Genomic DNA, 121,896 nt, shown 5'->3' on the forward strand with positions numbered 1-121,896 from the left:
CTCTTCTTGTTGCTGTTGCTGTTGCTGTAGGAGAAAAGCTTGTTCCGCTTCCTTTTTGTCGTTGCATAAATTTCTCCAATTCTTCTTTCTGTCTCTGTCTAAAATTCTCCACTTGCGGTAATGAAGAAGGTAACGAAGGTTCCGGAACAAATTCTTGCGAGGTAAGAAAATCCACAAAATCCCAATGTACCTCTTCTGAAAGTAAGTCCGGGTTCCCTTGGGCAGTCTCCCCTGCTGGTGCACCCCAATGGATCGTTTTCTGAGTTTCCGTCATGTTGAATCACTGTCGCATAGAGTGACTGCACACAAGCGCTAACGAATCTATATAGACCACGTGACGTCACAGACTGCTCTCTTCGGATTGGATGCGAGCTGACTGAATTTTGTAACGCGTGTTCGGATTGGTGAATGAATTCAATCCGTTTCAATCCTTCCTGTACCTATAAATAAGCGCAGTTCACTGCATTGATTCACCTATTCTCGTCGCTTCAAGATGTGGACCACAGTTGAGTCATCCACCCTTGTGTCTTCCATGATGTTTAGGACGGACATGCTCATGTATGTCAGGTCCAAGTGGACTGTTGTTGATAGGACAGATACTAGTCAATGGATGAGGAGAGTTTACATAGAAAGACAAGGATGTCTCAAGAGGGTACTTGTGTATGGACCGGCAGTTAGAAGGAGTTTAAGAAGAAGAAGAAGAAGATGTGACAGATGCCATCTATGTTAATATTAATATTAACATAAACCCAAAGGCCCTTTTCAGGGCCAGCCATATTTCTCGAAAAGAGATAGCCTTTCCATTGCCTACCCCATTTTTTAAATTTAAATTTAAATTTAAATTTAAAAAAAAAAATCCCATATTCAATTCCCCTTGTCCCTAGACAAACCCAAACTCTATTCCCATGTTAATTTCCCCTTGTCGCTAGACAGACCCACACTATAGTTCCATGTTAAATTCCCCTTGTCGCTAGAGTGACCCACGATTTTTCTCCATGTTAATTTCCCTTGTCGCCAGATTGTCCCACGATTTTTCTCCATGTTAATTTTCCATTGTCGCTAGAGTTGCCCAAGGGGTCTTGTAATGCTAATTCCCATTGTCGCTAGGGTGCCCCCATTTACTACTTCCAACCATGAGGGAATGATGTCGCATAATGAAATGACACCAGCCATGAGGGAATGATGTCGCATAATAAAATGACACCAACCATGAGGGAATGATGTCGCATAATAAAACGACACCAACCACGAGGGAATGATGTTGCATAATGAAACGACACCAACCATGAGGGAATGATGTTGCATAATAAAATGACTCCAACCATGAGGGAATGATGTCGCATAATAAAATGACACCAACATGAAGGAATGATGTTGCATAATAAAATGATACCAACATGAAGGAATGATGTTGCATAATAAAATGATACCGACTATGAGGGAAACTATACTAACCCATATATACAAGGAAGGGAGACGAAAGGGATATACGGAACTGGAAACCTATATCCCTTTTCAAAACTGTCCACAAAATCCTTAATAAAATTTCAGACAACATAGAAGAAAAAAACCTGTAAGAAGAGTGCACTTAACATATACTAATTACGACATTAACTATAGTTAGTGCAGTAGATGTTTTAAAAACAAGGGGGCAGGAGGGGTCACTAATCCTAGATGATCAAGAAATATCATTTGACATGATACAACATAATTATATCATAGTACTATTTAAGTATCGATTCGAAAAAAACGTTCTTAAATGGGTCAAAATGTTATATAAAAAAAAAACAGTAACACATACACACACGAGTTACCAAACAAAACGCGCAACACACAGTCAGTTTATCTTTCCTCCCTTTGTCTGTTGTTCTCTGGAGTAGTAGCATAGGACACTGTGGGGGAAGCGGCCCCTTTCTGGTCGCGTCTCCTATGCGTGCCCTCCTGCCACCTTCAACATACCAAATATATCTGCACTGTTAAAAAGCACTTGTTGTCACCAATAAGGGGTGGGGGTGGGGCTAGAATGGAGGGGCCATTGAGGGAGAAGCGGCGTGGAGGCCTAATCCATTAGGGGACAGGAGCGCACTTGCGTACCTTTCTGCCACTCCCACATGCCCAACCCTTCTTGATCCCTTTGCTACTTATTCCTAAATAACAAAAAGAAATTCTTCCAAAAATACAAAACTGTAGCAGAAAACTTAAATACTTGATTTTAAAGCCAGTCCTAAACAGCAACACAATGGCTAAAGAATACGAAGTACAACAGCGCAACATAACCAATATTCATACATAAAAGGACAACCATGCATTGATCTCTGGCAAAGATAACTAACATTATAAAGTTAGGAAACCGGTGAAATGTGACTTGCCTGAGGAGGGTTGTACAAACCCGTAAAATCTTTAAGCCTGTAGATGGAAAGGAAAGAGACCTACAAATAGAAATCAAAGTTAGTACGTTTCCGTCTGATATGAAAGATTAACCCCAAATTAAAGACATCAAATACAAGCTTTTTCTCTTCAAAATTCCTTTTGATGTTTACCAGAATATTTATTTTTATATATAAACCTGAATTGTGTATGTAAACGAATCCACTTTTTCCAAGAGCTGGTTGTTATTTTCTGCAAGACGTAAACACACATTTTATCGCGTGCTGGTATTAATGATAAGATTTAGTATAAAGTATTAATGATACGATTTAGTATGAAGTATTAATGATAAGATTTAGCATGAAGTATTAATGATAAGATTTAGTATGAAGTATTAATGATAAGATTTTGTATGAAGTATTAATAAGATTTAGCATGAAGTATTAATAAGATTTAGTATGAAGTATTAATAAGATTTAGTATGAAGTATTAATGATAAGATTTAGTATGAAGTATTAATGATAAGATTTAGTATGAAGTATTAATGTTTTTTATAACCCATAATGCAAACTCAGAATTAGTTTAACAATTTATCACGGTTAGACGTCTGAAAGCATGACATGTTGATGCGTTTCTTTTTCTCTAACATATATCAATTATTTTAAATTTGATTTATATTAAATTTGATTTATACACTGCATTTCATCTATGTGATTTATCGAATTTGTCTTTTTATTTCAGACCCTTTGTATCCCTCTAACTACAGTGTAAAATGAACGATACGATAATATGTGTTGGAATAAATGTCTCCTCTGTGTTTTAGCTTTGCTGTTATTAGTGTACCCGTGTGTCAAATGATAGAGATGGGCTTCGTTTTCCAACATATGTAGACGCTTCGTCAATTGTAAAATTTGTCTATATTTTAAGCTCACATTTACCGTCTTCATGCCATTACACATTCATATCAAAGAATTCCGCACTTTCTTTCCTCTCAGTGTGTTCAAATTGGGTGTGGTTTTTTTTTTGGGGGGGGGGGGAATTGAACTTCGAATAATAGCGAAACAATTTATTGCATTTCCGTCACTTTCCGCATCACATATCCTAAAAAGAGATTTTACTTTTTTATAACTCCAGAAACTACTTTGTAAAAATTATTTGTCTGCTCTAGAGATTTTCAATGAGTATATCCGTATTTCTTCCTCCATACCTGACACAGTTTGAGCATTGCTTTCTTTCCGAATTCAGAGGTGGTCAGTAATTTATATATTACCATCTCATATTTATTATGTTCAGATTTCCTTTACTCAGTCTCATATTTCAACGTGACAGTCTCGCTGTCTTACATAATGTCACTCAGTCTCACATTTCCGAGTGGCAGGAATAATTCCGAATGTATTGCCACCCAGTCTCACTTCAGAGCGGCATTATCACTGTCGAATGTACTGCCACCCAGTCTCACTTTTAGAGCGGCATTATCATTGTCGAATGTATTGCCACCCAGTCTCACTTTCAGAACTGCATTATCATTGGCGAACGTATTACTCGTTATCTGCATATCACATTATGTTGAAACTATTGAAATGTTTTGTTGTTGAATGATTGTATTATTGCATCTTTCCTCTAACGTGGCTTTCAAGAAAGTGTATCAGTGTTATAGATCTCTTTTCCCATTCCTTCTCTAGCTTGAATAGTTTATGAATGTGTTTAGGACATCACTCGTTCCCTGTTTGCTTTGGATTTTAAACGTAGATTTTTAAAAATTCAGTCATATCGCTACGATGTCTGCATTGTGACAGTTTACAATGATATCAAGCACTGAGGCATATGCACTGGGGCATCATGCCGCAGACATGTAGCATGATGTCCCACCCAGACACATTATCCTGACACCAGGTCGACCAGTCCTAACACTAGCGTCTTAATGCTGAGCGCCAAGCGAGGCAGCTGTTAGTACCATTTTTGAAAGTCTTTGGCATGAAACGGCCGGGGATGGAACCCTAGACCTTCCACTAGGCCACCGGAGCGGTCGATACACACATTTGCAGATTTCCACAGGTTTACTACAGACCCAGGTGGCATATCCTGCGTTCAAGCTTTTGGTGTAGATGCCATGTTCGAAAGATAAATGAAGAGATCTATCCATGTTTTCAAAACAGCGCGTGTTAGAATGTGTGGTTTGTTGAGACGATGTTACTTAAAAATCGCCATGTTGTGTCCTGTATTACAATGCGTTTGTGTACAACAGAACGACATTTGCCAAACGTTATGTACGATAATACTGTAATAAATTTTCAAGTATGCTCATTTTGTTATAGCGCGACGTTTATTATTGTTGTTATTATAGGGTTTAACGCTTTTTTTTAGCACGCGATAGGCTATACATGGCGGTCAGTATTAATGGTGGATGAACGAACCCGGGAAAACCCCGGAAATAACCATCGACCAACGAGAAGCTACTGGCAAGCTTTCTCACATAACCACATTGGCAGAATCCGAGACTCGAACACATGCAGACAGAGGTGAGATGGCAGTGATGCGTAATGGAGAGTGCTTTAGACCACTCGGCCACTCGGGGCCCCAGCGCCCCTTTCAAGGAATTCTTAGATTTTTGTGATTACTTGTTTGATTATTGGAACTCGGTGCAGTGGAAATATTCCTTAGCCCGAAATAATTAGTTGTTGTTGTTGTTGTTGTTTTAGGGTTTAACGCCATTTTTCAGCACAAGACAGGCTATACATGGCGGCCAGTATTAATGGTGGAGGAAGAACCCGGGAAACCCCCGGAAAGAACCACCGACCCACGAGAAGCTACCAGCAAGCTTTCTCACATATCCACAATGGCCGAGCCCGAGACTCGAACCTACGCAGACAGCGGTGAGAGAAATAATTAGTCAGTTACTAGGAGCAGACGTCACAGTGTGAAGTGTTAGTGAGTTTCCACGATGCCATGGTTTACTTTTAGTGAATTCAGGTCAGAACCGCATGAGTGTCCCTGTCGTTCCATAGGCCCTATTAAAATCTAGTGGTGTACATTGGTGGTGTGACTGCAGTGTCAGTATTTACGGTAGGAATACCGGTAAATTACACAATGGAATCAGCAAGAAGGGACTCGGCAAATACCGTTTATGTCGCCATGATGGCAAATGCGATGCAATTTTACAGGCGAAATGTAGCCAGAATCCATGATTCGACTGGCCTTAGGTGGCGTAGCAAAATTAGTTCTTAAATGCCATCCTCAGGACATTTGGTTTTGCTTTAAAATAAGTTCAGTTTTAACACAATTATTTGCTCACTGGACTACCTAATATGTTAAGCAATATTTTCCACGCAACCCGATCGGCATACAATCATTAGGCAGGGGAAGTAATCTGTTGTTGTTGTTGTTGTTGTAGGGTTTAACGCCATTTTTCAGCACAAGATAGGCCATACATGGCGGCCAGTATAATTGGTGGAGGAAGAACCCTGGAAAACCCCGGGAAGAACCACCGACCCACGATAAGCTACTGGCAGGCTTTCTCACGTACCAACGTTATCCGAGGGAAGTAATCTGTACGCTGATAAGCTTGCAGTCATTAGGCAGAGGAAGTAATCTATGCACGAAACCTCGACTCCACTAGTGACAAAATATACCGTTTTCTGTCTTCGTTTATATTGCTTTATCAACGGTCTGAAAAATATGTTTTCATTCTGTTGTATTTCGTTCCGTTCATTTGCTTAAAAATCCCATCAATAGCATAAAATGTCTTCACACGGATAAAAAATTAAGTCGTGCACTGTAGAATTTGTCCTAATTGGATGTTTTCACATGTAGCTGACATTCCGTGCAACTCGGGTTAACACATTGAATAGGCACCTAGAATATGTTTACGATTAACAAATGATATTAAATCTTCCAAATTATGGTACTCCGGGACTTCGGTTAAAATACGCTTGCTTTAACTGACAATCTACGGTATCTGGATGAACCCTCCATTCAAGCCGAGTGGTTAAAAAGCATTACGTTAGTAGCGAATGGGGGGGGGGGAGGGGGCGGGTACGGCACTCTACGGACAACGGGACTTACATGTTAAAAAGGGTCCCGGTACTCTACGGACAAGGGAAATTGAACATGTGTGTGTTACTATATTACTGCTGATGGGTAGGCAGGCTATCGAGCAGGAAGAAGCACCAACAAACTGCAATCTCAGACTGCATTGCGAAAAATACCTTTAGCATCAGTAAATCTCTACAATTTCTTTATACATTTCAAGAAGGACTTTGACAAGTATTGCATGGGGCATTATGGGCAGCTATGAGGAAGTAAACCATCAGCTCCAACCTGGTGTATGTTGTTGATAACCTCTATGACAAAGCTGCCAATGATGTCCTCATCAACGGCAGCAGAGGAGGCTGATTGCAAACAATAGTTAGTTTCAGGCAGGAATATATACTGTTACCTACACTGTTCAACATTTTCCAGGAAAGCATCATGGAGGATTACTTACAAGACCACTATGGCACTGTCATCATCAGAGGAAGAACGATCACCAACCTTCGCTTCGCAGATGATATTAGTGGTTTGCCAGGAGATGGTTGAGCGCCTTGCCACAACTTCTATACCACACGATATCGAGATTAGCACCGAAACAACCAAACTGATGACAAATAACACCAATGACATCAGTGCAGAAATAAAGGTCATTAGACAGAAGATGAAAACAGTCACAAGCTTCAAGTACCTGCAGTCAGTTATCACAGATGAGGGCTCCAAACCAGAACTGCTTTGCAGGATTGCCCGAACAACAGCAGCAGTAATAAGGTTGAGATAAATATGGAAGACACCAACATTGCTCGTTTCCTAATAAGGCGCATGCGCTCTCTTGTCATATCCATTTTTCTGTATGCTTCTGAAATATGGAAGTAGTAAAGGGGGGGGGGGGGGAGATTAGCCTCAATGGGAATTAGCATTACAGACCCCCTTGGGTCAGATTAGCCTCAATGGAAATTTAACATGGAGAAAAATCGTGGGTCAGATTAGCCTCAATGGAAATTTAACATGGAGAAAAAATCGTGGGTCAGAGTAGCCTCAATGGAAATTTAACATGGGAATAAATTGTGGGTTAATATACGTACAAGGGGAATTGAACATGGGATTTTTTTTTTAAATTTTTTTTTAAAAAAGGGGTAGGCAATTGAAAGGCTATCTCTTTTCGAGAAATATGGCTGGCCCTGAAAAGGGCCTTTGGGTTTTTTCTTCTTCTTTTAACTTCTTAACTTCTTCCACCATCCTCTTATTTTGTCCATCAACCCCTTCTTCTTCTTTTCTGTTTCCGGCATCCAGTCCGGGTGGCCCATGGCCCTGAACTTCTCTTGGATTTTCATCCAGTTTGTGTTTAGTTTTTCTAGTTCTTCCTTTTTTTTCTATTTTCTTCTTCTTTTCTTTCCTTTGACCACTTTTCTTTGATCTTCTTGACCTCTTCGGTCAGCACATTCCTCATTAGTTCTTCCGCTTTCTTAAGTTTTTCTAACCCCCACTTCGCGAAACACCAATCTGTCCATTCTACAATGTCTTCTAGAAAGCACCTTGCACTCGTCACATGATCTATTGCTTCTTTTAACTTACCCACTTTCACATACGGTGGGTTAATTAAACCTCTGATTCTCTTCTCCTCATCCTCTATCATTTCTTTTACAATATTTACGGATAAGTGGAGGCTGGTTATTTGTCTTGAGACGAAGTCTTTTGTCACTGCATACCTCCATTCCTGTTCAACCCTTTCTACTACACTCAATCCATCCACCATCCAATACCAACTTCCCATATGATCGTTGTATAAAGCTGAAGCTGCTGGCATCTTCTTGTTCGCTTATTCCGTAGAATGGGCTCCAATGCCCAACACTGTTAGTTTTATACTGAAAGCGCGGACGTGATGGAAAACATCCCCTAAAAAACATAAAATTGATCTTACCTCGATCATGACCAAGCAACGTGCGGACGTGAAGGAAAACATCCCCCTACTTTTCTCATTTCATATAATAAAACCCTAACTATACTCTCCACATACGCTAAGAAACCCATAATCTACTATTCACACAAACTTACGTGAACGGTTACAAACACAAACACAAACACACAAACACATACCCTCACACAATAAAAAAAGAGTTAGTGTTTATATTCACACTACTCTACCTACACACATTGGCAAATTGATCGTTATTTCTTTTCTAGAGTATTGGGTAGCCCTGAAAAGGGCTGTTTTTTTTAACTCCAGATGCACCTATCTAATGGTTGCACCTTCCTGGCCTGGCGCCACACATGCATCTTCTTCCCCAGTCTTCTTTCAAATTTCTTCTTGGGAGTGCAGAGGCAGGATATGTGGCTTCAGAATCCCAATTTTCGCTTTCTGGGATTCTGAAATTTCTTCTTCTCTTATTTTCCTCCTCCTCCTCCTCTTCTTTGTTTCTTCTCTCCTCCTCTTCTTTTCTTCTTCTTTCCTCCTCCTCCTCTTTCATTCTTGCTTCTTCGACAATGGCCTCCGCGGCCAGTTCATTTAGTATGCGCCTGGCATATTCCAGGTGCATCTGGAGTTCTAACAGTTTCACTATTCTGGTGTTCATTCTTCTGGTGGTGTTGATCAATCAACAAGGGTAGCTAGACTGCCGAGCGAGTTTCAATTTATAGTGAAAGCGCGGACATGAACGAAAACATCCCCCTAAAACATAAAATTGATCTTACCTAGATCATAACCCATCAACGCGCGGACCTAAAAGAAACACTCACTCACTTTTTTATGCTACCCATCACTATTTTAAAATTTTTTATAAATCACTTCAAGAGACTATCCACATACGCAAAGCAATCCAATCTAACCCCCAAATATACACCTCAAACACCAAAGAAAAGACATCATTTTAATCTAATATCCATACCAACGTACTTGAGCACTTACAAACACAAACACACAAACATATACCCTCACATTTTTTATAAAAGAGTTAGTGTTTATATTCACACTACTCTACCTACACACATTGGCAAATTAATAGTTATTTCTTTTCTAGAGTATTGGGGTAGCCCTGAAAAGGGCTGTTTTTTGTTTTGCTATGGCATTCTTTTTTTAGTTTCTAAGAATGCGATGCCCTCTGAGGATAGACTTTCTGGCGATAGGTCTGCTTCTTCGGAAAGAGAAGAAGAACTCTTTGGTGTCGATACGACAATCGACAAAGCCTCTGTCAGCTTCAGGTTGCTGCTGCTGCTGCTGCTGTTGCTGCTGCTGCTGTTGCTGCTGTCTCTGAAGTCTGTACTTCTCTGTCCATTCTTCTTTTTCCCTGTTCATTTCTTCTCTGAAGAGTTCTTCTATCAGGTCTTCAGTGATTTTTAACATTCTCACATTCTCTATTTCTTCTGGCTTCGGTATCAGACTGTGTCTGACCCTATGCAAATTCACGTAGGCTTCGTTTAGCTTAGCTAGTTTGGAGCACATCTTCGTAGGAGGATGAGTCGACAATGGATGGTTAGACTGGAAGCAACCACCGGTTCTTAAAGTCAAAGCGCGGACGTGAAGGAAAACATCCCCCACACGGTTTTCGAGCCGCAACGTTTAGTGAGTGTCATGAGAGGGATAGTAAGAAATGACAGTGCATCAATCCAACATTCTTCTAGCTAAACAAACCACAAAGGCATTTTTTCAAAACACAACATTTTTTATTCAAAAATCACTTAACACTAACATTTTTTAACAATAATCCAACAATATAACATCAAACAATTTTTTCAAATCACAAACATTTTTCTCAATTGACAATTTACTTTAAACAGGGCTGACAACGTTGTGATTTCCACTGTTGGAAATCATTAGGCCATTGATGGACACTACGTTTCCTAGCTTGAGACAAAAGATAAGCATAATGGTCATAGAACCATCGATCTACTTTCACATCATTTCTTGAAGAAGAACGAGGATCAAAATGAGTCACTAAATGTTCTAAGGAATAGCCCAGGCTGCGATGATGCAGAAAATGCACACAGTACTGTCCACACACCAAGGAATCTGTGCCTTGTAATTTCACATTATTGAATCGGGTGGTTTGAGCATTTCTTCTCATAAAGTCAATGATATCGTCTTCCAAAGGGGGCAATCCGTACGAATCGAAATATTCCACACATCCTTCTTGAGGAAAGTAGACGGCTACCCAGTGGGTTCCTGGGAGATGACTGTCGTCCGTGTTGATCACGTAAGCTTGATGGTCTTTAGGTTTGCGATGAGGGAGTTCATCTTTAGCACAGACGACAGGATTCCAAGAAGCCGTATACGAACTGTGGTTCAAAAGGTAATAAAGTTCCCAGGTATCCATTTGTGTTGTTTTCTTCTTCACAGGTAATAATAAGTCGTCAATTCGATCCTGACTTTTTGCTTGAAAATGTCTGACGAATAAACGGTTATTCGTTCTGTTTCCTCACTCTGATTCAGGAGAGCTTCGATACGATGGATCTCTTGAGTGGTTAATGGTGGACAAGAATGTTCACGCAAGTCTTTATACCACTGATGCAACACGTCTTTGTTCGAGATGAGACTCCAAGCTTCGTCCAGATACTCGTCCAATTTTTCTTCTTGACTCAACATCAGGCATTTATCGTGTTGAATTTGACTGGGATGATCGTTTTGACATCCATAACAATTTTTCTTGATCAATTCCGTCATTTTTTCGACCAAGTGTTTGGCAAAACAGGAGACTAAATGGGCTTCTTGTTCTGGCCATCTCGACTTCATCATGACAACTTCTTCGTCTTTGTCTTGAGATTCTTCTCCTTCCATGGTCTCCTCACATTTCATGTCCAAAGTTTCTCCACTAGGTAAAGAGGGATAACAGTCTTCCATGGCTTCTAATAATCTAGAATGACTTCTCTCAAACTGTTGATTTCTATGGTATTATCGAATTCTGCATACAGGATGACGTTCACTGTCTCTGGCAGAGGATTTGCAAACTGAAGTTCCACACGAATCTGGCCAGATTTTATAGGGTGGAAATGTCCCTCGTCGCTGCCTTGGTCTGGAGTGAAATCGAAAGCCCACAAAGCATAGCCTCCTGCATAATCCTCGGACTCAATGCCGTGACTGGTGTTGGTTCCTAACTGGCCGGTGGCTTCGTACAGGGACAAGTACGATCTCAAGTAATTGTTCTTGGCAAAGTCAGGTTCGAAAGGTCGGGTACACAAGGTCTTGCCATCACGACTGACTTCGATTTTCTTCACGTTGAAGTGTTGAAAGTTGAAAGGATTTTCAGGGAAGGCTCCGTTAAAGGCTGAATTCTCGACCATACCAAGGATTAAACGTTTGGGTAACTGTCCTTGAAACAGATGATCTTCGATCATGGAATCATGTCCAGCAGGAATGGTGAACGTTTTCACTTCCACACGTCGGATGGGATACTTGGCGGTCGTTCTGCTCAACGTTTGACTGATGTCGTTACCCACTTTGGGTAACACTTCTACGCGTCGTACGTAGAGTTTGGCCTCTTCGATTTTGCTTTTAGGAGCCTTAGCAGCCTCAGCCTGCAAATGGAAAGCGGCACTGCTGCGATTCAGTCTCAAGCGGACATTCACCCCGTTCAGCAAATATTTCTCTTGCAACCACATGTCCAAATGCAAACGATCCATCAGTTCTAAACTCCTCTTGTTTAAGATTTTGCTTGCTCTTGCCTCAAAGCCGGGATTGGTTCCATCCAATTTGTCGAACTTGCTCGCTTCGTCAGGTTCCCACAGCACACAGGCATTGAGATGAGTATCCTTGGCATCTATTCCGTACGTCAAGAGATTTTCCAGGTAGGCACGGTAAGGGTAAGTATCCATGCTGCTGCTGACCAGTTTGTTATTCAAGTACAAATCCACTGAGCTAAACAAGGAATGCATGAAATTGTTGACGGGAGCTATTTGTTCAGCGTCATCTACTTCATTACCATCCTTATCTAGAACTTGGACTTTTAAGTACAAGTAACTGCTATTCAGATCGATGTAATCTTCGGGCTGTCCTTTGATTTCAAACTCGATGGGAGCAGAATCGGCCAATGAGGAGACGGGATGAAATTCCACCCATTGGGATTCTTGCATGGTCATCATGGTGGGGGGCATGGCAAACAGAACCAGTTCCGTCTTGGAACAGGCGCAAGACTCTCGGTGCATCATTTTTTGTTCTGTTCTTTCTCAATAATCGAAAACGTCTAAGTCTCGAACGGTTCTTCTTTTCTTGGCCTTTCTCGCTTGAAGTCTGGTGAAAGGGTGTTTTCTTCGTCGTCTCTTTCTGCCTTGTCCTTGCTGAATGCCTGACTCGGTAGCGTGCAGGGCATTTATAGGTGTGTCTCGGCGACCCAAAATGTCTTTACCCGTTTGCAGCAAGACATTTTTGCCTGCCCTCATGAAGGCTTCTTTAGGGTTTTGTTTGTCGATGATGACATTTTGGAGAAATTCTTTGCCTTGCGTCAGTGCCGCATCTTTCAAGGCGTGCAATCCGCGTGTCACCATCGGTTTCAACACCGGGGCCACCGAACGAAAGGCCGATTTTAACATGTCTCCTAAACCGTGTCCTCGCTGTCGTGCAACCCCTCGGTACACTGGATACATGACTTACTTACGAGTCGTGAGAGAACCGTTTTCGAAAATGGAGTTTCACCGTGACTTTTCCTTTGGTGAATGGAATATTTTGTCCCAAATCTCCTTTTATAGTAATGTTGACCGTGTCCAAATACGACTTGCTGACGGGCAAATAGTGAGGATGGACAAATTCGCGGTGGACGTGGTAAGTGTTTCCACCTTCCTCGTCAGCGTTTGCGGCAGAATCCACTTTGAAAGGAATGACACGCAGTAACGGCACGGAGGTGTGTCCCACCACGTTGTATTCCACCACATCGGAATACACGAACATCAAATTCAGTCCTTGGTTCAGTTCTACCGGGGTACGAAAATACTGGCCAAAAGTCTCGTTGTCGTAAATGATTGGTAATTCGGGTTTTTGTTTTTGTTCTAATTTCTTCCTCATCTCCATGTCTCCGCCCAACATGTCAAACAATTCAGGACAAAATACAATGGACACGATTTTACTTCGCTCAAATTTCATCAAGAAGCGACGAGCTACTTTGTGGTAGTCCATGGTGACACTTTTGTTCTTGACATTCTCAAAAGCTTTCCCAAACACGCCATTAAACTTGGAGGCTATGGCGCTGACCAAGTGATGACCACTTAAATAATAGCCTGGGAGAATGAACAAGTGGTAGGTCCACGTTTTAGTGCTTTGATCATAGGTTTTCTGGTCAAGTATGGCTCTCTTATCCAACTCCTGTTGCAATTGCTCGTCATGAACTTCCACATCAAATTTATTTTGATTGGGAAGGACATTGAGGACTTGGGTCGGGTGAATCATTTCTACTAAAGCCACTTCCCAATGGGCTTCGTGATCTAATGGGATGGCCTGAGGTAATTTGGCCGTGTAACAGCACAACGTGTTGTTGGGAAACACTTCCATGGAACTGTCACTGGGTAAGGTTAAGTAAAATTGGTTTTGGTGACTCATAATTCCAGAGTTCTGTGGCTCTCCGAGGGGTTACTGGACGTCAGAGGCGTGTCACCGCCCAAAATGGGGTTCTGGTTGTGGTTGGAGTGGTGACTGGCACTGGCACTGGACACAAGGTTCCCGTGGTTCCCGTTCGAGGTGAATTTCAGGGAGGGATTAGGAAGCAGGTAACCGATGCAACTGCTCAATAAAATGGTCCACAATTGTTTGTCTCCTTGTTGCAAACTCAAATTGGCGATGGCTGCCCCGATGACACAATACACCACGAAGATTTGGCAGAAAAAGACGATTTGCGTTTTAGGCACACGTTCTCCACACCACACCCACAAGGGTTGTTTTTGTAAATCTTGCACAGAAGAACTAGGTGAAGAAGGAGTGGTCGACGTAGCTGCGTCTGCTGTGTGAAAGGGCATGATGGTCACTTCTTTTTATAGTCGATGACTTGCGAAGCGTCGATCCAAGAATCAAAACTGGGTGGATATCCTTTCCAACGTACTTTGACTTCTTTGACACGTCGTTTGCCCACTTTACGGGTTCTGCGTTCGAGAATGCTTTCGATGTCGTACACGTCGTCTTCTTTTTTGGTGACACGTTGTAACTCGGGTAAATAAAACGTTCCTTTGAGTACTTCTCCGTTCATGTCTTCCAATTTATAGACGGCAGGATGACGGCCATGCACTCGTCCAGTGACGCGAAACAATTCGGTCGTCCAGTTAGGTAAGTAACCTTTGTCAAAAGTGCGTTTGGTTTTGCCAATGCGCACCCAATCTCCTACGGTCAACTCTCCACTTTTCTTGGGGACAGCCCTCGTCGGGGACGTACCGAACAGGCGCTCAAACACCAGCACTTCGTTGTCGGGAGTCACGTCTTGTGGGGCACGTCCGATGCTTCGATGGTAAGATTGGTTGTACGCTTGCACCAGGTGCGGTAAGATGTCGATGTACTTCAGAGTGTGGTGATGCGTAAAATATTTCCACATGCGTTCTTTCAAAGTGCGTTGAAAACGTTCCACGGTGCTGGCTTTGGTTTCGGGATTCTCGGTGGTAAAAAAATGAATGTCACGTTTCTTTAATTATTTTTGGAAAGCTTGGTTCAGAAATTCGGTGCCTTTGTCCGTTTGCCATCGAAGAGGGTGACGACCGCTTTGTTTCAACACCCGTTGCAGGGCTCGCACTAACTCGCTGCTCGATTTGGAAATCAAGGGCACGACCCAGGCAAATTTGGAAAAGACGTCGATGACACAAAACAAATATTTGTAGCCACGATTGTAGCTGGCCAAATGAGAGACATCGGCTAAATCGGCTTGCCATTGATGATCGATGCCTTCCACTCGGGTGCGACTTCTGGCAAACTTGCGTCGAATGGGTTTTTGTAAAGTGTAGGTAGTTTGTTCTTGTAACCATCGTTGCACTTGAGGTAAACGGAGACTTTTCAGTCGCGTTTTGGCAGCACGATACAATTTTTGAACTCCTGCCTAACCTGCAGGATGCGAGGGATCGTAGTAAATGCTGGCTAAGACTTTTTCCATTTTTTGTGTTGGTTGGTGTGTTAATAAGGCACCCACTCTTGGAAGAGGCTACTCTTTTTCTCTTGGGGTACTTTCTTGGATTGCAATGCTTTGCGTGTGCGACCGGCAATAGGTGTTGAAGAGGAGGATGATGTCTGAGCGGGGGATATCGGTTCTTGTTTCACTTCTGTCTTCACTTTCTTTTTCTCTTGTGATGAAGAAGGGGTGGCCATCATCTTTTTAATCCATCCAATTCTGGAGGTAGGTGGTGTTGTTAACTTGCGTACTTTTTCTGGTGGAGTTTGAAACCCTTCTTCTTCTTCTTTTCCTTTTTCTGTCTTGGTCACTGGTAGTGATGGTACTGGTACTGGTACTGGTGATGGTGCTGGACTTTTCATCAAGGTCTTAAAATCTTTCAGAGTGGGTAAAGCTGTTTCGTCTAAAGCTTTCTGGTGAAAGAGTTGCAGTCGTTGCAAGAGTTGACCGTACTTTTGCGATTTTTCTGTTTCGGACAAATCTTGGCGATCCATCAAGGACTGCAATTCGTGTTGTAACTGGGACATCTCGCTCAAATTGGGATTGGGAGGTAAATGCGGGGTGCGTTGTTCTTGCCACCGATGGTATTCCATCCATCGTTTGTAAGGCACTAAAGCTAGTTTTCGTCCTTCCATGGGGTTGTCAGGGGTCGATTCTGAGATCTTGGGACTTCCGAAGGCCTTTTTATCTTGCTCCCACTAGTCCTCCCAACATGGTTCCCAAGACTCCTTTCAGTATGGGGCCTAACAAGAGAGGCAAAATGCCTCCACGTTGGACCAACATCTTTTTTTGACGAATGGGAATTTTCTTTTGAACCATTTTCCAAAGAACGTGACGATGTTTGCCTAAGCATTGTTTCTGGTGTTTGGACAAAGGGATCGTGCCTTTCAAAACGTTCAAACAACATTCGCACACGGTATCGATGACCTCTTTGGAGGCCGTTTGAATGAGTTTTTTTCGTAGGGGTGGAGAAGCTTTGGACAGAACAGATAACATGTCCCCATGTTTGACTAAACGTGGAGGCAATCCTTTCCTTTTCTTTCCTTGGGGTTTTCTGGAAGGTGACATCTTTGCTTGTGGGTGCCGGGACATTCACCAAACAGACACTAACGTCGATGACTTAACACACACCCTTTTATCTTTTTTTTTTTGGGACTATCGCCTTGTCATAAAGGTGACAATGTTTTTCCCAAAATCGCCAAGGAATCCTCCCCTTTGTTGACGCCTCTTTTTCTTGGAACGACTGTGTCTTTTCATAGGGTAACGTCGATGCTTGGCTAAGCGCTTTGCCGGATGACGCGTCTGCCTTTGTCTCTTTCTTTTTTGGCTTCTTGGAGGTGACATCTTTAACAAGTTCACTGATACTCCTACTTGGTCACAGGCCTTTTTTATACTGGAACGCGTCGCCACTGATTGTCTTTACGTCGTATTAGTTTGAGGACAGGCATGACACGTCGTGCAGGGGTACGCAACGGACTAAATCGAGCCAGTTCTTGCTTGGACAAATCCAGTAAACTTTGTAACATGCCCGATCTTTCATGGACTTTGATTTTGGGAGAAGGTACTTTATGAGCAGCAGCCACTGCCGCTAAATTGGAGGGTCCTGCCACTGGGGAAGTTCTTTTGGGGGTCATCAACAGAGAAGTTCTTGGTGTGATCAACGTCTCCAAGTACTCTTCAGTTCCTGGTGTCATCAACGGAGAAGTGGACAAACGTGAGGATGCCGGAGACGCAGTCACTGCCGTGACAGATCGTGGTTTGCGAGTGTAAGGTTGCGTCCTGGCCGAAGTGCCTCTCTTGCGACTAGTTTTCTTCTGTGGGCTTTTCTTTTTCTGGGGACTTTTTCTCTGTTTCTTTTTCTGGGGGCTTCTTTTCTTTTTCCGGGGTGGTGTCTGGTAAGAGGAGGGTCCCGCCACTGGAGAAGTTCTTCGTGGGGACCTGGTCTTTTTCTTTTTCTTCTTGGGGCTTCGTTGGACTTTTGTCTTGGGGTTAACTTTGGGGGCATTAGGATCCCATCTTAAGAGTGAGCGAATGATGACCCCTCCTAGAGTACCGCTCCCTCCAGGTTTCAAAATGATTTGTTTTTTGGTTTGAGTGTCGATGCGGGGATCGGCCAGTTGGACCAAAGCGACTTTGTTTCGATCGAAAAAGCGTTGGGTTTGATGAGGAATCTGAATGATTCCTTGCAGTAATTGACGTGCCGTCACCGTGAACCATCGTAAGACTTCTTTGAGACTAGCTTCTAAGACACGAGCTCGTGTTTGTGGATCTTTTTCTCGACTGATGCCATACAAGGCACGAATCAATTTGACGGGAAGATGCGACTGAAGGGACGTCATGTTCACACGGTGTGAGACAGACGAAAAAGGGTCTGAGGTTTTTATAGATTTTTGTATAGGGAGTGAAATGAAGTCGAGGACGGAGACGTGTACAGGACAGGCCCTCCGTCTTGGCACCAGTGGTGAAACAAGTGGGTACGAAATCGCAAATCCTCGGGAGTCGTAGGTTTCAAATCGACGAGTAAATAGGCGTGTGGCATTTGAGTGGCATCGTCGTACGCCTGAGTCAGCCAAGGCGTTCCTAACTGTTTGGCTAAGACTTGCACTTGCGATTTATCTCGAGGGCTTTTAAACAAGACCACGTAATGCGCATTGAGACTGATGGTGCGATGGGCTTTACTTTGTTGAAACAAATTTTGGGTGATGTAAACGACACTGGCATTACGGTGATGCCCTTTGCGCGTGAACCACAGCTTAATTTCTTCTTCGTCTTCTCCTAACATGTCGTCGAAAATGACCAAATGGGTTTGACGGGAGTCAGAGACGATGCCGTCGTCTTCTTTAGGAATGCCTTCCACAAACACGATGGAATCGCCTTGACTTTCTCGCAAGAGGCTGTACGCCGATTGCCACTCTTTGTAACACCACACGATCCGTTGAGGTGGCCGATCGATCAAATGATGTTTATGTTCGATCAAACGTTTGACGAATTCGGTTTTGCCTGAACCGCTAGGTCCAGCAATGAGCATGTTAAAGGGATGGCGAAGATACAAAGCCTCACAACTGGCACGATCTAAGTGTTCGTCGATGACTTTGACAGTAGAGGAAGAGGGAGCAGAGACAGCAGAGGTAGCCATGGTGTGAGAAATGTCACTTGTGACACGAAAAAACAAACAAGACAAGAGTTTATATACTTTTTCAGAACACGTTTATTGAATGTTTTTTTCAAACATGAATACGAAAGACAAAAATACATAAAAGCCAAAGGCTTAAGTACAAGGATAAAAGGCACATGATAACTATGAACGTGGAATAAACAGAAGTGTCTTTACAACAACCACATGTTTTGGGTAATGTTCTAACCAGTTCTATAGTAGGGGGTAGTAAGGTCACACAAGTGTCCTCCCGAAAGGGTCTTTCAGGCCTGTCCACGACAGTCCCGTCCTGGGTGACGGGTTCTTCTGGCACCGTCACTAACACGGGTTGAAAAGTAACTTTTTTCCTTGAACAACTCTCGTGCATACTGGGCCACTTCTTGGGTCCAAGCCTCAAAACCCCATTCTTTCCAGGCACGGACATCTGTCCAATGGGGATGTAAGTCACAAGCTACACACACATCGTCATACACGTCTTGGGTAGCTAAAAGTTGACGAATCTTTTTTTCCTGTTGAGGTCGAGAAGTATCCAGATGAAAACGCAAGGCTTTGAGCAAAAGGAGTTTTTCGTGACCATTTAAGGCCATGGAGGTGGTAAGTACTGTTCGTAAAGAGTCCACAAAGAATCGGCTGGTAAACGAAATCCCAGAAAACAAGTCACTAAGACACACACCACTTGTCGTCCCAAATTGAATGGATACAGTTCTTGTAATAATTGATGGTAATGATCCACGGTTTGAATATGGTCATTGAGTACCTTCCACGGAATCTGTTGAATGATATGTGACATAATCCGTGGCATGGCAACTTGATTTTATAGTGTCTTTGTTTCGGAAGCAATAAAGGTAATTTCTAACCAAACACGTTCGTTCTCCAGTAGGGAATTTAAATGTTACATACTGTAACTGAAACGTCAGAGTTTGTCTAGATGTTTCGTCTTTTTCTAAGCAGATTCCATGTAACAAATGTTGGTAATCCTTTAACTCGTCTTCCTCAATACGTTGCAGTAAGTGAATCTCCAAGTAACCAAAATTACGAACGTCTGGTCCATCATCATCATCATTCATACACTGAAAGTGTTCAACAAGGTCTGACCAGTGAAAAAATTTCTGACGAATCAGTCCTCTTATACCATTCAGGTACCAGTGGTTAAAGATCTGGTGACGTAACGGATGCAATTGTTCTTTACGTTTGACTTTTATTTTCACCAGCTCTCGGTAAATCCTTTCTCTCAACTCCTCAGGCAAGCCCAAAATGTTCTCTTGTAAAGTATCCATAAGTATATACACTGTTTTTGGAATCGTTGGGTGGTGGCCAATAGCCTCGTTTAACTTTGTGCCTAATGTAATATCCACTCATAATCAGTCTTCTTGTACTTTGGAACATAGCATAATTTAAAAACGGATGAATCACTTTGAGTTTGCGTTTCACTTGTATTTTGATCAGTTCTCGGTAAATGCGTTCTCTCAACTCCACAGGCAAAGCACGAATGTTCTCTAGCAAAGTATCCATGAATAGGTCATACTAAATCCTCTTTGGTCTGACACAAGAAATGTACTCTTTGCACAAACATGGTTTCACTTCAGTGTCGAATTTAAATCGTCGAGTCACTAATCTACACATTACAATTCGTTCAGAAGTTTCCTCTTTCACCAAGTTGACATTGTGTTCAAGATGTTGGTAATTCGTTAACTCTTCCTCTGGAATTCGATGCAGTACGTTTACAATGATGTAGGTAGAATCGTCCATACCAAACCAATCCTTTTTAAAACTAGAGGATCGTTGATCAATGTCTGTCCGATGAAACACTTTCAATTGAATCAATCCTTGTATAGCCTTCAGGTACCAGTGGTTCAAACACCGGTGACGTAACGGATGCAATTGTTCTTTACGTTTCACTTGTATTTTAACTAGTTCTCGATAAATGCGTTCTCTCAACTCCACAGGCAAAGCACGAATGTTCTCTTGTAAAGTATCCATGAACAGATTATTATGGTAAGAAGTTACTTCAATGTCTCGGTCCCACTAAGGGTAAGTAATGACAATTCGGTGACCATCGAGCATGTTCAACGTAGGCCGAATCTTGCGGTTCCCAGTGGTGAAGTGACACACCGCAACTGAAGCACTTGACTTTATCTCCTTCGCCCAAGTAGAAAAATCCGGCTCTGGCTAATTCTTCGGGGGTCGGTCCTCCCAGATACTTAGGCCATTTTCCTTTGAACGATTGAAGACGATTTTCAAAGTCGCAGTATTCCGACAAACGCACAGGGAACGAATATTCGTCTTTCACAGGTTCGTTTCGATGAGGGTTGGGTGACATGAACAGGAGTTTGCTCAGGGCTGGATGACATCCGTAAGGGGGTAGACGTGAAGGTGAACATTCCACTTTAAAACGAAACCCAGTAAAATGTCCAAGAGGACGAGCTGCATCACTTTCGCATCCCTCAGGTCTGACACGCACAGCATCACTTTCCATGATAGGGGTAGGGACACTAAAGTTCCCATGATGCTTTACGCCATCGCTCAGGTCACAACGTACAGCATCGTACCCATCGCAAGGCTCACAATCGCATTCCACTTCCGATGCCTCACACTTGAATTGTGCCTTTCTAAACAACTTGTTCTGTGTTTCTCTGAAAGTATTCATCTTGTTCGCTCGGTCTTGGTAGTCACAATGAACTATCGATCTTGCCTAGGGTTCCTTTTTATATACAGACCAATACCGACGTGACCGTACGGCAACGTAAAGTGATTGGGAAGTCGCACTCGCTTCTGGTACACGATTTGATAGACTTTTTCTAGGGGTTGACTGACGATGTGGTGAGTGGGTAAACGTACAATCTTGTTGGGTTGATAGGTGGTCACTTTAAAGTTTCCATCCTCTCCCGATTGCAAGGCTTCTTTCAATACCCCAAAGTTGACCACTTGACTGGTACGATGATTCAGAGTCAGTCTTTTCACTTTGCACGTCGTGTGCACTTCTCCTTGTTTGTCCCGGTATTCGTAGCCGTAATTTTTGGGGCCGCCACTGACGAAACTTAGAATCTTGTCGTCGGGATGCTCGTCTGTCCAGGCTCCTAAACGGTCTCCTTCGATGTCAGGGTGATGTTGAATCGGGTGATGGATGTAAATGCAACTGTCCGTGTCAAAGTACAGGACACGTTCCCCTAACAGTTCTAAAGCTTCGTACAATTTTAAGCGAGCATGAGCTGTCACGTAAGCCGCAATGATGACATTTCCAAAAGGGTCGTCTTGTACAAAGTCCAGATCTTCTTCGTAATTGACCAAGATCAAATCCTCTCGAACGACGTCCACGTGTTTCATGTATTTGGTTTTGTCGTGAATCATCTGAAAGTAGCGGGAAGGTTCTGTCAAATATTCCGTCTTGGGTAAACACGGTCGTTGTGCCATTTTACCCCACAAGCAATTTAACATCACTTTGGCAAACGATCGCCTGCCTTCGTTTTTCTCGATGTGGTCTAAAGTGATGCCTTCTTGTTCGTAGTATTTCTCTTTGAATTGTATTTGGTCTTCGGGAGTGTGACACCAGGAAGGATAGCCGCTGGCTTCTTGTTTCAGTTTCAAAAAGGCATCCACGTAGTCGGCGAAAATGCCTTTCTGACTGGGGTCACCCTTGTGGTATTGTTGTGTCTTGGGAAAGTGGCAAATTTCGTACACTTCTAACAGTTGGTATCCCATGTCCAGAGCTTTGAACAATTCTACGCTGACCCAGGTTCCCGTCAAGGCACGTTCTTCCTGGCTGTGCTGACAAGCTTGGTCTTGGTTGCACGTTTCGGCACAAGTACGGCACAAGGGAAACATCAGTTTGCCTTGACAATGGTGAGGTAAGACGGGATGGTATAGGTTCGTGGGAGGCAAAACTTTGCACTTGATTAAGCCTTCGTATTGTCGAATGTTTTTCAGGTCGATGTGTTCCGTCAGCAATTGTGGGTGCCCTACAGGAAAGCGACAATATTTGCACACGTAGGGGTACAGCAAACACACGTCCAAGTATTTGATTTCTTCTCCTTTCTCTTCGTCGGCTTGGTACAGCAAACAGGTGGCATTGGTTCTTCCTCCGTACAAACTATCCCTCGGGTTCAGTGGGTCCATGAACTGGTAACTTTCCACGAGGCGTTTAAACTCGGGATCGGTTTTCAAACGGTGATAGTACTCGTGTTCCCACATTTCCACCACTTGGTATCCTTGCTGTTCTAACTTTAGGCGCCGCTGACAAGTGTCCTGGTACAAGTCTTCCATGGTTCGTTGCAAAAACTGATTTTTAGTGCCACGGTCAGGGTAACAGACGGGACATCCGTGAAATAAGCAACCGTTAAACTCGTACACGATCTTGGGGTCTTCTAAGTCCCAGCCATCGACCGAATACGTTCCGATGGTCTTTTCGCCCCCTCCGTTGCGGGCATGCTGAATCCACTTGTCTTCCTTGTCGCACAAGTAATGTAACCAACGTAGGGCTTTGACCGAGTATTGACGTTTGACATAGTGGGTCGTTTGAGGACTGATGACAGCCACGGTGTTTTCAGGCATGAATCGTTGTCGATACACTAAGGAACACGCTTTGGCAATGGTGCAAGCTTCTTTCAAAGGATCGACCCCTCCGTGTTCCATGAATAGTTCTCGAAATTTTCCACAGCAACGTCGTAAAATGTCCACGTCGGAACGACAATACTTTAGCATTTCTTCCTGAAAGTCGAAAGGGTCCGAGGCGTGAGCCTGGTACGAAGCATAGAAAGCTTCTCGTTGTTCGGTACGCATGTTGTCGGGGTCGTAATAGTGAGCCTCAGGTAAATGGGGTAGAACGGCGTGTTGATTGGCTTCCGTATTGAAAAAGTGTGGAAAGTACCCTTTAGCCATTTCTGTCATTCCAAACGTTTTAGGCATTCGACTCAAAGGCATGGCCAAATGTCTCATCGAATCTTTAAACTGTACTTGTCCCACTTGCATGAAAATGATTTTGGCTCCGTTCAAAGTCACTTTAGGACGCTCGGTGCCTTGTTCCGTATAGTACCTCAAAAGAAACTGTCCATCGTATCCGGAGAAATTGTGAGCCATCACCGTGGCATGACGATGACAATCTCCGTAACGTTGGATGTCCTCTTGGCTCCACGTCTTGTCGACGGGGTCTAAGACCCATTGGGCAAAATCGGCTAACGTGTTCGGCCCCCGAAAGATTTTTTCACGCCCTCCGGGAATCTTGCTGCAGTGAGGGCAATGACTGAAGATAGGTTCTTGAATGCACTTCTCGCACGCTCGATGAGCCACGCAGAAATTAGGAATGTGAATGCCGATTTCTTGCATGCATTCGAAATCGAAAAAGATGAAATTGCCTTTCTTCTTGTGACCGTCCTCTTTCTCTGGTGGGGGTTGGTATTTTTGCACGTAACATTGGTGTTCCAAGTCCACGATGTGGTGACAAATGTGACATTTTTTCTTTCCTGAACATACGTGTGCCTTGGTATTATTGGTACGTATGACTTGTTCACACGTAGAGCACAATCTCAGCAGTTGACAAGCGCATTTCTTCTGTGAACCTTGCGTTTTCAGATGTTGTTGGTAACAGGTAGGGCTGACAAACGTGCGCAGACAAGTTGAACAAGGCACTGGTTCTTCGCTCAGACAGGGTGAAGAGGCCAAACATCCTGTGCATTTCAATCCACAATGCTTGTGTTGCTCTCGATTGTTATAACCATGGTCACATTTCTCACAGTAATAACTGTATCCCAGGAATCCGGTGATACTGGTAATGGTATCGAAATGTTCATCGTGATAATAGACATGAATGTATTTTCCGTCCTTAAAGTCTTGGCCTCGAAACAACAGAGGTCCGCGCACTTCTTGAGGGTGCACTTTCAAGGTGTATCGTGGAGCTAGGGCATCTTGCAATTTTTGCATCTCAGGAATGCCACAGGGTGTGTCTTTGGACAGGCCAGCTTGTTGCAACAGGAGTTCTGCTTCGTTTCGTTGTTTGGCTCGGTCCGATTGTCGAATAGTTTTCCAGGCTCCTTTCCATTCTGCCGTGTGGTTCTTGTTGGCATAGGTTCGTCCCACCACGATGGCTCGGGCTAAGCACATCTGGTCTTGAGGGTTGTTAATTTGGACGAGACTCTTTTTGGTGCTGCGAAGGTCGTTCACCAATAACATCTTTTTGTATCCAGTTCCTTGAGGAGGAGAGACGTGGGTCATGTCCAGTGTGGCTTTACCATCGGTGATGTCAAACTGATCATTAGATTGTTGTACGTGTTGAATCTTGTCCATGACTTTGGAAGCGGTCAATTCTGCAGGGGTGCTAAACTCGATCCAAACAGGGGATTTCAAACCGTCGTGTTGTATGGAAAGTCTCAAGCGATCGTCTTCTTTGGGTTGACATTGTTGCTTGAGTGCAGTGAGCAAAGAATCCCACACCCCAGTGATAAACACTTCTGCTTTCTCTAACGGCACTTCAGCCTTGAAATCTTTAAACTTCACCGTGTATTTGTAAGCCGTGGTTCTAAATTTTCTAGAGGAGCGCTTTTCCGTCTCTCGAATGGAATAGTATTTTTCAGGGTTGACTAAGGGTGGTGAACTTGGTTTAGAGGTTTCAAATTCTGGTTCACTCATGTCCTCTTCAAAATCACTGGCATGAATTTGTGCCAAGATTTCAGCCCTGGTACGAGGCGATAGATCACGTTTCTGCCTCTTACTTTCTTCTTCTTCTTTCTTCTCGAATGAATAGGATCGTTTCATCTTGAGTGAAAAACGTCAAATGACTCAAGTTCAAACACCATAGACTAATTTATAGTCATGGCAGACCAGCGTATATAAAAGGGTGTGTGTCTTGTCCTTTCACTATTCATTTCAGTCTCAAGCCGAGCACAACGATGGAAGAGACTAACCAGATGGAACGTTTCGTCAGAGCTTTGCGAGGGGTCATTAGAAAATTCTCTTCAGACCAGCCTACGGACTACTCTCCTTCCTTTCGAGATAAAAGTCAAGATACTTGCTATATCTGTCAGAAGAAAGGGCATTGGTCTTCAGAGTGTCCAGACCGTCAAAAAAGAAAAAAAACAGGGGCTAAAAAGGACAAAAGTAAAGATACCTGTTATTATTGTAAAGAAAAGGACATTGGTCTCCAGATTGCCCAAAAAAGAAACAAGAGGAATCAGAAAAAAAGAGGAATTCTTCAGAAGAAGAGAGGGATTCTTCAGAGGAAGAAAGGGATTCTTCTGAGGAAGAGAGGGATTCTTCAGAGGAAGAAGAGGAAGAAAGAAGACAATTCTATTTACAAGAGGCAAAGAAACAGGAGAAGAAAAGAAGGGAAGAAAATGAGGAGAAAGAAGAGGAAAAGACGGTGAAGAAATTTAAAAAACAGAGAGACTAAACAAGGAGAAAGAAGAAGTTAATGAACTTTTTTAAAGTGTTGTATTGTGAATTGTGAATTGGATTGTAAAAAATGGAGAAATGAATAAATTAATGATATAAGGTAAGTGTCTTTGAGTTATGATTTTAAAATAAGAAGCTACACTCACGCACTCATACAAAGACACGTACTATAGGGGTAAAATGGGTGGGTTATTTTTTTTTTGAGTTATTGGCAAATTGAAATTGTATTTCTTTTTGAGAAATGTGGGTGGCCCTGAAAAGGGCCTTTTTTCTTTATGGTGTAGGGGTGAGTTTAAGCAATCAATTTTAACTGCCTTAAGCCTTTGCCACGGCCAAGGCCTACTTCTGGACTGCATAATGTTGATGATGATGATAATGACTGGGTTGAAATCACTAAGGGTGGTACGGTAGGCTTAGTCACAGGGTTGACGTGTTTAGCTCGGGAAGGTCGTATTCTCTTCGGTCGTAATAAAGAAGTCTGATACATTTGTTTCAGACTTCTTAACTCCGCTAAAATGTCCAACAGTACCGTGACCGTTTGATTTTCACCCTCTTGTTTCTTTGCTGCTACTTCTTCTTGCTGTTGTTTTTTTCTTACCTCTTCTTCTTCATGCTGCTGTTGCTGTAGGAGAAAAGCTTGTTCCGCTTCCTTTTGTCGTTGTATAAATTTCTCCAATTCTTCTTTCTGTCTCTGTCTAAAATTCTCCACTTGCGGTAATGAAGAAGGTAACGAAGGTTCCGGAACAAATTCTTGCGAGGAGAGAAAATCCACAAAATCCCAATTCACCTCTTCTGAAAGTAAGTCCGGGTTCCCTTGGGCGGTCTCCCCTGCTGGTGCACCCCAATGGATCGTTTTCTGAGTTTCCGTCATGTTGAATCACTGTCGCATAGATTGACTGCACACAAGCGCTAGCGAATCTATATAGACTACGTGACGTCACAGACTGCTCTCTTCGGATTGGATGCGGGCTGACTGAATTTTGTAACGCGTGTTCGGATTGGTGAATGAACTCAATCCGTTTCAATCCTACCTCTGCCTATAAATAAGCGCAGTTCACTGCATTGATTCACCTGTTCTCGTCGCTTCAACATGTGGACCACAGTTGAGTCATCCACCCTTGTGTCTTCCATGATGTTTCGGACAGACTTGCTCATGTATGTCCGATCCAAGTGGACCGTTGTCCACAGGACAAACACCAGCCTGTGGATACGTAGGATCTACGTTGAAAGACAAGGATGCCTGAAAAGAGTGCTAATTTACGGACCAACAGTGAGACGCAGCCTAAGAACAAGAAGAAGACCAATGCGGTGCCCTTTATGTTAATGAATACATTAACATAATGAATACATTAACATAAACCCAAAGGCCCTTTTCAGGGCCAGCCATATTTCTCGAAAAGAGATAGCCTTTCAATTGCCTACCCCTTTTTTTTTTTTAAAAAAAAGATTTTTTTAAAAAAAAAAATCCCATGTTCAATTCCCCTTGTACGTATATTAACCCACAATTTATTCCCATGTTAAATTTCCATTGAGGCTAATCTGACCCACGATTTTTTCTCCATGTTAAATTTCCATTGAGGCTAATCTGACCCACGATTTTTCTCCATGTTAAATTTCCATTGAGGCTAATCTGACCCAAGGGGGTCTGTAATGCTAATTCCCATTGAGGCTAATCTCCCCCCCCCCTTTACTACTTATGGACGCTCATATCGTCTACAAAGGCAGGTTTCAGAGATCTTGATCATCGCATACATTGACCATGTAACCGACAAAGAGGTCCACAAAGGATCCAACGAGCCATCGGAACCTATGAAGATCATTTGACCACTGTGAATAAAATGCAAACTGAAGTGGTATGTTAATGTCCTAAGATAATATGGACTGGCAAAAACAATCTTGCAAGGCATAGTGAGAGGATACAGAAGAAGAGGCAGACAGATAAAAGAGGTAGGGAGACAACATTAAAGAGTGGACAGGCATGGAGTTTGTAGATTCCCAAAGGGCAGTAGAGAACAGACATAGATGGAGAGAATTTGTTGTAAAGTCATCTGTGGTGCCCTAATGATTTCTCGGGTGACAGAATTGATGATGATGATGAAGATCTAGTTTTAAAACTGTCATATAGTAACGGTTGCCATACTTTTGATGGCCTTCATGCCAGGATCATATATCCTATATATAGGCATATAGTAACGGTTGCCATAATTTGATGGCCTTAATGCCAGGATCTTATATCCCAGATATAGGCATATAGTAACGGTTGCCATAATTTGATGGCCTTAATGCCAGGATCTTATATCCCTGATATAGGCGTATAGTAACGGTTGCCATACATTTGATGGCCTTAATGCCAGGATCTTATATCCCTGATATAGGCGTATAGTAACGGTTGCCATACATTTGATGGCCTTAATGCCAGGATCATATATCCCAGATACAGGCGTATATTAACGGTTGCCATACATTTGATGGCCCTAATGCCAGGATCTTATATCACAAATATAGTTATATAGTAATGGTGGCTATACATTCGATGGCGATAATGCCAGGATCATAAACCCCATATATGGTCAAAATTGGCCTGGAGTTTTAGAGAAGTTAATAACAGCAATCGTTGACAAATGCATAGAGAGAGAGAGAGAGAGAGAGAGAGAGAGAGAGAGAGAGAGAGAGAGAAATTTGAACCAATCAAGTAAAAATATAACAAGAGAACTAAGTGGGCTCGAACTGATTCCCCCAGAAGCTAACTAGCCAAACACATGAGCAGATGTCCGAAAGATCTGGGACTATAGGGTGCTTACTGTTGATTACGTGTAATGAAAACGACTGTTTCAACTTTTCTTTAGTCTTTCTATTTTATCCATATCGGATGGCACATCAGCACCATTTGTCCAATATTGAAAGGACCCGAACCATGTCCTTTGTGACAAGATGGTCAAATTCTATTCAACAGTTGTTTTCCTGCCTTAAGTGACAGTTTGGCATCACTTCCATGAAAATTAAAAGACTGCTATGTCAGGATGCCTTTCTCACATTTGGTCAAAATCCTGTACAAGTAGCCTGTCTAAAACAATCATTTAAAGTTCATTTTTTATTTAGTAATGGTAGTCATATATGAAGGTGGGTCAGCATTAGTTGTACAAAGGTAAAGGTCTTCAAATTCTGTTCAGCAGGTTTCGAAAATAAGCAATTTCTATGTTTTCTTTTTTGGGAGTGGGTGGGTAGGTAAATGGTGGCTATTTAATGACAGACTTGAATGCTTTTTATAAATTCTAAATTTTAAAATATATTCATATAAGGATCCTTTATGTCAAATATAATCTAATTATGTTTAACTGTTTTGGAGATGTTGCTTGAAAGTGTGTCACTTTTAGTAATGACAACCGTATATGATGCTTAATAACATCAGCAATAATTGTATCAGCTTCAAAGCCTTTTATGTCAAGATGCTTTCTGTCAAATTTGGTCAAATTCCATTAATCCATTTTTATAAGCTGTTTCAAGTTTTTAAATTATCGCTTATTGCCGCCATATGTAATGGCAAATTAATATCATATTTCCAATTCTTAAAGGTCTCAAGTTTAGTCAAATTCCCAATTAAGGGATTTTGGTGAAGAAGATGCTTCATGGGTCTTCTATATTTAGTAATATTAACCATATTTGATAACAGACTGGCATCAAGTCTTCATATCATGATGCTTTCTGTCAATCAAATTCTGTTGAGCAGTTTCACAAAATTATCAAGTTTAACATTTTTCCTAAGTTTGTTAACAGCAGACATATTTGATGGCAGTTCAACGTCTGTTGTATAAACATGAGTCACATTTATATCAGGAAACTTTCTATCAAATTTGGTCAAAATCTGTTTCATGACTTTAAATGAAGGCTTTTAAAGATGGGTTTTCATATTTTCATTTGTTAGGTAACGCTGGGCATATCCGATTGCAGGTCAGTATCATTTGTACAAATTTATCTTCATGCTAAAATATTGGTACTTTTGAGGCTTCAGTTTCGCTAATAGCCCTCTTAAAGAAACAGCAAGTTCAACAAAATATTAGATGCAGGATGGGAATATTATATCTGAGAAACAAATTTGGTTGATGGCATATTTCACTGCTGGCCTACTGACGCCATCGATTTGGGGTCAGTTTTACAAGCAATTCCTGCCCTGCTGGTACTCAAATTTAATTACATTCAACATCATTCAATCTTTATTTTGTGCTTAATTGTACTTATCTCCAGCAAATACAATGCAGAATTTGTATACTACTTGCATTTTGTTTTGTTGTGTGTGTTTGTTTGTACAATTGTCATCAATTTAGCACCAGATATAAATTTTGTACTAATGCTGTATCTACCCAAGTACATGTATTTCCATTTTCTGATTTTATTGTCTTTCTTCTCCCTCTTATTCTTATTATTCACCCTTAAAAATGCATGTTAAAATATTTAATAAATAGCTCTTGTGCTTTTGGATGACTATTCATAATATCAACAGATTGTAATTTCTATCAACTATTTTAATAATTTGTTAATCACGTGGTCGAACACAAATTGTAATCCATACCAGGCATTACAAACTGTTACTACTCTGTGGTATTCAAAAAAGCAACGAGAAAGAGTGACAACCATCAAGTTTTATAAAATTATTTTTTTGGTTTATTTCCCTAAATTAAAAAAAAAATGGAAGATTTAAAAATAGCTTTGAAGTATGCTAAATGAAGATCCTTAATGTTCTATTAATTCCAAAAGTATGAGTAATCCAAACGAGTTCCAAAGGTATACCACACGATGATCAGTAACATACTGATGTCTCAACAGTACATAAGTATCACTATAATATAATCCTAAAATGTATTTAAATGAATTCACATTAACCATGTTACAGCTATTACATCCAAATAGCCTTTAAATGAATTAAATGCAATTCCATACTGCTAAGAAACATCCAAACAGTCACTAAAGCATTTCATTGTGTTTCTGTGAGTTACTCCAATTAATTTGCAATATCCTGAGTACTGTAATTCCAACGAATGATTAAATTTAATATATGACGTTCTTTCAATATAAATGAATAACTTTTAAGTCTGTTAGTAGCATTAAGAATGCCTAATTCTGCATAATAATTCTCTTACATAGACTACTAAAATGCAAATAATAGAGTACAGTACGAGACTTTAATGCATTATCTTGGCATTTTAAAATCACTGTATCAGTAAAGATGAGTTGATTTGGACTGATCAATCAGGAAATTAGGTCAGCTTGGCCTTTCAATAGGACTTGTGTCCTTGTCAATCAATTTAAGCACCTTATATCAAAATTACCCCTGATTGGGTAAAGTTAGAACTTAAATTGTCATAAAGTAAGGAGACCTAACAAAACTGTTACTATGAAAATGATACACTTAATAAACTGAATTACAAGTTCCTAGAAATACCTTTTCACTGTTAAATGTAGTTTATTCACATAAAGTAACCCCAAAAAGCGATGATTGTCAATATGTTTTTAAGTGATTGTAGGTTCATAATGGTAGATAACTAAGTGGCTGGAGGTGTGTTGCTTCAATAGATGCTGATTCGTTAAGTGCAGTAAGTTATATATATATATATATATATTATATATATATATATATATATATATATATATATATATATATATATATATATATATATATATATATATATATATATAATTTTTACATTGTTTGTTAATTTTAATTTTATATTTCATTACATACTATTGTAATCTAGCATTGTATGATGGACTTGACATTGTCCAAAATTGCCTTCATTTCTGACTGACCTGAATTGTTTTTTTTTATAAATTTGTTTATTCTGTAAACAACTAATACCACACTAAGGGCTGTTCCATTTAAACAAACATGGTACCCAGGGAAGGAAGTTTTTGAAAAAAATATATGCCAGGGTACTTAGATTTCACAGATTATATTAAAATGATAAGAAAATTTTAAATTGCATCTATGGAAGAGTACCCCACTTTAAAAGTGCATTCCCTGGGTACCACGTATTTTTTTAAAGGAATAACCCTAAAATATTTGCTATGTGTATGGACTTAATATCAGGATCATTAATATTAGTGAATATCTTTTTCTGGGTCTAGTTCAATATTATTGGAAATTACCTGGTGTACGTGACATAGTTCAGGTTCAATATTTTAATTTTAGCAAGGTTTCTAATAATAACTAACATTTTTATTTTGTATACATCAGGATCATTCCAGAAGGTTATTTTCCATTAGGTATTTTTTATATATAGAAAAATGCTAATTGTGACCATAGGTCAAGTAGAAGACTATAATCTTGTCAATGAAGAGAAAATTCACTCGTGTTGTAACTTTTAGCATAATCAAGCTGTATTATATGTTGTGTACAGTATTTCATTTCGGGCTGGAATCTAATTCTTCAAATTATTAAATTCAAGGGATTATTGTCTCTGGAAATACAAAAGTGCTCTGATAAAATTCTTGGACAGAGACATTCATTGGAATTTATAGTGAATTTAACCCTGGAAATATATTACTGTGATTCAGGAAAAGACTTGAAACATCAGCTCTATGCAGCTTACAACAAACACACCAACATCTTCAGCTTTGGATTTAATTTAGACTTCTACTTAATTTTATTCAGGACTTTAAGTTATTAGGACTTGTGTCTTTAATTCTATGATTATTTTGGGATTTAATTCATAATACATTTGTATTTTATTCTTGGGGAAATAAATTATTTGTTGAATGTTACAAAACTTGTTGCTTTTCACTCTTTTCTGTTACTTAAGAGATTAGACTTGTATCAAGTAGCATTACTAGCTGTTTGAACATGATCAATTACAGAACCCAATATAAAATAAATCCCTGTATCACTGAAGCAACGAATAACAAGTCCACCATATTCTGAGGTTTTTCTACCTTGTTGTTGTTTTAGGGTTTCACGCCATTATTCAGCACACAATAGGCTATACATGGCAGCCAGTATCAATGGTGGAGGAAGAACGGGAATCCCCCTGAAAGAAGTATCGACCCACGAAAAGCTACTGGCAAGCTTTCTCACATACCCACATTGGCTGAATCCGCAACTTGAACCCATGCAGACAAGTGAGATGGCAGTGATCCGCAAAGGACAGCGCTTTAGACAAATCGGCCACCCTTTTCTACCTTGCACAATAATCTTAATGTAACTGATTAGCTATACAAATCCCTAACCAACTGGCAAAATAAAGTGTCTTACCAAATGGCAAGTCTCTAACAGATTGGCTTAATCAAGTCCCTAACAGATTGGCTAAATCAAGCCTCTAACAGATTGGCTCTATCAAGTCCTTATCAGATTGGTTAAGTCATGTCTCTAACAGATTGGTTATATCAATTCCCTATAAGATTGGCTAAATCAAGTTCCTTACATTAAATCAATTCATATACAGAATGATCAGGTTGCTGACCACCCATAAAGGACAACAAACATGAAATGTAAGCCAAAAGGCAAAATAAATGCCAATTGTGCACTCATGTTATACACAATGATCGGGGAAAACCTCCAGCTCACTGATTTGTGAATGCTAACTATGCAGTTAATGCCGGATAATTATATAATACATGTATGATATTTGATTTCTATTAATAGATTTTATAACTAGATGAAAGATTTCACTTGGTTTTGGTGCTTTAAAGCACTGCAGCTCTTAAAATGATAGCAGATTCTGAAAAGATGGATGGAATTGAATCCACACCCTTCTGGTCTCAAGTCCAATCCCATAACTGCTGACCCACCAGGGCTCTTCAGAAAAAAGACAACACAAATTCTAAGCTTATTCATTTATTTAAGGAACAGACAGACTGGCTTACTTACTAAGTAAGTATACAAAAACCCACACAATTCCTTTTTCAACACTTACAAGCCAAAAACACAACACTGTATAATATACAATAATTCTTTGAAAGAACTTTCTTCCAAACAGGTACTGTATTTCATCACGTATGCATGAAACTCTTCTGTTAAACAAATGATTACCGGAATAAAGTTTGCATCAACACAACACTTCACTTTTATCAGGATACAAAATTTATCTCAATAAAAATAAGAGTTGTAAGGTTTAGCTTGCATTATGTTTAAATTATCGTATTTGCATCTTGAAAGAATACATGAATGTTATATTTGTTGCTTTACTCTAGTTATCACGTTATATGAATAGGCACTTCTAATACACTGAGTGCTGCTACACAGTCAAATAACTAAACAAATGTGTGATAGGTCTTGTACTTCGTAAGGACTACTTTTCCAGTCCATCATCTCATGAAAGACAGGTTGTAATTAATCAAAAATCATTTTGATTGGACGATGCTAAAAATGTACAATGTTATTATGTTATAGGGAAGTCAATGACATGATGAAAAACACATCACATATCACTGTGGCATGCAAAGGAAAACCATCTATTATGAATATACGTAATAAACACACTGAATCTTTAAAACCAGGCAAAATATAATATGCAAATATGTTTGTAAGCAAGAACCTGCAATTATTTGTTATTACACGACATTATATGACTATTATGTTAAAACAAAACCAAAATTTTCACTTGGTAGTTATAAGAGACAAAAGTTGCTGCACAAAGGAGAATACATTCCTCTTCTAGTATACTATTAACCTCTATGATGGTCTGGACCAAATTAACATAGTGGATATAAGTACACTATTAACCTCTATGATGGTCTGGACCAAATTAACATAGTGGATGTAAGTACACTATTAACCTCTATGATGGTCTGGACCAAATTAACGTAGTGGCAGGGACCCCGAGTGGCTGAGTGGTCTAAAGCGCTCTCCGTTATGGATCACTGCCATCTCACCTCTGTCTGCGTGGGTTCAAGTCCAAGGCTCGGCTAACGTTGGTACGTGGGAAAGCCTGCCGGTAGCTTCTCGTGGGTCGGTGGTTCTTCCCTGGGTTTTCCAGGGTTCTTCCTCCACCAGTTATACTGGCCACCATGTATAACCTATCTTGTGCTGAAAAATGGCATTAAACCCTAGAACAACAACAACAACAACAACATAGTGGATATAAGTATGCTATTAGCCTCTATTATGGTCTGGACCAAGTTACCATAGTGGATATAGGTATGCTATTAACCTCTATGATGGTCTGGACCAAGTTACCATAGTGGATTTGAGCTCACTATTGTTCTGCTCTGTACAACTGAAAAAGTTGCCTCCTTGCTCTGGATAATTGATGATCATTAGTAATTTCCCATACTCTGAACATAAATATATCAAGAGTTTGATATTTTCAGCAATATCACACTGCCTTCTTCAGTAAATAATGTTGATCATGTGACCTATAATGGTCACGTGAAACAAGGAGACTGATGTAGATAGGTGTCTGTGGTAATTTAAGCCCATCATCACCATTTAGTGTTGGCCTCTGCAATTATATTTCAATCATCTCCATTACCTTCCTTTTCCATATGTTGTCCTCCGACGTGATGACCTTTGTCGTCCTTTAAGACAACAACTTACATGTGTGAAGGACAAAATAGAAAATTTGACAAATGTGATAGGGTTTATTGTATCAAATGTAATGACTGTGAGAATGACTAAATCAGGGAAACAGAGTTAGAAACAAGGATCAAGAAATACATCAGTAGAGTCATTGGTCATACAAGAATGTTGGGACAATATGGGATATTCCATAGTTCCCAATCAGACAAAAGTCATCACATCAGAGGACAACAAATGGAAAAGGCGAAGGAAGCGACTGAAATATGTCAGCAGAGGCCAACACTAAACAGGAAAAAGGGGCTTGAATTACCACCCATATGTCACATGATCAACATTAGTTGCTGATGAACGTGGTGTGATATTGTTGAAAAGTTTTTAATTCTTATGATAATTTATGCTCTGAACAAGGGAAATTCCTAATGATCATACTTGCAAGTTGTTAAGCTTTACTCTGTTGGGACCAAGCTACTATATCACTGCTCTGTATTTGTAGACTGTAAAGCTCTGTGTGTGGTTTGGAATAAGTTACCATACCTTACATAATGCCTGTTATTACACTGTTATTGTTGTTATAGGGTTTAGCACCATTTGTCAGCACAAGATAGGTTATAGATGGCGGTCAGTATAAATGGTGGAGGAAAAACCCAGAAAGAATCACTGACCCACAAGAAGCTACTGGCTAGCTGTCTCACATACCCACTCGAACCCATGCAGACAGAGGTGAGATGGCACTGATCCGTAACAGCAAGAGCTTTAGACAACTCAGGGCCCCGCCTGTTACTACGTATCTGTACACTGTTAATCTCCATGCATGGTATGTAATCTTACTGTGTGTTTGACTTTCCTTTAACTGTGTAATGCTTGTTACTGTGTACAATTTGTAATGTCTGTTACTGTGTATGGTTTATAATGCATGTTACTGTATACAAATTCTAATTCCTGTTACTTGGCATGGTTTGTAATGCCTGTTACAGTGGCGCAGTTTGTAATGCCTGTTACTTGGAAAAGCTTTTAACACGTTACTGGGTAGTCTGTAATGTGTTACTGTGTATGGTTTGTAATGCCTGTTACAGGGTACAGTTTGTAATGCATGTTACTGTGTAAATTTTAAAAAAATGCTTGTGTGGTACATTTTATAATGCTTCTTACTGGGTATGGTTTGTAATGCATGTTACTTTGTAGCTTGTAGTGACTGTTACCGTACATGGTTTATAATGTTTTATACCATGGTGCAATTTGTAATGCCTGTTACAGGTTATGGTTTGAAATACTTGTTACTGGGTAAAGTTTGTAATTTCTGATAATTTGTATGGTTTGTAATCCCCGTTACTGAGTAGTCTGTAATGCCTGTTACTGTGTAGTTTGTAATGCCTGGTAATGGGTATGGTTTGTAATGCCTGTTACAGGGTATGGTTTGAAATACTTGTTACTGTGTAGTTTGTAATGCCTGTTACTGTGTATAGTTTATAGTGCCCCACCCATAATGAAAGAATTTCATAAATAAAACCTCATTAAAATATTTGTAAACAAATAATGTTGTAAACAAAGTTTCTCATCACGTATGTATGTATGTATGTGTGTGTGTATATATATATATATATATAAAATCTATCTTGATATATATATATATATATATATATATATATATATATATATATATATATATATATATATATAATCTATCTTTGCACACACACATGAGGAGTTAGTTCAATTTGTTAAAAGAGTGAATTCTCAACTCTGAAAGGCATTTTAATATGGTCCCACCAAATAAAACACATCTAAGATCAAGTGTTGAGCTTTGCTGAAGGCACAAAGTTCTGTGGTAACAAGATTACAACCATGTACATGCATAAGATCAAATGAAATCATGTTCTACACCATGTACATACATAAGATCAAATGAAATCATGTTCTACACCATGTACATACATAAGATCAAATGAAATCATATGTTCTACACCATGTACATACATAAGATCAAATGAAATCATGTTCTACACCATGTACATGCATAAGATCAAATGAAATCATGTTCTACACCATGTACATACATAAGATCAAATGAAATCATATGTTCTACACCATGTACATACATAAGATCAAATGAAATCATATGTTCTACACCATGTACATGCATAAGATCAAATGAAATCATGTTCTACACCATGTACATGCATAAGATCAAATGAAATCATGTTCTACACCATGTACATGCGTAAGATCAAATGAAATCATGTTCTACACCATGTACATACATAAGATCAAATGAAATCATGTTCTACACCATGTACATACATAAGATCAAATGAAATCATGTTCTACACCATGTACATGCATAAGATCAAATGAAATCATGTTCTACACCATGTACATACATAAGATCAAATGAAATCATGTTCTACACCATGTACATGCATAAGATCAAATGAAATCATGTTCTACACCATGTACATGCACAAGATCAAATGAAATCAAGAGTTCTACTTTGATTTTAACACCTGCTTCGAGCCAATGCTGGATTTGCGATGTCTGGTCAGTTTGAGATTTTCGGAACACAAGTTTTTAACAACAAGAGACATCCCTTTTCTTAAGGCCTTCTTGGCACGAAAGTATAAATACTTACAATAAGCTGAATCTAAGGCCTTTAATCAATGAATAGGACACAGACAGACAGACAGACATGCATGTGATTGTTATATCAAACTTTTTCCATAGCAAGCTAAAACAGCAAAGAAGTGTACTTGTTAATACATGTGTAGATTTTATGCTGACTTATAATTTCAATGAAATTAAATAACTATCCTATATACTCTGAACTCAAATGAAATTAACTACCTCTGTATACATTGGTCTACAATGACATGAACCATCTGTATTCATTGGTCTACAATGACATGAGCCATCTGTATACATAGGTCTACAATGACATGAACCATCTGTATACACTGGTCTGCAATGACATGAACCATCTGTATACAATGGTCTACAATGACATGAACCATCTGCATACATTGGTCTACAATGACATGAACCATCTATATACATCGGTCTACAATGACATGAACCATCTGTATACACTGGTCTACAATGACATGAACCATCTGTATACATTGGTTTAAAATGACATGAACAAGGTAATGATTGTCTCACAAATGTAATCATCTACTTATCTTAAGGTAAACTATGTTCTTATTTGCAACATTATTTCTCAGGATTGGATTGCTCTTAGCTCTAGGTATGTGAAATATTGTCACCACATGGCTGTAAAATACATTACACACAACAATTTCCCTTTGGACATTGTCATCACTTGGATGAAATAAACATTACAAGCAACAAATTCCCATTACATTTTGTGATCACTTGGATAAAATAAACATTACACCCAAGAGATTCAATTTATATTCTGTCATCACTTGGATGTAATGATCATAACACAATGATTTTAATTTACATTTTGTCTTTTATTTGGCTGTAATAAACATTCTACGTAAGATTATCTTTACATTTAGTCATCACCAGGATAAAATAAACACCATACACAAGGATTCCAATTGTCATTTTATCAGCAGTTAGCTGTAATATTACAAACAAGGACTTAACTTCATGTTTTCACACCGAGTTTAGACCTTGGTCTTGTAATCCCTGCTATTGTGTTACAAAACTTATGAACCATTAAATATCATGTTCATCAACATAAAGCACCGGTAGCAAAGATAAATTATATAATATTCATCAAAACAATAATTGCTTTGCTACATGAAATGGAGAAAATATCACAATTTGTTTTACAAATGTCATTAAAACGGCACGACACTAAGCATTTGATTCTATGATGTCACATTAAAAGTCAGTGGCATCTGACCATGCGAAGAATGACTGCAACATAAAGAAACATCAGGGACCATGTGACTTTATGCCATCCAATCAAAAATCATCTCTCATGGAACTTGTATAATAATAGGCTACTATGAGATGCTGTATTTTGACATCTACTACAAAAAATGTCATGTGGCGCCTTGAGAAAATACTAATAATTATGGTGCTAAGTAATGATGCAAAACTACGGAATGTGAATATTTGAATTTTATCGTTTCTGTCATTCTTTTTACAGATATATAAAATTTGAGATATGTCCAAGCAAACATATTTCACTGGACAGCTGATGACCTGTATAAATTTAAATACGAGTACAGCTTGATGTTTTGTCCTTCTAGTTTTAAAATAACCATGACATCACTAAGAACAACTTAAGGTTACAAAAAGTCATTGCTCTATAATAAACAAGTGATAAAACAATCATTATTGCAGTTACAATAAGCAATCCAAAAAATACTAATCAGCATTACAATTACAATCTAAATACCAATCACTGTTACAATGACAATTTAAACACCTATCATTATATAAATAAAATCTGAAAAATACCAATCATTATTACAATACATGAAGGGCAATAAATAATCAAAATTCCAATCATTGTTATTACAATATGCAATATAAAGTACCAATCAATATTACCATTTGAAGCAGTGCAAATTCTCCAAACAAGTTTATTTACAACTTTGTGGAAAGAAATGTTAGCCTGAGATCTTTCAAAAGCTTTACAGTACTAAGGCTCCATAATTTATGGTATTAACTGTCACAATGACCATTGCTCCAAGTCTTTTAAGTCCTGGAACAAAATACTCATACAAACAAAATGGACAGAAGTAATCAGCCCACTAATATGATGCAGTGGTATGTCACTATGAAGACGATCTGTATATACAATTGCTGACTTTAGTTTTGAATCCAATATAGTGTCCCTCACCATAAAATCCCTCAGTATAACACAACTCCTCTTGGATAGTATTCCTCACTATAAAGTCTATCCCTATACCACTGCCCCTCTTGTACTGTGGGTGAGATTGCGTATGTCATATTGAGCCCCTCCCTATACCATTGCTCCTCTTGTACTGCGGGTGTGATCAAGTATTCCCTAGTTTCCCTCACTATAAAACCACTACTGTTCTTACACTCTGTGTATGGTCATACATCCCATTAAACTTCTTAAATTGGGTTTTTCATGACATATTAAAGTTCTTGGCTCTTGGAAATTAAAAAGTTGATTTCACAACATTAAATACTATACTTGTGTTTTAATGCAAAATGAAGACACTCCACCCACCTTAAACATCTCTTGCCAATTATCTCCCTCACTTGCAACAAAGGTTGTTTCTATGACTTCCATGAACAGAATTATAATGAGGGACCAGCATACAGACCTGTTTACCATGACAGATATCTATCAGTACAGCTCTGTCTAACCACGACAGATATCTATCAGTACAGCTCTGTCTAACCATGAGAGATATCCATATGTACAGATTCGTCTAACCATGACATATCTCAATACAGCTGTCTAACCATGACAGATATCCATCAGTACATCTGTATAACCATGACATATATCTACCGGTACAGCTAACCATAACAGATATCCATCAATACAGCTCTGTCTAACCATGACAGATATCTATCAGTATAGCTCTGTCTAACCATGACAGACATCCTTCAGTACTGCTGTCTAACCATGACAGATATCTATCAGTACAGCTGTCTAACCATGATATAAATATATCAGTACATATCTGTCTAACAATAGTTTCAACAGTAGGCTACATGAACTAGACAATGTAAGGTAAAAATTCATTGTGAATACCTCCATCTATACAGAGACAATGTTCTCTCCCATTCAGAGTGAGTATAAATACCACTGTGCTATTTTCTTTGTAAACAATTCATCAAATCATCAATAATGCAGAATTGCTCATAAATCATACATCTGTTTGAACTGAGTGAGTTATAGAATCCTTATGTACTCCACTGAAATAGCTGAAGAGAAAATGACCTTACCTATTAAGCTGATACTATGAACCAAGTCAATAGTTTTGGGAAATATTCTGTGGAAACTACACACAAAGGGAAGCACTCAAAAGGTCTGCAAGTACATGTTCCTTTCCTTTTTTATGCTTACCAATCTTTATACCCAAATACAATGCAATATTCATTTGTTGGTATGTCTCTAGCTTTCTTAGAGATCACTTACTTTCAATATCATTTTACTCAAAATGTTTTAATGAATTTCATCGTTACATTAACTTTCAGCTGCAACATACATTTTAATCTTGTGTACTTCCAGAAAAAAACTGACGTGTAGCTCTAGCTATTATTAGTTTATAGGACAGAGATTAAGAACAAGAATTCCACAGAATAATACACAGGACAGAGACAAATAACAAGAATTCTATTAAATGATACAAAATGATACCAAAAAATATCCAAATACATTTTAAAACTGACACAAGAAAACTTGGTCACAGTGACCTACTTTTGTCTCTGATGAATATAACCATGAAGTTTTATTACAAAAAGGTGTCTAAAAACTGAAATGCAAAACCTTAAAGTAATAAGTGTAGTAAGAAAAGTCACTATGACCAAATTTTTGTATGTGATAAGCACTGCCTACCTTCATGAATACAACCACCATGTTTCATGACTGTATATTCAACAGCGTCAAAGAAACTCAGCTGGCTGCAAAAAACTTTAACAACAATGCTGGTAAGAACATCAACAACAACCATGAAAATAATATGCATGACTCACCTATATTTTACAGGTGAAGAAAACAATTAACTTTCCATCAGACCTGTCTTATTTAATTGTTTGAAATAAAACAAATCTGCTTGCTGGATGGATTTGTAACGAACAAAAGACTGATGTCCATTGGTAGAAACATATTGCAGGATCTATTTTAGGATGCACTATTTCAGGTTCATACGTTTTTCCTCTCTAAAATTAAGCCAAAAAAATCAACTCAACCAACAGCGTAAGACACTCATTTTACCGAATTCTATTAAAGTCATAACCCAATTTGCTCAGTCAAATATATGACACTTTATCCCAAGTCCGTAAAGTGAGTATTTTACACAGTTTTACTCTAAGATAAAATTACAACCCTACAGTCTTAAAATAAGTAATAGAAAAGAGTGAGAAGCAACAAGTTTTGTAACATTCAACAGTAGATGAATTTGTAACAAACAAAAAAAAACTGATGTCCATTGGTACACATGTACTGCAGGATCGATTTTATGATGAACTATTTCAGATTCATACTTTTTTCTAAAATCAAAGCCAAAAAAAATCAACTCAACCAAATGGCACGTAATGCTTTTGCTTAATAAATATCTTCAACATTTATCAAATTTCCTTTCTTTTCTCAAATGGAGAGGGTATTTATTACACACGACTAAAATATCAGTTCCACAAAAGATCTTGCACACTTGTCATCTTCCTTGAGGTTGTGAACCCCAAAAGTTTGATAAAACACATATAATACTGATATTCAATTAAGGAACAAATTGTGCAATAGAGAGCAATCAACACATGTTTAACATTATCATCCTCATAGCAAATTACAAGACAGTGACCAATAGGTGTCAACTCTATTTTACTCAAGGTACAAATACATGCTTAGAGCCTCCCATGTTAAACAAACACATGCCAATGCCTCTTTAGACCACAGACAAGCTTTTAAAGCCATATGCTTCAAATCCTCTTCAGCACTTAATTCATCACAACACTTTGTGTACTGTGTTGATTGAAGAACCACGGGTAGTAATAGTGCTGTTGGGACGAGAGGATGGACCAGACTGCGACCAGGGCTGAGGGGAACTCCAGTCTGAGACGGCCACATCTGAGTCATACATCTTGTATGCTGTCTTGTTGTATACTGGTAGACATTCACTGGCCTCATTGGACAACACCTAGTTTTAATAAAAAGATGCAATTAACACAAAAATGATATTAATATCAATTACTCAAATTAGGATGCAATTTACACAAATTACTAGGGGCCCCGAGTGGCCTAAAGCGCTCTCCATTACGGATCACTGCCATCTCACCTCTGTCTGCGCCAGTTTGAGTCTCAGATTCAGCCGATGTGGGTATGTGAGAAAGCTTGCCAGTAGCTTCTCGCGGGTCGGTGGTTCTTTCTGGGGTTTTCCCCAGGTTATTCCTCCACCATTAATACCGGCCACCATGTATAGCCTATCATGTGCTGAAAAATGGCATTAAACTCCACAACAACAACACAAATTACTCAAAATATAACTGGCTACATTTTCAAAAGAAGTTTTAAAAAAACTGTTTCTTTTATACTTGATAATGCATTTGTAACATTAGGGCTATTTTTATTTGTGTTTCTAAAATTATACGAAGATAAGCCTGAATCCTGAACTAAGTTGAGGTCCCTACATATAATAACAGACTCATTTTCATATTCATATATAATATCATACATATTATTAAAATGTTCTGGGCAATCATTTTTTGTTCCATATACATTAATTAAAGTGAAGTTCCTTTCACCAATATGATTGTTTAATGCAATCAAATTACCATCATCTTTCTTTTAAGATTCTTTTATATCACACTCAAAGTTGTTATTTAATAGTATATAAACTCAAGAGTTGGAACTGTAACAATTTACAATACAGTATGAAACTTTATCCTGAGTCAGTAACATGAGTATAATACAAGCAATATTACACTGTTTTACTCTAAGATAAAAGTACAACCCCATGGTCTTAAAATAGGTAATAGAAAAGAGTGAAAAGCAACAAGTTTTATAACATTCAACAAATAATTTATTTCCCTAGAATACAAATTGAAAATTTATTGCAAACTAAATCCCAAATAATCTAGAATTACATATGCAAGTCCTAATGATTAAAGTTCCGAATAAACTTTAGTGGAATTTCAAATTAAATCCAACAATGAAGGTGTTGATGTGCTTGTGGTGGACTATGTGCCAAAGTCTTTTGTTGGATCCCAATAATACAAGCCAAGAATATTTTCTTATTTGAAATTTCAATACAAATCCAAGTATATTTCCAAAAATGTTAATTCTGATAAGCATTATGTATTAAAAGTGAACAATTAATTTGAATAAATAAAATTCCAGCCCAAATGAACCACTAGACACAACAATAATACAACTGATTCAGCTCTGATATTAAAGCATGAATGAATAATTTTCAAATAAACAAGACCTCTGCTTGCACAGAGTAGCTGTTAGAGCAATCATCTGTGCAATATTATGATCTACCATGTCCCCCATAAAAATGAAGGTGCATGATAAGAAAGAATTTTGAACAAAAACACAAGCAAACATTTTGCTTAGCTAAATGAATGAGACAAAGAGGGAAAAAAATATCTAAAAAATTAAAAAATAAAACATGAAAACCTGAATGCTGGCTGATACAAACTTAATAATGCACATCTTACTGGAATATGTTGTTACAACATTCATGATTACCGATTTATTTGTCCGACTCATAATAACAGATTTTTATATTCATTCTGATACTTTAAAATATATGATACTTATAACAATAAGAATAAAAAGTTGTTTGCACAAGGTATAAAAAGAAATAGACCAACCTCAGCACAATTATCAAAGATATGGAATAATGCACAAAGATCAAGAACATTTTGCTAAAAGTGGAGAAGAGGAAAAAGTTGAATGATACTTTTAGATCAAACATGATCTAAGATAGGGAATTAATTGCTGCATCAATGTCATCAAAAATGTCAAGTCTGAGTCTTGTCCCTAATTTTGTCTTGGCACAGTCCCAGCAATTAAAGTACCACCAGATTTTATCTTTGAATACTTCGACAGCCTGTTAAAGATGCCTACGTTCAGTCATTCTTATGGAATGTTTTTCTTTCAATTTTCTTTTGTTCTTTACGAGGGCTATTTTGGCGTTAGAATTTAAAATTTCACAATTATTTGTTTTTGTAGTCTTGTGGTCCAGGAATCCTATGGACGGTGAGTAATGTCTCTCTGATCCATGTCTTTATGGGTTGCTTCCTTGGTCTTTAAATTTTCATTCTGTGTGTCTGGCATGCTAAACATTTTCACACTGTTTTTCCTGAGTATTGTTCATTTTGATTTGATTTCTACATTGCCTCATTTGCCTGATGTGCTGTGGCTTTGAGGTCTTTCAAATTCACGTTTCCATTTTTAAATGTTCAACTTTTCTTTCTATTGTTTATTTTCAAACACTAAAGATTCCATCTTTTCTTGCAATTCTGTCATCCTGTCTTTTACTTCTTGCTCTAGTTCTCTTTTCAACTCTACTTTCATTGTGGCAAACAGTTGAGACATGATTTCTGACACCAACCCACCTAATTCCTCTCATGTAATCAATAAGTTGATTGTCTTCCTTTGTAACAGTCATTTTCAGGGTTGATTTATTATCATGCAAATCTCTCTGGATTTGGTAAACACCACTCAGTTCTTCAAAGTCCATAATTAAGTCTCAAGGACCTGCATTGCAATGGATGGTTTTCTGTTTTTAGTAACAGTAGCCATATTTGATAGCACATTGGTATCTTTTGTAACCAGCCTAAAGATTTTAAAAATCTGTCAGCTTAACAGGACCACATTCTGTTCAGCAGTTTTGCAAAACAAGCCATTAAAATTTTGTGTAAAAAATCGTTACCCTATCTGATGGCAGATAAACATCTGTTGTACAAATCGGAAAGCCAACCAGTCCAGGATGCAATCTATTAAATTTCGGTCAAATTCTACTTAGTGAGTCTGAAAAGGAGTCATGAAAGTTTTTTGTTTTATTTTTAGTGATGCTGGTGATCTTTGATTGCACGTCAGAATCATTAGTACAAATTTGAAATGTCATCACGGCAAGATATTTTGGTCAAATGTTGTCAAATTCTGTTCAGTGGCAGTGGAATTCTCAGTAACAGTGGCCTTTAATGACGGTAGATCTCATGTATAAACTTGAAAGGTATTTATATCAGGATGCTTTGAAAGGTATCTATGTCAGAATGCCTTGAAAGGTATCTATGTCAGCCTCAAGTTTTTCTTACTGTATGGGAAATCTCTTCACACACAATCCTGTCAGCATTTTTCTTACCTTCAGATAAATGATAGCATCTGTTCCATAACCTTCCACTGAACTCAGTACCAAATCTCCCTGGAAGTAGCGAGCATAAAGTCTTGAAAGTGGCAACCCGTAGCCATACCCAGCCTGAAATTAACAGTATTGTGTTATGTGCTATACACTGCGAATTAACAGTGCTATGTGCTATGTGTTGTACACTGCTAATTAAAAATGTATGTGCTATATGCTGCTAATTAACAGTATTATGTGCTATACACTGCTAATTAAATATGTATGTGCTATACGCTGCTAATTAACAGTATTATGTGTTATACACTGCTAACTAAAAATGTATGTGCTATACGCTGCTAATTAACAGTATTATGTGCTATACACTGCTAATTAAAAATGTATGTGCTATACGCTGCTAATTAACAGTATTATGTGTTATACACTGCTAATTAAAAATGTATGTGCTATATGCTGCCAATTAACAGTATTATGTGCTATACACTGCTAATAAACAGCATTAGGTACTATACAACACTAAAGAACCTTAGATTAAAATAAATGTTGGTGTGTACAAGATATTCAACATAGTACCCACCAAGGTCATTATGCATAAAGATACATCTTTGTTTTGATCACAACTCATAAAAAATATGCTTTACTGAACACAAGCTTCTCTGCAGGCCTCTTAGGAAGGATAATGCTTCAAAGTAAACACACTACTTGCAAAACAGTGATTTTAATTAATACAAAATGTGCAGGAAATTTGGTATTAACTGAAGTTTTGCCTTTTTTGTAGTAATGCGATTTATAGTTATTAAAAATTCATACCATGTTGTGTCATTTGTAAGCTCTTTACCAGAGTGAGCAGTAATGGTTTGAGTTTAAAGGCAACTCCAAAAACACTGACAATGTTCTCTTACTATGATGTGCTTCAACATTACACAATTTACCCAAATGATCTTTTAAGTACAGTGTGAATATTGTGTTAAATAATGTACCTCAGGCAACTTCCTTAACAGCATGAGCTGGAAAGTACTATTTGACACCACACCACATTATGCAATGTAACTGCATACAACCAGGTAACAGGCCACAAGCGGCACATGCCTGCTGAATGCTATTTTTCAGTGACATTTTCTGACCACAGATTTCATATGCAGGCCTGGGGATTGTGCAAATCAACAGTTTGCTTTAGTAATTAAGCACATCTGGGCTGACACATACTAATAGCCTGCTATAGTAATTAAGTACATGGTCTCCACCTGTACATAGCAATACCCTGCTGTAGTGATTAAGTACATGCTCTCCACCCGTACATAGCAAAATGCTGCTGTAGTGATAAAGTACATGCTCTCCACCTGTACATAGCAAAACCCTGCTGTAGCGATTAAGTATATGCTCTCCACCTGTACATATGAATACTCTGCTGTAGTGATTAAGTACATGCTCTCCACCTGTACATAGTAAAACCCTGCTGTAGTGATTAAGTACATGCTCTCCACCTGTACATAGCAAAACCCTGCTGTAGTGATTAAGTACATGCTCTCCACCTGTACATATTATTACCCTGCTGTAGTGATAAAGTACTTGCTCTCCACCTGTACATGTTAATACCCTGCTGTAGTAATTAAGTACATGCTCTTAGCCTGTATATATTAATACCCTGCTGTAGTGATTAAGTACATACTCTCAACCCATACATGTTAATACCCTGCTATAGTAAGTACATGCTCTTCACCTGTACATATTAATACCTTGCTGTAGTGATTTAGTACATACTCTCAACCCATACACGTTAATACCCTGCTATAGTAATTAAGTACATGCTCTTCACCTGTACATATTAATACCTTGCTGTAGTGATTTAGTACATGCTCTCAACCCATACATATTAATACCCTGCTGTGGTAATTAAGTACATGCTCTCAACCCATACATATTTATACCCTGCTGTAGTAATTAAGTACATGCTCTCAACCCATACATATTAACACCCTGCTGTAGTGATTAAGTACATACACTCAACCAATACATGTTAATACCCTGCTGTAGTAATTAACTACATGATTTCAATTCATGTATATTAATACCGGGCTGTAGTAATTAAGTACATGCTCTCAACCCATACATGTTAATACCCTGCTGTAGCGATTAAGTACATGCTCTCAACCCATACATGTTAATACCCTGCTGTAGTGATTAAGTACATGCTCTCAACCCATACATGTTAATACCCTGCTGTAGTGATTAAGTACATGCTCTCAACCCATACATATTTATACCCTGCTGTAGTGATTAAGTACATGCTGTCAACCCATACATGTTAATAAGCTGCTGTAGTAACTAAGTACATGCTCTCAACCCATACATGTTAATACCCTGCTGTAGTGATTAAGTACATGCTCTCAACCCGTACATATTAATACCCTGCTGTAGTAATTAAGTACATGCTCTCAACCCATACATGTTAATAAGCTGCTGTAGTAATTAAGAACATGCTCTCAACCCGCACATATTAAAACCCTGCTGCAATAATTAAGTATATGTTCTGGACACTAATGTAGTAACTTCGTGTTCTAAACCTGTACACAGCAGCAACTTGTTGTGGTAATCAGCATGTTCTTGGTCCATACATAGCAATGCAATACCCTGCTGTAGTAATCATGTTTTCTAGACCATACACAGCAATACCTTGCTGTTGTATTTATGTATGCTGGGCCTGTGCACAGCAGTAATCTGCTATAGTAATTAAGGACATGTTTTGGGTTCATGCATAGCAGTACTCTGATTTGGTAATTATGTATCTTCTAGACCAGTGCTGTCCAAACTTTTTGACACCATGGGCCACTGAAAAATGCTTTTCCTTAAGCCGAGAGCCACAGCAGAAAACTAAATCGCTGCTCGAGCTCTGGCGGGCCATTTAAAATCAGCCCGCGGGCAAAATGTGGACAGCACTTTTCTAAACCCATACATTGCAGTGCCAAGCTGTAATGATTAAGTACGTGATAGACCCATGAATAGCAATAGCCTGCTGTTTATGTTCTGCATTTGTACACAGCCCTGCTGTACATATTGTGTACTCATGTTGGACATATGCTGTACATGTTCTGGAATCACAAATAACAATACCCTGCTGTACATATTCTGGAATCTTACATAACAATACCCTGCTGTACATGTTCTGGAATCTTACATAACAATACCCTGCTGTACATGTTCTGGAATCTTACATAACAATACCCTGCTGTACATGTTCTGTAGTCTTATATAACAATACCCTGCTGTACATGTTCTGGAATCTTACATAGCAATACCAGGCTGGACATGTTCTGGACTTGTACACAGCAACACCATGTTGTAGTAAATAAGCATGTGTTCTGGTCAACATTCACTAGACTCATCAATTTGAGTATACTTCCAATTTCTAATATTCCATAGCAACTTAACTAGTTACAAGTGATTTGGAAGTAAAATCGCCAAAAATAACATTTGTGAAAAAGTGAGGGTTATTTTATGAAAAGTTCATGAATATTTTTTTATCAATAAAAAAATGAGTATGAGTATATATCCATGTTTTGTACAGTTTAATAAATATGGAATCTGATCTGCTAATCTCTGCATAAGGATTAATGACTTGCTTTTCTTCTTTTTCTTCCAACAATACATTCCATATTAAGACAATAGTTTGTGTTGCAATTTTTGGAGGGATGGGTGGGCGTGTGGGATTGGTTGTTGTTGTTGTTCTAGGGTTTAACGCCATTTTTCAGCACAAGATAGGCTATACATGGCGGCCAGTATAACTGGTAGAAGAAGAACCCTGGAAAACCCAGGAGAAGCTACTGGCAGGCTTTCCTACGTACCCACGCTAGCCGAGCCTTGGACTCGAACCCATGCAGACAGAGGTGAGATAGCAGTGATCAGGAATGGTAAGCGCTTTAGACCACACGGCCACTCGGGGCCCCTGTGTGGGATTGGAGATATGAACATAAGACAAATTGAGTTGTAGAGTATAGTTACCAAAGGAGCTGATCCCTCCCTCATACTAGAAGCATGGGGTTGTGGAGCTGTGGAGAACATGTATTGGAACAGCAGGTCAATTTTGCTGTAGGAAATACCTCCACCTCTATCTGACAGCTGCAAAAGATAATAACGTATCAGATCTACAGAGAAGCGATCCGAGTGTAATGATTATTATTATCTATAATCACAAAGTGTAATGACTATTATTATCTATAATCACAAAGTGTAATGACTACTATTATATATAATCACAAAAATGTAAAGATAATTATCATCTATAATCATAAATTATAAACCAGTGAACTCAGTATATGGAGATAAGTATATGAATACATCCTGCCTGTGTAAAATCTTAACTCTCCCTGACTGGAAGCTGTAATCATGGCTATTCCATTTCAACATATGGTACCAAGATAAGGCATTTATCTTTCCACAACTAAAAGCTGTAGGACTGTTCCATTTCAACATATATGTGTGTGTGAGTGTGATTAGGATTTTTAATGTAACTTTAAAAAAATATCAGTCATATCGCTACAATGTCTGCAGTGTGACAGTTTATAGTGATGTCTAGCACTGAGGAATCATGTCGCAGTCATGTAGCATGATGTCCCACCCAGTCACATTATCATGACACCATGCCAACCAGGCCTAGCACTAACCTCTTAATGCTGAGCACCTAGCGAGGTAGCTGTTAGTACCACCTTTAAAACGTGTTTCGTATGACTCAGCCAAGGTTCAAACCTGCAACCTCCCACATCTGAGACAGATGCTCTAACCACTATGCCACCAGAGTGGTCTTTCGACATATATGGTACCAAGAGATAAGGCATTTATCTCTCCACAATGACAAGCTGTAGGACTGTTCCATTTCAACATGTAAGGTACCGAGATAATGCATTTACCTCTCCATGACTGATGTTATATATATATATCTACATAGTATATTATCATTATAATTATAGTTTGTAAGGGCTATAGATAATATTTTAAATGCTAAATGACTTATCAATACTAAGATCACATTTTAAAGATGTCATGTATAGTGCATAAATCGTTTCATTTATGGGTTTCAAAGTTCATCAAACTTTCGTATAAGCGAAAATCACATGATCCAGCAAGGACACGAGTTCTACTGTGAGAGGCAAAGATGACCTAGTTCCTGATAGAGTGATTTTGAAATAATCATTGGTAATCTAGGTAATAGAATTATAGAGATGCTGCCAGGAATTTTCTTAAGAGGGGGAGGTCCCTCACACCTAACTCCAGATGGGGAGAATCAGGGGAGTCAATGCTTAATGGGAGCTGATGAGTTACAACATTATTATAAGGTATATGCATGTCTAATTTAAGACAGCATTTAATGACTATATATCACTTCCTTGACAAGAAATATGCAAAGTATCTGCATACCAAATTTAGTTTGCTGCACTGGAAAATATTCTTCTGTTTTTTCAAAGCTTCTGAAAACAAGAAATGGTTTACTTAAGTCCCTTGTTCTACACAAGTCCCTTGTATCTGAACAGCCATCAGCTGAATCCCTGTTTCTGATTTTAAGAGCTGTGTCACTTCTGTTTTGTGAACTATGTCCTCCTAATAATTGATTGTTTGTAACAGGAAAACCACTGCAATTATGGCCACTTTAACACATTAGGATACTGGCCTTCATGATATTCAAACAACTCAATCGTGCTGTTCTTATATTTCTATTATAGGATCACATTTGTTGCAAAGATACATGCCATGGTTGCAGCTTTTGATGAACACACGTTAACAAGTGCAACCATTTTCATTAGTGAATCAAACAAACAAAATACAACACATAGCATCCCTCCTTTTTTGGTTCATTCATGGACCATTTGTAGGAAATTAACCATGTCTTGAAATTTTGGTTCCTTTTCTAATTTTTTCACAGCCTATGGTTATACAAGCTGTAGATGAAGTTTTATTTTTGTATCACTGGTTTGTGCAATGTCTTCAGTTCGTATCAGAACATGAGAACTTTGCTCTTGTTCTATAGTATCGACTGTAGAAGACAATATTACCATAAAGTTGTCTTCCATTTCAACATTCATACAACTCGCAGTTTGTTACACTCTACACAAGTTTGTTAGGGCTGAAAATGGATAAGTTTGTTACACTCTATACAAGTCAGTTAGGACTGACCAATGGATAAGTTTGTTACACTCTATACAAGTCAGTTAGGACTGACCAATGGATAAGTTTGTTACACTCTAGACAAGTCTGTTTGGGCTAACCAATGGATAAGTTTGTTACACTCTATACAAGTCTGTTAAGACTGACCAATGGATAAGTTTGTTATACTCTATAAGTCTGTTAGGACTGACCAATGGATAAATTTGTTATACTCCTCTAGAAGACAATATAATCGGAACCCCTCATAGTTTCTGCAAAAAACTACATCAGATCTTGATGATTGTACCTAAACACTAAATCTACCTTAATACAGCTTGATTAAGATCAACAGCAAAATGGATGACTAAAACTTAATTAGACAAACCGTTATTTTTTAATTTTTGTCTTTAATAACAACGAAACAATAATAATAATAAAAAGACACATGCACTGAGTACAACAGATTGTAGGAACCAAAATCTGCATTACCTTTCCCCACATGGTTTTGAGAAGTTGCATGATTAATGAATTTTTGCTACATGATCCCACAGCCTGGTAGCATCTTTGAAATTACTTATAGAATTCTTAGTAGTACTATTAGACTAGGAAGCTATACTGAGATGAACTCATTTAATATAAACATCTGCCTGAATTAGAATGCTCAAATTACTCCAGATTGATTGGAGTAATAGCTGTACAGAATTACTGTGAAACAATCAAAGACATTTGGATTTATAGCGATATTGGAATTAACATGAATTCAATGAAAGACATTCTGGGATTATATCAATATGATTTCTTCTGTACTACTGACATATAAGTACATTATTAGCATTCAGACTACCTTTGGAACTCATTCAGACTACCTTTGGAACTCATTCAGACTACCTTTGGAATTCATTCAGACTACCTTTGGAATTCATTCAGACTACCTTTGGAATTCATTCAGAGTACCTTTAGAACTCATTCAGACTACCTTTGGAACTCATTCAGACTACCTTTGGAATTCATTCAGAATACATCTGGAACTCATTCAGAGTACCTTTGGAATTCATTCAGAGTACCTTTAGAACTCATTCAGACTACCTTTGGAATTCATTCAGACTACCTTTAGAACTCATTCAGAGTACCTTTGGAACTCATTCAGACTACCTTTGGAATTCATTCAGAATACATCTGAACTCATTCAGAGTACCTTTAGAACTCATTCAGAGCACCTTTGGAATTCATTCAGAATATCTTTGGAACTCATTCAGAGTACCTTTGGAATTCATTCCAAGTACCTTTAGAACTCATTCAGAATACTTTTGGAACTCGTTCAGAGTACCTTTTGAACTCATTTAGAATACCTTTGGAACTCACTCAGAGTACCTTTGGAACTTGTTCAGAATACAATTGGAACTCATTCAGAGTACCTTTGGAACTCATTCAGAATACTTTTGGAACTCATTCAGAATACTTTTGGAACTCGTTCAGAGTACCTTTTGAACTCATTTAGAATACCTTTGGAACTCACTCAGAGTACCTTTGGAACTTGTTCAGAATACAATTGGAACTCATTCAGAGTATCTTTGGAACTCATTCAGAATACAATTGGAACTCATTCAGAGTACCTTTGGAACTCATTCAGAATACTTCTGGAACTCATTCAGAGTATCTTTGGAACTCATTCTGAATACCTTTGGAATTCATTCAGAGTACCTTTGGAATTCATTCAGAGTACCTTTAGAACTCGTTCAGAATACCATTGGAACTCATTCAGAGTACTCGAAGTTATTGGAATTGACAGAACATTTAGGATTTTATTCACCATACAGTAAGTTATTTTCAATTTTTTCACTTTTCATTTTGGGGAAATAAATGTATATATTTCAGTTATCGAAAACTCAATGGTTTTGCTCTTTTTTTGTTCCTTATTTTAAGATCATAGAGTCGGAACACTATAAGCTGTAAGGACTGTTCCATTTCTATATATATAGTACCATGATAATGCACTTATCTCTTCATGACAAAAAGCTGTAAAGACTTCCATTTCTACATATATAGTACCATGATAAGGCATTTATTTCTCCATGAATGCAAGATGTAAGGGCTGTTCCATTCTACAGTACAGAGAAGGTACTTATCTCTCCATGACTAAAGGACTGTTCCATTTCTACATCTACATAATAGATAAGGTACTTATCTCTCCATGACTAAAGGACTGTTCCATTTCTACATCTACATAATAGATAAGGTACTTATCTCTCCATGACTAAATGCTGAAAGGACTGTTCCATTTCTACATTATACAGTACAGATAAGGCATTTATTTCTCCATGAATGCAAGCTGTAAGGGCTGTTCCTATTCAAATAACACAGTACCAAGATAAAGCTTTGTTTTAAAAGTATTTGTCTACATGACAATCTGACTACTCCAAGAGTTCAACATGGCAATCTGGCTACTCCAATAGTTCAACATGGCAATCTGACTACTCCAAGAGTTCATATGAAAATGGTAAACAAAATTATCAATTACATCAATGGATGACTACTCCATACTGATAATTCCCTGGGTCCTGAGTATGTTTTACTGGATCAGATCTAAAACACAACTTTCAGTTCACAAACCTATATACAATTTGTCAAGATGTTCTAGCCACATTAGAATAGAACAATTACAAGAATTTAAAAATACTAGTTTTAATGTCAACAGTAGCAATCACAAATAAATCATCATTACAATTTCACTGACAAATGGATCAAGCGTGTGTGTGTGTGTGTGTGTGTGTGAATACCTTGATAGTTAGGTCCTCTTCCCCTTTACAAATCAAGAGCTTCAGTGGGGGTAAATCACTAGCTTTCAGGTTACTCTCCACAACTGCTCTCATGGCATTCTGAAATTATTTATCAATAAAGATTGTGTTTGACCTATCATATGATCAGTGAGGGAAATCTTTGCCTAAATTACCCAAGACATGATACAAGGTTATCTGTCAATTAATATTGTATCCATAGCGAGTGGGACATCTCCAGACTTGCCAACCCTAACAAGACCCTCTCAGTAAGGCAATCCTAACAAGACCCTCTAAGTAAAGCAACCCTAACAAGACCCTCTCAGTAAGGCAACCCGAACAAGACCCTCTCAGTATGGCAACCCTAACAAGACCATCTCAGTAAGGCAACCATAAGTTGCACCAGTTTCCAGTAAAGTGTAACAAAATATGATATACTGAAATTGCCAAGATAGAAAATATGCATTTAAAAGTCCAGAAGTGTGACTCAAGACTGATGCGGCCAGGTTAAACATCACATAAAACTCAAAAGTTTGTAAAGATTACTTGAACCTAATTACCTACAGTATAGTTTCACAAACTGCCATTCCAAATCCTACAGAGGAGCTCAATGACTTCTTAATATCTCTCAATTTCATGTAATCCTTAAAAGGCAATTTATGATATTATGAACTTCTCAGAGAGTGCAAGGTGAAGCTGTTTGCATTTGCAACATGCACAATGGAGAAAATGTTGCCATCAATGTTACTTTCATTCAGTTCTCAGGATATTGTATTGGTGGAAATTAAAATAGGATCTAAGCACACAGCTAATCACTACTGTGTGTGACATATCAATAGTTGGTGAAATCTCCGTTACCAAAACATCATGACTAATATCTATGTTAGTTACAAGTGTGTGAGGACTTTCACATCAAAAGTGAGTGAAACTTCTTACTATGTTACCAAAGACATGCTTCTCAGTCAATTAATATTATATGAGATCTGTTGTATCAATCGTGACTGAAACCATCTCCCTGTGTTATCAAAGGCACGATTCAAGATATCTCAATTATTAATGAGATCTATCACATCAACAGAATGAGCAACCTGCCTGTCCAAAACCAAAGTTATGTACTTCAAGATATTTCAGTCAATTACTACAGTGCAAGACATATCATATCAACTGTGAGTGAAATCTGTATAGCGAAACACTGCTATAACACGCCTTCTTATAACATGAATTCAGTGTCGGTGCTGCTCCTTAATTTTGTAATAACTTCTACTGCAAAGTTTTGTGCCAAAATCAACAAGATGTTTACACAACAATCTGGCAAGATGCGTTGCATTTCTGAATAAAAAAGTCTTATCACTGTATCTTTATGGGCATATAAAAATAACACACTGCAGTACATGCAGACATATAGAACCATTTATGTGCTTCATGTTTCCTTAAGTAATTTTATTTTTTTGTGTGTACATTTAATTGAGATACAGAATGACAAAATGACTAAATATTATACATATCTGTGCATATTTTTTATGGAATTAATATGTATTCACTCATACCAATGCAACAAAATCATTTTCCTGTACAAATGCAGTAGCCCACAATTACTGATGGAATTAATATGTATTCACTCATACCAATGCAACAAAATCATTTTCCTGTACAAATGCAGTAGCCCACAATTACTGATGAAATTATTATGGATTCACTCATACCAATGCAACAGAATCATTTTCCCATACAAATGCAGTAGCCCATAATTACTCACGCAATACGATTGGTTTGTGAGTACATGTGTTGATACTTTAATTATAATCATACCATGTACATCATGTACATGTAAAGATGCATGGGTCAATGAATAAAGTAAAATATTATATATGCAATCTCTGCTTTCTCATTTAATATGCATTATTTAAGATGTTAACTGTGTCAATGAAGCACATAGTTTTGCACCGATTCCTATTACCCCACCCCACCTTTTTTTGTTGAGCCTATCGGATAAGTATGCATCATTTCCTTCAGTTAACTATTTTGCATGGCACAGTACGTAGCAGGATCACACTATGTGGACCCTGAAAATCACGATATGGTGGTCTTTCACTGTTTATCTATATGTTGTTTAAAATATAACAACTGCTACTGTGTGAGATCTATCAAATCAATAGTGAGTGAAACTTCCATGTCTAAGCTGTCTGAAATTTCTGTCTATTGCTATTGTGTGAGATCTGACATATTATCATTACTGAGCGAAACCCCCATATCTATGCTGCTTGTAGTCTCTATCAATTGCTGATTTCTGAGACCTTACACATTATATCAATAGTGAGCGAAACCTCCATATCTATGCTACTCGTAGTCTCTATCAATTGCTAATTTCTGAGACCTTACATACAATATAGTGAGCATAGCCGTTATATCTATACTGCTTGTAGTCTCTATCAATTGCTGATTTCTGAGACCTTACCTACAATATAGTGAGCATAACCTCTATATTCTAAGTTTTGAGTTGCAGAATCATTTGATTGTTACAAATAAAAGGTATACTGTATTATTTCAGATCATCTTTTGGAATGACAAAATCTAAAGTTGGTTTGTAATCTGATATCATAAATCACAAATAAATCAATATTTAAGGTATGTATACAACGGAATTTCATGCATCTTTTACAAATTTTCACCCACCTTAAAAAGCTCAAAGAGCATGTGGTAGAGATGAGATGGGACATACACTATTTGAACTGGAAGTCCTTCCTCCTTTGCTGTGGAAGGAAAAAAAACAGATCACTGATTAATGAATTTCCATCAAAAGTAGAAGGAAAAATAAGCATTTCATAATTACCTGACCTGGCCAACTTTAAATATCTTACACTCAATACAAATTCAATATATTCTAGTGGCGGAGTGATCTGCATGCAATGTGGCCTGGCATAATATTTGGTACTAGTGTTGGAAACAATCAGTGTGGTCTGGCATAATAACAATGAGGCATCATGCTGCAGACATGTAACATAATCTAATCAGTCACATTATTCTGACATCAGACAGACCAGTCCTAACACTAGCCTCTTATTGCTGAGCACCAAGTGAGGCAGCTGCTATACAATTATATGTCTTTGGTAAGATTCTGCCTGGATTCAAACATGTGACCTCTCTCATCCAAGCTGGATGCTCTAACCACTTAGGCCACCTGAGCAGTTCAGTCTTTTTTCATATCAAATCAACAATTATTTTGGTTACACAGTCATGGTGTGTCAATGTTTTTTCATATCTAATCAACAATTAAATTGATCACACAGTTGTGACGTTTCAGTCTTTTTTATTTCAAATCAACAATTATTCTGGTCACACAGTCATGATGTTTCAGTCTATTTTCATATCTAATCAACAACTGATTTGGTCAGATGGTCATAATGGTTTGGTTTGGTTTTTGAGGGGTTTATTGACATTTTTCAGCATATTATTGGCTATACATGGTGGCCAGTTTATTTGATGATACTCACAAGAGCCATGATTCAAACTCATGTGGACAGAGGGGTTATGTGAGAGTAATCTGTAACAGTGAGCAGCTCAGACCACTCCCCCTTCCTGGTCCCCATGGTCATGTCATGTCCATCTTTTATCACATCTAAGCAATAGTTAATTTGAGTTGCATAGTTATGATGTGTCAGTCTTTTTCACATCAAATCAGTAATTACTTTGGTCACAGTCATGATGATATGGCAGTATTTTTACCGATTCCCATCAATTTTGGTTTATGTATCTCATACTAAAAAGTTAAGATACGGATGAGAAAATGTGCATCTGATAAAAAAAAGCATGTATATTTTCAAACCATCTTTGAAACACTTTTTGTTCCTATATTCATAGAAAGTTTAAACCATAATGCTTAAATGTGTAACTTTCTATATCGGGATATTGATGTAAGTCTCTTCCTACAAATGGCATAACATTTGACCATAAAATTAATCTGAACACAAAACTTATAGGCAACACTATGTCATTCTTATATACAACACAGTCTGCACATGCAAGAAAGTCACACAGTATCATTGTCTATCACATTCCTATATATGTTTGACACAGATTGCACATGTGAGAAAGCCATACAGGATACATATGTATCACGTTCCTATATATGTGTGACAGTGTGACCATGTTGGATGCATGTATCTTACACTCCTATATAGGTGTCACAGCTAGCCCATTTTGTAAAACCATGTTGATGCTTGTATCTTGCATTCCTATATATGTGACACAGCTAGCCCATGTTATAAAATCATGTTGGATGCATTTATCTTAGATTCCTATAGATGTGAAACAGCAAGTCCATGTTGGTAGTATACATCTCAAATTCCTATACATGCATGACAGTATTCACATGTTAGAAAGCCATATAGGATTCATTTATCTCACATTATTACATTCTGTGACACTACTTAAGACTTAAATGAACATCTGCAATTGTGGTTTTGTTACTTAAACATTTTTCTTGCCCATGAAAAGTACTCAGAAGTAATCTTTGTTTAAAGCATATACTTTTTTACTGACTAAAGTTTAAAGATTTTTTTGTCTACTCCAAAACTTTCCAAGAGAACTCAAGTTTGATCACTATATCCATGGAAATTATTTCTGGTAATAAAATTAGTGAAAAATGATCCTTCATAAAAATACAATTCAATTATCATGTGTCAATTAAAAATGAACAATGATACACTTACCATTAAAGCATTCAATTTTGAGATCAGGTGCAGAGAGGTAATACTGTTCACACAAAAACCTTGCATTGGCAAAAGCATCTGAAATTGGAAAATATACTATTGAAAGAAATGAATGACTAAAAATCTTTGAATTTCCCTCTATGAAAATTTAAGTTTTTTTCAAAATATTTTTTCAATAACTCAATGCCATAATTCCTGGTATGTGATGTGAATAAAGGTCTTTGACAATTAGCAGTGCTAAAATATGATACTTAATAACCAAAGCGTATGAATGTCTTTGACAAATTTTAGTTGTTTTGAGCTTAAATTAAATTTTCTGCATATGACAAGCTATACATTGGGTCAGTATATCTGGTTTAGGAAAACCCCAGAAAAACCATGGGAAGAACACCAACCCACAAGAACCTTCTCTTCCAAACTTTGTCACATACTCATGTTGGCCAAGCTTTGTCACATACTCATGTTGGCCAAGCTTTGTCACATACTCATGTTGGTCAAGCTTTGTCACATACTCATGTTGGCCAAGCATTGTCACATACTCATGTTGGCCAAGCTTTGTCACATACTCATGTTGGCCAAGCTTTGTCACATACTCATGTTAGCCAAGCTTTGTCACACACTCATGTTGGCCAAGCTTTGTCACATACTCATGTTGGCCAAGCTTTGTCACATACTCATGTTGGCCAAGCTTTGTCACATACTCATGTTAGCCAAGCTTTGTCACATACTCATGTTAGCCAAGCTTTGTCACACACTCATGTTGGCCAAGCCCAAGATTATTGACAATAATTAATCCTAAATTATAATACTTGTTACATTAAGTGCATCAAGGTCTTTGAAAACAAGTAATCCTTAAATATAAAGTGTCTCAAAACATTCCAAATTAAGCAGTCCTTGAGAAACTCAGCAAAACATGAACTTTAGAAAAAACATAACCTATGATATTATAGTAAAAACAAGACCTCAGCAAAACATCAACTTTGATAACACACAACCAAAGATATTAGTCTCAAAACAACTCATCAATCTGAGATACATTCACAAACAATATAAAAACTTCCCCCTACTTGTAACAAAGCATGGAGACACCGATTAAGTTGTTCCAATGGGCGGGGGAGGGGTAAAGGGATATGGCGCGATCAGCTGTATTTAATGTCAGGTCATACTTGTATGATTAAATAGGTATTAATAAAATTACTTCCCTGGATTGTTGTTATCAAAATCTCTAAAGGTATGTACTAAGTGGATCCTTATGGAAAATGAAGATATAAAATTAAACTGGGATAATATTTTCAATAAAAGCTTCAGTATGAACTTAAGTACTAGGCTGTATAATTTGTTATTGACCTCTGGCAACCTCTACAACACCACAGTTGGGCTCTATACAGTCAATATGGACCTAATCACTAGGCTATGTAGCTTGTTACTGACCTCTGGGAACCACAGTTGGGGTCAATACAGCCAATATGGACATAAGCACTAGGCTGTGTAGTTTATTCCTGACCTCTACCTCACCACAGATGGGATCTATACAGCCAATATGGACATAAACACTAGGCTGTGTAGCTTATTACTGACCTCTGGCAACCTCTACCATATCACAGTATTAAACCAAAATGGACCTACCAGTAAGCAATGTCTACAGCAATATCTAACTGACCTCTGGCTACCTCTTCATACTATAGTTTGGGGTCTATATAACCAATATGATCTTAAGTGTACTTTGTTACTGACCTCTGGCTACCTCTATAACATCCAAGTTAGGGTCCATATACCCAGTATGGACCCAAGTACTAGACTATGTAGTTTCTTACTGACCTCTGGACACCTCTACCATATCACAGTACAGCTGGGGTCTATACAGCCAACATGGACCTAAGTACTACACTGTATAGTTGGTTCCTGACCTCTGGACACCTCTACCATATCACAGCGGGTTCTATACAGCCAATACAGACGTAAGTACTAGAATGTACAGTTGGTTACTGACCTCTGGTCACCTCTACCACATCATAGTTGAGGGCTACAACTAATAAGGCCTTAAATACCAGGCTATGTACTTTGTTACTGACCTCCAGTTTTCTTATCCCTTACAAGACCTTCTCAGCTTGCCAAGCAGTTGATTTTTGACCATATGTTAGATCAGTTTTCAGTAAGGTGTAACTAAATATCATGCACTGCTATTGGGAGCTGAAAGACATATCTTTAATGTTCCAGTGTGATCCAAGACCAATGCAGTAATGGCAAACATTGGAAGACTATAAAGTTTGGAGCTCGATTGCCTCCAATACAGGTTCACAAACTACAGTTCCAAACCCTATGGAGCTCAATAGTTTCTTGACATCTCTCAACTTTATGTAATCCTTAAACAAAAGTTTTAATTTCATGTGGTGATGACAATCACCTTTCATGCCATGAGACTTACTCAAATCAACACATCAAGTGCAATAAACTGTTGCTTTTCCTGCATTTTGTCAGCAAGATTCCATTTATTCTTCTATAGTGACTATTACAATTTTACTGGATGTGATCTATAAAAAATTCTAATAAGCAACAGCTTGTGCATGCAGATGTTTCACATCACAAAATACATGCAGTTGAAGTATTGAAGGTAAAGTTAGTCTGGTCCACAACTAACAATACCACTGAATCTAATATGAAACCCAGGTCTGAATCAAACACTGACAAACCTGTATCTAGATTTCACTGCAAATAATCATATTTCCATAATTTGTGCTTTTGTTCTAGTCCATATTTTAAGGGTCATTTCCATTAAGACTTATGGCAAAAATCATAAGGCTTGGCAGGTGTGGGTCACTGGCTAAAAAACCAATATTGACCTAAGTACATAGCTTGTTACTGACTTCAGGATATCTCTTCAATATCAATTTGATGTCTATACAGCAAATATCTAAGTTCTAGGTTTTGTAGTTTGTTACTGACCAACGGGTACCTCTACCACACCACAGTTGGGATTTATACAATCCAAAACAGACCAGACAATGGAGTTTGTTACTGACCAACCGCTACCTCTACCAGACCACAGTTGGGGTTTATACAATCCAATATGGACCAGGCTATGTAGTTTGCAACTGACCTCTGGCTGTCTCTACCATATAACAACTGGGGTCTATACATCCCATATGGACATAAATACTAGTCTATATAGTTTCTTTTTTTTTTATACTGATCCATGACTTATCTCTATCCACATCACAGTTGGGGTTTATACAATCCAATATAGTCCAGGCAATGTTATTTGTTACTAACATGGTTACCACACAAAAGCTGGGGTCTATACAACCAATATGGACCTTAGTACTAATCTAATTTTTTAATCCAAGTCTGGCTATCACTACCACATACATTATGGTCTATAATGCCAATATAGATCTAAGTTCATGGCTGTGTAGTTTGTTACTGACCTCTGGCAACCTCTACCACATCACAGTTGGGGTCTATACAGCCAATATGGCGGGGATGATTTGCCAACTGGGACCCATACAGCAGAGCTGAAACAAAGATAAAAATACCACTAATCTTCTTATAAATACACATATATCTAAACCCACCCCAGCTGCAAAGTCTTAAGCAAATATCAATGTTCAGACATGTTTGCTGGTGGCCAATTTACTATTTGATGAGTTTATCAAAGTAGGCATCCAGTAAGTGTTTTTGTTCTCTGTCTAGTTTCAAATACATATTTACTATTGCTATGATTCTATGGTCCTGAATTCAGAAGCAGAAAGAAGCAAAACCAACAAGCTTATTAAAATCAACAAATAAATTTTTCAATGTTACAAAGTACAAATTTAAGAGGAATTTAGTATTGTAAATTAAATTCCAAATAATCCTAATCAACTCCAAAAGTATAAAGCATTCTGAATTAATTCCAACATTGAATTTGCTGATGTACCAACAGTCTTGAATGAATTGATGTGTCAACAGGCTTGGTGCATCACAATGATATAATCCAGAATGTCATTGAATATATTCACAATAATCCCAAAGTCATGTTTTGTCAAAAAACACTTTGTAATTCCAATAAATAATTTTTATATCAATGATTCCTCTCAAATTATATCCGAACACAACAGTAAGTAATTCCAGTGACTGAATTTAGCAGAAGAATACAACTTTGGTGACAAAAACTTCTTTTATGTATATCCTCACTTGACCTATGTTGCAATAGCATTTTCTGAGGAAAAAAATTCAATTATCTTCATGGAAAATTACACCAAACTGTAAACAAGTTCCAGAACCTTCTACGGTCATAATCAAGACTTTACCTCTAATATCAGTAAAACTTATTCCTAACTGAAAACAAGACAAAACTCAGGTACATGTCAGAACTCTATCCTCAGTTATGGATAAAGGTCAAGCTTACAATACAAATTAAATATACATGACATTGTCAAATAAAGGCTTATGGAATAAATGAAGATTAAAGCACACTTTAATCCAAAAAAAGGAAACCAAAACATCACACCCCTCCCCAACCTACAACTTAACGGTAATTCTGACATGTAATAGGTGAGCAGAAAACTTGTTGGCCCTCAGATCTGTAATATATTATTATAGCCTTTTCCAGATTACTGATTATATGAAAACAGTTATTGGTTGGTTTGTTTAGCTTCAAAAAACAACTATCAATTGAATTAATTAATTTCATGCATCCATTTTAATCAAACTGTCCAAAAGCATATATTTCTGTATGGAAGTCTCTGTGCTGTACCATGCTGGTTGATCAACATCCTAATGCTGATGCGGTTGATATAAAATCGGTCCAGGAAGTACTGAATTTGATTTTCCTGTTTTCCATCCGTCCCAAATGACTCCTTCATCTCCAGTACACCCTGGAAAAAACATTTTGTACATACAGTGGAACCCTGCTATAACGTGATAATTGGGGTCCAAAAAATTGGATCACATTAATAGCGGGTTCGCATTAATGCGGGTTTTACAGTATTTTACTTTTTTCAGAGAACAACTCATTGGCATATATACACATACGTGTATTCAAGTCTAATGTAAATGATGAACAGGGTATCAACACCGTTTACTATCGTGCATTCGTGACATGCAGTTCATCCATAATGCATTTAATTCCACTGAAAAACACAGATTTACAATATTCAATAATACTGTCTCAGATCATTGTGTCTGAATTCAGCGTGTAATATACAGCATGCACAGAGTATTAACACCGTTTACCTGAAGTCTGATATCACACTGTCATGGCATGCAATTAATCCATAATACATGTAATTCCATTACAAAAATTGCATACATATTTAAACTATTCAATAATTTTGTCACACATCATTATGTGTCTGAATTCAATGGGAAAAATTAACAGCAAAATCAGGTTAAGAAACACGAAGCATGTGTATGGTTCATTACGTTCCAGGGTCTATGAATGGTCAGTATAAATTTCATACTGCTAAAATTTTCTCATATGCATTTCCATGTACATTTATCCATTGTAAATTTCCAATAATTAATGCTTGTATGCCTATATGTTTGAACAACTATAGCAAGAATGATTAACAATCAACACAAACTTTCAGCGTGCATGTAACTTTTACTTCAGATTTTTTGTGAATATTGAAAGAAGCGAGTGAAAACTACTATACTAATCATTGCGCAAAGTGCAGAGAATGACTTTCATTTGTAAGCTTGCTTTTCCATGATGGTAAAATATTTTTATAAAAAATAGGAAATTAATATCGAGTTCATAAGCAAACACCATACACATGTAAAACCCGAGAATTAAGTGCAGCAGGCCTACAATAATCACGAGTCACTTTTATACAAAAAATTAAGCTGAACGCATGTACAATTTCATACCCTTTCAATTTCCAGCTAATATAGCAGACATTATTTACTGTTCAACTGACTGTGCCTAATAATACCGTCAAGCCCAGCAAACATGTTGGCAGCTTTCATTTTTTTTGTTTATTAAATTAAGAGATTCTTTTAACAACCACCGCATTGTCTGCTGCTTGGTTTTGTATGCAGTTAAAGAAGAAACACGTTGGCTATTGTTTGAGCAATGATTGTATACAGAATTATGAAGACAATCACAAAGATGAATTACTGGCTTTACTCATGGATCAGTAATAAGTAACATTTCTAATAATGTTTATTTTGGTATAACACTTCAAGAACCTGGTGAAATTATTAAATTTTAGAAGCTACGCCACGATCATATTATATTAAAATTCATATGCGAACTCTTCCCCAAAATGATAATAAACGTTTTACACACTATTTCTCGTACTTAAAAAATATTTTTTTCCGGTACAAGAAAAATACATGTACATGTATTTAAAATTTCAGGAACCATGCCATGATCGTATTATATTCGAATTCATATGCAATCTCTTACCCAAAATGATAATAACTTTTTTTTATACATGTACACTATTTCAAGTACTTTGAACAAAAAATATTTTTTCCCAGTACAAGAAAAATACACATACATGTATTTAAAATTTCAAGAACCATGCCACGATCGTATTACATTTGAATTCATATGCAATCTCTTCCTCAAATTAACAATAAAGTTTTATACACTATTTCACATACATTATAGTTTGAACAAAAAATATTTTTTCATGTGTGAATGAATATAAGAAATTTCAGGAACCACGCCACGACCATGTTATATCTGAATTCGCGTTATGGCAGGGCGCGTTAAGGCGAGTCGCACTGTATCTGAAGGGTAAAATTCAACACAATCATATCTATATAGTGCAGAGAAAAATAAAGCAATGCAAAGAGGCATACAATACAAAGAGTAAAGGGAAAAAAGTAAAATCTTAAAATACAAAGTTCCATTTTTCCCAATAGATGGCAATCTTGTACAAAATCAAAGATATTCTCAGATGGATGGATATCATGTTGTGGTTGTTGTTGTTGGGTTTAATACCATTTTTCAGCAGCCAGTATATATGATGGAGGAAGAGCCATAGAAAACCCTGTTAAGAACCACCAACCCATGAGAAGTTAGTGTCAAGCCTGAGACTTGAACTCGCGCAGATAAAAGATGGCAGTGATCCATAATGGTGAGCACTTTAGGGGCATCATGTTAATCTACTTTGTTGCATGGGTCTACCATCATTGGATGCAAACTCCGTTGAAGATAGATGGATGTAGTGACCACTCTGTGTACAGCAGTTGTCCCTCCTTGATAGAGAATCAGTCAGTACATTAAGCCTGCCTGTAATGTCATACCTGAATGTTTATTGATCTTGGGAATGACATCAAAGGTAATCCCATGCTATTATGCATAACTGTGACGCCTTCATTCCACCTTGTTTATGAAGGCAATTGACCACCAATGAATTCTCCTAAATTATTAGGACTCCTTTCAAATGAAGATGGTCTTGCAAAATGTGGGAGGACTTCAAGATTTCCTTTATTTCTGCCACTGAATCAGAAGTGTCTGATTTCCAATGATATATTTATCTACTGATCCAACATGCAAAAAACTGGTCAGTGAGAGAAAGGCCAACCGCAAAACACACATGTAGAAGCAGCCATGATTTACGAGATTCACAGCCATAATGAAGAGGCCGGAGTTGAGGAACTCAATGTCAAACATTTTCCAAGAAGCTCTCTTTGACACTAGTAGTCTACAGACTATTTATTTGGGAAGATGGATATGTTTTATATGGGTCAGTAACTCGACCCAGCTGAATGAAATGTTGTGAAGATGGATTATGTTTTATATGAGTGAGGAACTCTACCCAGCTGAATGAAATGTTGGGAAGATGGTATGTTTATATGAGTGAGGATCTCTACCCAGCTGAATGAAATGTTGGGAAGATGGTATGTTTTATACAAGTGAGGACCTCTACCCAGCTGAATGAAATGTTGGGAAGATGGTACATGTATGTTTATATGAGTGAGGATCTCTACCCAGCTGAATGAAATGTTGGGAAGATGGTATGTTTTATACGAGTGAGGATCTCTACCCAGCTGAATGAAATGTTGGGAAGATGGATTATGTTTTATATGAGTGAGGATCTCTACCCAACTGAATAAAATGTTGGGAAGATGGATTATGTTTTATATGAGTGAGGATCTCTATCCAGCTGAATGAAATGTTGGGAAGATGGATTATGTTTTATATGAGTGAGGATCTCTACCCAGCTGAATAAAATGTTGGGAAGATGGTATGTTTTATATGAGTGAGGATCTCTACACAGCTGAATGAAATGTTGGGAAGATGGATTTATGTTTTATATGAGTGCAGAATTCTACCCAGCTGAATGAAATGTTGGGAAGATGGATTGTATTTTATATGTGTCAGTAACTCTACCAGGGATGGTCCTGGCTTTTAAAAAGCTGTCGCCAAAGAAATCGCCAACCTCAATATTTTGTCGCCAATTTTCAAAAAGTGTCGGCAAAACAAGTAGTGTACATTTTTCCAAGTGTTAATTTAGTCCATTAATGTAACAGACAACGAAAATCACAAAAGATGGGTTAGTTAATACTTTAATTACAACAAGCATTAACAAAATGTTACAAAGTGTTACATGAAGATCCGTCGCGAATGTAGGGCTGCCCACTTGTTGAATGCAGTTTCAAAGTCTAATTTTTCACATCTGTACATGCTGATTCTCATTAAATTCTCGAGAGATGAGATGCAGAGCTTATTTCTGATGTCAGTTTTTATGAGGTTCATCTTACTGAATCCACATTCACAGTCCACAGTGCTGACAGGTGACACCAGTAGTCTCTCAGCAGCCCCCCCCCCCCGGCTAGCTTCACAAAGCTTGTAGAGAATTGCTTCCTAAATCCCAAGAATGATCACTGAATGCTGTATAAATTTTCTCGACAAGCAAAATAGGATCTCCATTCCCACGAATGAAACTTACACGAGTCAACACCTGGCAATATTGGACCGTATATATAAGCATAAATTCACACCCAATTTAGGGATTCTTTCACTCCTGTATTTTGAGAAATAAATAATTATTATTAATTATGCAAAACTTTTTTCTTTTTTTTTTTTCTATTTCTTGTTGCGGAGTTTAAGTCTCTGCAGCCGTAACACGGGATTGATGGCAAAAGGAAAAGATCAATGAGTAAAATGCTGCACTGGCGACAGATGTAATTGTGATTGAGATTTTTTCCATTTGCTTTGTATTTATACACAGTAGTCGGTACTTCAGAGGTTATCAGTTTTCTATGAAGGTTCAGCAAAACTATTGTATTGGTATATGTAAAAAAAAAAACACAGAAGGATTAGAATTGTATCTGTTCTATTCGCGTCTTCAGAAGTCAGTCAGTTGTAGGTATAGTGCGGTAGCATGATTGACTGTATCGCAGCATACAGTACTCAGCCCAGATGTCAGCATAAGCAGATTATGATGTAACAATGCACTGTAAATATGGGGTTGTCAATACGAACAAAGGATCATTTGTGTAACAGATTGATTCTAATGCATTGCTTAGTCAAGTTTGTGGCTTCCTTTTGTTCTCCCTTTTAATTTATCCAGTCCAAATCCATGACTTTATGTACAAATTAAATAACCAAAGAGTATGTCCGCCAAAAAAATCGCCAGATGGGATATTTTTGTCGCCAATAAGGAAAAAAAATCACAATTTGCGACATTGGCGAAGCCCAGGATGATCCCTGACTCTACCCAGCTGAATGAAATGTTGGGAAGATGGTATATGTTTTATATGGGTGAGGAGCTCTACTCAGCAGAATGAAATGTTGGGAAGGTACATGGACTAACAGTATCCACCCTTAACTTCAACATGAAAACCAAACTTACCAAGTGCTTTATTGGTATGCCAACATCATGGATGAGAATTTATCAGGTGGAAGTGGTTGATTATGAAGCTTATTGTTTGGGTAAAAGCCCAAAGGCAGAAGGGTAAGGCCCGAAACTGCAACATGCAGGTATTTTCTTAATTTTACATGGTTAGGATTATGTAAGTATGCATTGGACAAGTCCACTTGAGAAATACTGACAAATGGATGGACCTTGCCATTTTGAACTTTGGGCCTTTTATGAACATGATCAGTAGCCTTGAGCTGTAATTGGACACAACTTCAAGTTGGATTTCTTAACCAAGAATAGTCCCCAATACAAGCCCAGGGTCCATAAAGAATTCTTAATAATAAATTCAAAGAAATTAAAATGTTTGGGTTTATTTCATTTTTCAAAGACTTTTAAAGACCTCAGGGTAATCTGCTCGATTTTCCCAAAATTTCAAGGCCTTGGAAATGCTACCTCATTTTTCAAAAACTGTCAAAGTCCTTCAAAGACCGTAAGAACACGGAAGCCAGAGGATGCCAGTTTTCAAATGATCTATACCCTCCTATTGTCTAGTTATGCTTTTATCTCCTTCTGGACTTCATGGTTTGGCTGGAATCTGTCACAAAGACTGGGTGAACAAGATGCAGAGCTCCTCCATAACCTATTTTATCAACCATTCGTTTTTAAATAATAAATTGGCCCATGACCTGTTGAACAGAATGAGCCTGGTGTCCACCAGAGGGTTTCCCAAGGATGGTAGAAGAATTATGTATGGGATTGGGACACCTACAAGAGAAAACCCTGTTTTTCCCTCTGCTCCCAACATGTCAATGAGAAGTAGGCTGAAATAATCTCCATTGCCTCTGTCCCTAATTTTGCTGTATCCAAGTACAGAGTCTATCCCATCTCTGCCTATTGTAATCTAATCTCTAAGGCTGCTCATGATGAGGGAAAGTAGGATTTTGTACAGATAATTGTAGAGGCCACTTCGGTGCTACCTATTATCAGATTTCTGCAATATATCCCCCAACACAAGTGGGGACCCAAAAAGGAAGGGAGTGCAAAGTCACCGCCGGGTTTAATTAAAGCAGAGAAGTGGAGTATTGCTTTGTAATGAATCTAAGTTACAGGAAGCTGCTAGCGTGTTAGCCATAAAGTGGTGACTAGAGATGTGACCATGCACAACTCAGCCAAGTGATACTCTGCAAGAGAGGCAAAATTTAAGGGTGAGGAAACTTGTCCGTCTATGTTGTGATATGGAGGGTATACATATTAATGGCAGTGAAATCTTTGTCAAGGCTAGGAAAATCAGTATGATAGGTGCTGTGCAAAGTGTATCAATATGGAGGAAAAAGGTGGAAAGTAGCTGACTTGATCAAATAGGGACGTGTTTTTACTAGGATCAATGATCTTTCTGACAAGCAATCAACTATTTCAACAATCTTCAAAGATTGGGGTAAAACTCTGAAAGACAGATGCGTGTCATCTTTATCTTTATCAACTAAAGCCATAACCTTATATGCTGTAAACGGCAGTGTAGGATTCTAACAATTTCCTCTATGGCAGCTTTAAAACTGAATTCAGTTCGTTCCATGTTTGGGTCAGAATTATCAGTTTAAGAATATTTTTCTTCTGGAGTTCACACAGCATTTATATATCAAAAACATACTGGTGTGTAGGATGTGCTACACATTTTCTCATATTGTTTGTTTTTCATTTCAATCTCAATTAGTTTCAAAATGGCCTTTTCTAGTGGAGTATTTGCAACTCTAACTTCACAGACCTCTTTCAGATACTGTCTAGTGTCATGCATGTATTGTGCTGTACAGGCATTATGAGGTTCAAACTGTCATGAAACTTTCTTACTTAAATCCCAAATGTATCAGTTTTGAATATTGTTTGCAATAGCAACAAAGCAAATTATGCATATCTTTACTGTGTGCTTACTAACTTTTGTGCATGATTGTGGGTGTATCTTAACGTAATATTTGTAAAAATGTTTACATTGCCTTTAAATTTAGAATGTTCTAGACAATGTACTGGTTTACAGTTTGAGGTAATTTTCCAGTATGATGATTGAGGGTTTTTTAAACTCAGAAAATGCTACTGTGACATAAGGTCAAGTGGGGTCAAGTGTCAAGGTCAAGCATACAAGGTTCTGAAGTAAACAAAACTCCCATTCCTATCTTAATGTTAGTCTTTCATTTGTGTTCAGATGGTATAATGGTACCAATTGCGCAGGTCCAGGTTGGTGGAGCTAAAGGTGAAGGGAACACTGCATTCAGAAATAAAGAACAACACTAGCTGTGACTGGTGCATTACGTAAGAGTTGTTACTTTCTGTTGGGGATAAAAAAGTTCAGCCTCTTGGCAACATGTGAGATTATGTTAATTCTTATCTAGATCATATTTTGTATTTTTTATGATTTTTTTAAAATGTGGTACACATGGCTGAAACTGAGTCAGATCTGTTGTGACTAGATAACTCTTACCCCTGTCTATTTCCAGCAGAGTTATCTCTCTTAAATGCAATGGAGTACCTGGTTTTGTCCTTGTCAAATTGATAATCTAGCACTGTTCTCTATGACAGCGTGTGACATGCATGCTGAGGTAGGAGAGAAAATATATTTATTTCACAAACATTGGCATTGAGGTATATGGAAAAACAATTGGTACCGTGATACCTAAAGGGAAGAACAGACTCATAGTGTATCCATAGAAATGCATATATGTGGGTGGCATTTATGAACTTTAGTAGTTTGATGTAAGAAAACAAATGGGTGCTGAACAGTTTTGCTCAAATATTGAAAGTCCTTTAAGAATAAAATGTATGAAATCTTCAGAAAATAGCACAAGCTGGCTTTGGATGGGGACTTTTGATAACTATGGCTATGACAGATATAGACTTGTGTTGCCTGATGCCTTTATGTCTGTGTTGTTAGCTCCTAGATTGGAATACATGCAACAAAATAAGTTATGTAAACATAATATAGTTGATTTTGGCCAAATATGGACTATATTACCTTTAAAGGATGAAAAATCATGTGTACAAAAACAACTATCTTGTTCTTGTAAGGCACACCATAAACCAGGACAGAGAACACTGTAAGTAGATAGATCACTTGTACCATGTAGGATGTTCTGGTACGAGTAATTTTAGGTAATTTATTAAAGATATGGTATTCCTTCCCACTTTGATTATAATTGTCCTGCTCTAATTGTCCATTTTTGTACACTTTCCTGCCATGAAATTGTTCACGCAGTTTATTTGGTTAAGTTCTCTTGTATTCCCTTTTGTTGAAGTAGCAGGGAACACCAAAAGACAAGAGCAGTTTCTTTAAGTCAGCATTTCCCATTGACACTTGTATAAGCCCAATTATAATCTACTAATTACTTTCAATTAATTCTATTTATTTCTGTCCAGCTGTTCTTGTGGAATTTCCATATTAGGTCCAACATGACCAAGTAATAACCATTTTAGTAACACAATGCACATTCGTTCCATTCAAATTCACAGTTCTTGAAACTTTGCATCTCATCGCAAGAATCCAAATTGGCATGGGATTATATCTGAATGATTATGGAAGGCTGCACTCTACATGCTGACATTGTAGAAAATATGAACTATGTGATATGAAAGAGACGCGTCATCTTACAAATTAAAATTACATCACTCGTGAGGTCTCCATTACATACAGAAGTCTAAATGTTAGGTTCTCACTTTATCATTAATGTATTTTTGGATAATTTAATTGCAATGAAGTTAATACAGGTTGTTCATGAACTCATCTTTATTAATTTACATGGATAATATATTAAAGGAAATAAATTTACCACACCTTATGTATATCATTCAGTTATCTCCCTTACACCAGACACCACATTTCCAAAAATAAACACTCACATTTGCAGTGACTGGCTATGAAAATAAAGAGAAGATTTGTGAATTATTATATTAGCCCTCAATCTTGATGCAATGTAAGTAGAAGCAATTTAATGATTTCTCACAGTAAAGTTTACAAGTCTAAAAACTGAAAAAGTATGTTTTGTTTGGTAAAGGTAAGTTCCTGCCTTAGAACTTAGTCATTATTGTTAATTTCTTATGCAGAAGTCATTTAAATTATATGTATCTATATTATCTAAATTATGCACCCTTTTATATTAGACGGAAATGAACACAACTTCACCTGAAATTTGGGTACCTGTATGGGATGTTATAGCACAGTTGCCTTTGGGCTGTCCTTAGACCTATGGGTCCTTGCCCCCATATATTTGTTCAAGGTAAGGTCATCAAACTTTCACTTCTCATTTTTCGTATTGCTGATTTTGCCTCCTTCTTTTTAGATACACACTTTCCTCCTTTTTTTAACTTCAATTGATGCACTATACTTATTGTTTATATTTGGCATTTTTCTGTATTTTATTCCCCTAATTTCACCCCCAATCCAACAAAACCACTTAGAAGCAAAGATTTACTATATTTGGTGACTGAATGGCTCACTGCATCAATTGTATTCACATGATAAAGGAGGGAAGTTTACTATTTGTTACATACAGGATGGGAAGGTAGACCTTTGTGCAAGGACTGGGAGGTTAGTGACCTCATGTATCTGCAGACAGTGTAAAGTGTTCAAAGCTTATACTTTATAATAAGATTGGGTCATGTCCACCTGCCTCTGGTGTTAAATTTGCATCTACCTAACAAATATAAAGTCCTTTCTTTTAGGTGTATTGTACATTTTGAAGTACGAAAGGTACATACTATTTGGTACATTGACCTTTGACCTAGTTATTACATAATATGACATAATGTGATTTATCCCATATCACCCATGTGAAGTTCAATAAGTGCTGATATGAATAAGATACAACTCATAGTTAAAAGAATTCATTTTATGTCAAAAGATGATTTTGCTAGTGAAGCAAAAGTATGAAAACAATAGTTCAAACAGCTCAATGACATTTCTATACACTTTCATATAAGACATAGCTTAGTATCTCAGAAAATTGTTTTTCACAAGTGAGACTAAGTACATTTGGTACTTGTACAGTTCTGAACTATTTCACAGATTACTGGAAAAATTAAGGTTTGCTATAGGTATAACGGTACCAATTGCGCAAGTCCAGGTGGGTGGAGCTTAAGGTGCTGGGAACATTGCATTCAGAAATAAAGAACAACACTAGCTGTGATTTGTGCATTATGTAAGACTTGTACTTTCTGTTAGGCTTTTAAAAAAGTTGAGCCTCTTGGCAACATGTGAGATTATGTTAATTCATATCTAGATCATATTATGTATTTTTTTTTTTTAAATGTGGTATACATGGCTGAAACTGAGTCAGATCTGTTGCGACCAGATAGCTCCTACCCCTGTCTAGTTCCAGCAGAGTTATTTCTCTTAAATGCAATGGAGTACCTGATTTTGTCCTTGTTGTTGTTCTTGTAGGGTTTAACACCATTTTTCAGCACACAATAGGCTATACATGGCGGTCAGTATTAATGGTGGAGGAAGAACCCGGGAAAACCCCGGAAAGAACCACCGACCCACAAGAAGCTACTGGCAAGCTTCTCACATACCCACATTAGCCAAATACGAGACTCAAACCCATGCAGACAGAGGTGAAATGGCAGTGATCCGTAACGGAGAGTGCTTTAGACCACTCAGCCACTTGCGGCCCCAGTTCTGTCCTGGTCAAATTGACAATCTAGCATTATTCTCTATGACAGTGTGTGACATGCATGCTGAGGTATGATAGAAAGTATGTTTATTTCTCAAAACATTAGCACTGAGGTATATGGAAAAACAATTGGCACCGTGATACCAGATACAACTTGAGAGGAATCATTTAAATTATTCATTGCAATTACAAAGTGTTCACTGAATGTTTGGACCAAAACACTATTTTAGGATTATTCTAAATTCAATTGAAAACATCAAGGACATACGTACATCAGCCCATTCAAGACTCTTGGCACAACAGCATAATCAATATTGGAATTAAACTGGAACACTACACTTTTGGACTTGTGATAGAACTTTTAGGATTATTTGGGATTCAAGTCACAATACTGAAAGTTCCCTTTAAATTTTCACTTTGTATTCAAGGGATATAAATAATTTGTTAAATTTCACTAAACTTCTTGTTTTTTGCATTTTTCTGTTACTTACTTCAAGATGACAGTGTCATAACAAAGACCATGCCCAAAATGTTACAAATGTGCAATATGATTTTATAATATATTCTGAAAAGGCCGTCTACACAAGTATCCAAATTGCAGATTACAGTTTATTTGTCCATGACATTTTTCTTTCATATAATCATTTTAACAAGCTTGCCAGGCCAGACAGATGGATGAATGGTCAGGCTACAAGAACCCCCACCCCTTTTTGTATGCTTATCAATTCAAGCAACCAAAAATGTCATTATGATGAAAAAGGGTGGAACAGAAATAAGACTGAGAAAATAGGAGGAAAAGGAGGCAGAATTAAGTCATTATGACTGAGAAAACTGAGGGTGGTAGAGGGAGACAGAAATAAGTCATTATGACCGAAAAAAATGGAAGACAATATTTGAGAAACTGGAGACAAAGATAACATTATCTACAAAACATCTAGGTCATGCTATAATCTCCTATTAAAAATGAAAAGCATATATGACTAAGTAATCATGCCTGTGCTAGCATTCTGTCTAAGACTGATAGTGTCTAATTACATACTCATAACTTACAGCCAACAAGTCTTATAGAATTGGAAGCAATTAGGGGTTTACAACTCACCTGAGCCATAAACTGCTTACTGCAAATATGTCCGACACAAATATAGCATTGTTAGCAAAGATTTACAACACATCTAACACATAAATAGCATACAGCAAAATAAGTAGGACAGACAGAATTGATGAATTGATGAGGAACTTTTTCAACTGGCCTGAGCCATAACAAGGGCGCTCACACATGGAGGGTGGACACTTGCTTGTCCACGACCCAACCTCTGATTTCACCTCTAAACAGGTTTTGGCTATCATCCATAAAAATTAATGGCTGACCACTACATGTCAACAACCCCACCCCCAATAATAATTCTGCGAGTGCCCTGAACCAAATACAGCCTACAGCAAACTGTGTAAAGAAATGTAGGGTTTATAACTCATCTGGGCCATAAATAGCTACAGCAAAAAAATCTGACAGACTGTATGAAAAAATGTAGGGTTTATAACTCCTCTGGGCCACAAATAGCCACAGTAAAAAAATCTGACTGTGTGAAGAAATGTAGGGTTTATAGCTCATCTGGGTCACAAATAGCCACAGCAAAACATCTGACAGACAGACTGTGTGAAGAAATGTAGGGTTTATAGCTCATCTGGGCCACAAATAGCCATAGCAAACAAATTTGATAGACAGACTGTGTGAAGAAATATAGGGTTTATAACTCGTGTGGGCCACAAACAGCCACAGCAAAAAAATCTGACAGATAGACTGTGTGAAGGAATGCAGGGTTTATAACTCCTATGGGCCACAAATAGTCACAGCAAAGAAATCTGACAGGCGGACTGTGTGAAGAAATTTAGGTCATGTAACTCACCCGTGCCACAAATAGCCACAGCAAAAAAATCTGACAGATGGACTGTGTGAAGAAATGTAGGGTTTATAACTCATCTAGGCCACAAATAGCCACAGCAAAAAATTCTGACAGACAGTGTGTGAAAAAATGTAGGTCATGTAACTCACCTGTGCCATGGTTTCTACCACATTAGTGTGGCGATTCCTGATCTTTATCAGCGTGTCTGTAAACCTGCAAAAAAATACAATGGAATACTCAAACAACAATACAATGGAATACTCAAATAAAAATACAATGGAATCCTCAAACAATACAAAATAATATTCAGACAACTACAGAACTGAATATTCAGACAACAACATAATGGATTATACCAACAATACAACAATGCAATGGAATACTCAGATAACAATACAATGGAATACTCAGACAACAATGAAATATTCAGGCAACAATAAAACAAAATAGTTAGGCAAGAAATACATTAGAATACATACAGAACAATACAGTGGACTACTCAGGTAATCAATAAAATGGAACTCAGCAATGCAACACAATATGCAGACAATACAAAAAATACAATAGAACTCAATATTCAGACAAAAATATAATGGAATACTTCAACTATTCATTAAAAGTTGCAATTATCTGCACACGTTGGTATACAATTCATACACTTGCATGTATTTCGCATTGCTGTAAAGCTACCATCAGCAGAAGGGTTCATTTGGTACGTCATATTTCATATATCTTGTAAATTCACATGGAATAGCACAACCATCTGCCCTGTGGCCATTTTGAATTTCATGGTTCCCACGCTTTTCTAAATATAAACTTCCAGGTCTTTTCCAGATGAAATTAATTTTTTCAAGGTTAACATTTAACCATTACCGAATGGAAATTAAAGAACATTTTGGATTATAAAACATGCGTTTTCCAAATCTGAAGATGTTTCTCTTTCAAGACTCCAAAACATATGTGTCAGAAAAGATGATCATGAACAAAACCACTAAATGAGTCACAAGAAACAAACCTGACCATACTCCTATAAATTGGCATTTAAAGCCATTTCATTGTACAGAATACAAAGTCTAACTTTACTTTGCTTACCTGCATTATGCTGTTACATGGAAACAACATAATGAGCACACATTTTTGTTTTTTTCAAACCTTTAATTCTAAAGAATTCTAGAGCAATGTATGTGCATGTTATACAAAGTAAACATTTCCTATCACAGTATGAAAACCCCCCCAAAATAAATGCAAAGTATTAGAATCTTATCTCGTAATGAAAAAAGTTTAACTCTGAATTTATGTGTGCCAATAAAATCTCAAACAATATTTTTCAACCAATCTATACTCCTTATGATGATCTGGTTAAAAATCCATCATTTAAAGACATTTACAAAAGTGCTGATTTAAATTTTGACAAAAGACCTTCAAAATTATATATTATTGTATAAAAAAGGACTTGAATTTTTCTGTAAAATCAACTTGTCATCTTGTAGTTCAATAAACCAAATAAACCAGTCCAAAAACCTGTACTGATACATGGGCTCTTATCCTTTCTTAATATATTAAAAATGGTACGACAATTTCCCATTTCTCCCACTTAAGATCTGAAACCAATGCTTCAAGCTACATGTCAGTGTAATAGTTTCGCATCAAAGTTCAGCTCAGAGATTCTACATTTTCTAATCTGTGTTTCCTTCAAATATTCCAACCCCATTTTTCATATTTGGACATTTAGGATGAAGTATGGGTTCAGAGCAATTATATATAATATATTACCAGCGGGCCCAGCATATTTAAACTATGTTAAATTGACTTATAACTGCACGAAATCGAGAGGAAATTTATTTTCTCAAAAATGGCAAGTATTATAATCATTATGTCTTTAATCTGCTGAAAGACTAGACGAAATTCGGCAAAGATGAAACCTGACCTGGTGCAACAGGCACTTGATTCTGGGGTAAACTAATCATATGTACACTCACCAATTAACATGTTAATTGGTAAGTGTACACATGATTAATTTATTCCGGAATCATGTGCCTGTGCCCGGTACTCGCCATTTGCATTAATAGTTAATGACTTCACAACTCTCACACAACGGCATCAAAAGTCCAATAGTCACATGATATCAACAACTCCTCTATAATGTCGTTGTACAAAATTTCAATTATATTAAATTAAAGTCTACCTTTTGTAAAAACAAGAGAAAAAAAAAATTCTCAACATATTTATTTCGAGAACAACTACAAGAAACTTGGCCAGTCTGATTCATCAAGCAGAGTAGTCTGGTTTCCTGCTTTGTATGCTCCCCGTGTGAGAGAGCACAAGTCAACGTAGTAGTTGCGTGATACAACAAAACTTCGGAAGTTGGTCTCGGAAAAAATATAGAAAATTTTGTGGTCTTTCATTTTTGTATTTTTATTACAACTAGTATATGAATTTCATGTAATATTTTTTCTACAATATTTGAAAATGATGGTTGTGAGATTGTGTGTGCTCATGCAACTAGCAATCAAAATTGTTAGTACCAGCTCAAATTTCATCAATGCATTAGTTTTATCATCTTTCAGCAGATTAAAGACATAACAATTTTAATAATCTGAGAAAAAAAAACATTATTTTCATATAGATTTCATGCAGGAATAACTAAACTGAATGTTTAAGTTTGCTAGCCCATCCATAAAGCTGCTATAACGCCACCATGTTCGCCTCTTATGATCCTAGACTGGTTGTAAAACAAAAAATCTACCAGAAGAATCTAATCCACTGAGTGTTTGGATTGTCTCAACAAATATATTAATGCAAGCACCCAAATGATCCATGCAGCAACCTCTTAACTGATTCAGCCCCGATCCCGTCTGTAGGCATGATGAGGCTGTACCCTACTTCCAAGCTCTGCAGCATCAAGGTCATTTAAGATACACCAACGTGGATGGTATTTAAAAAAAGCAGACAGATATAGCTCTAAAATGATATCAAATAAGATGGAAGTTCTAGTTGCACTACAAAATACAGATAGAAAAACCTCATTTTTTGGACCCGTTTTTTTTCCACCCAAAATTCACTCGAGATTGGAATACGATTTTGTGTCCGGATTTTAGACCTTTTTGGCCTCAGATCTAAGGCATACTGGTCTTAACAGCACACAGACAGGAGAACCTTTGCAAAAACTAGGATAAGGTGGGCATTTGGAATAAATTGCGGTCTCCATATGAAAATGATGTGTCCATTAGGCAAAAAAAATAAATTTTAAAAAATCCAACTTTTACCCTTCTGCTCATGCGCAAGCAAAATGACCAATGGAAAATGATGTTTCTAATACAACTAGGCATTAGTCTCATGAAAAATCTGTTGAAAGCCGATGTATTACGATGTATTCAGAAACAGCCCCCCAAATGTCTTTCCTGCGCACATTTCAGGCAAAAACAACAAAAACCTCTGGGGACGATTGAGTTAATAGTCTGGTTAGAACTCAATAACTTTAACTCTCGGTCATTTCAGTTATGACTCAATTGCGTAATTGTTTCGGGCATCAAGTTGCGGCAGAAAATTCCAGGGTTTAACCCCGACTTTCTTCAATATTTGCAAAATTTAAAGACTTTTCACGGTAGGGAAAAACATTTCCATTTCTGTGTGGGTCTGGAACTTGTGTTAGATATGGCTGTTACCAATGACCGGTATGTGTCTAAAGTATGCACAGGTTTGTTCCAGAAATTTCTGCATCCAGCAGAATTGCACATTTTAATCAACAAGTGACAAGAAACCCATGTATTGGCCATCTTTATAAACACAGATATCGACGTTTGATTTAACAGACTAACCAGTACAGTACTTGCTAGTAAGTATGAATGGCACTTTCTTTAATGGTCAAAATTTACCTGTCCATGGACAAGTAACTTTGCAAAAGGTGCTCGTCCATAAGTACATATTTATCACTTGGACAATGTAGACAATGGATTTCTGTCACCTCCACCACCCCCCCATCATTTCAGAGCCAACAATTACTCACTGGTATTTCAGCAAAACTTTCACTGCCCCAATGAACTCATCTACTTCAAAACTTTCAAAATCACCATCATCATCGCCAGCTGCCAAATTATATCATAAGACGAATCATGAGACAATTATAGTTTAGCAGTTAGAATGTGTAAAACTAACTGCATGGTAAAACAATGGCAGAATGTTTGTTCAAACCCCAATGTAGCAATCAAATTTAGTTTTACAACCATTCATGTCAACCAAGACAATTCAATAGATGCTTACCTAAAAAATTTCATACTTCTAGAACCTGAAAATTTCAGACAGTATAAGACACTTAATGTCCCCCTTGTCTACTTAACACATGACCAGTATGGCACCATAATGAAGGACAGGACTCTATTTAATGTACCCCTTAACACATGACTAGTATGGCACCATAATGGACAGGACCCTATTTAATTTACCCCTTAACACCTGACCAGTATGGCACCGTAATGAAGGACATGACCCTATTTAATGTCCCCCTTAACACCTGACCAGTATGGCACCATAATGAAGGACAGGACCCTATTTAATGTACCCCTTAACACCTGACCAGTATGGCACCATAATGAAGGACAGTGCCCTATTTAACCTGTTTAATGTCCTCCGTGGTCTACTTAACACACGAGAGAAAACACAAATTTTATTTCGCACAATTGCAAAATGATGCAATGAAAAGACATTTCTGCACATTTATAAATCTATCCCTAGTCATACACATATGTAAGATATGGATTTATCAAGAAAAATAATTCAATCAATTTGGTTTGTTTTAGCCTATAAAATCATTTATATCCACTCTGTAAGCTTTCTTAATAAATTTCCTCATATACAAGCAAAGACCTTTTAAACTGGAAGATGCTTTGTTTGAAACAAACTTACTGTGAGAGATTCTTGGGATTTTCAGCATCTAAATTCTCAAATTCCAGGATTTCTGCAAAACTCTGCTTATACCTACAAAAAACAAAGGCAATATTGTCTATGTAGCAGTATGCAGAAAATCTGAAAATGAACACACAACATATCCCCATATATTCAACTGTGATGCAAATATATCTTGACATGGGAGAGTTTCTATAAATGGAACATAACAAGCTTAAATAAGAACAGGTAAACTATACTTGTCCTTCATAATAAATACCCTCAATATACATGTACCATTATCCCTCTAAACACTACACTTGTCTTTCACAATAAATACCCTCAATATACATGTTAACAGGGATCGTCCTGGGCTTCGCCAATGTCGCAAATTGCGATTTTTTTCCCTTATTGGCGACAAAAATATCCCATCTGGCGATTTTTTTGGCGACAGACTTTTTGGTTATTTAATTTGTACATACAATCATGGATTTGGACTGAATAAATTTAAAGCCAGAACGAAAGGAAGCCACAAACTTGACTAAGCAATGCATTGGAATCAATCTGTTAAACAAACGATCCTTTGTTCTTATTGACAACCCCATCTTTACAGTGCATTGTTACATTATAATCTGCTTATGCTGACATCTGGGCTGAGTACTGTATGCTGTGATACAGTCAATCATGCTACCGCACTATACCTACAACTGACCGACTTCTGAAGACGCGAATATAACAGATACAATTAATTGAATGGCTAATCCTTCTGTTATTTTTTTTTTTTTTTTTTTTACATATACCAATACAATAGTTTTGTTGAACCTTCACAGAAAACTGATAACCTTTGAAGTACCGACTACTGCGTATATATACAAAGCAAATGGAAAAAATCTCAATCACAATTATATCTGTCGCCAGTGCAGCATTTTACTCATTGATCTTTTCCTTTTGCCATCAATCCCGTGTTACGGCTGCAGAGACTTAAACTCCGCAACAAAAAATAGCAAAAAAGAAAACAGTTTTGCATAATTAATAATAATTATTTATTTCTCAAAATACAGGAGTGAAAGAATACCTAAATAGGGTGTGAATTTATGCTTATATATACGGTCCAATATTGCCAAGTGTTGACTCATGTAAGTTTCATTCGTGGGAATAGAGATCCTATTTTGTTTGTCGAGAAAATTTATACAGCATTCAGTGATCATTCTTGGGATTTAGGAAGCAATTCACTACAAGCTTTGTGAAGTTAGCCTAAGGGTGTGGGGGGGGGGGGGGCTGCTGAGAGACTACTGGTGTCACCTGTCAGCACTGTAGACTGTGAATGTGGATTCAGTAAGATGAACCTCATAAAAACTGACATCAGAAATAAACTCTGCATCTCATCTCTCGAGAATTTAATAAGAATCAGCATGTACAGATGTGAAAAATTAGACTTTGAAACTGCGTTCAACAAGTGGGCAGCCCTAAAATCGCGACGTATCTTCATGTAACACTTTGTAACATTTTGTTAATGCTTGTTGTAATTAGAGTAATAACTAACCCATCTTTTGTAATTTTCATTGCCTGTTACATTAATAGACTAAATTAACACTTGAAAAAATGTACACTACTTGTTCTGGCGACACTTTTTGAAAATTGGCGACAAAATATTGAGGTTGGCGATTTTTTTTGGTGACAGCTTTTTAAAAGCCAGGACCATCCCTGCATGTACCATTATCCCTCTAAACACTACACTTGTCCTTCACAATAAATACCCTCAATATACATGTACCATTATCCCTCTAAACACTACACTTGTCCTTCACAATAAATATCCTCAATATACATGTACCAGTATCCCTCTAAACACTACACTTGTCCTTCACAATAAATGCCTTCAATATACATGTACCAGTATCCCTCTAAACACTACACTTGTCCTTCACAATAAATACCCTCAATATACATGTACCAGTATCCCTCTAAACACTACACTTCTCCATCACTATAAAGACCCTCATCATAACAATGGCCCTCTTAAGACAACATGTCCTTCACTATAAAGACCCCCAGTATACCACTGGCCTTCTTAACACAATATTTCTCTTTCTGTTACATATATTTGATTTAATTTCATTACATGTCAAAATAATGTAGTTTTGTTTACTAGGAATGTTTGTTCAGAAAATAGGTTGACCTATTTAATGTTCAGCTGTAAACACAAAGCTGACCTAGTTTCTGACCTTAAGTCAGAAATCGCTGAGACAAGTAAACAACTTTTCATATTTACCCTATTCTTATAGTAAAATAATTGGTTTTTGTGAAGCTCATACTGGGACTGAGATTTTAGACATAAATACTTCTTGAAGATTCTGGAAAGTAAGGTGACCCTCACTAAGGAATCTGTTTTGCATTTTAAGTTACTGTATATTATTTGTTTATAGAAATATTTTGTCAGTTTGAGCTTAAAACACTTGATCTTATGGTGTTTGTTTGTTTGTAACCAGTTTGGGAATGACATTTTAGTGTTTATTTGAATTATTTGGATTCAAAATCTTTTTCCTGGAAATATACGAGTGCTTATGCAGGATTTCTGGACAAAGACATTTCATTAAATTGTATTGGGAAATTCAAACACTGGATTAGTGTTTGTGAATAACACAAAACTGTAGACACAACAGTGCAATAATAGCTACAGTATACATCATCACCTTCCATCTTGGATTCTTCATTGGGACTATAATTTGAATTTATTAGAACATTTCATTATTAGAACTTCTACAATTTAATTCATGGATTATTCTTGGATTTGATTCTTAAAACCGAACGTTCTTATTGTTTCATTTTTACAGTTTTTCCAGGGAAATAAATTATTTGTTAAATTTTTCAAAGCTTGTTGCCTTTACTCTTTCTTTTATTACTGTTTATTCGAGCCTAAACACAAAATATAAGATATCTCTAAAATACAGTGCTGGCCCTCTTAAAGCAAATGTCCCTCACTATAAAGACCCCCAGTATACCACTGGCCTTCTTAGGACTACATCTCTCTCTCTCTCTCTCTCGAAAGTACAGCACTGGCCCTCTTAAAGCAACATGTCCCTCACTATAAAGACCCCCGCCCCCAGTATACCATGGCCTTCTTAACACTACATTTCTCTCTCTCTTTATAAAGTACAGTACTGGCCCTGTTAAAGTAACGTCTCTTCACCATAAAGACCTCCCCCCATTATACCACTGGCCTTCTTAACACTAGATTTCCCCCTCACTCTAAAGTACAGTGCTGGCATTCTTAAAGCAACATGTCCCTCACCAGAAAGACCCCCAGCATACCACTGGCCTTCTTAGCACCACATTTCTCTCTTTCTTTACAGTACAGTGCTGGCCCTCTTAAAGCAACATGTCCCTCACTATAAAGACCCCCATTATACCACTGGCCTTCTTAATACTACATTTCTCCCTCACTCTAAAGTACAGTGCTGGCCCTCTTAAAGTAATGTCTTTCTGGCCATAAAGGCCTCCCCCCATTATACCACTGGCTTTCTTAACACTACATTTCTCCCACACTCTAAAGTACAGTGCTGACCCTTTTAAACCAACATATCCCTCACTATAAAGACCCCCAGCATACCACTGGACATCTTAACTACATATCTCTCTCTTTCTTTAAAGCAAACTGTCCCTCACTATAAAGACTTCACAGTATACCACTAGCCTTCTTAACACTATATTTCTCTCTCCATCTAAAAAAGAACAGTGATGGCCCTCTTAAATCATCATATACATCACTATAAAGACCCCCCAGTATACCACTGGCCTTCTTAAGACTACATCTCTCTCTCTAGAAAGTACAGCACTGGCCCTCTTAAAGCAACATGTCCCTCACTCTAAAGAACCCACCCCCATTATCTGTTGTTGTTGTTCTAGGGTTTAACGCCATTTTTCAGCACAAGATAGGCCATACATGGCGGCCAGAATAACTGGTGGAGGAAGAACCCTGGAAAACCCAGGGAAGAACCACCATCTCACGAGAAGCTACTGACAGGCTTTCCCACGTACCTAAGCTAGCCGAGCCTTGTACTCGAACCCATGCAGACAGATGTGAGATGGCAGTGTTCCGGAACGGTGAGCACTTTAGACCACTCGGGGCCTCCCCACCCCCATTATACCAATGGTCTTCACACTACATTTCTCTGTCCGTAAAGTACAATGCTGGCCCTCTTAAAGTAATGTCTCCCTCACCATAAAGACCCCCATTATACCACTGGCCTTCTTAACACTACATTTCTCTCTCACTGTAAGGTACAGTGCTGGCCCTCCTAAAGCAACATACCCCTCACATAAAGACCCCCTAGTATACCACTGGTCTTATTAAACACTACATTTGACAATTACTCTCAAGACTAGCCATCTCTACTCTACACTATAACAACTCTCTGTATACCACTAGCATCTTGAGTCATAGGTACAGTCAGGAATCCCAATAACTGGGTCAAGGTTTGTACTGCCATTTATACTTTGATAACAGCTATTTACTTTTTTTCTTGTCTAATGAAAACCAATTATCATGTGATTTAATATCATTATATGATCTATTTTTGTGCGTCAAGCAGTTTGTTTTTCTGGTCTATATCTTTACAAAAAGCACAAGTAATTGTCAGCCAAGGTTTGTTAAAAAAAAACATGCCAAAACTGGGCTGTCCACATCCATTGCTAGCATGCACTCTCCATCCCAACTATTAGTAAAGTCCATAACTCATTATCACCTGGACACTCAATCAAGTGAAAAATTAACAGACTTCACACAAAATTTTATGTCATATTTTGAAGTTATGTGGTTAATTCAATAAATCCGTCCTATATTCAGATAATTCTCCCCAATCATTTCCTTTTGCACTCAGTATAAAAATTCTTCAAAATATTTAAATTTAGGATTGACCATGTAATACCTTTTATTCTGAGGTCGCAGCACACAAAGCCTAAAATACCTATTACTCGGAGAGCTCACAGCACACAAATAAATGATAGGCCCTGTAATACCTTATACATAGAAAGAGCTCACAGTACACAAACCTGCAATAGCCCGTAATACCTTACACAAAGAATGAGTTCATACTCTGGCAAAGCTCACACCATGCCAATCAAGGAATGGAATACCTCATACTTTGACAAAACAAGCAAATTACAGAAAGGCTTTGGAATACCGCATACTCTGAACGAGCTGACAGCATGGAAATCAAAGATACGTCATAGAATACCTCACGCTGTTATGCGCTGTATTACCTCGTAGTCAGATACAGCTCACAGCAAACAAGCCAAAGAATGATTATCAGCACAGGTTGTGGGGGGTAATTTATTGCAAAGACAAAGACAAAAAGAGAAACACGCTTACCAGCCATTCACTATGTTGACAGAAGGCATAGACAGAAGATTGCTGGGAAGAAGACTTATCTCCTTCATTATATTTGCAAGGCGGACTGGCAATTCATGGCGCAGAAATTCAAATGATGACTTTTCTGTACCAGTCTTGCTGCCTGAAAATGGAAAACGGTCATATGGTAAGCACATAACTATAAATAGCTGATTACTAATACACATTTATAGCTACACAAGTCATTACCTTTTCCTTTTTACTGAAGTGGATTTGTGATCTTACGAGTCCTTATGTGCTACAGGTAATTTTCGTTTCAAAGAACACACACCTTCTACATTAACTAAAACTAATGAATAATGAAACTTAATTTGACCTATTTTTACGGTTACCAGCCACAATTTTCTAAAATATTTGGTTTGAGGAAAAAAAAAAAATTGTAAGAGAAAGAGGGATATCAGCTAAAAACAGATATAGATGTAGTAAGCAAGCACTGTACTTTGGGGTACAAAGTACAATTTTTTGTGTGGGTTTGGACACTTAAGAGTCTTTGATGTGTTTTGCAAGGCTTATGTAAGCTTCCAAACAACTGTTAGCACATTCTCGTTTTCAAAAGGAATATTTTACAGTGATACTTCCCTTATTAGTAACACTGTTATGTGGACATGTAATAGCATTATGTGTGAACTTTACATTACCTGTAACACTGAACATGTACAGCCATTAAGTTATTTTCATTGATTTCTTTCATAAACGCCACAGGTAAATAAGAATTTTACAAAATTTTAAATAAAGGTTTTAAAATGTACAATTCATCAGTACTGTACAAATTGGGAAGTTTCAAACTGACCTGAAATAAAATACTTAAAAATCCAAGGCCATAATGATTTCAAGGATAACATAAACAAAGGATGTAAAAACCATAAACCACATTTCTGCAGATGTCCTTGACAGCCATACTGTAGGACTGTCTCACAGATTTTATGTATGTTTAGATACGGTATTTGGTAATGAAAAGAACTGCTATACATACTCTCTGGGAAAGTATAAAACATTTCTCAACAAAAGTCCCCAAAAAGTCTAAGACTGCACACATGGCTGGCATATACCAAAATGGCTCCAATGGGCCTTAGATTGCTCGCATGGCTTACATTAGCCAAAGATGCTCAAATGGGCCTTAGATTGCTCATGTGGCTTGCATTAGCCAAAGATGCTCCAATAGGCCTTAGATTGCTCACGTGGCTTGCATATGCCAAAGATGCTCCAATGGGCCTTAGATTGCTCACATGGCTTGCATTAGCTAAAGATGCTCAAATGGGCCTTAGATTGCTTGCGTGGTTTGCATATACCAAAGAGGTTCATGAGGGCCTCAAGGTAGATTAGTTCTTAGCTAATTGTGTTACCCTCTTTAAATAAAGTCATTATTATTATTATTATTATTTGGTTCCAATGGGCTTTAGATTGCTTACGTATATGGCATATGTCAATCATGCTGGTGGCAAAACAGTACCGTTTTTCCAACATAATACTATTTTTTAGTTAACATCTCATGGTTCAGCGACACATCAAGCAGAATGTGGATACCTAGGTCTCTTTCATTATGCCCCTCATCCTGATGTATGCTACCACGTACTAATCTGTTCAGTGAATGGTAAAGGTTCATGCTTTGGCCCGCTCAGTCACAACCGAATACCTGACTGTTTTTCAAGCACCTGTACTGGACATTCAACTGACTTCAGAAAATTCACTTGGCCCACCTAAATTTTCACTTGTCCAAATTTTAAATTCCTAGCTTTATGCTTGAAGAGATGTGTGCATTTTAATACACAGGCGGGAGAAAGAATGCACAACATATTTCCTCAAAGAGATATAAAAAATTGTCAAGATATCTTGTAAACAATTTCTTACTGATATGGTAGCATTCATACTTCATCAGCATTTCTGTAAAGGAATTTACTTTAATTCAGATTTTTCCTTGCTTCTTTTTTAGCACCTGATCAACTGTCCGTTGCACCATGTTTAGGGATTCAAGAGGTCCTGAACTAGCATAAGGCATGCATGATGAATCCTACATTTTTGCAGTTCCATGTTAGCCAATGTTGTGGTGGAATTTAAAACCTGTACCAGTTTAGGACATTGTCTGAAATAATTACAAAACAATCTTTTCCAAGTCAATCAAATCGAGCCATAGAGAATTATTAACCTAATGTAGCCAAACATTTCTTAGTCATGAAGTCCTATATGACATTTTTTGCTGTCCGAGTCTGGCTTATGTTTCTATTGAGAAACAATTATAGCTGACTCGTTTTATCCTCCACTTATCTGTGCATATAATGGCCAATCAAGGGACATGATACAATTGTTCACAACAAACAGGTGTCCTTTATATACATTATCAGTACTATTGATGTGTAAATGCAGTTATGAATGGAACTGATTGGGTATCACTGGTATCATGTACACTCCAGTCATATAGAGTTACTACTTTTGTGTACATGACAAGTAAGTTTCCTCCAAAGCTCCCTCAGGGCACCATCTCACCCAATAAAATAATGAAAAAAGATTATTCCTGTTCCTTTCAAATTAATTTAAAACATCCCAGCCGAAGTGAACAGAATGTGTTCATTGCCAATACATATAAGCTCCTTTACTGGCTGACAGCATACTATAAACAATGGTTGCATTATTATTTTGGCAAGTACAATGCAAAAAGTGAAGTTACCTCATGCAGATGATGTAATATACATATAAACAATTAAACTGCACACAATAAAAAATAAATAAACATTAACAAGGTCATAGACAAAAAAAGTTGTTCTCTGCCTTATTTTTATTCTACCTTACTAGTACTGTAGTGGCACCACCAGTCATGTCCAAAACAAAAACAAAGAACCACGGGCACGTGATTCCGGTAAACTAAAGTGTACACTCATCAATTACAACACTGTGATCTGTGTATGGAGCATAACCGATGCCATGGCGGCCCCAATTAGTCACTAAGTCCCATGGCCCCATTTAGTCACTAAAATGGCCCATTCAAAATGCGTGAAAATGAAAATACATCCATGCCACTTAAGGAACTTTAAGCCTCTGCTTTTGTTGTTGTTGTAAGATTCGTGTAGCAGTGTTTTTGACAAGCCTTACAAGAAACTTCTTACCAAATTCAGTCAACTGTTCCAAAGTGAGTGAGTTAGGACAGTACTTGGAATATTTATCACACTCGGGGTCATCAGGAGAAGAATCAGAATACAGGCTTTTCTTCCTTCTAACTGCACTTTTACTAAATGTTTCCTCTGTTTTCTGTTGTTCATCTTGACTCCCATATGCCTTAATATTCGTGTCCAAATCCTTTTTAGTTGAGACACATCGGAAAAACTGCTGAAAGATGCCAACCACTCTTTGTTCATACGATTTCCGGACAGTTATTGCAATTCCAAAACGTAAAAACATATTCGATATATAAAGTCCCACAATTTACAAAGTTACGTTGATCAACTTCACAGGAACCACTTCGACAACGTATGCAGTATACCGTTTTCGCACTACGTGCTTATTTATACAACCTGTTTATCCGTCTAAAAATAGCATTATCTCCGCTTTTCTTTTCTTTCAGAACGTGGTTGGTTTCCACTGATCAATGAGTTCCAAGGTCAGTCTAAATACTTAGAGGGGAATAACAATTCTGACATGAACTAGATTATGGAGAGCGGTTCACCGAGATAATGCAGAATCAACAAGCCCATAAATGCATCGTTCTTGACCTAACACTCTGTACCAGTCCAAGGCGGAATTTTCTCGTTTGCAAAGAAGTATAAACCCCCGTCCAATGGTCAGGTCGCTCAAGACCGATAAGAGCCAGTCACTGACCTATATACCAAAGTGCGATTATTTCTATTTGGTGATTCTCTGTTTATCCTTTCCTGCCCGTTAGCGATACAATGGCGAAGATCAACCTTCGGAGATACTAATAATGTATGAAGCTCGTCGCACAGCAAATTTAACTTGTCCCTCCACATTTTTTCCATAATTATTCCTTGACAATAAGAAATGAAATGTGTGCATAAATACACAACTCACCCGAAATGTTTCCTTTTGTCTCTGGGTATCAAAATTATTCGAAGTTATACAATATACTAATATAGACTATATCTTACTAAAAATGTTATATTTTTTAAAATAAAATATAAAACGGGGTGGGGGATTTATATTTCTACCATGTCATGACATAACGGAGCAATGTTTCGATCAGTCATTGTCTATCCCATTTGAAATGATAGTGACGTTTTAATGTTACAGATTGTAACACTGACCTATGTGGGTACCTATGTGGGTACCGGTAAAACAACACTAAAAATATTAGAAAAATACTGCATGTTTTATTTGTGTCTTACTCTAACATTCCATGTACTGATTATCAACCTCCACAATCAGCTTTTAATAGCCAACAAATAAATAAATAATTAAATTTATAAATAAATAATAAAACACATTTCAATTAGGCTAAAACTTACCAAAATCGACTAAAGTCTGAATGGAGACCGGTTGAGGATGAAACTGACAATAATGTTCCAGAAGAAATCCTAATTGCTGCATTAAATACCTTGTGACCCTCATTTTTATTTTCTGCACAATTTGTTAATTCAAAATTTGTGTGCTGGTTTGTAGTCAGCCGGTAGAAAGCGGCTTCCATTCTACATCTGTGTCAAGATATCTACAGTTCGCGGTCAATATACATGGATGACGTCATGGAAATATTGTTGGAGGGGATTAGTGTGCGGTCATTCGGATTACTTCGAAGTTTAAAGTTGCTGGTCTACTTTATAGTATCATTACACTCCCCCCCTCCCGGTGTTTGCAAACGTTCGGTGAAACAAATATACATTCTGTCCTACTCTTATACTCTTGCATGCACGTCTTACACTGTCATTGAGAACAAAGTTACATTGTCAATTTCACGACAAAGTCAGGTACATGTACTCAACTGCATTTAAGAGAGATAACTCTGCTGGAACTAAATTGGGGTAAGAGTTATCCCGTCACAACAGATGCATTTTCAAGGATGTGTATCACATTTAAAAAAGAAAAAGAAAACCACACACATACACATAAAAGATACAAAATATGACATAGATATAAATTAACATAATCTTACATGTTGCCAAGAGACAACTTTGTTAAGCCTGACAGAAACCACAATTCTAAGCATAATGCACCAATAATAGTATAGAGTTCTCACATAGGGACATGAATTTGGGGTGGGGTGAGTAGGGGCATCTCTAAACATATTTTGACCTATATCCATAAAACTTAGCAGCTGACCACTACATGTTCGTTCCCCCCACCCCACCCCAAAATAATCTACGGGCGCTCCGGAGTCACAGCTAGTTTTGTTATCTGTTTCTGAATGCAATGTTCCTTACACCTTAAGTTCAGTCTACATGTGAGGTTAGTTTTCTGCAAAAACATTGGTTCTGAAGAGACAGCTAGACGCCCTTATGGAGGAATGAAGAAAGCCTCTGCAAAAGGCGTGTCTGGTACGCAGACGGCGAAACCTCACCAAGGGTGAACACGAAGTGTTAGCCTCAAATCAAAACCAAATTTTTGACGAAGCATAATAACTGGCAGTAAACTTAATTATGCTTGTTTAACAAATCAAAGATGATGACTTCAATATGTCATCAACATTTTTTAAAGAAAGAAAAAACAAATATCTGCTTAATTAATGCGCCTCGCAGCAAGAAAAGCTGTTTTCACCATAAAACAAGGCTACTGAAGATACTGAACAGAAGTGAAAAGATTCACGTCATTGGCTGTTGGACACCTTGCATACCAAATTAGACATGCGTTTATTTGACCCTTTGCATTTGATAAACGTTTATTTGACCCTTTGCATATGACATACATTTATTTGATACCAGATTTAAAAGGGGCCCCGAGTGACCGAGTGGTCTAAAGCTGTTTTCACCATAAAACAAGGCTACTGAAGATATTGAACAGAAGTGAAATGATTCACGTCATTGGCTGTTGGACACCTTGCATACCAAATTAGACATGCGTTTATTTGACCCTTTGCATTTGATAAACGTCTATTTGACCCTTTGCATTTGATAAACGTTTATTTGACCCTTTGCATTTGACATACGTTTATTTGATACCATATTTAAAAGGGGCCCCGAGTGGCCGAGTGGTCTAAAGCGCTCTCCGTTAGGAATTCACTGCCATCTCACCTGTCTGCGTGGGTTCGAGTCTAGGATTCGACCAGTGTGGGTATGTGAGAAAGCCTGCCAGTAGCTTCTCTTGGGTCGGTGGTTCATCCCGGGGTTTTCAAAGAGTTCTTCCTCCACCATTAATACTGGCCGCCATACATAGCCTAACGTGGGCTGAAAAATGACGTTAAACCCCACAACAACCAGATTTGAAAAGGAAATAACCGGAGACACAAAAGTGATGCCTGACAGAATTGACAATTTAACATTGCACTTGCGCAGGACTATATATATATATATATATATATATATATATATATATATATATATATATATATATATATATATATATATATATATATATTAGTTAATTAAAGACAATCCGTGTTAAACATAACAAAATTCAGATAGTAACATCATCAGAGATGGGCAAACAACTTTAAATACTCGCAAAGAGAAGCAAATCGAAATCGTCAGAATACAATTGAGACAGATACAGTAGATGCTTTAATAAATGTCCGATAAAATAAAGACAATTATTACAATTGAAAACAATGAATTTAAGATGTCTGTAAATGTGTATGAAAGTTTGGGAAGTTAAGAATTGCCTCGTGCAGCTAGATCATGGAATAACTGCCATATTCCAACACCTAATAGAAACTGTGATAAACCAGTGAGAACAACTCAGGAGAGAATGTCAAATACTTAATTTTTGATTATATTTGCTTTAAGCGACAAGGATGTTCTGCTTTTGGTAGACATTGCCCCTCTATATTGAAAAGGTGATGGAAGGTACCATTACGTTGGAATATATAAATGATTTTTCAAAATTAGTGATAAACAGACAACACACACAAATTGTTACGACGATACAGTCATAAACTTAGCAACAGAAATAAGCAGAATCAACGAGGCTTTTTTTATATAAAAGAAACATAACAATTTAGTTATCAAAGTTATAAATGAAAATTGAGATCTTACAGTTTTGCGAACTGAATCCAAAAGTAATCCCGAAAAATGTCTATTCAAATCCAAAATAATGATAAGTTCCATTTAAATATCAGAACCAGAAATATAATGGTCCGCCAAAATTAGGATTTTGAGAAAATGGCGTTGTCCAGAACACTTTTGAATAATTTACATTATTCCAAAATTATATTATGGTCCAATGAACACTTTCTATTTTCCACTGAACAAACAAATATTTTTCCGCTTTAATAATATCTAAATACAACATAAAATACGTACGCAGACTTGATGTTACAACAAGAATACAGTTAATAAGAATAAGAAAACTGCACTTACATACAGGCTAGAAGACATGCATACAATCATTATTACTACCTTCTTGACAAATCACAAATTTCCAACATGGTAGAAGAACTGACATGATTTAAATCACCCAATCGTAATTAACTTAATTCTTTTAAGAAGCCACCTGACAGATCCGTTCAGTGTGAAAAAGGCCTGATAAACGTATTTACTAATAATTGTATTATAATAATTGTCAATAAATACGTTAAGTATATTTTTTTTTACATAGATTCCACGCCAAATCCAGACAATCACTACAACTTAGTCTCGAATAAACATTAAAAAAGTCAGTGCGTGTGTGTGTGAGAGAGAGAGAGAGAGAGAGAGAGAGAGAGAGAGAGAGAGAGTGAGATTTGGATTTTTAACGTAGCTTTATTTTTTAAAAAAAAATTGTCATATTGCTACGATGTCTGCATTGTGACAGTTTACTGTGATGTCTAGCACTAAATCATCATGCCGCCGACATGTAGCTCCATATCACATCCACAAACATTAGCATGACACCAAACCGGCCAGTCCCAACACTAACCTCTTAATGCTGAGCGCATAACGATGCAGCTGTTAGTACCATTTTTAAAAGCCTTTGATATGACTCGGCCAGGTTTTGAATCCGCGACCTCCTTTGTCATAGGAGGACGCCGAAACCACTTAGACCAATGTAGCGGTCAGATTAAATCATGTTTTGCAACACACACAAAACACAAAAACAAATATGGATATACATAAAACCTCCCCTGATAAGGAAAATAAAGATTTATGCAATAAAGCTTTCGTTTTCCATATAAATCAAATACACACATGATAATGATACTAAAAAGTACACAGGAAGAGGTATAATGAATATACAAAATGTATACAAAATAATGCGATATAAAACTCCCATGTACGTGAAATTACATCTGCGATTAAATGTTCATTTCCATTGATGTGCCTAATGTCGATGTTGTATTCTTGCAACATCAAGCCATATCTTGACCTCTAATTTTTATGTTTCATTTTGTTGATGAAAGTAAGAAAGTTGTGATCAGTGAATACAACACTCGGAGGAGCTAAATTTACACACACCTCAAAGAGCTGTAAAGCCAAACTTAAAGACAAGCACTCCTCGATAGTGGATTAATTTGGTGTTTATTGTTTTAGAGAAATAGCATATTGGATGATTCAGGCCATTTTGATCTCCTGAATTATAACGCCACCATCCACAACACCACTTGCGTGAACAGTAACTTTAAATGGTTGATTGGAATTTGAAGCTGAAAGAACTGGTGCGCTTTTAAGTATGGCTTTTAACTTGTCGAATGACTCCTGTCATTCGTCAGAGCAATAAAACCTGATCTTTGTACTCAATAACTTGACCAGGGACTCAGGAATTACAGAAATATTGGAGCAAACTTTCCGATAATATCCAGCTATAATAAAAAAATCGCATCAGTCGCTTTTTAACGATAGGCACAGATAATTCAGCGATAGCTTTAACTTTAGCTTCTACAAGCTCGACTTGAACATGTCCCACAGTCTTAAAATCGTGACACAAGCTCGGTACAACTCACATTTACTTAAATTGCTAGATTTGCCTCACCCAGTCGGACGAATAATTTCTAGATAGTATACAGCTTATCTTTCCAGGTGTCACTATTTAACGACGTCGTCGATATATGTATCACAGCCATCTATACCAGATTGTATCATGTTCATTAAGCACTGGAATGTTCAGGAAGAATATTCCCTACCAAATGGCATTGCTTTGTATTGGTAGAGTCTAGCTTGATTTGAAAAGTCAAAATTTCGTTTGCTCTATCCGTAAGTTGAATCTGAATCCTTTTAACAGGTCAAACTCTGTGACATAGTTTGCATTTCTAATTCTATTAACATAATCAATTTTTGGTATTGGAAAAAAGTCTGTTTTGGTGACACTATTCATTTTCCTGTATTTAGTGCACATACGGAAATAATTATCTAGTTTTGACACAACAATATATGACGCACTCCAATTACTTTTGCTTGGCTCCTTAAAGTCAGTCTCGAACAAATATTCAATTTCCTTTCTCAAAACATTTCTGCTTGAGAGGATTCATCCCGCAAGAGTTGTTTTACAAGTGTAGAATCTACAATTTCAGCATCATGGTAGATACTGTTTTTTTCCAGTTGGAACATCTGGAAACAAGTGCTCATATTCATATTTTAGCTGTTTCGAATTTACCTTTCCTTGTGGCTGTAGATGTGAACGTTTCTTGTCCACATTGCTTAATATTTCAGAATTTTAAAGACTGGTTGAATCAAAGTCACAACTATCCGGTTGTACATCATCATTTAAGTAGTCACTGTGTGGGACATGAACAACTAAATTTATGGAATGATTTACCGAGCTATCTGCATCAACATAATCCTTCAACAGATTTATATGGTAGAGTTGTTTCTGTTTCCATCCCCTCACGTGTGTGAATGATATAACTTTAGTCACTTTCTTTTTAACTGTGTATGGACCATATTACCTAACTTGAAGAGTTTGTGGTATGGGTAAGTGAACCAGAACTTTACCACCTGGCTGAAAACTTTTTTTGTAATTTTGTCATACCTTATTTTCATTTTTGATTGAGTAGACTGATTATTATTTCTTGCCATCTCACAAGCTTTCAACAGTTTGTATTTTAAATCAGAGACATAATCAAGTAAATTAATCAAGGATTCCTTTGTTAAAATTAGTTTCTCTTTCAACAACTTCAATGGTCGATGAACAGTGTCCAACAATAAGTTCAAAGTGCTCAATCCCAGGGGCTCTTGAACTGGCTCCCTAACAGCAAACAACAGTGAATTAACACCTTCGTCCCAATCTTTTCTAGTATATTGTTTACTATGACCTTTTCATATGCTTTAAAGCCTAAAGGAATCTTTCCAACACTCCTGACGTTCAGGGTGAAGTGCACACCTAATTCGTACGTAACTTGTTGGAAGATCCCCGACATCAAATTAGAACCTTGATCAGACTGGGTAGATTTGGGAAAGTCAAAACGTGTAAAGAACTTTATTAAGGCTTTCACTGTAGTGTTGGTCTTCATATTCCGTAAAGGAGTTCCTTAATCCTTCTTGACGCACAGTCAACTAGTATTGGTTTGTCTTAGGTAAGGTACATACACTGGTTACGATTATTCTGTTAAATGGTTGGTCAAATGTAGGAATATGTCGTAAATGAGCTTTTTGTATCTTTTAGTTGGGCTATCCCACCATTTGACATGTGTGACAAGATCTACAGTATTTCGAAATATCACATTTGATTATCAGGCAAGAAAAGAATGATTAAGATTTTGTGATAGGTTTTATTGACTTCTAAATGTCCAGTAAAGGGAGTCTCATTAGCTAAATTAAGAATTTCCTGTCTATATGACTTAGAAATCAACAATTTGATAGCTCACTGACCACTTGTCACCAGAGAGTACTTCAGGTGGTCTCCATTTTCTCATGGACCCCATTTTCTTAAAAATAGCAAGTTAACACACCTCTTCAGAATCAGCTCACTAACAGCTATCTGAAACAAACAGGAGCTCCAACTATCTTTCTCATGATCGACAAGTGACTGATCGACAAGTGATTGTTATTTGTCACCTTTATTAAAAATAAGAGAATGAGAGGTTAAAAGAGGGACACAATGATCAATACCTTTTGATTGATCAATAACAGTAGTAAAAGTGACCTTATCAAAAGCTTGACATATACAAGTGTCAGCTAAAGGAATATTTTCCTGAACAACATCATTCTGAAGAGTTCTTTATGCCATAGCACTAATAAATGCACAAGCTGCGTATAAATCAGGGATTTCTTTTTCAATAGGATCAAACTTTTGATTGAAGCAACTCCTTCCTTATGTAAAAACTTAAGACAAAATAACAACTATGATAAGGGTCATTTTCAAATCAATTATTTCCATTATATTTTGTGTTGTAAACAAGGTCTGGTCCCTTACTAAAAAAATTAGAAAAGAACATGTAATACAGTAGATACACCTGTAATTCCCAAGAGGAACACTGATGTCCCCAACTCAAACTCAAGTAAACATGCTTACCTCAGAATATATAATCTATAATGATACAGAGGTATTAGCAATGAAACATGCTGATTGCAAAAATAACAAGACTTTTGTCAGACAGGCCCTCAAGCCAATTACTATGCTCAATACAGATATACACAACATATAAATAATCATGGGGAAAAGGTAACACAATACAAATGAAATATACATAACAGTGGGGTTTATATTAGGCAGAAGTGGACAATTCATTCCTATTTCCTATGTTCTCATTTTAAATCAGTCTGCAGTGTTTCAATATAATTTGAGAAGACTCATTTGTTTGGATTATTCATTGGAATTACAAAGTGCTCATTGACTTTGGACTAAAATATTATTCTGGGATTATTGTAAATTCATTCAAGGATATTTTGGACAATGCCACCATGATACATGAAGACTGTTGGCACTCCATCTAATTCAAGGATATTGGTACATCTGCAGATCCAAATCTGAAAATTCATATGGAACATTTATTTTGAAATGTCATCAAGTTTTAGGACTATTTTGGATTTAATTCACAATACTGTAAGTTCCTCTAAAAGTTTAATTTTCTTTCTGTTCATAGTTCAAGAAGTTTACCATCTACACTGGACTAGATAATGAAATTGTCAATCTTGCTCAAAAACTGGTCTTGTGGCAGATCAATAATTTGATAAAAGACAAACATGAAGTTGGCAATCCATGGATTACTGTCAAGAGACTAAGCTGCAATGGCAGGTCCTCTCTCTGTTGAATGTTCCTGGATTGCTCTACCTACAGGTCAAGCAGGGCCATGGGTGGCCAAGTGGTCTAATGTGCTCACCATTATGAATCAGTGCCATCTCTCCTGTCTGGTTGGGTTTGTGTTTCAGGCTCGGCCAATGCTGCTATGTGAGAAATGCTTGGGTTGGTGGTTCTTTCCGGGTTCTTCCTGCCATAAAGAGCCAATCGTGTACTGAAAATTGCATTAAATTCCACAAAAACAACAACAATAGGTCAAGTAGATCAATGAACACTTTGGACACGAGGATAAATTATTTGTTGAATTTTAAAAAGCTTCACTTTTCATTCTTTTCTATTACTTTTTTTAAGATCACAGAGTCATAATACTTCTCTTCCACTCTTTATCATAAAACATGGAATCCAAATCACTATTGTGCAAGTTATCGAAATCAATTGCACTTGTCACTAGACACAGTTTGTACCTGTAGTTAGTGGCTTCATCTTTCACACCAAGCCAAAAAGATGTTTCTGTCATGAACATTTTTCATGATTCTAAATATGCTTGATGAATGTTTCACCAATGTTACTTTCAGAAATAATGCTAAAATGATTATTAACGCTAAGCAAATTTACTCATATGATGCATGACATGTTGACATTTTTTTTAGAGAGTTTCATGAATTAAACAAATTTAAATTTTAGCAATCATAAATCTAAACATACAAAAAGTGAAATTTGGAAAAGTTCGGAAAGTGGTAACATTTTTAATAACATACTAGACATTAGATTGTCATCAAAGAAAAAGAGAAGGAATATTCTTGCTTGTGCAAACTCAGAACCTCGTATTCCAAAGTCATGTACATGTTACACAGTAACTAGTTGCAAACCTGTATGCCACACATTAACACACCAAAAACTATTCAAAGAAATAAGTTTATATTTTTGTCTTTTGGCTCAATAGCCAAAGGCTCCAATAGTCATAAACAGGAAACTACATACTTCAATATCTACATGAAAATAATTATAAGACTTAGATCTATGTTACAACTATGTGACTGACAGTTCATTGCCATATTACTGATTTTTTATGATAAAAATTTGTTTTTATATTTTTAATACAATAACAAGTAAATAAAAGGACACATGTGGAGACATCCGCATAGAATGCCCTATTTTTTATTATTATAAAGTCTGAACATCTAAGATTTGACAATTTTCAACATTATTATTCATTACGACAATAGGTTGTGGTCAGATTAATTAGGAACAATCACCACACTTACATTGTTAATGATGGGGGCCATACTTTGAGCCATTAAGTACAACAAGCCAAGCAGGATGGCTTTTTGTGTTAGAAACGTACCTTTTCCAAACTGAAATTAACATCATATTCTGATTCTAACATTTTATAACAGTGTTAAAATGGTCACTTCCTTGATTTATGCAGAAGCCAAATATTTACTTGGTAAAGACCATTTAAGTTTCTGATGGTGAGGGAGGGCTAAATGCTTGAAAACTATTGTCTTGTTCTGATTTGTAGTATCAAAAATGGACACCATCCCATTCCTTGTTTCATCTGAAACAAATTTATCATGTGATGAATGAAAGAAAAAAATAATATCCCAGTCTGAAGGTAGCCTCACTAATTAAATGGCTAGTCATTTAATGTACATGTGCAGTCAGAATTGAACAAGTTCATATTTGTGTATATGTATATTAAGCCACATAATTTGGCTCTATTTCCTAGACTAAATGACCACTTCGATGGCCTAGTGGTTAGTATGTCTGCCTCAGATGTGGGAGGTCGGAGGTTTGATCCCTGGCTGAGTCATACCAAAGACTTATAAAAATGGTACAAGCAGCTGCTTCGCTAGGAGTTCAGCATTAAGAGGGTAATGTTAGGACTGGTCGACCTGGTGTCAGGATAATGTGACTGAGTGGGACATGATACCACATGTCTGCAGTATGACACCCCAGTGCTAGACATCACTGTAAACTGACAAACTGTTGGCATCATAGCAATAAGACTGAAAAATTGTTAATGCTGCGTTAAAAATCCAAATCACACACACACACACACAGACTAAACATGTGGTTCATATTTAAGTGTAAATTCAGTGTTTTCTCTTTTGTTGTCTTTTTAAAACAGGAGTAGCTGTTATCTTAATTTAATTATCCATACCTCGCAGTATTACTTTTCATGCTTAAACAGTAGGTTTAGTTTACTGTTCAACAGAATCTCAACAAGGTGCACTTCTCGTCAAGTCTATGTGCCAGTATGTTCAGATTTCTTTGAATAATGTAAAAGCGTTAACTTACAGCAAAAGAAGTTAATCAATATTTCTAAATGTACTGAATATACATGAATTTTGAAATTATTTGTTATTGTCCATATATATAATCAAAACAAAGATTGTTGAAATGGTATCTGATTGTAAATCACTCATGGCATCTTGCTCTCTCAATGGGTGATCTTCATTCATAGGCTGTTTAAATGCAGTCAATACAGTTTATCAGTCCCTCCACAGTGTAAATGCCACTGGCATGCCAGCTGAGGCATGGTGGTGGCTTGTAGGCATTTATTGTTCCATTGTGGAGTGAAAATAGAGGAGATTATATCCCCCACTGAGCCACATTATGTTTAAAAAAATCACATAATCTATACTACTATAGTTCCAGTGTAACTGTTAAAAACAATCTATAATAAGGTACTCTGTTATGTTCTTTTCTCCATCCACTGTTACGTTTAAAAAAAATCACATAAGCTATACTACTATAGTTCCAGTGTAACTGTTAAAAACAATCTATAATAAGGTACTCTGTTATGTTCTTTTCTCCATCCACTGTTACGTACTTCTCATCGTCCTCTGTTATGTACTTTTCAGTGACCTGTTTTGTACTTATCACTGTCCTCTGTTATGTACTTCTCACCGCCCTCTGTTATGTACTTCTCACTGTCCTCTGTTATGTACTTCTCACCATCCTCTGTTATGTACTTATCACCGTCTCACCGCCCACTGTTATGTACTTCTCACCGTCCACTGTTATGTATCTCATAGTATTGACAGCACTCATTATGAGAGGTCATTCTCATTCTTCTGAACAATGGCAAATCTCTCAAATTGATTTACCTGGTCTCTTGGTGTTTGAGGAAATGAAATTCTTCTTTTTTCCAATGCACTTAAATTTAATTCATAAACAACCATCTTCATTACTTATTTATTCATATGCTTTAGGCGCACAAGGAAAACCCACTACAACATGGCAAGTACATGACAGATAAAAAAAAAAGAATTGAAATAAACTGAGTATTTTATTTCCTGGCTTGGACCTATCAAAGTTATTGGAAATCTGATGCCAATGGGTATTCCGTGAACACCACATAATAATCTTGAATACCAGACACCAAGATGATAATCTTGACATGAAAACCAAGACGATTCAGTGACCAAGACTAAATGGGTGTGCAGTTGATTACATGGCTCTTCTTGAGTGTGTGTTTTTAGTTATCATATACATTGAACATTATTTCAAACATGCACTTGTTCCAATAAGATAGATAAGATTGATCAAATGAACTATCATTGAATAATGTCAGCACATAGGGAAGTAGCAATATGCTGTCTAAATGCCAACAAATTGTTTTGCATATAAAAAATATTTCTTCTTTTAATCAACTGGCTTTTTTGTATAATTCATAAATATGCAGCATATGTAGAGTACATGTAATGTTAGCATGATGTTCAAAACAGTTCATTCAAGTACTGCTGAAACTGATTGTAAGGAAGAGTTTTAAAGAATACATTCTCTATGACCAACATTTCTCTATCATGTATATGAGTATCATAATTTGTTAAAAATGTTTTTTTTTATGTTTTTCTAATTTCATGGTGTTTATTTTTGTCATCATATCATTATATGTTTTTATCTTATAGATGTTGTCTAATGTTGTAAAGTGCTTAGAGCTTCTAAAGATTAGGCGCTATACAAAGTCCTCATTATTATTATTATAATTCAAAATTTCAACACTGCAAACAATGGTAAGTTTACTGAGAAAAAAATTAATATACATGTCTCTATCTGATAATCTAATATAACTATGTTCCAATGGCTAACCAGTGATACCATTGTCTATATCTGCTAATCCATATGTATCTATCTGCTAATCCATTGCACCTATGTCTCTATGCCAATCCATTGTACCTCTGTCTCTATGCCAATCCATTGTACCTCTGTCTCTATGCCAATCCACTGTACCTATATGTCTCTATGCCCATCAATTATACATATATCTCTATGACAGTCGATTGTATCTATGTCTCTGACTGCTAACCCATGAGAGACAAAACTATACTACTTACGAAAAAGACAATTCTACAAGCAGAGGCCTGAAATGTCAATAATTTTAATAAATTATGGTTCCGAAATACACAGTTTACAAATTGGGATTCTGCTACTTCAAATAAGTCTACTGGGCTGGTTATAAATTCAGTCCCTTAGCTGGAGGAGCTGTTAAGGAAGAAACAATAACTCTGACTTCATTAATTTTATTAAAATCTTATAAGTTACTTAATGATATTCATATGCAACTAAGAAAAACCATCTGAATTACTGTTACTTAGTCTATTATTAAAACCTTCCAATACTGTAACAGTGTTTTATTTGTCACACACCAAAATAAAAACTATGAAAGTAATCCATGTTTGGGCCAGTGCTTATGCTTGGGTATACGACCCTCTACACTCGGGGGATCTGGGATAGGATCTGGGAGTGGTATCTCAGGCAGTATATGTTTGGGTCGTTCCGTGTGGTGAACACGTGTCAAGCTAAAATATCCGATAGGTGGCCTCTCTATTCCAACTTTCTCCCGCATACAGTCATCAAAAATCTTCTGCTGTTTCTTGCATCTGGAAAAACAAATACAGGTGTTTCAATGCAAACAAACCTCTCTGTAAATTATGATGGAAGAAATTTGATTACAACATGTCAGGACTAGGGAAAAATTCTAAACATATATGCACTTTATTTTCTCAATTTCAACTGTGCTTTGGTGAAAAATCTTGTTTACAGTAATCTGTTCAGAAAATTGTATATTTTAAAAATATAAAATCAAGAAAATTAAATAAAACCAGAAACTTCTCCATACAACACAGATAGCTTGGCCAATACAGGCTAACACTAGTCTCTTCAATCTTTTGGCTAATTACGTTGTCAATCATAAAACAATTACCACAACTACAATTTTAATTTCAGCACAACATTATGCCAAAAATATCTAAGGCTAAAACAAAGTTTCCTGCTTTTGTCCAGCTTTAGATCTGACTGCTCTTTCAGCAGCATCAATGACACTAAAAAATGTAACGAGCCCAAAGTGACTTGTTTTATTTCCTTGCATTTAGGGGAGTCCTATATCAACTTTATTTGGATTCACAATCAGCCTAGGAAAGACAGAAGTCCTCTTCCAGCCCGCCCCAACCACTGTCCCCTCACAACCCTGTATCACCATTGGTGACACGCAGCTGAAGAATGTGGACAGTTTCAAATACCTTGGCAGCACAATATCTAGTGACAGCTCACTGGACAAAGAAATCACTGCGAGGATCCAAAAAGCCAGTCAAGCACTCGGACGACTTCGAACCAAGGTTTTGCAGCACAAGGACATATGCCTGTCAACAAAGATGAAAGTGTACAATGTAGTTGTCCTCACATCTCTCTTGTATGGCTGTGAAACGTGGACACTCTACCGAAGACATATCAGTCAGTTGGAACAATTCCACCAGCGCTCCCTGTGATCCATTATGCGGATAAAGTGGCAGGACCGAATCACCAACGAGGAAGTCCTTGACAGAGCCAACACAACAAGCATCGAAGCCAAACTAATCCAGGCCCAGCTTCGTTGGACTGGCCATGTCATCCGCATGGATCAAAGCAGAATCCCAAAGCAGTCGTTCTATTGCGAGCTAGCCCAGGGAAACCGAAACCAAGGCCGCCCTCATAAGAGGTACAAAGACAACCTCAAGATGAACATCAAATGGACAGACCTCCAACCCTGCCAGCTCGAGCTCGCTGCCTTGGACAGAAGCCATTGGCGAGCGCTGACCAGAAAAGCCTGTTCCACCTTTGAGGATGACTGCCGCCAGCGTCTTGCTGCAACTCGGGAAAGACGTCACAGAACTGCATCACAAATACCACCAACCACCGGTGTCCCATGTCCCACCTGCAACCGCCTGTGTGCATCGGAATTTGGACTCAGGAGCCACATGCACGTCCACCGTTGAATGAGATCGCACAACTTGTCTTCCTCGGCTCGAGAGACTACCATTATTATTATATCAACTTTAATTTTCTTTTGCCCTTCCTACACCGACCAGTGTATTCAAGTATATGTGAGGAAATGGTGTACAATCTTGAAATTTATCTACGGGTTGAGCAGGACCTGAAAATCAGTTGTTGTGACTTCTGCACTCTTACTGTTACCTGTGTGAAGTAATAAAAAAAATTGGGAGATGTGAACAGTTTGGGTCAAATTTTGCATTCAAAATTGCCAACAACTATGTCTTTATCTGTGCAAGTTAGTAATAAATACACAAAATACTAATTATATACACAACTTTTACATAAAATGTGTGACTAATACATGCTGAAAGCACCTTCCATTACATTTTCAACTGAAACATAAAACAGATTCAGAATTCTTTTACAGTATGGGTGTGCTGGCATAAATATGCTTGGGATTTCACTCACACATCTTAGAGTTTCATGTCTGTATGGCTTGCTTAATCAAAAACGAAAAACATGATATGATATTCACTGTTTTGGATGCAGAATATCACTGAATTCACTGTTTAGGGTAAAATAGCAATGAGTTCATTTGGACAAAAAGGAGGCAGGGCATCTGCTCATCATTTGATGTGACTATTTTACACAAATACCCCTCCTCCACAAAACCAAGTCTGATCTGACCCCTATGATACAAAAATTACACTTGAAACATAACAAAAAAAGCAATACCCAATTTGTATAGAAATTTGCAAAAGTGGTGGTGGTGGGAATCAGAAACAAACAATGACCACTGATTGATGCAAGAACATTGCAATATAATGCAAACAACATTTAAAACTCAAACTGGGTCCACAAAGGCCATACAATGTCCAAATATAAATCAGACCTTGATTAGGTCTTCTTAAAACATAATGCATTATATCAAAATTGGTTTCAATTCAGTTCTTCAAAAATTGTTGAACAGAAAGAAGAACTGTGATGGATATGACAGGAAGGAGGTGAATAATGCAATATGGATTTTCCATACACCTATAACTGAGGGTGCCTTTTTGATGGAAAGAAAGTCTATCCAAAAAGTAGTACCCCACAGACACTGAATAGATTCATGGAATAATAGTCTATCCCAAAAGCAGTTCTCCAGAGACATCAAATTGAGGGCCCTTAATTTATGGAATAATATAGTCCATCCCAAAGGCAGATCTCCAGAGACATTGAATTGAGGGCCCTTAATTCATGGAATAAGCCCTTTCACTGATCCAAAAGGTCTGAACCAATGCTTTTAACTTGCTATCAAATATTTCATTAACAATTTTTGCAATAACATTTAATTCCATTTTATGAGAATGAAAAAAAAGAAAGGTTTTTACAATAACTCAACCTCAACAGTTTGCAGACTTTATGGACTACTTGCACTTTGGATAAGAATAAAAGTAATCATCTTGAGGATCAAAGGTCAGGGTCATTGACTGAAGGAACAGAAATTGATTCTTCACGATAACATTTGTTTTGCATTACAATCATGTACCAAACCTTGTGGATGGCATGCTCTTAGGGTAATGAAGAAGCCTATTTATTTTAAGGTCAAAATGTCAAAGTTACAGGCTGCGATACCAAAAACTGGTTCCTTGTAATGACATTAGTTGCACAAAATAAACCTCGACTCAACTTTGTGATGACTTGCACTTAGGGTAAGGAAGAAGTCTATAAATTTGAGGCTGAAAGGACAGTGGCCAAAGACGAGACTGAAAGAAAACAAATGGATTCTGATTGACACAAAGGTCAAGTTCTCAATCATATATAATTACCAGAGTTTGAGCATGACTTACATGTTGGCTAAAAATGAAAAAAAAATTTTTTTTTTTTTGGGGGGGTCAAAAGTTTAAAATTTAAGGTCAATATGACAAAGTAGAGTATTCTTCTTTTTTACATACTAACTTTATTTCTAGTTCACATACCTTGACCAGTGTGGTGGGCTTGGACTTAGATATGGATGAAACCTCTTGATTTGTGGGTTAAAATGTCAGGCTCAAAGAAAAAATGTATTTTGATGATATGATATGGTATCTAAGAGACAAAGCCATAACACGATATTCAAGATGGCTGTAGTGGTGGCCATATTGGAAGTAACATAGCCACCATTTTCCTTTATTATCAACTAGATATCAAAAGAAGTCTCTTAGTGAAAACTCCATTATTTGACAACTCATTCATTCAGAAGTTGTGATGATTTGGCAAAATCACAACTGGTGGCACTCACCAGTTTCATATTTTGCATATGGTTTGAATTTTAAAGAAAAAGAATTTCCCTGGGTGTCCTCACTGGTTATACTGGCTATTTAAAAAAGACCTTGTGTATCTTAAGTATTATTCAAAGAACCTTTAATTCCGTTTATTTTGGTATATGATTGATGTGTTTAATATGGGTTATAGAATATACAGCTTGACCTTACTTCATATGTACACCTTTCAAAAAACTGCTAGACTTCTGAGGTAAATTGTAAAAAAAAGAGCTGATAACTTTTTTACATTTGAGATATTTGGTAATTCATTCACTGCACATTCAGAGCTGTTTTGTCTAGTCTGGCAAAATTCATCTTCCCTATTTTAACAACTGCTAAAGAGAGTGTACTTTAGACTAATTCAGGCTGATTTTTTTCAGCACAAGGGAGCAGTCATTTTAGTTAGCTGTGTGTTTAAATCATTTACAATCTCAAGTACAATATCCAATGAAATTTCAGCCACAGTACATGAAAATAACATAGAGGTATGCCAAAATTCTCTCCATTGTGCATGTTGCAAAAAATATAAAAAAAACTTCATCTTACACCCACCACTTTCTCAGAAGTTCATAATATATGTAGAGCACCCCCACTATGGTGGCCATACTGGATGCTGAAGCTGAGCCATTTTCCTTTAGGACCAACTTGATATCGACAGTACTCTTTTAGTAAAATCAAATGCTGACATGACAGTCAGACAGGCATACTAGACATGAGAAGCCTTCTAGTTAAAACTCCATGTCAACCTACTTTCTTTTTTATCTAGGACCCACTAGACATGAGAAGCCTTCTAGTGAAAACTCCATGTCAACCTACTTTGTTTTTTTATCTAGGACCCACTAGACATGAGAAGCCTTCTAGTGAAAACTCCATGTCAACCTACTTTCTTTTTTATCTAGGACCCACTAAATATGAGAAACCTTCTAGTGAAAAATCCATGTCAACCTACTTTCTGTTTTATCTAGGACCAACTTGACATGAGAAGCCTTCTAGTGAAAACTCCATGTCAACCTACTTTCTATTTTGGAGGTGTAGCCAAAACAAGATTTCCATGATGGCCACTGTGATGGTCAAAAAGGACGTCAGATTGTCAACATCTTCATTAGGTCTGGTTAGATATCATAAGCTCTCCTGTGAAGTGATGACCCCATGACAACTGACTTTCTGTTCAAAGGGTGTGGTGATATCAAGTACCAACACCACCAAGAGAGCAAGACAAAGATGTACAGTAGTCCCCCTCTTGAACGTCCACCCCGACCAGCGGCCACCCGCTCCTTACGGCCAGAATCCATTGGCACCGACGAGTTTGTGTTCAAAAGCACCCATCGCGAAAGGCCACCTGGCTAACGCGACCAGCATATTAGTGCAATAATATAAAATTTACCCCTCACAAGCGGCTGCATTTTATCTGAATATGTATCCAGAACCAGTATTTTATTCATAACGTGTGTTAAGTAATCCAATTTCTGTTTCCCGATGTCAGGTTTTCGTTACTGAAAGAAGTGATGAGTAAAGTACATGTATCACTAAGGTTAATATTATATCATTTACGCCTCACGAGAAGCTAAATTTATTCCATACAAACTGAGAAAGACTCAAATTTTAATCCATACAAAAGGGTAAGTACATGCAATCCAATTAGCCTTACTGCTGTGTTATCATAAGATGTCTGGTTTAGTCACTCTGATAACAGCTGAGAAGTGGCAGTATCGATGTACAATACCCAAGTCAGCAGGAAAATGGTTTGATAGCCTTTATGGCTTCCCTTAGTAAGAAGTTGAGTTTGTTAACTTTGATAATTAGTGGCTGTTACTAATGACAATAATTGTCAAAATTACGAATCCTAACGGTCGCAAGGTCAAATCTGCGTGATGTTAATGGTACATATCGAAGCCGTTTTGGCTTCTCTCACTTAGTGTAAAGAAATATATAAAAACAATAGGGTAATAGACTGAGACTAATGAATCACGTGACAAGATCACTTCCTTTAAAAACACACGGCAATTTGTTTAGATGCATGCAAAATTGTTTTATCAGTATTGAGGATCCTTGCAGAAAACTAACGTCGGGAAGACTCAGATAAACAATACTGTGAAAGATAATGAAACAATTCTGCAGAAGTGGGCAGATGAAATGGACGGAGAAAGGAAGATTGTTTGAGCCAGGAGACATTTGTATCCTGATTTGAATGACAAGAAAAAGCAACAATTTTGTCAGTTGAAATGGGATATGACGACTTTACCGCAAGTAACGGATGGTTGCACATATTTCAAGTGTGACACAATATTAAGTGTTCTGTCCTTAGTGGAGAATCAGCTGATGTTAATAATGAAGCTGTCGAAGATTGGAACAAAAGACTAAACGATATATGCAGAGGATATGACAGCAAGGATATTTTTTCTTGTTATAGGACTGGATTGTTTTTTTAGACTGTTACCAACAAAGTGACAGATGATGTGATCTGTAACATAATTATAAAGACAGTTTTAAAACTATATCAATGGTTATTCAAAGCATTCTTTTGAAAATGATGACACAGTTTGTTTTACATTTATTTCACAACATGCATGTGATTTTTTAATGAAATATTAAATGTTTTAGAATTAGATGTACTTGTGAATTTCTTCATATGTATTTACTATTCGCATTTGTCATCCCCCTCTAGAAAGACCACCCACATTATAAGGCCACTTCCCTGCTGCATTAGGGGTGGCCTTATAAGAGGGGGACTACTGTACATGAGAGCTGTTGCACAGAATGTTCAGAATGATTAGAGATTAGTCTACAGAGTGACATAACAAAAATAATAACAGAGTGACATAATAAAAATAATAATAAGAATTTTAGATATCTGATTAATCCAACTGAATTCCATTGAAAATGCAACCTATATAACAGCTCTTTTAAAGGCCAGCCATATAAATGAAAAGATATACAGACACTAACGCAAATTTTTCCTTTATTTATGATGATCTACAAAAAATTAATACCAAAACTTACTTTTAACTGCTTCAAAATTTTCATATTTTTATAGGGAGTGATTAGGTGCTCTTTATAAGTACTATGCACTCATGTAAAAGAACAATGACAAAGTCAAGGACTGTTTTACTGCAAACCAATTAAATGTCATTTAACAAATGAAAAAGGAAAATGAAGCAAAATCATCAAGATTTTGAAATACTGAATATCACATGTGTGTTATATGGCAGAACAAAACTTTCACCTCATTCTATATACATCATAAAATATACTAATTTCTGTAAAAAAGTGCACAAAATCATAACTGTAAGCAAGTTATTAACAGCAAAAAAATGAAAAATCTATTTTCTGAAACTATTCAAGAGAATATAAACTTGATCTATTCATTTACATAACTGGAGGAAATGCAATCAGATACTGTAAATCCTTACAATAGTGAAACTTACTGTATTGAGAATTACTTAGTATAAAAATACATTCCCATTGCACCCCTGACAGCACTTGTACATAAACATATTGCTTCATTATAATGGATGCCTTGCTCTTACAAAACAAGGACTCCAAACCATTTGTTAAAATAAGGAACTACCGTAATTCAATTCCCAATAACAAGTAAACTAACCATACAGTTAAATCCCCCTGTGATGTCAAGTTCCTTGCAGAGCTTTAGTTTTGTTAATAGGGGAAACAACCCCTACATTTGAGGAAAACTGTATATTCTAATCTTAATTTACCATTAACAGACCTTAACAAAAAGCAGTGTCTTATCAAAACAAAGCAAAGTGAAAAATGAGCAGATACTTTATATGATTTGACTGAGCACTGTGATTTAACAAGCAATCACTTAACAAGACTGAGAAGTAAGGCTTAATGACTACTCAGATGACTGGACACTGTGATTTAATAAGCAATCACTTAATAAGACTGAGAAGTAAGACTTAATGACTACTCAGATGATTGGACACTGGTTTAATAAGCAATCACTTAAAAAGACTGAGAACTAAGACTTAATGACTACTCAGATGACTGGACACTGATTTAATATGCAATCACTTAACAAGACTGAAAACTAAGAGTTAATGACTAGTCACATGACTGGACACTATTAGTAAGCATTAACCTCTGTGACTTACGGCTTAAAGATCAGATCTCTGGAGGAAAAGTCGATGCATTCATGGAACTTTGTAAATTCATCAGCACAGTGCTTCTTCACTTTGCCGAAAAATTCAAATCCACACCTAGTTATTTCCTTCCCCTCGTTTAAACATTTTCTGGGATCCAGAGTTTCATGATAACAAAGCATGAACTCCTGAAAGGAAGATAACACAACGGTGAATAAGCAGCTGATCAGATCTGTTTATGACATATATATCTTATGTAAGAATAAAAACCAAACCCTAAACATCATTGTAACTACTGTAACAGGACTATAACTTGGTACTTATCTTTTAATCACCCTATTGCTCTGCCAATATGCAGTAAATATGATAACAATACAGGAATGGAAGCACCCATCATATAGCACTTAACAGTGAGGTCCCAAAATGTTACACAATTCTTCTTTTGACATTCACCTTTAACCATGATCATTCATCTCAAAACACGTGCAATGTACAGTAGTAATCCTGGTTAATGGTCACTTATCCAGGGACACATTATTTTTCCACAAAAAAGTACAAGAAACTGATCAGAATTAACTCCATATGAATAGCATTATTTATATCTCAGTGTAAATATCTTTACATTGTGTGATGTCTATGACCTGGTGAGTTAAAATAGGATGCATGACACACACTTTTGGATGCATGAGGATTGCTGCACAATACCATAATTACACATCTTAAATGGCCAGGCATGTTAGAAAAGGATGTATGATTCTCATACCTTGATGTATGAGGGTTTCTGGGCAATATGATAATTACACAACTGAATGGCCAGGTGAATAAAAAAAATAAACATGAATGATACTCATACCTTGATGCACTATGACTTCTAGGCAATGCTTCAATTACACATCTGAATGGCCAGGTGAATAAAAGAAAGAATGAATGATACTCGTACCTTGATGCACTATGACTTCTAGGCAATGTTACAATTACACATCTGAATGGTCAGGTGAATTAAAAAAAAATGAATGATACTCGTACCTTGATACACGAAGACTTCTAGGCAATGCTTCAATTACACATCTGAATGGCCAGGTGAATAAAAAAAAGAATGAATGATACTCGTACCTTGATATACGAAGACTTCTAGGCAATGCTTCAATTACACATCTAAATGGCCAGGTGAATAAAAAAAAGAATGAACGATACTCGTACCTTGATACACGAAGACTTCTAGGCAATGCTTCAATTACACATCTGAATGGCCAGGTGAATAAAAAAAAGAATGAATGATACTCGTACCTTGATACACGAAGACTTCTAGGCAATGCTACAATTACACATCTGAATGGCCAGGTGAGTTATGTATGATATTCATGCCTTGATGCATGGGGGCTGCTGGGCAATACCACATTGTTCATACTAAAAGATGGACTGTTATTAATAATGGTCAGGACACTTTATTAATATGCATGGATCTCATGCTTTATAGAATTCATACATGATCTTTATGATATAAGCCCATATTTAAAGTTCATTCGGTTCATTTTTTGTGTTTTTTGGCTCAGCAACACAAATAGGTATTTTTTAGTGCTGAGGTAATTGGAGTAAAGTGCCCTGCCCAAGGTATCATGGCTTTCAAAGGGGTACACAGGGGTAATAACCTCAGTCAGTCACACACAAAATCACTTCATGTGTGGATCTCATTCATCAAACTTGCCTGAGATTTTCAGGATTCATAATATAAATATTCCCAATTTGATAAGAACTGGACTAGAAATACTATATGACTGATAACAAGCATTTGCTGATGGATGCACAATGGACAATGCATGACACAACATGTACATACCATAAGATTTTGACAGGTAAAAAGTAAAAATTACAACAAATGGACAGTTTAAAGTTCAACTTAAAAATCAATATAATGTACCAGTGAGAAGAGTAAATTAGTGTCTGATCTACTGTACTGGCCTTGTACTTGTTATTGTCATTGATAACAAATGTCCCTTTTCCATACAATTTTTATTGCATGAGCTTCTGAAGATGGCCAGTGGCTGTACCTTGTCACTTAAATCAGGGGTATCCAACCTTTTCTCAGCTGGGTGGCCAAAAGATAAAATGCTTAAAGTTGTTGGCCACAGGATCAATCAAGAAGAGTTCCTTATCACTAATTATGCATATGAATTAAAACAATATTTTCAAATGGACTGCTTACATGAACACAGGCTGCACAATGTGAAGGCTTGGACACTCCCAACTTGTATGCATGAAACTAGATGACCAACTTCAAAAACTCACCTTAACATGATCTCTAACTGGACTTGATATCTTGGGAATAAAACTGGCACTCAAACCCTCACAAATGAAAAAATGAGTAGAAGTCTGACCATCCTTGCCCAACATGTTGAAAATTTATAAGACAATAGGCTTTAATCTCTGAAACACTTCTTGAAGTTGCATATTTTCCCTTCTGCTGAAATGTTAAGTTTACAATCTGGGTTTTCAGATCCCGAGTGAAAGTTTAACCCCTGTGATTATCATGATCTACTTGAGCGTTTCTCAAACTTATAACATTTGTGTATTCTTTTGGGTCATTGATCTTATTGGCATATCCCTTCTCCATGTGCTGTAGTGTTTTTATTCACAGTGAATTTTAGTGATTTATTTTCGGCCCTGTACCCACTGAAACCTTTTTGTGTACCACACTCTGGGAAACACTGGTCTTCTTGCATCACATATACAACAGTAAATTAAATCAGTTTTGACCTTGAAATCTGATTACTTTGACCTTGAAATCTGATTACTTTGCATAATATCATTCCTAGTGATTCATCAAGTTCCTTGAGCATCCCTCATTCAACCAATACGATTGATTAATTGATTATGACTTTTCATGATTGAGTTTCCTTATTAAATTAATATTACTAGAGTGGGAAAAACTTTAAAAAAATATATTAATTTAATAACACTATTATAAAAAGAATAGTATTTACTAAGCTAAATTGATGACAGTATGAGAAATATTTAGTCTGATTTATGCCTTATCCATTTTTGAAATATAATTTAGCCATGATATAAGCAACCTGTTTTAAAATGGCAGGCAACTGTGAATGTGAACTTTTTGACTTTTCTGGAAAAAAGAAACAACGAAACGTGTGGGACAAAGTGTAGGTTCCAGAAAGAGGGATATGGTCATGCTGACATTCTAAATCTGACAATAGTGATTGGCATGTTATGCAAAAGGAAGACATGTTCAATAATTAGAGCAATGCTGCTGGTGTCATAGTAAGTAAATCATGGAAGCATAGTGGCCTGTGAATTATATTTTGTACACTATAGATTAGGCAGGGGCCCATCAGTAAGCTTTGCATATGGACCGAAATATCTTAGTTACACCACTGAGCAGACCATATTTTTGAAACTCTGAAGATTAAATGGATCTTAGCTCTATTTGTTACATTAGATGATTTACATTGTGTAATATCTAATGGGAATTAAATATGGCATCAAGTTTCATCCAAATATGGAGTGTTTCTAACCATGCCTTGAATCTTGACTCCACGAGTTTTTCTTACTTATTGAGAGTTTTTAAAATTTTATGTTTAATGTCTTTTTGCACACCAGCTTCATCTTAAAATTCATTGTCAAACATTCTTTCCAAGATATTGCTGTCCACCTTAATGAATGATATACTGTAAAATACATGTAAACTTTCCTTAGTTTAACTTGTAAATGTATAGTAGTAGTTCCAGGCATCAAATGCCTGATCAACTTTGTAACATTAAATGGGTGTGTCATAAAATAAGGGCTCAAAAGAGAAGATGACTAATACTGGTACCATAAGGAACCCTGAGACGGCTTGTGACAGCATGTTAAATGTTGTCAAGATGAATTCTCACATGTTTTAGCTACTGCTGCTCAAACATATGCAGTCAAATGGAGCATGTATTAAAGGTACTGACCCCATTGGGATAGTTTTTTACTTTTACCTCAAGATATTTTTTCTTCAACTAATAAAATGGGATTTATATTTGTTGCAATAAATAATTGCAATATTTTTTCAATTATAATGGTATTTAAAACAGAAAACTAAATGAACAGATATACTGAATAACAGCAATCAGATAATAACCATGGTTGTCATCATCACCATTAAGACTTCCACCATCATGTACATGAAATTTTGTGTTGTTAAACACAAAATGAGAAATTACCAAAGAATCTGTCTTACAATACAATACTAGATGCACATTACGACTTCAGGTTCTCTTTGTCCTCATTTGTGCCCTCACTTTGTGTTACAGTCATTTCCATCACAAGCCTGTTTCAAATAAAATGAAAAGGGTTTCTTTAAGGGCTGATCTAGTTGGCATGTACAAAGCTACTTCTATCATTTTGGGGCATTAAACCTAAATCAGTGATGAATTTTTTTTTTTTTTATATACAGGACCAGGGTTGGTGACTTAAAACAAACACAAGCCCTGACTGAAATTACACAAGCCAGGACTCTAATTTCCATATGCCCAAAATGTACCCTTCTTTTAACAATATTTGTCACAAAACCTTAAATTCATTTTGGTGGTTTGAAAGTAATACAGGTGTCATCAGTATTCATCACAATATTTGCTAGAGACTGGATGGTAGTGGTGTTCAAACTTCTCTACTGGATTATGTGAGCGTATCCTGGTCAGAACCAAGTTGATGTATGTCAATATGTTGTTTGCAGTATGTGCAAAGAATTGCCTCTCTCTCACCTTCGTTTTATTTTACTAGGGTGCTTCACAAAATAAAAATCCATCAACCAGTTCTGAAATTTGTTTTTGTTGAGCTTTGTTGAGATTATTTATAGCCAATTGCTTCCTAAATTGGCTATAAATATGAATCACATTTTAATACTAATTTTGAGAATTGAAATGATTATGCTTTGCGTTTTATAAATGCAGTAAAATCTGGCTTCAGATAAACTTTGCCGCTGTCCAAAAATTTGTCAAAAACCTATAATACATATGGCTTAAATATTTTCATTCAGCACAATATGTATTAACTTCTGTTCTCCTACAAATTTTTGGCATTTCTTTGACTTGCCATTATTGGCTTGTTCCATGTCCTGATCGTACCTATGCAAATTAGCACCATGGGGTCACCTACTGCAGTTGTCATAGACATCTCACTAGCTATTGTCAGCCAATTAAGTAATATGTTAAATGGTGGTTTATACCTGACCTCTTTGCCTTTTAATTACTGCCATTTAAACTGCCCAAGGGATAGTTTTACATCAGCTATAATCATGACTGTTTACCAATTATATATGCTTATACCGAAAGTGTTTTTTTTTTTAATTATTATAAAGATTACTGAAAATTGTTTTCTTGAAACCTAATGGTGTGTGGGGTTTGGGAGAACAAAATCATGCTTTTAGCATGACATGCCGTGTTACAATCTCCATTTCACATAGGACAGTGGGAATCTGATTTTAATGGATTGCGATACATTATGGCAAGTATGTGAACATATATCAGAGAGTTCAAAGTTTCTTCTGACAATTTTGATTATTTTTTTGACAAGCCCGACAGACAGCTCTTTTAGAATACAGGATGGGCCCAATCTGAACTTAGAGGGGCCCCAGACATCAGATTTTATAAGCACAGATAATGGTTCACTTTTTAGTGTTAATCTGTGTCAGAGCAGAACACTCTTGTATTCAGCTGACTTTTACCTGACTGAAGCTGCTGATGCAAGAAAGGAAAGCAGCTTCACAAGGCCAGAGCAATGCCTGTTAACTATATAGTGTGTCTGATATCAATGGCAAGCGATAGACGAGCAAGTAGTTTTCTGCCCTTTTTCATTACATTAATGGTGGAAGAAACCACTGGTATTTGGCACTATCGGTGCAGGAGTTTTCAGCATTTGGCTCTATCAGGTGGCCCACTTTTATACAACATTCATCAATTTAAAATTTTTCAGGTCAAGAACTTTTGGCCACGCTGGTGTTCTGTTTTGACAGGGATTACTACTAAAAAAAGTCAGTGTTCTGAAGGATTTAATGCCATTGTTCAAGTGAAGAGGGATTTTACATTCGTGTACAAAGGTCAGTTAAAATAAATTTATTGCTAGAGAGCAGTAGATAGTCCGTGAAAGCCAAGGAATGAAAATTCCAGCACAACCAGTGCCAAGCACCACTGGTCTTCGCCACCAATATTGTCAAAAGAAAAAAAAAAACCACAGAGAACTATAAGCTGGTCTGCAGGAAATGACTACTGTGGATGATGGAGCTTGGTGGTTAAGATGCGATACTCTTGCAATGAATACAGAGCTGTTCTGTTCTGACAGCGATTAATACTAAAAAGAAAGTGTTTAAAAGGATTTAATGCCAAGAATCAATGCAAGAGGGATTACAATTACCGTCTAAAAACAAAGGTCAGTCAAAATAAATTTATTCCTTAGGTAGTTAGTAGTGATCGGCCCGATAATCCTTATGTGTAAGGGCACAGGTGCTCGACGCAAGCTTGATGTTAAGAAGAAAAAAAACCAATCATCTAAAGAAAAAAAAATCATACAGAGTGGCAAAAATACCTTAGATTACCCCGATGACCCGTTCTGACATAGGACCCTCTGTATCATAATATATAAGAGAGAAGGTACGGAACTTCCAAATATTTCGCTCCACCCATGACCCTTGATTTTCTTCTGCTGTTTCCGTCTTTAAAGGCACGCGACCATACTATGTGGCTTGTTTTACTTCTGAGATATTTTTCTATCCATCAAGCCATCATTGACTTTTCTGCGTTATACCAAACTGAAGTTATGGGCTCTGAAACGTGCGATTTTTGCGAAGTTTTCCTTTGTGGACACTTCCGTGCTCATCTGAAAACTGGTGACAAGAGCGATATGGACAATGTTTTCAACTCTATGGTGCATCCTTTCTTGAATTACAGAACAGCAGTAGATGCAAAAGTAAGTTTTTCACTTACCATTAACTCGATTCAACTTTAAGAATCCTGTTCCATGCAAGTATTATACATTGTCTTCTTCACTGCACAACACATCGTATACATGCATCTCTATTTTCAAAATAGGCGGCACTAACGTCAACGCCAAAATATGATTGGCTCAAAAGGTTATACTTATTATCATAGGAGCACGGAAGTGTCCACAAAGGAAAACTTTGCGAAAAGCGCAAGTTTCGGAGCCCGTAACTTCAGTTTTTTCTTAACATCAAGCTCGCGTCGAGCACCTGTGTGTAAGGGTACAGACAGTTCAACAAGAATGATGTCTATATGGTTGTTCTCCGCCACCAGTCATGTTTGAAGAAAGAATAAAATAGGCTGAGCTAGTTGAACTTTAACTAGTCCGACAATGTAAGACGTATCACATGCTATTTATGTTTTAGTGCCCAAAACAAATATCAAGGCCGAGGTCTTACACTGTAGGACTAGTTTATCCCCCTCCCCCCCCCCCCCCCCCCCCCCGTGTACTGCCATCACTGTAATTACTCATTATTTACTTTGCACTGATTGTCACAGTATTTTCCGAAGTGAAGCGCCCCAGCTCGCATGACCGGTGTGGTCAACGTTAATTCGGGAACGGTCAGTTCCTCGTAGCTTGGTAGATAATCAGATTCTCTCCAAGGCATCTTCGTCTGCTGAATACGAACGCCCTCTGCCCAAATGGAAAGGGTAAAATCAGGGGACATAATTATGAAAAGTTTGAATATTCTACCCCGAAGCGGAATCCGCACGCAGAATAACAATCCAATGACAGTTATCCGTTTCGCGTTTCTTTTATGAGACAAAAACTTTTCACTAAATAGCGACAAAGTAATATGAATAAAATTCACATTTCCATTTCTCTTATCTGTGTTAATGAAGAACTTAGTGGTATACCCCGATCTTTCTATTTCAGGCTCCATAACTTGGAATAAAATAAAAAAAAAACCTCAAAACAAAACAAAACAAAAACAAACAAAAATCCCATAAAAAATAATAAAACAGCAATATCAACTAAATAGAAAACAAACGAACAATGCAATACATTATTGCAAGTGAAAATGGACATTTCTTCAACACTGATGGTCATCTTCGAAAAGCTTCACAAAAAGTCACACTGTTGTTTGATTTGCTTTCCTTCAAATATTACAGTGCAAGAAAATTAAATCACTATTAATAAATAAAATAAAAAGAAACATTTATATAATTTGGAACAGAAATACCATTTTAATCATATTAAGACAATGACTAAAATAAAACAATGATGATAAACTAATTAACACTAATTGCTATACTCATGTCGGGCACAACATGCTAAACATAGAGAACAAATAAATGTAGGTACATAATATGTTGTTTAAAAAATAACAAGTCATTAGTCAAGGTCAACTGTAAACTCATTTAATGATCAAGGTCAACCACACAATATATCAATATATATATACATAACATATAATCATGGGAAAAACCCAGCACACAATGCAAAATAAAAACACATAGCATCTCTCACATCAATAAAACTATATAGTAGTGCAAGGCATGCTAAGTCTCTTAGATCCATAGTACTGTGTAGTAGTGCAATGAGTAATTACTCTCAGATCCATAGTACTGTGTAGCAGTGCAACAAGTACTTACTTTCCGATCCATAGTACTGTGTAGCAGTGCAATGAGTAATTACTCTTAGATCCATAATACTGTGTAGCAATGCAATGAGTACTTACTCTCAGATCCATAGTACTGTGTAGCAGTGCAATGAGTACTTACTCTTAGATCCATAGTATTGTGTAGCAGTGCAATGAGTACTTACTCTTAGATCCATAGTACTGTGTAGCAGTGCAATGAGTACTTACTCTTAGATCCATAATACTGTGTAGCAGTGCAATGAGTAATTACTCTCAGATCCATAGTACTGTGTAGCAGTGCAACAAGTACTTACTCTCAGATCCATAGTACTGTGTAGCAGTGCAATGAGTACTTACTCTTAGATTCATAGTACTGTGTAGCAGTGCAATGAGAACTTACTCTTAGATTCATAATACTGTGTAGCAGTGCAATGAGTAATTACTCTCAGATCCATAGTACTGTGTAGCAGTTCAATGATTACTTACTCTCAGATCCATAGTACTGTGTAGCAGTGAAATGAGTAATTACTCTCAGATCCATAATACTGTGTAATAGTGTGATGAGTACTTACTCTCAGATCCATAGTACTGTGTAGCAGTGAAATGAGTAATTACTCTCAGATCCATAGTACTGTGTAGCAGTGCAACAAGTACTTACTCTCAGATCC

General features: G+C 37.1%; 2 protein-coding genes and 1 long non-coding RNA gene across 6 annotated transcripts; all 3 read right to left on the reverse strand.

The window, feature by feature from the left end:
* Nucleotides 1–33,798: 33,798 nt before the first annotated feature.
* On the reverse strand, nucleotides 33,799–37,095 carry LOC149792114 (uncharacterized). Its single transcript, XR_016423484.1, has 2 exons — nucleotides 34,756–37,095; nucleotides 33,799–34,702 (listed from the first exon to the last, which is right to left on the reverse strand). It is a non-coding gene; the product is annotated as an uncharacterized LOC149792114 (long non-coding RNA).
* A 1,035-nt stretch (nucleotides 37,096–38,130) lies between these two features.
* Nucleotides 38,131–92,386, reverse strand: LOC149792115 (pyruvate dehydrogenase (acetyl-transferring) kinase isozyme 2, mitochondrial-like). 4 transcript variants are annotated; one of them, XM_089970637.1, is made up of 13 exons: nucleotides 92,198–92,386; nucleotides 87,708–87,849; nucleotides 82,358–82,429; nucleotides 77,605–77,668; nucleotides 73,783–73,797; nucleotides 64,833–64,953; nucleotides 63,523–63,609; nucleotides 60,098–60,175; nucleotides 58,062–58,138; nucleotides 55,392–55,490; nucleotides 50,479–50,595; nucleotides 46,483–46,596; nucleotides 38,131–43,308 (listed from the first exon to the last, which is right to left on the reverse strand). In XM_089970637.1, exons 1-13 carry the CDS (start codon nucleotides 92,298–92,300, stop codon nucleotides 43,117–43,119), a joined length of 1,281 nt encoding a protein of 426 aa, XP_089826763.1. In that variant the 5' UTR covers nucleotides 92,301–92,386; the 3' UTR covers nucleotides 38,131–43,116. The 4 variants fall into 4 exon arrangements, with proteins under 4 accessions (XP_089826763.1, XP_089826760.1, XP_089826764.1 ...); XM_089970634.1 differs by lacking the exon at nucleotides 92,198–92,386 and adding an exon at nucleotides 90,845–91,719; XM_089970638.1 differs by lacking the exon at nucleotides 73,783–73,797.
* Nucleotides 92,387–104,360: 11,974 nt separating this feature from the next.
* LOC149792116 (NADH dehydrogenase [ubiquinone] 1 alpha subcomplex subunit 8-like) lies at nucleotides 104,361–120,307 on the reverse strand. Its single transcript, XM_089970639.1, has 3 exons — nucleotides 120,125–120,307; nucleotides 112,645–112,820; nucleotides 104,361–104,878 (listed from the first exon to the last, which is right to left on the reverse strand). Exons 1-3 carry the CDS (start codon nucleotides 120,251–120,253, stop codon nucleotides 104,656–104,658), a joined length of 528 nt encoding a protein of 175 aa, XP_089826765.1. The 5' UTR covers nucleotides 120,254–120,307; the 3' UTR covers nucleotides 104,361–104,655.
* Between the last annotated feature and the right edge of the window lie 1,589 nt (nucleotides 120,308–121,896).

Source organism: Sinohyriopsis cumingii, chromosome 9, assembly GCF_028554795.1.
Source record: "Sinohyriopsis cumingii isolate HCF-2022 chromosome 9, ASM2855479v2, whole genome shotgun sequence".
NCBI classification, from domain to species: Eukaryota; Metazoa; Mollusca; class Bivalvia; order Unionida; family Unionidae; genus Sinohyriopsis; species Sinohyriopsis cumingii.

Coding starts and splice junctions, on each gene's coding strand:
- LOC149792115 (XM_089970634.1), bottom strand. CDS start 91,136: ATGTTTTTACGTTTTGGAATTGCAATAACTGTCCGGAAATCGTATGAA. Junction 82,430..87,707: donor GTCAACATAGTGAATGGCTG/GTAAGCGTGTTT, acceptor TGTTTTTTGTAG/GTATAAGCAGAGTTTTGCAG. Junction 77,669..82,357: donor AATCCCAAGAATCTCTCACA/GTAAGTTTGTTT, acceptor ATTTTTTTGCAG/GTTTACAGACACGCTGATAA.
- LOC149792116 (XM_089970639.1), bottom strand. CDS start 120,253: ATGCCTTGGAGAGAATCTGATTATCTACCAAGCTACGAGGAACTGACC. Junction 112,821..120,124: donor ACTGTGACAATCAGTGCAAA/GTAAATAATGAG, acceptor TCTTCCTTTCAG/GAGTTCATGCTTTGTTATCA. Junction 104,879..112,644: donor AGAGATCTGATCTTTAAGCC/GTAAGTCACAGA, acceptor TTGTTTTTCCAG/ATGCAAGAAACAGCAGAAGA.